Genomic DNA, 144,179 nt, shown 5'->3' on the forward strand with positions numbered 1-144,179 from the left:
TCTTTGTCTTCTGTGCCTTTTGTCTTATGGAATCAAATGATGCACCTGTATTCTATTCGTCTACGTTTTTCCTTGTAAATCAAAGTGGGACCGGATCTAAAAAACTGTTTGGACTTCAATCTGTATCTCTGTTAGAACTATCAAGACTGTAGTCCCTACCAATTTCCTTCCTCTCTTGCATAATGGACGCACTTGGAAGAAAACAAGGGTGGTCGCTTGCTGAGTATTTAAACTATTAATCGCCCAATTGCGATTAATTTGTTCATATAAAACCCAATCAAGAAGCGAATCCTTTACTCTTAGGCTGTTTTTGGTTCGACAGGAAACAAGAGATAAACAATAAGAAAATCTTATGATAGATGGATGGACTTTGCTTTACTCGAACTTGATAGGTTTAACTTGTTGCCGGTTCACGTTTGCAGTGATCCCTGAACATTTAAAACCTGTTGAAGCCCAGCTGCGAAATTTTTTGATTTGGGCTTAGGTTTTGCATCAAGGTCGGGCCTGAGCCTGGGCCTGGTCCAACCCACATTATCGGAAAAGCATGATATTGAAAAGGGCCATTTACTAAAACACTTCCTCTAGTTTTGCTGCTTTAAAAATTTAACAATGTTTTAAGAAAACCATCAAAATGATGTTTTTTAAAACAAAAACAAATGTTGGAGTACAAACATAATGTAATTGGGCATTACATTAAACGTTTTTTACCTTCCACCTCTAATTAACACCCCCGTAAAGTATGTCATACAAGCATTTCATTTCAAGAAACGTTGAGGCATTGGGGAAAATAAGAATTTGACATTTCTCTAAATGCCTCATACACATAAGTCAAAGTGTTCATGTTTTTTTTTTAGTGTTTATTTGAAAACATTAAAACCAAACAGTGCTTTCATGCACAATAAACGCCAATACCTATGTGGTGTTGATGTAACAGCATTTTTTAAATAAACACCCATAGAACCAAACATAGCCTTTGCCTTTCAAAAAGACTATAACAAAGAGCTTAGACTTGAGTTTACTTGTGATTTACCCACCAAAAAAATGTAATGAAAGCATGATTTTTGAAAGCAAAAAATAAAAAAAAGAAGTGGTAAGAAATTAGGCAAACCAAAAATCACCATATTAGGTTAGGGTTGACCTTAACCCATTCAAACCCAACCTAATTTTCTCTGTCCAATATGATATTTAACCCTACAATTTCGCTTTCACCCTTTAATGGTTAGTGACTGAAAAAAATCCTTAAATTAATGAAAAATTATTAATACATGTTAAACAACATTTATTATAATTTAGAGTCTCTAATACTTCAATAAAAGCAAATATTGTTGTGCAATGAGAGGAATCACCAAAACCAAGGATCTTATACACACGTGGTGTACTTATATACAAGTTCAACACGACATTTAATCCAAAATCTTAAGCCTATTTTATAGGCCAACATTCTATGCATTTATATACAAATCCCAACAGTTCCCCACCCTGTCCCTGCCCACATGTGAGTCCCTTCCACATTAAGTACTTTGTATTCCACCTGAAATGAAAGTCATTATTATATCAGTGTGTTTGAGGTGCATCATCTAAGAGCCCTTTGGTCATGATTATAAGAGCCCTTGGGTGTCAAATGAAGAATCATTCATGGGCCAAACCATGGGAGTCGCAAATCACTCAATCATGAGAATACATTCCGATGGATAGAATCATCATGAAAGATCATCTCTTGCCAACTATTCAACCATGGAGCCATGGGAGACACCATGTGTATCTGTTAATATTTGCATTCATCTAAACCTGACTTTAATATCATTGTTGTGCAATGAGAAGAATCACCAAAACCAAGGAGTTTGTAACTTGCACAAATGCAATATTTATACACAAGAATTGGGCATTCCAAATCCCTTCAATCTCTTTTCTTTTTAATGTGAGACTTTTTAGCTCCATAGATTTACATGTGAACCCAACAATTTTCCCCCATGTGTGGGTTTCTTTAATATATATTAGGTCCTCTATACTCTATATATATTACTATATCACCAAATTTGATGTGCACCAACCAAACACCCTTTGTTCATGAATATAAAGAGCCGTCACTCAACTGTTAGGTGTGAAATGGAGAGTCATCCATGGGTGTGTCAGGCCAAGGATTAAAATATTGATATAATACACTCGATATAAAACATATCGTATCGATATCAATGTATTCCTATATGCTTGGATACACCAATAACAAATGTTTTAAAAGAAAAATAAAAGTTTAAAATGATAAATGAGACCCTCTGATACCAATAAAATATAAAAAAGTAAAAAAATAAAAATACCAATAACATAACATATCAGTCATATCGATATGCATCAATACTCAACTTAAGGATATAAGGCGTCTTGATATTTTAATGCTTGGGTCAGTCCTTGAAAATCATTAAACACTCAACGATAAGGGACATTATAATGGATAGAATCATCATGAAAAATCAACTGCTCTTACCAACTATTCAACAATGGGAAAACCAACAAAGCTAAGGGAGCCACCATATGTAATGATAAAAGGAGTCACGAGAACCAAGAGTTTGCACACATGTAGTACTTATACATGTGGTGGCCCCATAGGTGTTTGGGATTGTAAGAAACAAAAACAGGGGACTTGGATACATGAATATGTTGATCAACACGGTGACCTAAATTGGCATTAGGGTTGACATGACTGAAGTTACTCTTTTTAAGTGCTTGCCCCACACTTAAAAAGGACTTGATATTTATTATTTAATTAAGCAAAAATTCCTGATTAGTACCCTGTATTTTGGGCCTAGTGTCACTTTGGTTTTCAAACTTTAAAATGCAATAATTCATTATCCAAACTTTTAAAACGTGACAATCTAGTACCTACCGTTAATCAAATATTAACCTATTGTTAGGTGATGTTTGAAAAAGACGCAAATGCCCTTCAAGTGTCATTTAATTTTCTTTATCAGTCATCTAAACGTTGACAAAAAATCAGCAGTCCCAAACCCTTAACTATTCCATTCAAGAAAGTTGGGGTCACGTTTGTGTGGGCATTCTATTAACCCCAACTTTCTTGAATAGAAAAGGCAAGCATTTGGGACTGTTAATTTTTTGTCAATGTTTGGATGGTTGATAAAGAAAATTAGATGACACTCAAAGGGAATTTGTGTATTTTTCAAATGCCACTTAACGGCTTAACAGCTAGTTAAAGTCAGCAAGGTTCAAAGTATCGACACGTATCGGCCGTATGATTGATAAAGAAAATTAGATGACACTCGAAGGGCATTTGTGTCTTTTTCAAATGCCACTTAATGGCTGGTTAACAACTAGTTAAAGTCAGCAAGGTTCAAAGTATCGACATGTATCGGCCCATATATCGTTCCGAGACCCCTCTGGTACGCCCCTATAGTTGGTGTATCAGGGATCTGACCAGTTCAGGGGGTGGAGGAGCCCTAAACCAGCCCTTGTGAACCAGTTTCAGAAAAAAATAAAAAAAAGTATTGATTCGCCCGATACGCCCCTACCGGTGTATCGAGCGTATCGATATTTTGAACCTTGAAAGTTAGGTACTGGATTGTCATAGTTTGAAAGTTCAGGTACTGAATTGTCGCATTTTAAAATTCAGGGACCAAAGTGACACTAGGCCCAAATTACAGGGTACTAATCGGGAATTTTCCCTTTAATTAAAGTCCTCACTTTATAAACGAAAACAAAAGTGTGTTCCCCTTTTGAGGATATATATCAGTACAATTTGGTATCATTAAAATTTTAAAGGTTAATAACATCATGAATCGTTTTGGTTTGCCTAAGTCTGAAAACATATGTCTATGCCCATGCTCAACTTGGACATCCAAATTAGACGATATAAATTAATAAAATTATACATTTTAAAAATGAGATAATTATTATATATACCCTCAGGGTTTAAGGAAACTACTATGCTCCATAGTTTCAATGGAAAAGTACAAACTAGGGTTGTTCACGGGTCGTGTTGGGTCAGTTTACTGGGGTTTTCCCAACCGACCTGACCTGGTCGGGTTACCTGAGATGGAAACTGAAACCGACCCAGTGTTAAGCAAAACCGACCTGATCGATTTGAGTCGGGTTGGGTCGGTTTTGGTTTTGCTCCTGTACAAAAAGGACATAGAAGCCTAGAAGGAAATATCTATTCTAAAAACTGAAAACTGAAAACTGAAGTTTTTAAGATATTTTCTAAAAATATATTTAAAACTGAAATATGTATTTTAGAAATATATATATATATATATATATATATATATATATATATATATATATATATATAAACAAAAATATACATACAAATATATTAGAATATATATTTTCTGGAAATATATATCTCACATATTTCAAAATATATATTTTTCAGATATTTTGGTTTTTATGCAAAACCAAAATATCTTTATTTAACAGTTTTAAATATAAAATATATTTAAATTAAAACCGAAATAAAAATTTAAATAGATTAGGTTTTTCATACAAAACTGAAAACTGAAGTTTTTAAGATATTTTCTGGAAATATATTTAAAACTGAAATATGTATTTTAGAAATATATTTATATATATATATATAAACAAAAATATACATACAAATATATTGGAATATATATTTTCTAGAAATATATATCTCACATATTTCAGAATATATATTTTTTAGATATAGATTTTTTCAGATATTTCAGTTCTTATGTAAAACTAAAATATCTTTACAACAGTTTTAAATATAAAATATATTTTAATTAAAACCGAAATATATATTTAAATAGATTAGGTTTTTCATACAAAACTGAAGTTTTTTGTGCAAATATATCATCATTAACCAGATTTTTTTTCAAAGCTTAAACTTAAACAAAACACAAATAAAATATATCAACTTGTAACATGCATTAAATTAAAAAAAAAATTAAATAAAAAAAATACTAACCTTTGAATGACTGAAGTTGAGACTTTGAGAATGAGACTTGAGCTTGAGTTGAGAGAATGAGAACTTTGAGAAGATGGGAGTTGGGAGAGCCAAGTTCAAATGATGTCTTGAAATTGAGACTTGAGAACTTGAAATTTTAAATTTTTGATTCTTGAGTTGAGAGTCAAATTGTATTAGAGAATAGTGATTGTGCTTGAGTTGAGGGGCTAAGGGGGGCGGACCAAGTTAGAATTAGAATAAAAAACAAAAGTTATCAAGAAAATAGAAAGTCAAACTGTTTTATAGAAAGAATGCTGAAATTTGTATATTTCAAGAAACTTTCTAAGTTCTAATCTAAGTAAAAAAGGACACCTAATTCTAATTGTAATTGCCTAATTGGTTGTCTATTTGGTGTAAAAGACTATAGAAATTAGGATAGAGACAACTTAGTTAAGTAGGAACTAGAAGACTAGGTTAGGTTGTAATTAGGAATTAGGATAGAGGCAACTTAGTTAAGTAGGAACTAAGTCGGTTTGGTTCAGGTTGGTTTTGGTTTTCACACAAGAAAACCGAAACCGACCTGAATCATTGGTTTATGAATTTGTACAACCCAAAACCGACCGGTGCTTATGAAAACCCGACCAACTTGGGTTGGGTCGGTCTAGGTTGGTCAGTTTGGTCGGGTTTATGAACAGCCCTAGTACAAACAGACCTAATGTAGATTTCTGAATTCCACTACAGATCTATAAACATTCAAAATGTCAAAAATCCTCACTCTATACACCAATGCTTGCCCGTGAATTAACATCAATTCCAAGTTGACACCTACCCCAACTGTACGGTAAACCTAAAAATTCTGACCCTGGGCTGAACTGTCTTTCTCCCTAGTTTCAAAACCTATTTATACGTACCTTGTAAGAAGTCTCCACATAACACAAATAGGTTGACCCTACCTAACACAAATAGGTCATCTATTAATAAAACATTTATGTTTTTCATAATCCCATTTTTACTTCTTTCCCCGCCTATTGGTTCTCTCCCCCCTTTGTTCTCCAATGGTTCAACCTTTAAAAGAAAATGGGGCCTAATGTTTCCTCATTCTCCCTCCCTCCTCTTTCTCTTTCTCTCTTCTCCTTTTGTTCCCTGTTCCTTCAACCTTTAAAGATATCAACTTTGGTTAACTTTTACAAGGGGGAACGCCTACGAAATTAGATAATGGAAAAAATTTGTATGATTTTTTACAATGGGCAAACAAGGCAAACAAAAATTCTTGAGTGGCCGTGGTCCGATGGATAAAAGAGTAAGTAGAAAGAAAGGAAGAACAAGACGAGGAGGAAGAAAAAAAAAAAAACAAGAAGATAAGAGAAAGAATGGTATATCTTGAAATTTTAATAAATATTTAAATACACTTTTTTTATGCACGAGGAAGATAGAAAACTAAGCCAGCGAGGGAATCTCCTGCCAGCAGAGTCAAGAAGAAAACATTTAAATACATTTTGGTACTTTATCCAGTACACTTAACATTGAAACTAATCAACTATATATAAATATCACATAATATCCAGTTCCTCATACCTAATATCCCTTAAATTATTTAAATTTTTAAGCGCTCCAACAAACATAATAGCTAAAGAAAACCAAAGAAAGAAAAAACTGAAAAAAAAAACAAGACAGAATATAAAAAGTTTTTTTTTTTGAGATGAAAACACTAACACAAATGCTCAAGACTGAGAATAAAGAAAACGAAAGCTCTCAAATTCCTTTCAAGTCTCATTAACAATTCAATTACAAGCTGCCTGTCTGTCTCCAGCTCATAAAACTTCCGAACGTTGGTGGACAACTCACTGTCTCACCCTGAAAAAATAACCAAAATTACATTCTCTCTTTTTAAGTCTCGAGCTCTGTTAAAAGATTCTCCTCGTCTACTTTCATAGACGGTATACAAATTGCCCTTACCCTATATGCTATAAGCAAGACACCTTCCTATTGGAGACTATATCTTCCGTATGCCAAAAGAATTCATGCCAACATAGTCGTGTAGTCTTTCTGTGATTCTGTCTATACACAAAACATCACAAGTCTGAAGAACCCTATACCCTAGAAACAGAACTTCAAGTTTCCAGCTCCAAATCTCCTAAATAAACAAATCGATCAAAGAAACAATAGACCCAGGAATTAAAAACGTAAGAATCAAGCTAACCAGACTGTTTGGGTGGCCTAGCAATTGGACCGGCCGGAGAGCGAAACCCCACCGTCACGGCATCGTATACGCACTGGTGAAACGGTACCTCTGTGCCTTTTGCATCCGAACACACCTCGCAGACGACTGATACTGAACTATTCGTCGGGATATGATCTGTAACGCTTTCGTACTCTGTATACGGACGTGGGTTCGTGTTCGCCGTAGACATCATGAACTTCTCTCTCATCCTCTGCAGCTTCCGTATCTGATTCTCATAATCCACGCGCCCCAACCCCAGCATCCCTTGTCCCGTGGACAGATACTCCGGCGTTGCAGTTTGACCGTAGAATGGCAATAACATGCCGGAATCCCGTCGGAGAAGAATTTTCTCTGGTGGAGGTATTTTCTCATGCAGGGAATTGATTGGTCGAGGCGGTAGGTGATTATCCCCTGTCCCTCTTCTCTCCCTCCTCGACCGCTTCATCATTGTGACGAAGAAGAAGCAATCTTTGTCTTCAAGAATTGTAGAAAAATCTACCTTGTCGGTAATCGGAATTCTGCGGCGATTTTCCGGCGGTGATCTTGATGGTTTCCGGCGGATGAGAGAAATGGCGATCTGCTGAGGAGGGATTCCGATTTTCTGACTCAGAAAGGATCGGAAATTCTTAAATTCCAGAGACGGATGCACGCTGACGCTGCCGAGATCGATTTCGCGCTCCCCATCAGAGAAGACCACCGGAAAAGAAGCGATTGTAAAATTCTCCGTCATATTTACTGGATTCCCGGCGAAATTTCGTCAATCCACCGGCGGAACTCCAGGGGCAAGGAGGAGTTTGGACGAATAGGTTTCATAAGGAAGATACGAGAGCAGTTTTTAAATTGGAGAAAGGGACCAGGTTTCAACTTTCAAAACTGAAAACTGCATGAAGAAAGTAATTATGTGAAGGCGGTGAGGATATTTCTGGAAATAACACACATTTTATATTTTAGAGGAAAAGCAAAAAGTTTATGCAACTCTTAGATTTCTTCGCGCTACAGACAAGTTGTACACTCGTTGTTTGCTGCAAGAGAACCTTGGGTCGGAATCTTTTTATGGTTTATGCTGTAGAAGGTAATCAACGTTCTGATTCTGGAAAATGTTCATAAACCATAGAATCAGAATATTATTCCCGGTTTCGGATTCCGATTTCCGAACCACGTTGGCTTTTGATATTGCACGTTGCTGATGGTCGTGTTGATTCATCGGCAAGAAGCCCAAAAGCCAGATTCCCTTGTTTGGTGGAAGTTGGAACGGGTCCCATCAGAACTCAGAAGTTGCTTCAACGTAAGATTCGCATCTAAGGGTACAATTTCAAATACTAAACTGAGAACTCCAATGGTAAAACATTGGCTGTTTTGAAAAACAGCCCGCTGTTTCAAAACCTTGGCGGCTCCCAAAAGGGCCAAAACAGTCCATGCTGTTTATTTACAAACGGCTAAAGTGATGTTGATGCAGGTAGGGATGGCAATTTTACGAGAATTTTCAGGTAACCGATCCATCCTGACTCACCCTAATAGACCCGTTTATCAAAATTCTATAGAGTTTGGGACGGATTTGAGATTTTAGATAAATACCCTATTAGGTTTGAGACGGATTTGGATTTTAACTTTAGGATATCCAATACTTGATACCCGAAATGCATAAATATGAATCTATTATATTACATGTTATGCATAAATTTATAAAATTTAAATATTAAGATAATTATTCTATTATTAATATTTTATTTGTATAAATTTCTTGGGTTTAAAATCATCATTTGATGTAAATTTGGATTTGATAGATTATTTATTTCGTTTAGTTATAAAATACTAATTTTAAATATTATTCCTTTTAATTTTTAGTTAGAATTGTTAATCATATACATGTATTGATTGTTTTGATGAACACAAAAGTTAATAAAATCTATTTTATTTCATTAAATAACACAAAAGGTGAAATGACTTAGTGGCTTATAGTGTTAAGCAATTTTGTGCTATCATAGGCGGGTTCGGGAATGGATAGGGCAATTTGCATAGGTACCCTACTTGTTGCCATTCCTAGATGCAACATTTTACAAGCCTCTAGTGATGCGAAAGACGAAAGTTTCTAATTTGAACAGTAGGAACTAGCTAGAAGACTAATTGGTTCAGTTCGGTTCAGGTCGGTTTCGATTTTCACACAAGAAAACCAAAACCAACCCAATATATTGGTTTATGAATTTGCCCAACCCGAAACCGACCGGTGCTAATGAAAACCTGGCCGACTTGGGTTGGGTCGGTCCAGGTTGGTCGGTTTGGTCGGGTTGGGCCTTCGTATGAACAGCCCTAGTTGAGGTCAATCCTACATAAGGCTGTCAATGGATCAGGTTGGATCCGAACCAATTAGGTCGATTCTAGTTTTTTAATATATTATCTCGATTTTTATTGGTTTAGAACCAGTTCCACCAACGATACAGACCCAACCTGAGTTATATATATTAAATAAATTAATATTATATAATATTTTTAGTAAATTTATTATAATCGGGTCCATCAGGTCAAACACGATTATCCTGAAAACCTATCAACTCAGTTCTGGGTCTAAAATTATAGATCCAATTGGGTCCAATCAGTTCCAAGTCCTTAATATTTATTGTCAGGTTGACTCTAGTTCTATCCAAACCCGATCATTGACACTTGTTTACTTGTATCCTACCCAACCCAAGGTTACAAATAGTATTTGATTCTTCAAATTCCAAATTCGATTCCATCAAGGATAATTTGAATCCAAATCCATTTATATTTGAATAAAATATGGATCCACTCTATTCAATCTCATATGATTAAGCTCAGTTTGGAAGGAGTATAATACAAATATGTAGAGTGCAATTTCTTACATTTAGTATTATTTTGTATGTATTTTACTGTTTATATTTGTATTTGTACTCCTCCCAAACTGAGCCCTAGATTCAATTTGATTTAAATATATTTGTTCATATATACTCAAAATCTATATTATTGATGAAGGGAAATTTGGCCCGACCTCGCGATCACCCGACACGTGGCAAAGGCAAGCAGCTCGGGACAGTAGAGCACCCAAAGTGAACATCGGAAGCAAGTCCAAACTCACTACCGAGCCCAAACTCCAGACCGCTGCACTTAGTCCGAGCTCCTTGTTAAGAGTGAACTCCCTGTTAAAGGTCCGAGCTCCCTAAAACCCGAGCTCCCTAAGTCCTAGCTCGGTACTAGGAGCCCGAGCTCCCTAAATCCGAGCTCCCTACTAGGAGCCCGAGCTCCCTGATTAAGAGAGCGAGCTCCCTATCAAAGGTCCGAGCTCCCTAAAACCTGAGCTTCCTAAATCCGAGCTCCCTACTAGGAGCCCGAGCTCCCTAATAAGAGCGAGCTCCCTAAAACCTGAGCTGCCTAAATCCGAGCTCCCTACTAAGAGCCCGAGCTCCCTCCTGAGAACCCGAGCTCCCTGCAAGGAGCACGAACTGTACTGGGCCCCAAGCCTCACAAAGCTGACCTGAGCTGACCCGTGGCAGCTCGGAACACTCCAAACCGAACTCAAGGCACCTCGCTCGCCACTCCAACACTTTCCAAAGCACCAGGCCAGCCAGACGTACCCGATACCAAGGACGTCTTATCCAAGGGTGGCATACCTGACTGATTTGGGATCTGACACCTGACAGCCGCATTTCAAACGGCTTCCTGCCACCGCCACCTGCAACCATCGTCACTAGCCGCAGAGACGGCTCCGACAACAGGAACAGTGGCGGTTCTGTCCGACCAGAGGAAATGACACCCGAACTAGCAGAAGTTCAGAAGTGATCATGCCCGACCTGACGGAGGCCTGGAAGTGAGTGCGCGAGGTGGTTATAAAAGGCTTCTACCCACCCAGGGATGAGGTATGCTAACTCTCGCGCTATCTGGTTATTCTTGCCTTTGAAGAATTCTAACTTGAGCTTCGGAGCCCTTACGCCGGGTTCTCCCCGGAGCTTCTCTTCTCCTCCCGTTTCAGGTCCCTGTTACTCAGTTCAGAGGCAAGATCATCGACAGCTAAGACCGGCCAGATCGTGCATCATCAATATCTATTAATAAAGTTGCTCTAAATGTTGTGTTTTTATTAAATTGCCATTGCTTCAATTTTATATAAGTAATTTTTAATTCATTTTATTCATGAAATATAACATTAAAGTCCTTTTTAGTTCATAATAACAACAACAATAATGATAAATTAATAATAATAATAATAATAATAATAATAATAATAATAATAATAATAATAATTTGATCAGTTTTAGTTTAACTTATTTGTACTATTTAACATCTGGTGGATTTGATCTGATTGGAATTTGATTATAAACAAAACAAATTTAGATCTACTAATGTCTTATTTGATTCAATCCATTTGCAGCCCTAATTATGAATTCTAACCCAATTTAAAATTCCTAAACCTTAATCCGATGTGGGCTTAGCCCCAACTTTTTTTCCATCATATTAAAATTTCATAAAATCTCTCAATTTTTATGACCTTGACCTTATTTTTTATTAGTATTTACTTCTTTGATGCTTTTATTGGTTCCTTCAATAGAATGAAAAAGTAAATAAATGTTTCAAATGATTAAAGTTTATTTGAATTATAAATCTAAAATCATAAAATCAACAATAATAAGACATAGAAAATTATGGAATGAAAACCATTGATGGCAACTTCTCATCAGGGTTACAATATAAGAATTATTCATTTGGTTCATAGTTAGAATCCGAATTGGAATGGTTTATTCCTCCTCCCTATTTGGTTTCAGAATTGGAATCAAAATTAGTTAGAAAGAATGATTTTAGTGTGGGTTGGGCTCAAACTGAATAGTTCAGGCTTAACCATAGGCTCAAGCCGAGTTCAGGCTTTAACCCAAATTCTTAGGGTTAGGGCTAAATTGAGCTAAAGCCTGAACCCAGCCCACCCGACTTGCACCCCTACATAGGGATGTCAATAGATCGGGTTAAATGGTAAACCTGGCTTGATCCGACCCTATAGAGTATAGGGTTAGGTTAGGGTTTTGGTTCTTTGACCCGAGTCGGGTTCAGGTTTAGGCTGACCCACCCCACTAGGTCATGATACTCTGCATATATATGAGTATTCTAGCAATTTTTTGACTTCTAACTTCATAGGCTTAAAGCTTATAATTTATTTACATGATTTTGATTTTCTCCTTTTTTAATTGGAAAAAGTAACACCTTAGAATCTATAAAACAATTTCTTAATTTAAATTAATATATTTTAGGTCTTCAAAACGTGTTAAAAAATACATTTGAAATTATACATGTCAAGTCAAGTCGAAATCGGGTTACACCCTATAGGGTTGGGTTGGGTTCGGGAACTATGTATTTTTTTAGCTAGGTCGAGTTGAGTCGGGTTTGGGTTAGGGTGCTGGAGGGTCAGGTTAGGGTTAAGGCAAGCCCATGCCAAACCCGACCCGTTGACATCCCTACCCCTACATAAGTATATAATCCCATTCCAAAGTTTTATCTATTCGTCCACACTATTATAAAGCGGATATTTGCCTTGTTCTAGTGTAGGTCATAAAAGCTTAATTTGATTAAATAATGTTAACTTATATCTTTATCCTTTGGGCCTTATTCGTTCACGGTTTTACAAGTTACTTAGTTAACATATACTTGAATCAATTCACTTACCCATGTTATTTTAATTTACATGATTCCTAGGTAAGTAATAAAATGAATTTTTACCCATAAAAAGTTAGTATTAAAATGAACAAAATGATCACAGTTTCTCCCAAGTGGGAAAGTTAACTACCCATTTAGGAGATGGGTAAATTTTACCTAAGAAAATAAAGGTGATTTTACCATAGGACCCACTCTAATTTAATTTTAACAAAAAGTATACAAAGTACCCAATTTTGAAAAAATTCATCATAGACGAAGGGTCAAAAATAAGTACAATTCAAAAATTTAAAACCTTGATATCGTATACATAACACTTTCATTTGTGATACTTCTATTTCCAATTAATTTTGATATTTCATGATTAAGAGGAAAAAAAAAATCAGTGGTTGAGGTTTGATTATTAAAGAAAATACACACACGCATGGTTGCATTCCCCCAATTATTTGATTTGATTATGTTTGGAATTCTTTAGGTGGAGATGCCTGTGAATTCTCAAGCTGAACGTGAGCCATCCTCTAATAGCGTCCAACTGAGTTGGTAGTAAATAGTAATTAGTAATTAGATTGCAAACTTACATTAAATAAATAAAAAAAAAAAAAGATGATAAGAACTTAACCGAACTAGCAATTGACCTTTCAAGTTTCAACCTGATGTTTGATATTGAATTAGGATATTAACAGTTAATGAAAATGGTTAAATTGACCAGAGTTTCCATGTTCTACAGCCATTTCATGGAAAATCCAGGGAAGAATTGAAAAACTATTACAAAATTTAATAACAATTATTAAACCAATCTACCAGACTTGTAGACTAAAAAGGATTCACGGTCACTGTAACTGGATGCCAATGCCTTTCCAGCAGCAGTTGGCTGAGAGAATGCCAACTGAAATTGTTCCATGACAAAACCCATGCAGAAGCTCTTCCTACATAGAACAGAAATAAAACATTGATTAAGAAAAAAAAGTAGGTAAAGATTCCAACTCCTGGAATTACTTTCAAAATCTATAGAAATGATTTTCCAAAAGAATTAAAGGGCCATTACCCAGTGTTTGTCCCAGTAATCTGGGGTCTTGGGACAGATGGACTGGATAGAAACCTAACCTTCAACACTTTCTTGCACGAAGTGGTTATTCTCAGACTTGAAATCATGTTCTCATGCTTGTTGGCCCAAGATGTTACCTTTACACCAAGTAATGGTCCCTAATTCCTATAGGAATTCTTACAGGAAAAAAATATATTAAGGATAATTGATCTTCAAAATCCAAAATAGCCAAGAAAATGGAGATGATAGGTTGATATATTTTCCAAAAGCCAGCTCAAAGAATAAAGTACAAAGCATCAAGTGATAGTGACTCTGTTCATTATAGTTGAGAGCCTTTCTCACCACATGGCCAAGCCAAAAGGTAGAAAGCTTATGTTATCACTTCAAGAGGGCATAAATGGGTATTATTTATTTATTTATTTTTAATGAAAATCATAAATGGATATTGATCCATCTTTTTTAAGTCTTTTTCTCCTTTAGTCAACAATTGAAGGGCATATCATCAGTTCATTCAGGTTCATCCAGATCAACTGCCTCTAACTGAACTGGATGGCCAATCCAGGTTCAACTTTTTCCTAGAAATGGCAGTTATTTAGTTCTGCTTTTGTGCTGGGACTGAACAGTTGAACTAAAACCAAACCTATGAAATATTGAAACACAACCAGGAAGGAGATGGAAAAATAGAGATGATCACAGGTTAGGAATAGCAGGCAGTCAACCTACCTTGCAGCATCCAGTAATTGAGTAGCAATACGTTTTCTTCTGTTTGAGGGTGTAACCCAAACTGCTCTAATACCACAGAGAGCAGGTACAGCTTCCTTTTCACAAAACATTGCTCCATTTATTTCCCCCTCAGTCCTTCCAGTACTATTAACACAGGGGACTCTTTTTGTATATTCCCTCTGAAAATTAACATCTCCAAATTGAAGTATGGGATTTTTTGATTTAGACTTCTCAGCATTGTTACCACCCGATCTTTTTAGAGCCACTGAATCTGAGAGAACTCTGTAGGCATTTTTTATTGGTTCTGCAACTAGGCAACCAGCAATCCTCTGAGAGAGAATATACAGATAAACCTGCAAAAATGATATCCCAGAAATTACATAAAGTCACTGTGTTAACATGGTCGGAAAGTACGAGTCCTGTAAGAGAACAGAATTTAATGTATACCTTGCAAAATTTATGAATAAGCCAGTCATCTGTCAATCCAAGTTCCACTTCCATCATCTTCACTACTTCCTGAACCTGTAAAGAGGAGAGCTAGCAATCAAGTTCCCAAATTTGATTGGATTTTGTTTTCTTAACTGTATTTCTAGGAGAAGCACAGAGAAAAGCTGGTGCAAACATCAAGCACCAGAAGATATGGATGAGGAAGTAGAACCTTGTTTCTTTGAGCAGGTGGGTCACCATCTAACATCATAATAATGCGGGCCCCATCAACAGAAGGCACTGGAATGACTCTTTCATTGCGCCAGCCCTATTAATTGGATGAAATATGATAAGATAGAGTAGGTAGAAGGCACAAGAGGACATACAAATTGAATACAACCAGACACAAATCTTCAAGTACCTTGAACTGGAGTCCCTGAGTATAATTCCTGTGAAATTCCTTGTGAACTTTCTCATCTCCTTCGTCGCCACGAGCATATTTTAGCCCACATACAGAGCAAGTATGGAGAAGGAAGTCAGACTGCCCAAACTCCAAATGAAACTGAGCATAACTTCTCTTCTTGTTTAGGAGTCTATCTGAGCCAGGGGCTGGTTCTACAGGACAATCAGTTGGATTTAAATCAACTGAGGCCTCCTCAATCCTTGGCTCTTTGCATTCATCATTGCTGCAGAAGACCAGAAAATGGGATCAAAATACTGTTAGGAATTTAGGATTTTTTCCCACGACAAAAGAAAAATAGACCTTGTTATTTTAGTAAACAAGAATGCAGTAAAAATTTGGAAAAGTGCTCCAGAAGATGAGTTTTAGATGGAGAGAGCACCTAAATATGTTTCTCTAAATCAAACTCTAATGTGCTTAAGAAGAGGCAGAACAAACAAAATCTTCTAGTTTCTTAATTAATCATCCAGCACAGGAAACAAAGTATCTACTCATTAAAGAGTGTGCAGTAATATCAAAAAGATCAGGAGATAATTAAAATCTGAACGGCTAAATTTAGAATTTCTATTTCCAGTAACTGTGTCTCACTGATTGGAATCGCCTAAAAGGAGAGAGCCCAAAATCTGATTTCTTTTTTTTCTCAAAACAATAAACCAAATTTTAGTAATTGACAATGGGTCTGAAAGCCAGCGCTATTAGCAGACAAAACGCCAAATCTTGAAATAAGAAATCAATTCCATGAAAAAGAATCAATACCAGTAGTAATCCGTCTTCGGAGTTCGACGCCTATATGTAACTAGAATTTCCGAGATGGGCTTTTCGGAGGGCAATGCATCTTCACCTTCAGTTTGATCGAAAATTTGAGGTGGATCAGGGGTTTTGGGTGCAGCAGGCTTGAAGAAGGCACTAATCTTGGCTTGCATTCTATTCCTTGAGCAATTCGGTTTTCTTGAGCTCGAGGTATTGTGGAGTAATGTACCACCAATTTATAATTTCCACCGAGTCGAGCTAGCTTGACCAAAGGGATGACGATGGAAACATGAACTCCCGTAAAATCTTTCAGTTCATAGAGAAACCGCAACGAACAACCAAAGTAATATACTAATTTATTACTAATATATATCTATATAAGAAAGAGTGGGAATAAGGAGGACATGAACATCTGAAACAGAGGCTTCAGTGATTCTGGAGAAACAATTAGAAATCGAAATTAAGAGATTTGAGATTGCTTTTGACTTTGTATTATAGAAACAACAGCAAAAAGATTGAAAATAACGATATCAGACAGAGCTATAGCATAACAGTAGAGATGGAGCTTACGGAAAGAACAGCTAGAGCTAGGGTTTCGGTCGCGAAAATAATTTGTTTAAAGGGAATTGGCGGGAAATTTGCATCCAGACGAAAATATTCGAATAATCGAGTTCGAGCAATACTTCGGCTTGGTACAAGTTTGGCTGAACCGGAACCGGATTCAGGAATCACAAAAGCGTCCTCACACCGTGTTCACAGCCTTTTGCAGCCGTGCATCTAGAGCTGTAAATCGAGCCGTGCCAGCATGTGGCATGGCCCGATACGGCTCAGTACATCAAAATTCAAAAAAAATAAATTCTAAGTTTTTTTCATATTTTTGTTTCTTTTTTTAATTTATTTTAAATATTTCATTATTTTTTCAATTTTTTTAAAAAAATATACCTCTCATGGCTTGGCTTAATCCGCATAATGGCCCAGGCCCACTTGGGCCCGTACTGTGCTAGACTTTTGAAATATCCCATAGGTAGCAAGCATGGTCCGACCTAGCCCACCAATGCACAGGCCACCCGCGGGTCGTGTCATGCATGGTTTTAAAAAAAACTTTCGGAAATGGAACCGTTCTGGCCACCAATTTTTGGAACGATGGTTCAATTGTCCAGTTCAAGTGAACGGTCCGTTCTAAAAAAAATTTAAAAATAAAAAAATAAAAATTTAAAATAAATTAACAAAATAAATAAGAAATTAAAATTAAAAAAATTAAAATTTTATTTCATATGAATTTTAATATATATAATTATTTATATATGAAAATAAAAAATTACAATAAAATTAGAACAAAATAATATAATAAATTGAATATATATATATATATATATTACAAATTGTTTCTTCTCTTAGTGGCAACTTGGGAAGTGCAACATGAGAGAGACAAAATTGAGTGGGATGTTTCATTATTTTGACTCGTAAGGTCTGGTTTATTTGCATTGGTGCAAAATTACAAAGGCTCAGTTCGGAAATAGTGCAAATACAAATATGTACAATGCAAAACCTTATATTTTGTGTTTCCAAACCTTACTTTGTACTATACATATTTGCATTTGTACTCTTTCCAAATTAAGCAAAAGGGTAAATCAAGGTTCAAAATATCAAAGCTCAGTTTGCTTTTTGGTAAGTTACTTACTCGGGTAAGTATTTTCTTGGAAACATTTACTTGGATAAGTGTATGTACCCATGCTCTTTTATTTCCTAAGACTCAGTTTGAAAAGAGTACAAATGAAAATATGTATAGTGCAAATGCATATAAAATATAAGGTTTTGTACTTTATTTATTTGCATTTTTACTCCTTCCAAATTGAGCCTAGGTAAATAATATAATGACCATTTTATCCATAAAAAATCCATTATTAAAAGGGGCATTTTTGTCTCATCCAAGTGTTGGTAACTTTCCCCTAGATGGGTACTAGGAAAATAAACATTCCCTGGTCCTCACATAAATCTAGAAAAAGAACATTGTTTTCTTCCTCAAACTTCCCCCCTCTCAAAATCCCAATAAAGAATTCTCCCCAAAAGGCACTATGAGTATTGTGTGTGCCAATTGCTCTATATTCCTTTTTCCTTAAATGCTTGGTTTAAAAGGAGTACAAATGCAAATATACAGAGTACAAAACTCAATATTTTGTATTATTTTATATACATTTATACCCTAAATATTTGTATTTGTACTCTTTCCAAACTGAGCCTAATGGCCCAATTTGGTAATAATACAAATACAAATATATACACTCCAAATACAAAATTTATAATACAATATATAAAGGTTTTGCACTGTATATATTTATATTTGTGCTCTGAGCATAATTGTTTGTATGTTAGGCTGGATGTTAACAGCTCAAAGTCTCAAACTGTTAATATCTCAAATCTCATTATTTTTCATGTCAGTAACTTTCGAAACCGATATATAGACCTGCAATTTGGGCCCAACCCGAATTTTTGCACAAATTAGACCTATATTTTCTGGCTGCGGGCTGGGGCTGGGCTAAAAACCTCATCCCTCACTTAAATTGGGGTTGGGCGTGGGTTTGGGTTATGCCCTTGGTAGCCAAGTCTAGCTCAACCCAACCCGAACACATTTGAACGAAAGCATACATATATGAATTATATTTATATAAAAATGTTTTTTATTACACATGTACACATATAATCTTAAATTGTTATGAAGCACAATATGGTTATATAAAAGTGGGGTTTGACTATACTAAAAGAACTTGTAACTAATCAACCAGTATCATTGCACTCCTACCACCTTTATGATATAGGGTGCTTATAATTCGGTTAATCAAATCGTGGACCTTTTTCAGTTTGGTTTCATCAATTTAGTTCCTTATTTTTTGTTTTTAATCAACACCCCTATTACAATGTGCCCCATATCAGGTGTATCATATTGATACTTTAAACTTGGTAAATGATTTGAACATATATTTAATAAACTTTTGTTCTTTAGGCTGCATTTGGAAACAATGCAAATAAGTGTGAATGCAATTATGTAGAGTGTAAAACGGTTCATATAAATTGTAAAGTTGGGTTAGTTTTGCATTGACAAATTTACCTTCTTACCAAACAGACTTTTAACTGTAATTGATGCAAACATGAAATTCAATAAAGCATATGCTTTTCTTTTAATCAAAAGCCCACTTGAATGCAAATTTACTTCTTTTTTGTTGATGTACTTTTACATCTTATTATCAATATAAATATACATTGGTTTGTCATTTGTCAATGAATAAATGTAATGTTGCCAAACACAGGCAAAAGTGAACTAGAGTGCAAATTTACCCTGAACTGAGATTTACACTCCATTTGCATCGTTTCCAAACACAGCCTTAGGCTCAGTTTGGAAGGAATACAAATGCAAATATGTAGAGTGCAAAACAAACTGTATCTCTTTGTTTTCATTTGTTTACATTGCATATGAAATAAAATAAAACATGATGCAAAATAAAGTGAAACCTAGAGTAAAAATGACCCAAATTGCATTTCTAATTCTACTCATTTTGAACTCTCATGCATGTGTACTAATGTGATTGAAATTGAACCGAAAACAAATGGAGCCTAAAGGTGAAAGAAATATAAAATTATCATCACTAGTGATTAAGCACACATGTGAGAAACTTTTTTTCATATTAATTACTTGAATTTTAGATATATCATAATTAAGATAAGAAATGAAAACTAACAAAAGTAAGAATATGATTAAAAATAAACTCAAATGCTTGTAGTAAATGTGCATGTGCATTGCATGTGGAAATTTTAAATTACAATAACAACTATTATTATTATTATTATTATTATTATTATTATTATTATTATTATTATTATTATTATTATTTTATTCCATTTTTGCCATAAATAAAAATAAATTTTATTTTAACAAATATTTTTATTTATTATGATGAATATATAACATTGTAAATGTTCTCAAATGCAATAGAATTATGTACCTTTTCATTGTTTGTGTTCTATCTTTTTTAAAATATTTATTATTCAATTATGACATCATGAATTTCTTTGAAAAGTTGGATCATTAACCCACCATTTAGATAAGAAAATAGCTTTACTTTCAGATTTTTTTTAAATTATATATCATCTATATCATATAAATAATTTTTATTTATCATACTTAATTTTTGTTTGACATAATTAATATATAATTTTTAATATATTCTTTTGATTACTTGTACTTTTTTATTTTTTAAAGATTTATTATTTAACTATCATATCATCGGTTAATGCATTTTACCCAAACCACTGACCAAAACCCAAAAAGGAAAATAATTTAATTTCTAGGTTGACACAAAATTTTATATTACATTTCCATCATTGACAATGAATGTATAATATTAGAAATGTACCCAATATTTATTTTTATGAATATATAACATTAGATATGTAGCCCATTTTTTTTTATTTTTGTTATTATTTATATTTCTTATTTTTTAAAATTTTATTATTTGACTATGACATCATTTCATTTATAGGTTGATTTTAACTTTGGCATTCCATTTTCATCATTAATAAAATTACTTATTACATTTCATACATATTTTTGTTTAGTATAATGAATATTAAATATTAGATATATCCAATTATTTTTATTTTTTGTATTATATATTTTACTTCTTTAATTTTTTTTTTATTTTTTATTATTTAATTATGACATTATTTATTAACCCATTTGACCCAAAATGATTGAATTGCTTACCCACCATTGGGAGGGAAGAAAAATGTTTTGTTTGCAAATTATTTTTCAAAATATTTATTTTCATAATATTAAAATTAATTTTGTGGATTTAATAAGAAAATATACCTTAATATGAGATTTAATGAGAGAGAATAGGAAAATAGTTTTATTTTAATCGGTTTTAAGTTTTACATTCCATTTCCATCATTAATAAAATCATTTCTTAATTATCATACATATTATTGTTTAATATGTCAAATATATGATGTTAAAAGTGTTTTCATTTTTTAATTACTATATTTTTTCATTTCATCTATTTTTGAATTTTATTATTTAATTGTGACAACATGGATTGGCCCATTTGACCTGAAATGGTTTAATTTCTTATCATTGTCTAGATGAAAACACTATTTTGTTAGGTAGATTTTAAAAGTATGTTTTTATATTACTGGAATTATTATTTTTTATGTATGGATTTAATTAATAGAATTTAATGATGAGAAAAAATAAAAATGCCTTAAATATATGATTCAATGAAGGTGAATGCAAATTAATACCTTAAGTATTGGATTTAATGATAAGAAATTGAATATCTTATAATTATATCTTTTCAGTTCATTTAATATTAATAATTGATTACCCTTTTTCCCTCATTTGTTATCAACAAATTTAAATATGGAAGGATAAATTTTGTGCTCAAAAAATTTCAGAAATATTACTGAGGCTATTCATGCTTTTTAAAATAGTATAAATATTTACGGTCTATTGCCCAAGTGATTGGATGTGTTCTCAAAATTGATCTTCTAAAACCACGCATTTGATGAAAATGACTTATGCTGAGTTTGTGTCCAAATTGACCTTCTTTAAGGGACCCTCAAGAAAGAGTATAGATTGACCTTGGAAAAGAGGGTTATTGGCAGTAGATTGTCTATGGGCCCTTTTCCAAATACTGCAGTTATTGCTATAAACATGGATATGCTTAAGAAGAATATGTATTAAGCAAAAGGAAAAAACAAAATGTGAAAGCAGCAGCACCTAAAGCTATGAAACCTTTAGCCTATAACATAGATATGCTTAAAAAGAATATTGTATATTAAGCAAAAGAAAGAACAAAATATGAAAGCAGCACCTGAAGCCTGTAGAAGCTAAGCTTAGCCTCCAACTGAACCGAAGAGAATGAAGAAGTATAATAAGGAAAAGCAGATTTTTTATTCTATTGGAAAAACAATTGAAATGGAGAACCATGCTATTATGAGACCTGCCGAATGTATTATCGTCATTAAGGAAAGTATAAAAAATAACAAACACTAATATAAACCCATACCCTGAAATTGAGACTCCCTGAAATAGGAAAACCGATCATTTTGTTTATTTTTCTACAGGCTCTATCACTGGCTACTGGAGTAGTAAGCTCACTACTCAATTCCTGCATAAGGAGAAAATGAACGTTAGATGCATTAGTTTTCAGTCTAAATAACTAAAGTTGAAGGAAGTATTCTAATGCTTTGTTTCCTTCTAAAACAGAGTCATGGGACAAATTGTGAGGGAGAAGGGAAGGAGACGTGATGAATAGTTGGTATAACTACAGTTTTGGGCACGTTTAAAAAGGGAACGATTTCAAATACTTGATTGCCCGAACATTGAGGAATATGATTCTTTTTTTTTTTTTCACTTCAATGGAGGAATATGGTTCTTAACTTCACACTTTTTTTTTTCAACCAATTTTGGAAGCAGAAAAAAAAAAAATCTATGCTGATGAGTATTATCTTAGATAGGAGAAAGGAAACAATGTGTAGGTAATGGATGTTAAACCACCTAATCCATCACTAATGTGGCTTAATGAGAAGGCCGGCTACCGAAGTCAATTGTGAGAACTACCTTATCTATCACTGATGTGAAACGTGAATAGGTAGGAATGGTGAGGGAGAGAAGGTGTTGAATCAGCAAAATGAGAGTGGTGGGAAGGGGGCTTGGAGGAGATCACATTGGCACCCCACGGGCACCCCACAATGTATTGGGAACATCTCCCAATGACAAGTACAGGAGACGTTCCCAATGCACGCTGAGATGTGCATGTGGCGCACCTGTGGGGCACAGATTTGAACTTGGTTTGGAGCAAAGAGAGGCATGGTGACATGGACAACCTTGCTTTATATGGATAGAATAGATAGAATAGATACTAGTAGAGCCCTATTCGATGCACAGGAAAATAAGAAAGTTGATTAATTTTATTAATTCATAATTTGAAAGATATCTGGGATTTTTCTTTTTTGGCAAAGATTAAAATATAGGGAAGGCTTTAAAAATGTTTCTCCATGGGGCTCCACAACTAGGGGGATCATCCCAAACCCATAAAGCCTCCCAACCCTAGTGCAAGTTCGATTTGACCCTAAGTCTCTCTCTCTCTCTCTCTCTCTCTCTCTTACAACAAACAAGAGACCTTATCAACCAAAAAATTGACACTTTGGCATGGGATGTTTAAAACTAAATTAATGAAAAACATCTATTTACAATTTATTGTTGTTAATTTGCACAACAATATTGATATAAATAAATTACTTTTCAAAAAATTATGCATGGATTTCTGAATTGATATGAATAAAATGTTCAAAATATATTGATATGAATAAATTAATTTTCAAAAATTTTTGAATTTATGAATAATTAATTACTGAAAATAAAAAATTAGTAATTTAGATATTTTCAAATTAACTTTCACTAAATTAAATTACCAAAAACATGAAAATTAGTTTATGGAAATCACTAAACTAAAAATTCCCAATAAATACCAAAAACCATTGTAAATTACTGATGATAATAGAAATTATTAATAACTACAAAATGTGAATTATCAATATTAAAATTATCTAATGATTTTTTAATTTAATAATTACCAAAAACAATGTAAATTACTAATAATTGATTATGGAAATTATTATAAGTTTATAATTTAATAATTTTTAAAACATATTAAATTTTCTAAAAAATTATGGAAATTATAAATATAGTTAAAATTTCCCAATAATTTTCCAATTTAATATTTAACAATTGCAAAAAAACCAATGTAAATAAAAATATCAATATATAAATTTTTATTACCAAAATGAAAGTTGAAATCAATAATGTTCTAAAATTACCTAAAAATTAATTTTTTGAAAATTTAAAAATATATAATTATCTTTTTAACTTACTGAAATTTTCATCTAATAATTATCAATTTTAGATAATAGTAATGTATAATGAATTTTATTTTATATAATAATAAATTATCATTAAAATATTAAAATTTGATTATTCATTATTTATTGATATGAATAAATTAATTTCAAATATTTATGTATTTTATGAATAATTATTTACTAAAATATAAAAATATATTGATATTTTAATTATCTTATATGGATAATGCTTGGAAAGTTTCAAACTTCGTTACAACATTGAAATGGGAGGTAGGGTGACATGGCTAGAGGCTAAGAGATAGAAAATGTGGCAAAATGAGGGGCATGGGTAGGGTAAATTTGGCAAGATGTACAAGGGGACTTTGGTCGACGATGAGCTTCTGGCATCAATGAGGGACAAAGGTCCTCTCAAGCTCCATCTCTTCTTCAAACTAATTTCAAGTCTCAATCTCACAACCTCTTCTCTCTCAACAAATCCTTACATACACCCATGCACCAAATTCAGCCACATAACAAGCAAAATTCAAGAAACACAAAGAAACAATAATAATAACCAAATGAAAGCACCCATAGGCTATAGGCCTACAACCAGTCACCCATTTGGAAATCGCAACAAATGGATGGTGTTATTTTTTCCTTAAACTTTTTCTTTATTTGCATAGGTTAATTTTTATAATTGATTTCATAGCTTAGTTGGTTAGAGTACCTGTTTAGTAAGGGGGAGGTTTTGAGTTTGAATTTCAATGAAAGCAATTATTTTATATATGTTGTTTTTTGCTGAATTGTTTAACTTATTGTTTGGTCAAGAATATGATTAAATACTAAACTATCTTTTTGGTGAATACTGAAAAGTAATGGTTTCAATACCAAAAAATGGTAAGGGTAATTAAATAATAAAATATTTTATGATATCTGAATCTACTTGATATAAGCCATAACTAAAATAAATAAAAAATCTTATTCCATTGCTGAGATTTAAACTTGGGTCGCTTGAGTAAAAGTTAGGTATCCTAGCCGCATTAAACAACAATGGATTGATGAAGACATTACTGAAATTTTTATGTAATAATTATCAATTCCAAATAATACTAATATATAATTAATTTTATTTAATAATAATTGAATATTAAAATATTAAAATTTGATTGTTCAATAATTATTAATATGAATAAATTATTTTTCAAACATTTATGTATTTTATGAATAATTAATTACTAAAATATCAAAATAAATTGATGCTTTAATTATTTTAATGATCCTATACATTTTAGGGCTGTTCATAAGAAGACCCAAACCGACCCAACCCGAGTCGGCCGGGTTTTCTTCAGCACCATTCGGTTTCGGGTTGTAAAAAATCATAAACCGATGGTTTGGGTCTCTATCCTAGTTAGTAGTTACAATCTACTTAGTTCCTACTTAACTAAGTTGTCTCTATCCTAGTTACAACCTAACTTAATTTCTAGTCTTCTAGTTAGGAATGACATTAATGGCAAGTATTGTAAGACAATTAGACAAGGATTTTTTTTGGAAAAGTTAAAAGAAAAGAATCAAAAGATCCTAGTTTCTATGGTCTTTTACACCAAATAGGCAACCAATTACAACTAGAATTAGGTGTCCTTTTTTACTTAGATTAGAAGGTTTCTTGAAATATACAAATTCCAGTCTTCTTTCTCTAATACAGTTTGACTTTCTATTTTCTTGATAACTTCTATTCTAACTTGGTCCGCCCCCTTAACCCCTCAACTCAAGCACAATCTCTAATACAATTTGACTCTCAAAGAATCAAAAATTTGAAATTTTAATTTATTACCATGGTTGAACTTAGAGCCGAAACCGACCCAAATCGACCCAACCCGACTCAAACCAACCAAGTCGATTTTGCTTAACACAGGGTTGGTTTCGATTTCAATTTTAGGTAAACCCGAACAGGTCGGGTCGGTTAGAAAAATCTCAGCAAACCGACCCAACCCGACCCGTGAACAACCCTAATACATTTAATGTTTTGCTAAGTTTTTAACTTTGTTATGACATTGAAATGTGAGGCAAGGTGACATGGCTAGAGGCTATGAGCCAAATGATGTGACAAAATGAGGGGCCTAGGTAGGGTGAAGGTAAACCCATATTGAAATAGGCTTGTTGTGTTTATTTTTCATTATTTTAAAATTCAATCTAAATAGAATTTAAATTTTATTAAATTTTAATTTATTTAGTAAATTTTTATTGATGCATAATTTACGTTATGATATTATACTAAGTTTACTATTGTTTAAAATTTTTAATCTTGTTAGAATTTGTTATTATAAATTAAGTATAATATTACTATAATATTATGTATAATTATACTAATTTTTTAATTATTAAATATTATTACTTTTATTATTTGCCTTATTTCATTCTTATTAGTCTTTTAGATATTTTTTACTCATCTTATTAGTATTTAAAATAGAGAAAGAAAGATAGGGGATTGGGAAAGAGGTGTTAGAATTAAGTTGTTTATTGTTAGATAGGTTTGGATATGTTTTACGGGGAAGTTTTAGGTGGAGGTGATAGTTTAGGAAAACTTAGGAGAGGAGATGATTTAGTTAATTGGGAGAGAGAGAGAGAGAGAGATTTTAGGAATAAGACAAGAGGAAAATGAGAGTCTCTAATTGGTTGTTTAAAAAATATGGAATAAAAAATAAAAATGAGAAAAAAGATAGACTTTCCTGTTTTATATATTATCGACAGGCTACAGGCCTACAACTAGTCAGCTATTCGCAGATTGCAACTAATGGATGGAGTGTTTTTTCTTAACCCTTTTTAATTTGCATATATTGATTTTTATGGTTTCTTTTATAGCTCAGTTAGTTAGAACACCCGTTTATTAAGCAATAGCTCTTCAGCTTGAATCTTAATGAAAGCAATTGTTTTATATGTGGTTTTTTGCTGAATTATTTAACTTATTGCTTAGTCAAGAAAATAATGAAATACTAAACTTTTTTTGTGAATACTGAATAATAATGTTTTTAATACCAAAAAAATAGTAATGATAATTAAATAATAAAATATTTTAAGATATGAGAATATACTCAATTTAAGTTGTAAATAAAATAAAGGGTAAATTACAAAGACCCCCTGTACTATGGGGTCTGTGACAAAGACCCCCTGTACTTTGTTTTATGACAAAGACCCCCTGTACTATGACCATGAGACAAAGACCCCCCTTGACCGTTAAGTCAGATGACGGAATGCGTTAAATTACCAAAATACCCCACTAAACTTTTTCTATTTTCTTTTTTTTGCCCTTTTCTCTTAAAACCTATTTAACCTATTATTTTCCCTTTCTTCTCTTCTTTTACCCTCCCTCACCGTCCTCTCTTACCTTTCAATTCTAGCAAGAAAATAACACCCAAAAGTATCTCTGATGAAGAGGTAAAACGATAACTTTGGCGAGAAATCTCTACTGAAAGAGTGGAAGGAAACACGCCACCTCTTTAGGAAAGCAAAAGGTCCTATTGAAAGAAATAAGAAAAGGAAATACATTCCTGAAAGGCTTCATCGAATCTTTCAAGGGAGACCCAACAAAGAAGTTAAGTTAGGTTGCAGAGTTCCAGCTTAAAGAAAAGAACTTTCCAAAGCCCTATATGCAGTTTTTTCACCACTTGGTGTTCCTTACTGAATGTTTTCTGGTGTAATTGAATCTCACTGCAACCTCTAAAGTCTATAACAACCACAATCTAATTAAAAGAGAGCTCACTGCCTTTTTTTTTAGGAATTGTTTACCCGGTAGTGAAGCAATCCCAGTACAAGCCGATGAATCCTCGTAGAACACAGTCCTTACAGAACCCCCTAAAAGCATCCACCTTGTGACCAAGACCTATCATTTCGTTTGAATCTCCTTCGACTTCACACATTTGAAGGTCGAAGGCAGTCGTCCATGTCCACACACACACACACAAATGGAGGCTTCACACCTGGAGGCTGAAGCTCCACTGTCGATCAGAGAACAGAAGAAATTTAAAGAAACCTCCACAACATTTCATCTTTCACCGATGCTTGTCGATCACGAGCACGACTGCACTAGAGGAATGGTGTAGATGCCATCGGTCAACTCCGTCTTTTCACTAGCAGCTTGTCACTGAAGAAGCGTCGTCGTGAGAGATGACGCAGTCGACACTCACAACAACGTTATCCACTTGGTTCAGATCATTTACCTGCAAGGAATAGAAAATAGAGGAAATTGTGAAGAATAAAGGCGAGGAGAGAAAGGGGAAGGGGAAGAAGAGAGAGAGAGATTGGGAGAGAGAGAGAGAGGGGGAGGACTTTGGAAGTCTGCCGCCAATGCAACAATTACCGTCGTTGTTGTTCGTGTATCGTGAGGTCGGGGAAGATGAACAGTATTTTTCTCTGAATAGTTATTACAAGGGTGATATGGGGGCAACAGAAGGCTAACGAAAGGGAGTCTTTGTCTCACGGTCATAGTACAGGAGGGTCTTTGTCGCAAAACAAGGTACAGGGGAGTCTTTGTCACAGACCCCATTGTACAGGGGGATCTTTGTAATTTACCCTAAAATAAATAAAAAAACTTATTCCATTGATGGGATTTGAACTCGGGTTGCAAGGGTAAAAGGTAAGTATCCTAACCAGACTAGACGATAATGAATTGATAAATACATTACTGAAATTTTCATGTAATTATTATCAATTTTGGATAAACTAGAGGCAAAGAAATAAATCATGTGCCCTGTCTTTGCTCAAGCGCGAAATTTTCTCTCAACTGTTCTTCAAATTCTGATGTTTCTTTAATTTGCTTAAAGGGTTGTTTACAAAGATGACTGTGGAAGTATTGGATGACGCAACCATTTAGAATTTCATGGAGGACGAGCAAGCCTCTGAAGGATCTGTCCACAATCATTTCGGTCAACTCGACACCAACAAGGATGACTGCTTCTCCTACACTGAATTGATGAAGGAGGTTCAGAGCCAAGGGGTATTCGAGACCCACTTCAGCATGGATGTCAAGATGGACACCAGTGAGCCTGCACTTACTTATAGCTCCCTCTTCCATCAATTCAATCACGATTCCAATGGGTCATTGGACTTGAAGGAGTTCATAGCGGAGATTAGAAATGATGCTCATCATGGCCAATGGTTTAGGATTCTTGCATGTCCAGATGGTTTTAGAAGAGGGCAGCTTCTTGAAGAAGCAGTCGAATGAGAATCAATCAAGGCATCTGCTTAATTAATTCTCTACTAGCATCTTTTTCAAGGCAGGGTATTTCGTGCATATATTTGTTCCCATTTTCAATTTCCCAACTAGTATTATTAGCAATCGTTTATGTACTATAATCTGAATAAAAACTATAAAAAGTATTGTCATCACCATTTGTTTTAGTGTTTTAGAACCGGGTATGGCAATTCAAATTTTGTAATGGGTTGCTATAGTTTGATATTTCAATTGTTCCAACTCCTAGTATGAGGCGTGTCTACTAGCTAGTGTCACAAATTTGTAGAACCTAACCATTGTAAGACTATTGATGAGGATTCAAATTTCAACAGGATTGCTCCTTCATAAAAGAGGGTCCTAAATAGAGTTAATGCAAGGATATAAAACTGCAAATCCTTGTTAAAAATGACTTAAGTCATGGATTAAATGCCAAATAAGCTGAAAGGAGGATCGGTGAATACAATACTTGCACCTATTTCATCTTCTTAAGGAAGAAGATGATGGACAATGTTTTATTTTGAAGAGTATTTTTGACGTTTTCAAAAGTTTTAAGTCATACATGATGTAATACATCATACACATAACTGACGGTTGGTTAATGGTAGGTACTGAGTTGGCACGTTTTGAAAGTTTAGGTAGTAGATTGGCATGTTTTGAAGTTCTGGGACCAATATGAGACTAGCCCCAAAGTACAGGGTACTAGTCCACAATTTCCCATAATTTTATATAATAATAAATTAATATTAAAATATTAAAATTTGATTATTCAATAATTATTGATATGAATAAATTAATTTTCAAACATTTATGTAATTTATGAATATTTAATTACTAAAATATCAAAATAAATTGATATTTTAATTATCTTATACATTTAATATTTGGGAAGTTTCCAACTTTGTTACGACATTGAAATGGGAGGCAGGGTGACATGGCCAAAGGCTAAGAGCTAAATGATGTGGCAAAATGAGGAGCCTAGGTAGGGTGAAGGTAAACTCGTATTGAATTCAACTTGTTGTATTTATTTTTTATTATTTGAAAATTAAATTTAAATAGTTTAAATTAATATTTTTTACTTTTATTAAGTTCTAATTTATTTAGTAAATTGTTATTCATATGTAATTTAAGTTATAATATTATGCTACGTTTATTACTGTTTAAAATTTTTAATCTTGTTAGAATTTGTTATTATAAATTAAGTATGACATCATTATAATTAATTTTAACAATTATTATTGTTAAAACAAAAAAAAAATACTTTATTTTGAATTTTATATTATGTTAATCATTTTAAATTAAAATTAAATTTTATTATAGTATAATTAATTATTAAATTTTTAATGACAATATAAAAAATATTATGTATAATTATAATGATTTTTTAATTATTAAATTTTATTACTTTTATTATTTGTCTTATTATGTTATTTAGTTCATTCTTATTAGTCTTTTAGATAAAGAAATAGAGATAAGGGATTGGGAAAGAGGCGTTAAAATTAGGTTGTTTATTGTGAGATAGGTTTGGATATATTTTAGGAGAAAATTTTAGGTGGGGGAGATGGTTTAGGATAACTTTTTAGGAGAGGAGATGATTTAGTTGATTGAGAATGTATGTGTGTGTGTGTGAGAGAGAGAGAGAGAGAGATTTTAGGAATAATATAAGTGGGAAGGATAGTGTCTAATTGGTTGTTTAAAAAATATGAAATAAAAAAACCAAAAAAGAGAAAAAGAGAAAAAAAGATAGACATTCCTTGTTTTAGTATATATAAATAGATAGATACAAGTTTAAAACAACAAATATTAACTAGCCTAATACTCTTCACTAAGGTTATTAATGTAGGTAGTCATTAGTTTATTAATTGAACAATTCACCGGCCAAAACTTTTGTGTAATTCGTAGGTGTAGGTACCATTTTGGCAAATAGAGAAAACAGCATGAGAATGGCATTCATCAAACATTTTTCTCTTAGAAAATAACGAACTTCTTTTTTCATGGTAAAGGAAGTGGGCTTTCCTTCATTTGAGAAAACTGTGCACCCAGTTGGCTTGTATGTGTACGTATTTGAATCTACTGAGCCCCTTTGTGGTGTGGTTGAAACCATTTGGTTTGAACACACAACACTTCATATGGTGTTCTGCTTTGTGGTGTGGATGTATTGTTGACAAATTTTTAAGGGTATAAAATATTTCAGTTACTTGTTATTAAAGGTGTAAATCGGGTCGTATCGCCCACAGCCCGACACGGCCTAGCTTGGCACAACACAACACGACGGCATGTGGGTTGTGCCAGGCCCGACACAATGGTCCCGTGCTAGGCCTAGGGTTCCAGGTCCATGGGATGACACTACTCATCACGAGCTAGCACGACACGACTTGCAGGCCCATAGCGGGTTGCACTTGGCCCGCCCGATGTCCCCAACGGCTAATTTCAACTTTTTTGGGGTTTTTTTATAGAAATACCCCTAATAACTATAAGCAGCTAGCTAGATAGGGGGTATTTATGTATTTTGGTTTTTAGGGAGATAAAGAATGACACAAATGCCCCCCAACAACTATATAACAACTAGCTTAGGGTGCATTTTGGGTAAAGTGATAAATAACTTTACAATGAGCAAAATACCCCTCCCAACAACTAAAATGACTAGTTTTTAGGGTATTTTGGGCAATTGAATTATTTTCAATTCTTATAAATAGCCATATCCTCCATTCTCATTACACCAATTAACAATTCTCTTAATCTCCTCTTTAGTTCTCATACTCTCTCAAGTCTCAATCTCTCAATCTCTCGTACATTCTTTGATTCTCCAATTCTCAACTTTATTGAAGTTTCAACAAGAAAAAGGCTTGCTCAATTGCTTAAGTATCTCAAGTTAGCAATTTGGGAGGCTTAGACTCTTAGAGTTGAATCGACAATTCGGGTAATTGCAATTAAATTAATTTTTATTTTTTTAGAATTTAAAAAATGGTCGGCTCCTCCCAAAACCAATTCCCCAATATGTTTAATGTCGATGATATTCAATCGTAGCATGGTAATGTTAGCACCGAAATGGATGCTATTGATATTGACAGAATTTCCATCCCTAGCACTGATACTAGGGGAAAGAAAAAGAAGGCCACTAAGTTGATTAGCACGGTTTGAAAAAAATTTAAAGTAGAGGAGGTTTAGGGGAAGGGAAAAATAATTGTTTGCCAAAAATGTAGGAAAAACTTTATCTATTGTAGCAAGGGTGGTACTGGCCATTTGGTCAAACATTTGCTCACCCATGAGAAAGAATAAGAAGAAGAAGAAGGGAGAGAAACAACACAAACACAAATTGGGTAGGGGGTTTTAGTAATTTTAAATATTCTCATGAATTAAAAAAATACATTGTACATGTTGAACAACCATTTTTGTTAGTTGAAGATACTAAACTTAAAAAATGGTTATGTAATTCTGTAAATCCACAAATTAAAAAAAATTCTATGAATACTATTAGATCAGATGCTTTAAAAAAATTTTATTTGTATAAACAATATTTAATTTATATATTATCAAATCTTAATTCTAAAGTTGCAATTACTTTTGATATTTGGACTTCTAAATTTAACATAAGTTATATTTGTGTTACTGGTAGGGCTGTTCACGGGTCGGGTTGGGTCGGTTTACTGAGATTTTTCCAACCGACCCGACCTGGTTGGGTTACCTGAAATTGAAACCGAAATCGACCCTGTGTTAAGCAAAACCAACCTGGTCAGTTTGAGTCGGTTTTGGTCGGTTTTGGCTCTAAGTTCAACCATGGTAATAAATTAAAATTTCAAAATTTTGATTCTTTGAGAGTCAAATTGTATTAGAGATTGTGCTTGAGCTGAGGGGCTAAGGGGGGTGGACCAAGTTAGAATAGAAGTTATCAAAAAAATAGAAAGTCAAACTGTATTAGAGAAAGAAGACTGGAATTTGTATATTTCAAGAAACCTTCTTATCTAAGTAAAAAAGGACACCTAATTCTAATTGTAATTGGTTGCCTATTTGGTGTAAAATACCATAGAAACTAGGATCCTTTGATTCTTTTCTTTTAACTTTTCCAAAAAAATTCCTTGTCTAGTTGTCTTACAATATTTGCCATTAATGTCATTCCTAACTAGAAGACTAGAAATTAAGTTAGGTTGTAACTAGGATAGAGACAACTTAGTTAAGTAGGAACTAAGTAGGTTGTAACTACTAAGTCAGTTCGATTCGGGTCGGTTTATGATTTTTTACAACCCGAAACCGACTAGTGCTGAAGAAAACCCGGCCGACAGGTTGGGTCGGTCCGGGTTGGGTCTTCTTATGAACAGCCCTAGTTACTGGTCATTTTATTGATGAAATTTGGCTTTTAAATAAAAGAATTTTAAGTTTTACTAGGCTTGAATAGCCACATACTAGCCTAGCTATTGTTGCAAGTATTTTAAATACTTTACATGCTTATGGAATTGACAATCAGGGACTAGGGGTGTTTTTAAGGATGAGAATTGGGTCATTTCTACCTTGTTCTTATGCCCAATTGGAGTGGGTGACTCCCTTAAAGCTATGATCTTTGTAGTAATGGAAGGAGTCCAAAAAGCTAAGGAGATGAATATCAGAAAACTCATAATTGAAGGGGATTTGGAGGTGGTGATAGGGTGGCTGAATAACGACAACAATGACTTATGGAATTACAACAATGAGAGGAGAAAATTTAAGTGGCTAGTGCAGGAGATGGAAGTTAAGATGAGCTGGGTTAAAAGATCAACTAATTCCTTAGCTAATGGATTAACTAAACAAGGGGTAGAAAGGGATTCAATATTTAGGGCTAAGTTGTAATATTATTGTTTCTTCCTGTTCTTTTTTTTTTTCTTTCTTGAAGGCCCAAGTTGTATTTGGAAGATAAGAGTGTTTGTCTTCCTTTTTGTAATTATTCTTATGTTGAATTAATAAAATTGTTATTGATAAAAAAAATATTTTCTATTAGTTTTGATAATGCTAGTAATAATGATTCAATAATAAATATGTTAAAATCTCAATTAAAACCATATTTAAATGGTAAATTATTTCATATCAGATGTGAATGTCACATCTTAAACTTATGTATTCATGATGCATTAAATATTATTTTTACTCATATTTCTAAAATTAGAAATTATATTATATATATATTAAAAGTTTTAGAGAAAGATAATAAAAATTAAATATTTATGTCAAAATTATGGTTTAAAATATAAACATTTTATATTAGATGTTAGACATAAATGGAATTCTACATATGCTATGTTAGAAAGTTGTATTTCTCACAAACACATTCTTAGTGATTTTTATAATGCAAAAATGCCTACTGATATTATATTTGAGGAAGACTAGGAAATGATAATTTGTATAAGAGGTTTTCTAAAACATTTTTATGGTGCAACTAATGAATTATTGGGTATTTATTATCCAACTAGTTATAATTTAGCTTATCAATTAATGATGTTTAGCAATTGTTTTGCAAAATATAGAAAGAATCCATAATTTAAAAATATTGTTGAAATAATGGAAAATAAATTTAAAAAATATTGGAGAATATTTCTCCTCTTTATTGCTTAGCTACAATATTAGATCCTAGGATTAGGAAAGATGATTTAGATATTTTACATGAAGCATATTGTGAAAATATGAATATTGAAATTGGAAATAAGAAAGAAGAAATTAATAGTTTATTATTTGAAACGTTTAGATTATATGAATTTGAAGTAATAGGAAATAATAAAAATTTTACAACTTGTACAACCGCATCTTCCACTTCTGAACTTGAGTTCAGTAGTGGAAGAGAAAAACTTTTTTATTTAATGCAGAAATCCATTGCATCGACAACAAGTTCATTTTTTGAACTTAATTGTTATTTACAAGCAAATTTTTCTACTTAAGGTGATTCTTCCTTCACCCCGGAGGGAACAAATAATTTTGATATTTTAGCTTGGTAGAGTGAACATGCAAAAAATTATTCAGTTCTTGCCGCCATGACATTTGATCTACTAACTCCTCCGATGTCTATGAGTGATGAAAGTCTAGAAATGTATATATGCTTTAAGGATTGGCTGGATGCTGAAGATAGATTACAAGACAAAGGAGGGCATGACACTACACTTGATGTTTCACCTGAAGCAGAGGATCAAAGTCAAAAACAACAGGAAAAAATGATGAAGTCAACATTTTTTGTATACTCAATAGTTGTATAGCATTTTTTCAAATTATTGTAAATTTTGTTTTAATTTTATTTAATTTATTTGATATTTTTTAATAACATAATTTTTTATTTTCATTTTGTAACTATGTGGTATTTTTTATATTTTATTAATTTATTCCATTTTCCAATTTTTATATTTCATTCGTCCAACCATTGAATGCTTTGTATCATTCAAATTTAAATGAGATAAAATTCTAAATTTTCTTCCAATTTGTTATTCACTTTGAGTCTTTGCCTCTTTGACTTCTTATTTGGTTAAGTATTTTTTCATTTCTTTGTTAGATTTCTTATTTTTTCAAATAGTTCCCAGAGGAAAGTTAAATATTTTAGTTTTACTTAGAAAAGAAATAAAAAATAAAAAAAATGTCAAAACAAACAAAAAAAACTAATCTGACCCGGTTTGGCCCATGCCCAAGGCTTGACCTGTAGCCCAGCTCGACACGGCCTATAGCCCAATCGGCCCAGGCCCACATGGGGTTGGGCCGTGGGGCCGTGCCGGGCCAACCCCCTAAATTATCCCTAGGGAAGTACACTAATCGACAAGATTTTGGTTTGAAGAGAAGTTGCAATGTTTTGTGTTTTAGAACCAACCACAAATGGTTTCAAAACATGCTATACCCCTAAAAGAACGTTTAAGGTGTGTGGTGTGTTTCAAACGCAAGCAATCTATCCACATTACCAAACTCCAAATACACCTTAGGTATGTATATCAATGTTTTAAAAACTGACCCAGAATTTGGCCATCGGTTTTCAGGTTGGCGGTTTGAACAAATGGCCCGTTTTGATAAAAAAATTAAAAATTAAAAAAATTATAATTAAAATAAAACGGCCAAAAACATTGAACATGTCAAATGGGTTGATAGTTCAACCACCCAGGTCAATGGGTCGTTGACCAATTCAACAGTTTTTGGCCAAGAACCGGGTTTGCACTAAAACGGAACCGGTTGCCTAGACGGTTCCTGGTTCAAACGGTCCGACCATCCGGGTCAATGACGGTTCATAAACATTGATGTATATATTGCACCCGTTATAGGGGCCAAAGCCACATCACATGTGCCAAAAAAAATGATATACTTACTGAACCATTAAGACATGGTGGAGAAAGTGGAGGATTTGATCATCACAACTCACAAAGTTGGTAAATATTCCATGGCTTCCCCAACTGTAGTATAGAAGAGATAAGCAAAGTTATTTGCAATTTCTCAAACCAAAATCAAATTATCAAGGGCTCCATAGAGAGAACCAGCTAGCTTTGTGATCTGCAAATTCAATGGCTCTGGACACACATACACACACAACAAATCCCATTTATCTGAACTCCTTCCTCGGAATACCCCCCTTTGTGTTCAGCTGAATTTCTGCCTGACCTTTGAAGGCCTGTTCTTCAACTCCCTGAATAGACTTCCCAGCAGAATTCTCTTTACAAAACTATTCCTGCTATGGTTTGGAGACTTAGAAGCTTCTGCAACTGTCATCTGTTGAGGAGGAACCCAGACACTAATTCACTAGAAATCAATTGATAAACTGAAAACCAAACAATACAAAAGGATGGGAATTGCACTTAAAAGGAAGTTGAAGTAATCAGTGAGGTCTTCTAATGGCCACCTTCCAATAAAAGCATCCTCACCATATACAACATTCATTTGGGTATGTTGATGCTTCAGATTTGCACCTACTTTGGAGCAAGACAGTACCAGATAACTCCAATATCTTGGAGCTCGATTGGTTACCATAAAACTCCATTTCTATGCACTTCAGTTCTGAGATCAGAGACATGAAGACTAACCATCAAAATACCACAATTAAGGAACTCAGGTGCAGTTGCCGAGGACCACCAGTAATGATGCGGGGATGGTTGTATTTATCCCTCTGGATTCGTGCATCTCACTTTTCATTTGAATTCAAATAGAATGAAGCAAACAGTAATATATTTCCTCCAGCAATATTAGCCGAAAGCTGGTTAGAATTTCAATCCAAAAGGAGGGACAATCATTAAGCTTATCCAATGGAAAGTTGATTTTAGTATTGCTTGATGATTGCATCAATCTTTTCCCCAGCAGTACTGGGAATACATGTTGGTTCTGCAATTAGGAGATATATGAAGCTGTTAACGTGGCATCTATGCATGGAAGTGGGGCCAACATTCAATCCACAAGAAACAAGATGTAGGATACGGAGAAGTGATTGGATAATGCTAAATATCAAATAGACAACAATAAAGGGCCAAAAGCCCAAAACCAAGAATGAATTTGATTCCATCAAGCTCCCCAAGTCTCATTGGCTTTGATTATGCATGTAAGATATATGCAGGCTTCGAAATCCCACTGAAATGCAGATCCCTAATGTTGGTTGATCAGCGTATTATTTGGTTTCTACCTTAGGCGTAGCTTGGATTTCCTTAAATTTCAATGAAAATTAATAAAAAAATAATTAGCAAGAAGCAAACACCCCAGAACCATACAAAATCTTCATCTTTATTCATTACCTTCGTTTTCTAGAGTTTTTACATAGAAGTCAGATCTGCAAAACAAGGTTAAATAACAGATCCAGCTTAATAAGCTGGACCAGGCACAGTGGAATGGGTTTATAACTGGAGATGCAGACTTGATCAGGCATCAAGCTGGCCACTCATAGGCCATAGCGGCTTCTACATCCTGGACCAGGAGCGGCTCAAGCTAGCTTGGATTGTCCCGTGTGGTTCGTCGGTCGGAATATAAACATCATCATCAAACTGCAAAAGTAGTCAGAGGATCATCAGTAAGCTAAGAAAGTCTAGCCCAAGCATCTGGGATGCACAGAAGTGTTGGATTACCCTCCTCATGCGGAGGCGGGACCCACTCATGTGTTGGGGTCTTTTCCCAACACATAACTTGAAAGAAAGAAACACAAAAAGGTTGACTCTTGATATTCTCTCATAAGTGGATAGTAGGACCCACTCTCCACTATCTTTTGACTTTCACTACAAGCCGCATTTTGTCTTAGAGAGAAGAGTCTCTTGGCATTCTAAACACTCACGTTGGTATCCTCTTTGAGAAGAAGAGAGTGGGAAAGGGAAATTTCCACTTTCACAAGAGAAGTGATTCAAACTCCTTGGTACGTGAACAAGAACACATTCAATCAACCATTGCGACTGCTGTTTTACACTGATTCCATCAAGCTTTTGATGGATTTCTTGGCTCTTCAACAGTGGTTTTGGAGAGGGTTTGGGAAGCTTGTTTGGTGAGATATTTTTTCATGCTTTGTTGATTGAAACATATCTTGTTTGATGACCGTTATTGTGTATTCAAGAGAGGTTCTTGTCTCTTGAAGTTGCTATCCTCTAGTTGGAACTAGAGAAGTTGTAACCCATTATTCTTGCTGATAGTGGATGATTTCTGGGTTAGTGCCCCATGGTTTTTACTCTTTACATTGGAGAGGTTTTCCACGTTAAAATTCTGATGTGCTATTTCTCTTGTGGTGTTTGATTATATTTCTCTTTGGCTATTATATGTTATTTCTCCTTTGTCATTTACATTGCTGATTTGCACACTGTTAAACAAGGGATTTTAATTTCAACAAGAAGTTTATGTTCAAATACTTGAATGTAAAATATAAAGGAATAAGGTACGGATTTCTAGATGCTTTCAATATTACCTAAACATAGCTTCCTCAATCTTACATACCCATTTTTTCTTTTCATCAATAAGTACTGAAGACCCAAAATTTTCCCTTTGGTGGATTTTTTTTTCCTGTCTTCGTTTTCCAAGCCAGGCTTTTAGTTCTTACTCTTTCCTTGTCCTTAGACGTGCTGGCGTAGCAGGAAGCTTAAGGAGAGAAAGATGATTACCGTCCTCTTCCCAAAGGATTCTCAAAGAGAGTAATGAAATCTCAAAGGAAACTGTATTTAATTCATTGAATTCAAGCCTGTACAATGACTTATTTATAACCAAAGGCCCAACTTTCCTAAAATAGTAAAAATTCTAAAAATAGTAAAACCACTAATTTGACTTAAAACTTTACAAAACATCATAATTTAATAAAAGAAGATTTCCTAATCAAACTTGGACTTAAACAAGCTAAAACAGCAAGATGTGAAACTTATTGTAAAACGAAAGTTAAAAAAAAAATTTTGGAGGTCCGAGAGAACACAAATGAATCTGAACCTGGCAAGTAGTGTTCTCCAAGAAGATCGTTTTGATATATTATATGTTGAAAACGGACGTGCGAATCAAAAGTTATGGCTGTTTAAGTTTCAGTGCGTGTTTTGGCCTCTTTTCTTTCTTGCTTTCGATCATGGGCTTCTAAAAATTGTTCAGCAACTTGTTATACATCACATGCATTTTTCCATTGTCTTGTAACCATAACATTTTTCTTTTCCCTTTGATTCTTCTAACTTCTTATTTTCTTTTCATGACATTTTTCTAGAGCTGTTAGGACTTTCTAAAGAATACCAATTTGGCGGCCACCACCAAGATCTGAATTTGAAAGGATGTAGCACCAAGGGCAGTAAACAGACTGATCCCGAATTAGATCATGTTTAATACAGAATAAGCCTGCTACATGTGTGAATAGTAGAGTCCAAGACCCAATCTAGGGCTAACAGAAAGATCTATTGAAGAGAGAGAGAGAGAGAGAGAGAGAGAGTCATTTCATCCACCAGTAAAAAGAAGCAATTCTTATGTAAGGGTCTAGAAGAGCTAAGGACTAAGGAGTATGAAAAAAGGACATGTGTTGGGGTAGTGAGAAATGATTTGAGAGCTAACAATTTAGTAATTAATGTGGCCTACGGTAGAATGGAATGCCGAATGCCAACAGTATTCAAGTAGTTGACCCCATATAGTTGGGATAAGACTTTTCCAAGTTGAGTATATAAACAAAGGCACATAAGCATACAGAGAACTAAAGAGAGTAGCCCATCCAAATTTATATATGTTGCTCCCAGATCCTAGATAATAAAATCAAACAACCCAATTCTTGAGCAACCACAATGTCATGGATGCATAATGACATTGGAGGCAGGCAAGGTTTTTATGTGCAGAATAATGACAAAAATTTGTTACATGCCTATCTGCACGAACTCCAAGGTTTTATCTTGTCTATCAGAATCAGTATTTTAAAAGGCATTGGAGGCAGGCAAGGCACTAAGAAAGCAAACAGAAGCTTACAAACATAGACAAGCTTGCCTCTATCTTGGATGCATTTGGAAATCCATACACCTTGTATAAAGCACATGCCTCATATGTTCTTACCTTTTAAGCTAGGGGAATAATTTCTTCTTCTTCGCCATTACAATATTAGCATAATACAAAAGAGAAAAAATACTCTAAATTTGTTTATTGTAATTTTAAAGTAAAACTGTGAATAGAAGTGTGGGCACCATTGCTTTGATTGCTTTCATTTCATTCATTTGACTATGAGATGACACACTTGTTTATGTTAATATTTTGCAGTTCATATAAGTTGTTAATCTGGAAATTTGATTGATTTGTGATTTTGCAAGCGATATATTGATAACTAATGATACCCATATAATCATGGATTATAATACTTCATGCGGTGATACTTTAATTTTATATTTAAATGTGATGATTTTATTATTATAAATTGAAAATATGAAAAATTCTCACAGTTTTACTAATTTTGTGTTATTGATTATATTAATTTGTTTATCTAATTATTTGTTTTAATTATTTATTAATTAAAAAAATCCATGCTTCGGAGGCTTACACCTCTTGTGTTCTGGTTTACACTTCATACCTTAGCATAGTATAATGCCTCAAGTCACACTTCCATGTTTTAAAACTGTTATAGTCGACAATACAAGGGTATTTTGGTCATTTTTCTATCTAGTTGAGAGTGAATAGTCTATTTATTTAAGTTTTAAGTTATGTCCCATACTTAATGAGGGACAATATTGTCTTCTATAATTCAGCTTACACAATATAAATACAAAGTGGGTCGGCTAGGGGGAGTGACTTTTTCTCTCCCAGACTGAACCCTTCTTCTCCTCTTTCTCTTCTTCTTCTTCTTCATACTTCAAACCTAGAACAAATAGGATTAATCAACCTATTCACATGGTATTAGAGCAATAAGAAATCAGTTCGATTTTTTAATCTTCTCTCATTGCCCTTCGTCTTCCTGGGATCGCCACCATATCTGATTTCATTTTTAAAAACTCTTAGACAGATTGGAAGTTCGGTATGGGGTCAAAAAAGGAGTGGTCATTTATTGTTCTTGGAGGTAAATATGCCTCCAGTTTCTATGGTGGTGTTCGTTGTGGTGGTATACTGAATACCCACTACTCGATGGTACGAAGAGGGCTGACTGTGAACAGGTGTGAACACAAATTCCTATTCGGCTAATAATGGACTGCGGATGCTTCTTTTTGGTCTGGATTTCATTTATGTGCCAGTGTGGATTGGTAGGTATGCATATGAACCTCTTATTCTTTTGTTTATACCTGGTTATATGAGTTGAAAGTAGGGTTTTCAAATGCTGAATTCATGACAACAGTAGTGTGGTCATAATTATATTGTGCTGTGTAGTGTGTGGTGTGGTGCTGAATAGTAGAGGGTGACTACTTTGTTTATAATAGTGATTTCTTTGTGAAGTGAGGTGAACCGATTAGGATGGCTTCGACTGGAGATGGTAGTGACAATAAGGCAGGTGTTATGATTTCTCTTGATTACTTAAATGTTCAAATGACTTCTATTAAGTTAAATGTTGAGAACTATATGCCATGGGCCAAATCTGTGGAGGTGTTTTTAAGAGCCAAGAAAAAGGTGAAACATGTGAGAGAGGAGAAACCCCCCTCTGATTCTCTAGTGTTTAGTGATTGGGAACAGGAGGATGCACAAATTATGACCTGGTTGTGGAATAGCATGGAACCTAAAGTTAGTGTGAAATTTATATTCCTGGATATAGCTAACGAAATCTGGGACCATGCTAAGAAACTTTATTCTGGCCAAGATAATACCACTAGAGTATATCGGCTTTACCAAGAGTACTTTAATCTGAAGCAGGGTAACCAAAGCTTGGAAGAATACTATGCAAGCATGAGAAATCTCCATAATGAGCTTAATGTATATCATCCTCTGACTCCAGATGTTCAAGTTCAAAAACAATAACGAGAGCAACTTAATGTGACAAGGTTTCTAGTGGGTCCAAAGACTGAATATGAACCTGTTTGAGCACAAATACCGGGAGGGTATGCTCTCCCCTCTCTTAAAGAAGTGTTTGCCCATCTTCGGAGAATTTCTATTGATTCTACAGAGTCTTCCTCTCTCTCGGACAGATATGGTTTTGTGGTGACTAGAGGGGGAGGTCGTGGAAATAGAGGTGGTGGAAGTGGTGGCTGTGGGTTTCTAGAAACCCAAGGTGGTCCTATGTTTAATCGTTCTAGTGGCCGTAATGGAGGTCGAGAGTCAGGGGGAGGTCGTGGTAGAGGAAGAAGTAATGGAACTAGAAAATGCACATACTGTGGATTAGAGGGACATACTGTTAATTGCTGTTATGATTTACATGGTCCACCCAACACTTGGGCTAACCATGCTATAACTAGTGGCAGTGGTACAATTAGTGACAACCGGCAAACTGATCAGACCCCCTCCATATCTACTGGTGCTTATGGGAAGGAAATGGTGAGTGTACCATGTGGGGTATATGAGAAGTTCCTTCAGACATCATCTCAACAAAATACAGCTACTCTTGCCCATTCAAGTATGGCTTGCTTGGCTTCCAAACCCTCGCACTGGATCATTGACTTTGGAGCCTCGGATCATATGTTTGGGACTCGGATATATTTTCTTCTTTTTGCCCATCCTCTACATTCCAAACAATTACTCTTGCTAATGGTTCTACATCTCCTATTTGTGGTGTTGGTGATTTTGATCTGACCTCCTTATCCTTACCCTTTATTTTATATGTACCTAAGTTCCCTTTTAATCTTTTGTCTGTTAGTAGACTAACTAAGTCACTTAATTGTTCTATAACCTTTTATCCTTCCTCTTGTGTGTTTCAGGATCTCAAGACGGGGATGAAGATTGGTGGAGGGCATGAAGCAGGTGGATTGTATTATCTTGATGGAGGTGACCCGCTAGTAGCCTTTCAATCATCTCTTACTCCTCTCCAATGGCACTGCAGACTTGGTCATCCATCTCTTAAGGCTCTGAAGTTGCTGGTTCCGTCCTTAAGTCATATTCCATCGTTGGATTGTGAGTCATGTTAGCTTGGGAAACACCATAAAGTCTCTTTTAGTCCAAGAGTTGATAGTCGTGTTTTGACTCATTTTTCTTTAGTTCATTCAGATGTTTGGGGTCCAAATAAAGTGGTGTCGTACAATGGTTATAAGTATTTTGTAATTTTTGTTGATGACTTTTCAAGAATGACATAGCTCTACATTATGAAAGATCGAAGTGAATTATTCTCTATTTTCCAAAAATTTTATGCTAAAATACGTACCCAACTTGGAGTTCATGTTAAAATTCTTCACTCAGATAATGCAAAAGAATAACCTCAACACCATTTCAGGAATACTTGGAGCACCATGGGATAATTCATTAAACTTCTTGCTCATATACCCCACAACAAAATGGAGTGGTTGAACGGAAAAATCGACACTTACTTGAAACCACTCGTCGGTGCACTATGCTTGATATAAATGTCGCAAAGCTTTTTTAGAGTCATGCTGTCTTGACATCATGTTTCCTTATCAATCGGATGCCCATGTCCATCCTTGGAAGTCGATCACCTTTCTCTGTCTTGTTTCCTACTCTTTCTTAATTCCCTCTTCCTCCAAGAGTCTTTGGTTGTGTTTGCTTTGTTTAGAATTTAGGACCTGGTTTAGATGAGTTAGATGTGCATGCTACCAAGTGCATCTTCCTTGGATACCCCAGGACCCAAAAAGGGTATAAGTGTTATAACCCTAACTCTCATCGGTCCATTGTGTGCTCAGATGTCACTTTCTTTGAGTCGGTTCCTTTTTTCTCGAGTATTGAGGTTCCTTTTCTTGCTCCTGTGGTTCCACTTCCTATTCCTGTTGATGACCCCCTTCCCGTGGTTCCTGTTCCAGCTATAGATTCCCTTCCCGTGGCTTCTGTTCCATCTCTAGCTTCTCCAGTACAGGCTAATACTGAGAAGCCACCAATAACACAAGTGTATACTCACAGAAGGGCACCGGCCCCTCCTCCAATTCAGACCTCATTAACAGATCTTGTGATTGCACCTCCTCCTTCTAACCTTGATCTTCCTTTTGCATTGCGGAAAGGTATACGTAGTTGCACATCCCATCCTATTTCTCTTATGTTTCCGTTGCTCACCTTTCTACTTCCCATCGCCACTTTATATCTTTGCTATCCTCTGTTTCCACTCCTAAGATTGTACAGGAAGCCCTTACCTCTCCAGGGTGATGACAAGCAATGGAAGAGGAATTGTCTGCTTTACAACACAATCACACGTGGGAACTTACTACTCTCCCTCCCGGTAAGCATGTTATTGGGGGTAAGTGGGTCTACATAATGAAGTATCTTCCACATGACAATGTGGAATGATTAAAGGCCAGGTTAGTGGCCAAGGGCTATTCTTAGTTATATGGTGTTGACTATACAGAGACATTCTTTCCTGTGGCTAAGATTGGTTCATTTCGGGTATTAATTTCATTAGCAACAATGTATGATTGGCCTCTCTTGCAACTAGACATCAAGAATGCCTTCCTGCATGGTGATTTGATTGAGGAAGTATATATGGTGCAACCACCAGTTTGTTGCTCAGGGGGAGGATAAAAAGGCAATCTATGGGCTAAAACAATCTCCACGTGTGTGGTTTGGTAGATTCAGTGAAGTAGTGAAGAACTTTGGCATGAAACAATGTCAAGTAGATCATTTTGTGTTTGGCCATGACTTAAAAGATGGGACAATCTTGATAGTGGTGTATGTGGATGATATTGTCATAATTGGTAGTGACAACAATGGGATTGACAGATTAAAAAACTTCCTACAAAATCACTTTCATAGGAAGGATCTTGTTAAGCTGAAATACTTCCTGGGAATAGAAGTTGCAAGGTCAAGGCATGGAATTAACTTGTGTCAAAGGAAAAATGTCCTTGACTTACTTGAAGAAACAGGGTTGTTAGGTGCCAAACCAGCCGAAACACCTATGGAATCAAATGCTAAGTTGAGTATTGATGCAGGTGAAGAGTTTGATGATCCTGGAAGGTACAAGAGGTTGGTGGGAAAATTGAACTATCCGACTATCACACGGCCAGATATATCATTTGCTGTAAGTATGGTGAGTCAGTTTATGCAACATCCTAGGGTTCCACATTGGGAAGTCGTTCTAAGAATAGTTAAGTATCTAAAGGGTGTTCCAGGCCATGGTCTGTTACACAAAAGTGAAGGAACTCTTGAGATAGAAGGGTATACAAATGCTGATTAGGCTGGATCTGTGTCAAACAAAAGATCAACTACAGGATATTGTACATTCCTTAGTGGCAATCTAGTAACTTGGAAAAGCAAGAAACAAATAGTGGTGGCAAGGAGCAATGCAGAAGCTGAGTACAGAGCTATGACTCATACTACATGTGAACTAGTATGGCTGAAGAATTTGTTGCAAGAAATGGGGTTCTCAATTGACTGACCCATGATGTTATACTGTGATAATCAAGCTGCTATACACATTTCTTCTAATCCAGTCTTCCATGAGAGAACAAAGCATATTGAAGTCGATTGCCACTTTGTAAGAGAAAAAGTGATCGATGGAGTGATAACTACAGCTCATGTAAGTTCAAGAAACCAGTGGGTGGATTTGTTTACAAAGGGGCTGTCTCGGGGCAGAGTAGATTATATATGTGACAAGATGAGACTATATAACATATATTCTCTAGCTTGAGGGGGAGTGTTAGAGTCGACAATACAAGGGTATTTTGGTCATTTGTCTATGTAGTTGAGAGTGAATAGTCTGTTTTATTTAAGTTATATGTCCCATACTTAATGAGGGACAATATTGTCTTTTGTAATTCAGCTTATACAATATAAATACAAATTGGGTCGGCTGGGGGGAGTGACTTTTTCTCTCCCAGACCTAACCATTCTTCTTCTTCTTCTTACATACTTCGAACCTAGAACTGAATAGGATTAATCAACCTATTCACAAAAACATTGACCAGGATTGTATCCATTCCACAATCAATTTCTGGAGTGATCCATATGCATTTGCATATTAAGAGGTTAATTGTTGGCTTCATTTTGTTTCTATCGGATTGCTGTTAGTTTTTATAAGTCAAATCCTAAACTAATAAAGAAACCATACCTTAACAATGGCTGGGTTGTCTTTGCTCGATATATTAGCTGGTAAGAAATGGAGATTTGGCATTCTCAGATTGATTGATGATATATCTGGGAACCTGAAACCATGGTAATCAAGTATTAATCCCAAAGACACCACAATATGAAAACCCTGAACAATCTCACATGAAACTATGCATTCATGTGTATGTCTGTGTGCGTAGGGATTCTCATCAAAAACTGAAAAACCAAAAAAAAAAAACACACTAAAAAATCCAGTTAACCAAACCTACCGGTCTATATTTACATATATTTTTAATATATATCATATATTATCTATACATTATATTTAAATATATATGCATTATATATAAACACATTATATTTAGAATTATCTATTTATAATATATATATATATTCTAATAAATATAAAAAACCGAAGAACCAAATTGTTCAAAAACCAAAACCGTTCAGCCACTTAACCGATGATACCAGTTTGGTTTCAATAAAGAGCCCACCAAACTGTGAGCACCCCTATGTGTGTATGGATAGATAGAGAGATAGAGTTAGAGGTATATATATATATATATATAGAGAGAGAGAGAGAGAGAGAGAGAGAGAGAGAGAGAGACCTGTTCAGAACAGCCCTAGCCATGTCATAAAGGGTGCTTTGAACAGATGGACTGTATACTCCTTTTACATGACCAAAGAATGTGCTAATCAATACTTTCTTCACATCCAGGAACTTCTCAGTGAAGTACAGAGGCTTTGCAGGAATGCTAGAGAGAGATTCAAAATGGTACCTGCAGGAAAATAAGTTCTTGATCAGAAATTTGTTCATTAGAATTTGGAAAAGTTAAGCAAGCAATGTGAAACAAGGTTTAATATGTCCAGTGGTCAATGTTCTAAAAGCTGTATTGGAACGGATGGTTGAACCATTTCGGCTTTCAACTGGTGGTCAGTTCAACCTGGGATTGTCCAATGCACAGAAGCCCTCCTCTGGACACAAGAAGGCCCATATGTCTGGGTGAACTGCATATCTGAATGCTCATAAAACCAGGCAACTAATTTCTAGTTTTTCCAAGTAATTGCAAGTATGTTACAATTTAAAACCCAAATATGTTTTCTTTTTCTTGCTTTAACGTTTAAAGAGGAGGTAAAGAATTATGGGTTTTATTGAAGAAATCTATTACGGTCCTAAATGTTAAAGTGTTGGCTTGATGCGTTCCAAGTTTCCAACAATCTAAAGGCTTTTAGTGTATTGGTCAAGCATGCAACAAATGGTATCGGAGCCTACCACCACGTCTCAAAGTTGAATCATAGAGAGAGTTACCTAGAACAGAGTGAGAGCTACCACGGAAAGGGCTACCTGGAGTAGAGTATAAGTTGTCACAGAAAGGGCTACCTGGAGCAAAGTGAAATCTGCCAAAGGGAAAGGGCTACCTATTGCCAGAGTGTGAGCTGTCATTGAAAGGGCTACCTACTGCTGGAGTGACAGTCATCTTGGAGAGGGCTACCTTCTGCGAGAGTGAGAGCTGCCCAGAGTGAAGCCACCAATATGTCGGCTGCAGAAGTGTGGTGGTATATTACGGTCCTAAATGTTAAAGTGCTTGGATTGACGCCTACAACAGTCATAAGCCTTTTAGAATATTGGTCAATCATGTAACAAAATCTCTTTCTTTATCTCTTCTAGATTGGAAACCTAGGTTTTTTATTATTCTCCCCACCCTTTTATTTTTTAATTTTCTTGTTTATTTCACTGGCTGAGGGTGGGCCTTGTTGCAATGGTTGGGCTGCTCCATTGTGACCTTGATGACCAGGGTTCAAGTCTTGGAAACAGCCTCTCTGTATATGCAGGGGTAAGGTTGTGTACATCTGTCCCTCCCCAGAGCCCACATTAGTGGGAGCCTCGTGTACTGGGCTGCCCTTTTTATTGTTCTCACTGGCTTTTAACCTGGTTTTGACCACAACAACTGCAGAGATTTGAATAACTACCAAGTTTTTCTTGTCCCCTCCTTTTGTGCCACTGTTAATTATTAAAGCACTATCCTTCTATTGTGCAGGGAGGTATACTGGACAAAATTCATTATACTTGTCTTGCAAGTTTAATGCCAACAATTCCATGAGCAGCTTCATGGGAAAAGAGACTTCATTAAATTTGTTTCAGCTAACCATTCTAACCCCCTCCCCCTTAACCAAAGCCTCCATCTTTGTGCCACTTCAAATTGAACCCTTCTTAGTTTCATCTTTAGTTGGAAAGAAAGGATTTACTGACAATTGTTTTTTTTTTGTGAATTTTAAGGTATCCTGGGGTTTCCACCATTGGAAGCTCATTTGCAAAGTTTTACTAGGAACACTATGAAAATGGATTCAATCAAAACAATAATTTGTGAAAGTCAAGAAAACCCAACAAAGTGGGAGGTGGAAGGCAAATAAGAAAACTATTTTTTATTTTACAAATTTTCATGATCACTATTTTATGCTATTGGTGCACATATAATGGATTAATGATTACTCAACGAGGGACTCTTTTTCAATTTCCCCTATTTTTATCTCTCCAAATTTTATTCTTTATTAGATTCTGTACAATGTAATGATGACACATAAGTTAATAATAAAGGCTTGAACTACTAATGGGAAACCACCAACTCCAAAGGTTCAATCTCTGATTTTCAAAAAAAAAAAAATGCAAGAATTACCAATATCTAGACATGTTTTGTTTTGGTTTGAAGATGGGGATTATCTTAATATCTGGATTAAGGAGGTTTTCAAGATTAAATCTTTTCTTTTTACTCTTTAAATGGGTGCCTAACTTTGAACCTGGATGGGAGCCCTCAATGGTTCCTGTTTGGATTCGTTTTCCTGCTCTCCCAGTGAATTTCTACGTGGAAGACATGCTTCCATCTATTTCTAGTGAAATAGGTCCAGTTCTGACATTTGATCCAGCAACAATCTCTCTTTCAAGGATCATTGCGGCTCGTGTATGTATTGAATTCGATTTGCTTAAAGCTCACCCTCATAGGATCTGGATCAGCTCTAGCCAAGGTGGGTTCTGGCAAGATATTGTCTATGATCATCTACCATCCTACTGCACTCGTTTCAAGATCAGACATGTCAATCAAGATTGTGAGAAAAACAAGATGAAGAAATGCATGGGGTGCAATGATGATCAAAAGAAGGAAGTCCCTGCTGCAGCTGAGGAACCCTCCACTTGGGTTTTGAGGGAAGGCAAGATTCGCCAAGAATGGCAGTCTTGACCTCCATGTGATCCATCTACTACTACTAAGGAGAAGATTAGATGGTGAACAGGGTGCTGATCTTGGTGTTGCTTTTAATAAGATCATGCTCTAGCAGTAATCTCTGTTTCTGTTGATCAGGATGTTAGTCATGTTCCCTTGTGAGTAGATCAATTAGTTGAAGTAGAGCAGGGAGCAAATCAGATTGTTGAAACGGATCAGCAAACTGTGAATCCGAATGACAAGGTGGATTCGCCTACAGTTGTGACAACAGTTGTAAATACATCATTGACAAAATGCTGATATGGAGCCAGAGTAGGAACAAGAAATTCTAGACAAGGAAAGTCCTCAAGAAATTGTGTTGAGGGAAAATTTAGAAGCAATTCAAGTTTCGATAGCTGCCCATGAGGTTAACCCGGTTAAGAATCAAGAAACAAGGTCGAGTTCTTTTCTACCCATGATGAAGAAAGGAAGTTGGGATGACATGGTGATGAGAGCCAAAGAGCCTCTTCAAAGGCTTATCCACAAATCTCGTCAATTTAGAGTCAGAGCACTCCCAAGGTAAAAGAAATAGTAAAGTCTGATTGCATAGCCACTTCTGCTCAAAAAGAAGTTCACATCGATAAGAAACCTGTGGAGGATGGTTCATCCAATGAAAATAATGACCCAAATCAAAACTGGATGACAGTGGGGAAAAAGAAGAAGCATCACAAATCTAAGGAAGATCGAGAGACAGCTCCCAATAAACAAGCAGAACCAGTTTGAAGATCATCAATGGAAAACAAAGGTTTTCACCCCCATTATTCATCTTAAAATCTTTGTTTCCTATTTTCAAGCTAGTGTTTATAGCATTATGCTCTGTGTAAGATTTGAGGGTCAGGTTTAATGCCCCCCCCGCGGGCCTTTTTTATGATTAATAAGAATTTTCCTTTTCCTCAAAAAAAAGTGATACAAATAGCACTGTGAGATCAAATACTAAGATTTCTCAGAAAATGAAAATCATCCAAGATACTTTCTGTTCTTATGAAGCATTTTTAACCCTTATAAGCTTTGGATGAATGAATGACATACCTCCACAAAGCACTGACTTCTGTTGCTAACATTCTTTCCCTTGTTTCTGGAAGAGCTGTGTACTCATCCCTAACAAATCCTTCAAAACCTGACTGTTAATAAAAATTAACAAGGTGAAAAAACAAGTGAAAAATTAGATTGATATTTATATGCACTATTGTTAAAAGAATAGTATTTCTGGGTGTATTGGACCTTGGGACAGAAAGGTCTTTTTATTTTATGTTCTGGACGCTCCTGTCCACTATTTATCATAAACAGGGGCATATATGTAATTCAGCTCTTTTATTATTAATGTAAAAGGTGGGCCGACTGCTAGGAGAGGATATGAAGTCTAATCCTTCTCTAAAACAGATCGGCACTTTTTCTCTCTTCTCTCTCCTCCTCTCTTCTCTCCTTTCTTTCTTTCTTTTCTGGTTCAAACTCCATTTTAGCTCTGCGTTACCACTTTTCACATGGTATCAGAGCAGGTAACAAAAGGAAGATCAATTAGGGCTCTTCTTTACCATCGAACTGATTAGGTCTTCTTCTAGAAGACTGCCGTAGCTTGCTACAGGGATCGAACAAGGTTCAGCAGAATTTCTGGGTGATTAGTGATGGTTCTAATCATCACAGGTACTGTGATAGGTGATCAGTGAGTGTTTGTGACCCTCTAATAGATCGAAACCTAGAGGGAAAGGTGATAATTGAGTATGTTCAGTACTGTGAAGTGAAGACCTATGAATCTGTGATGAGACTGATGTCCTGATGAAACTAAGGCTGTGAAGTGACTTTTAGTGATGTGACGTGTGTGTGAACTGTGAACATGATCATGTTAGTAAATTTCAGTTGTGATTTCATTTTATGCCAGGATAGTGAAGTTCAATAGAGGTGAAATCACGTATTATGACCCCCACAACTTTTATGTTTTCCACAATTAAGTTGAATGGCAGTGAAAACTATGCTGTTTGGGCAAAATCAGTTGAAGTTTCCCTTACAGCTGTTGGGAAATTGAAGATTTGAAGTACTTCACTGATAACAAATTCGGGACTGATAGTTCTAAGTACTCACTGATAACAAGAATATGCACAAATTAAGACGTGGTTGTGGAACTCTATGGAGACAAAAGTCAGTAGTACCCTTATATTTCTTGATACTTCAAAGCAGATTTGGGAACAGGTAAAGAGGATGTACTCCAGGAGTAATAATATTGCTAGAATGTATTAGTTACTTCAATCATTCTTTAAATTAGAACAGGGAGATAAGTCCCTTGAATGTTACTACTCGGATATGGTGAGCATTTGTGAGGAGCTTAATATATACCACCCTGTTACCAGTGATGCAACTGTTATGGAAAAGCAGAGAAAGGAGTTATATGTGGCTAAATTTCTTTCAGGAATTAAACCTGAACACGAATCAGTGAGAGTGCAGATAATAGGCAGTCCAGAACTACCTGACATCAGAGGGCCAAATTATCTGAACCCATACAAGCATCTGATCGAGAAGCACTAGTTGTATCTGGAAGTAATAGACGGGGTCGTGGTACCTATGGAGGAGGCCATGGAAGTGGTGGTCATGGCCCCCCTAGATTTTCAGGTGGTATAGGTGATAATGGTGTTCATGGTGGTTGTGGACGAGATAGGAATGGTAGTACTAGGTTTTGTGCTCATTGTAGGCTAGAAGGACACACTGTTGGCTATTGTAGAGATCTGTATGGAGTTCATTTTTGTTCACATTGTCATCATGAGGGACATACTGTAGAGTATTGTCATCTATTGAAGAAACGAAGAAGTTATGCCAACCAAGTTACCTATCCAGATGATGTATCAGAGTCCCAACCACAGACAGTTGCTAGAAGCAATCAGCCAGATGGAAAGATAATGACTATTTCTAAGGAAGAATATAATTGATTGGTTGCAGCCTCATCTTCCTCCACTGCTACCCTTGCCCAGGCATCAGGTATTGGCTCTACCTGTCTTCTCTCTATTTCATCACCATCTCCATGGGTCATTGACTCAAGAGCTAGCAATCACATGTCAGATACTTCATCTACCTATTCTCAATTAAATCCTTTGGCATCTTCTATCCAACATGTTACTTGCTAATGGATATAAATCTCCAATATCTGGCATAGGACATGTGAACCCAAGATCCAAATTGTCTTTATCATCTGCTCTTTATGTACCTCACTTTCCTTTTAACTTTATGTCTATGAGTAAACTTACAAATCACTAAATTGTTCCATTACCTTTTTCCCTTCTCCTTGTGTGTTTCAGGACTTAAAGACGAAGAGGCAAATTGGTGGAGGAGTTGAACCTGTCAGTCTTTACTATTTGCAAGGTGACTTAGGACCTTCCTTTTTTTGAAGCAAAGGTAACTTTTTATTGAAGAAGAAAACCAGAAGTACATGAGAGGATGTACTGAAGCCAAGAGTGGCTTGGCAGAATTACAAAGGCAAACAACTGTCACTAAACAAGAAATCTCTAGAGACCCCTGATTTTGCTAGGCTATTAGCAATAGAATTTTGCTCCCTAGGAATCCAGACCAGCTTCACATTCATAGAGACTAAGATATCCCTAGCTTCAGCTAAGAAGTGGGCTAGTCTCCAGGGCTCTCCCTTCTCTTGTAACCAAGCTATAGCATTTGCAAAATCCCCTTTAATGGTTAAAGAGGATAAACCTAGCCATTTGGCAAGGCAAATTCCTGTGAGTGCAGCAAGGACCTCTGCCTTTGTGGCATCTGCCCTCCCAATTGGACAATTGTAAGCCCAGCAAATGTTCCCCCTTCCCCTCGGATTACACCTCTAATTCCTGCTTGACCTGTGGATCCTTGGGCACTACCATCAAAGTTGAGAGTCATTTTCTCCTTCTTCTTCTCTAAGAGACCATTTCATAGTCCACTCAGATCTTGGAGGAGTGTAGGATTTCTGGAAGGTTGCTCTGGAGATCATTTAGGGAGAGACCTTTGAAAACTTCAGAATTAATTACCCAAAGGTTGTAGAGATATGTGATGTAAGAAGTTAGATCTTCAGCATCTTCAGCATTTCTAGCTTTATTTGCAAAAATTCTATTGTTCCTTTCTTCCCAAATGCCCCACAAGACTGCATGAGTCACTGTATTCCAATATAATCTTCCACTTTTACCTAGACCTCTGCCTTACCATTGCCACAAGATGTCCACCACCTTCTCTGGGAACACCCAGTTGTAACCAACTAGGTTTAGGAAGAAGCACCAAATCTTCCTAGAGACCGAGCAATGGAAGAGGATGTGATCAGTTGTTTCTCCGTTGCCAAGGCAAAGAGGACAGACATGAGGGGAGATGCATAATCTGCCTCTAAACATTTTTCTGAATCAACTCGCAGGTGTTTATTCTCTTTAAATAGGCTTCCCACACGAAGGAGACTCTACGAGGAATGTGTGATCTCCAGACTTTCTTAGCCGGAAAGGGAGACTCTTGATCTTTTGACACTAGATCCTTGAAAAAGGAGTTAGTGGAGAACTTGCCAGCAGGATTAAGTTTCCACAGTCTCTAGTCAGGGGTAGCAAGAGAGATGTAAGCCTCATTAAGAGAGTTTAGCAAACTAGCTATATCAACAATTTCTATTTCTCTTAAAGGCCTTCTGAAGTTTAGATTCCAAGTTGTTCCCGAGGTGGCTTAGGACCTACTGCCTTACAGTCTTCTTCTAGTGTGTCTCCTTTTCAACTTCATTACCGGTTGGGCAACCCCTTAATTGCATAGTCTTCATGTCATGGTTCCTTCACTTCCGTCCAACACCAATTTTGAGTGCGATGCATGTCAGCTTAGCAAGCATCATCAAGCTGTTTTTCCTCCACGAGTTATGAGTCATGTGTCTAAACCTTTTCAGTTAATCCATTCAGATGTCTGGGGTCTGTGCCTTGTAGTGTCTTATTTGGGGTTTATTAGAATCTGACTTGCCTTAGAATTCTGTTAGAATGGCAACAGTAGAAGAAGAAGAAGAAGAAGAAGAAGAAGAAGAAGAGAAGAGAAGAGAGAGGGAGAAAGGTCTGGTTCGAACAAGAGAGAAAATCAGTCTCTCTCCATTCGGCCAGATTTGTTTTATATTTCTATTAATCAGGAAATGACTCCTTTGCCCCTACTTAAGTGAACACAAGAACTAATATAACTTTACACATCAGCAACTTAACATAAGCATAAAGACAAAATTACCCCTACACAGTCGACATTAACACTCCCCCTTAAGCTGGTGAGTATATATCATATAGTCCCAAGTTGTTACATATGTAGTCCACTCTTCCCTGACTCAACCCTTTGGTAAACAAGTTTGCCCATTAGTTTCCTGTGTTAACATATGTAGTATCTATCACTCCACTCAGCACCTTCTCTCACAAAGTCACAGTCAACCTCTATGTGCTTGGCTCTCTCATGAAACACTGGATTAGAAGAGATATGGACTGTAGCCTGATTGTCATAGTAGAGCTTCATTGGAGTGTCAATAGTGTATCCCATCTCCTGTAGAAGGTTCCTCAGCCACACTAATTCACAGGTAGTATGTGCCATAGCTCTATATTCTGCTTCTGCACTGCTTCTTGCCACAACTGTCTGCTTCTTACTTTTCCATGTCACCAGATTACCCCCAAGAAAAGTACAATAGCCTGTAGTGAATCTCCTATCAGATATAGAACCAGCCCAATCAGTATCGGTATATCCTTCTATTTCAAGTTTTCCTCCACTTCTATATATCAAACCACGACCAGGAGCCCCCTTTAAATACCTCACAATCCTTAGAATTGCATCCCAATGTGGAACCCGAGGTTTCTTCATGAACTGACTTACCACACTAACCGCAAATGAAATGTCTGGCCGAGTAATTGTTAGGTAGTTCATTTTACCTACTAGCCGCCAATACTTGCCAGGGTCTTCAAACTCTTCACCCATATCATTGCTCAACTTAGTGTTTGCTTCCATAGGTGTTTCAGCTGGTTTAGCACCTAACAATCCTGTTTCTTCCAACAAATCAAGAACATATTTCCTTTGACACAAGTTAATACCATGCTTAGACCTTGCTACTTCTATCCCCAAAAAACTTTAGTTTACCAAGGTCCTTTGTTTGAAAGTGTTCCTGCAGAAAGGTTTTCAACTTATCAATTCCCACTTTATCATTCCCGGTAATAACATTATCATCTACATACACCACCAATAGGATATTTCCAGCCTGAGAGTCATGACTGAAGATTGAATGGTCAACTTGGCACTATTTCATACCAAACTTCTTTACCACCTCACTGAACCTACCAAACCATGCTTGAGGAAACTGTTTAAGTTCATAAATGACCTTCTTTAGTCGGCACGCCTTACCATCCTCCCCCTGAGCAACAAACCCCGGTGGTTGCTCCATATAGACCTCCTCAGGTAGATCACCATGTAAGAAAGCATTCTTGATATCAAGCTGATAGAGAGGCCAATTATACATAGTAGCAAGAGATATCACAACACGAAGTGAACCAATCCTAGCAACCGGAGATAAGGTCTCTGTGTAGTCAATACCATAGGTTTGGGAGTACCATTTGGCAACCAGTCTAGCTTTCAGCCGCTCTACACTACAATCAGGTAAGTACTTAACAGTGTAAACCCACTTACAACCGACAACCTGCTTACCAGGAGGAAGTGTGGTGAGGTCCCATGTATGATTATGAGTTAGAGCGGAGAGTTCTTCCATTGTACAACGCCACCCTGGAGAGGCAAGAGCTTCATGGACATCCTTAGGGACAACAATAGAGGATAACAAGGAGATAAATTGGTGATGGGAAGCAGAAAGGTGAGTGAGAGAAACATAATTAGAAATAGGATGAAGGGTACAACTGCATTTACCTTTCCGCAAGGCAATGGGAAGATGAAGTTCAGACACTGGGGTTAGGGCTGGTGTGGGACCAACTGTCGGATCTGTCGACGATGATGGAACTAGAGCAGAAGCCGGTACATGTTGGCGATGTGTATACACTTGATGAATAGGTGGCCATTCAACAGGTGGTGGCACCGGAGGCAAAGACTTGGTCATAGCTAGAACAAATGGAATGGAATTCGCAACTGGAAGGGGAAGAGGAGGTGGTGAGGAAGAAACATCACCTGACCCCGAGAAAAACGGAGTGGACTCAAAGAAAGTAACATCAACGCACAAAGGAACGTCAAGAAGTAGGATGATAACACTTATACCCTTTCTAAGTCCGGGAATAGCCAAGGAAGATGCACTTAATGGATCGTGCATCTAACTTGTCCCTTCCTGGTCCCAAATTATGAACAAAACAGACACAACCAAAAAACCCGAGGAGAAAGAGGAAATGGAGACAAGATAGGAAACAAAGTGGTGAAGGGAGAATGACCATCAAGGATAGATGTGGGCATCCGGTTAATCAAGAAGCAAGAAGTAAGCACAACATCACTCCAAAAAGATTTGGGTACATTCATGTGGTGCATGAGGGATCGAGCAGTTTCCAAAAGATGACGATTCTTTCTCTTAGCCACCCCATTTTGTTGTGGGGTGTAGGTACATGAAGTCTAATGAATAATGCCATGTTGGTCCAAATATTCTTGAAATGATGTAGAAAAATATTCACGGCCATTATCAAAACAAAAAATTTTAATGTGGACACCATTTTGGTTGCGAATTTCAGCATAAAATTTTTGGAAAATGGCAAACAATTCACTCATTTCTTTCATTAAATAAAGCCACATCATCATTGAATAATCATCAACAAAAATAACAAAGTATTTATACCCATTGTATGACATTACTTTATAAGGACCCCAAGCATTTGAATGAACTAAAGAAAAAGGACTTGGCATACGCTTATCAACCCTAGGACTAAAAGGATCACGATGATATTTCCCCAACTGACACGACTCACAATCCAAAACAAAAAGATGACTCAATGAAGGAACGGGAGACTTCAAAACTTTCAGCGAAGGATGACCAAATCGACAGTGCCACTGGAGAGGAGAAAGAGATGACTGGAGAGCTGTTGACGTACTTCCACCACCGTCAAGATAATACAGTCCACCAACTTCATGCCCTCCACCAATCTTCATCCCCGTCTTGAGATCCTAAAAAACACACGAAGAAAGGTAAAAAGTAATAGAGCAATTAAGAGACTTGGTCAACTTACTAACTGACATAAGGTTAAACAGAAAGGGTCTATGTTAACATTACCAACACTACAAATAGAGGATGTGGAACCATTAGCAAGGGTAACTGATTGTGATGTTGGGCAATGAGAGAGGGAAGAAAACACACCTAGAGTTCCAGTCATGTGATCAGAGGCTCCAGAGTCAATAATCCAAGGATTGGGTGTGGATGCCAGACAAGCCATACCTGAGTGTGCAAGAGTGGTTGTGTCCTGTTGAGATGTGGCCTGGACAAACCTCTCATACTCATCACGAGGGACACTCATCATCTCCTTCCCGGGAACATCTGTGGATGTAGGGAGCACTTGATCAACTAAATGGCTCTCCTGTTTGAAGCTGCTATCACTGGTCATGGCATGATTGGTACAAGTTGAAGGTGGACAATACAAATCATAGCAATAATTAATGGTATGTTCATTCATACCACAGTGTGTACATCTCCTCGGACCTGAACTACGTCCTCTGCCGCGAACTCCCCTGAATCTCGACCTCTAGTACGACCACGACCACGGTTATACGTAGGTCCACTACCACCACTACGACCATATACCGGTCCACTACTACCACTACGACCAGATTGAGCTCCTCGAGCTCCACCTCTAACACCACGACTCCTTGATACTGCAAAGGCTGATCTATCAGGAGCACTAGAGTTCTTGGTAGATCCAATAGAAATCCTCCTTAGTCGAGCAAACACCTCTTCTAAGAAAGGGAAAGCTGATCCTCCTAGTATCTGTGCCCACACTGGTTCATATTCAGACTTCAGCCCCACAAAAAATCGGGTCACATCTAGTTGTTCTCTCTGCTATTGCTGAATTTTAACATCAGAGGTGAGGGGGTGATACACATTCAACTCATTACAAATGTTTCTCATACTAGCATAGTACTCCTCAAGACTCTGATTACCCTGTTGCAAATTAAAGTATTCCTGATACAGTTGATATACTCTACTTGCGTTGTCTTGACTCGAATACAACTTCTTAGCATAGTCCCACACTTCCTTGGCAGTATCAAGAAACATGAAATTCATACTAATCTTGGGTTCCATACTATTCCATAACCATGTGATAATCTGTGCATCTTCTTGTTCCCAGTCATCATACTCATGAAAGTCAGTAGATGGTTTTTCCTCCCTTGTGTGTTTCACTTTCTTCTTTGCCTTAAGAAAGACCTCTACAGATTTTGCCCAAGGTACATAATTTTCTCCATTCAACTTAATAGAGGTCATCTGAACATTTAGGTAGTCAGTAGGGACCATCACACTAGTTTTACTATCACTGTTGTCTCCCATTGCTGAATTCTGAACACTTCACACTAAACCACACTACACATTGAACCACACTATTCTCAGCACTTTTATTGCTGAATACTGCACTCTCTACACCACAACCCTACCACACGACTACCTGAAAACTCACCACACTGTTTGAGGATCACTCCCCCTTCAAATCACACTGAACTTTGCATAAACCCTAACACACTACAACCTGAATTCCCACCATACGATCTGAAACACACTCATCATTTGATTCACAATAAAAAAACTGCATAAAAACCTCTTACCTAATCACCAGAAAATCAGACTATACTCGACACCCACTGCATCACACGAATCAGTCCTCTTCTCTTCATCGGTTAGAGGAGGGCTTCCTACAAACCACAGCAACCAACCACAAACTACACGACTGGAGGCATAGAAACCTCCAAGGGAAGAGGGCGATCACTCCTTTTCAGCCCCTTCCCTTATCTCCAACTGATGGCGAAGAAAACAAGAGAAAACCCTAGACTGGGTGCGTGAAGAACAGAATTCTGGGCAGTTTCGATTTGCTTAGTTAGGCTCTGATACCATATTAGAATCCGACCTGCCTTAGAATTCTGTTAGAATGGTAACAGTAGATATAAGAGAAAGAAGAAGAAGAAGAGAAGAGAATAGAGAGGGAGAAAGCTCTGGTTCAAACAAGAGAGAAAATCAATCCCTACTTAAGTGAGGGACACAAGAACTAACATAACTTTACACATCAGCAACTTAACATAAGTATAAAGACAAAATTACCCCTACACAGTCAACATTAACAGGGTTCAAGTACTTTGTTACTTTTGTTGATGACTTTTCAAGAGTAGCTTGGTTATATTTGTCAAAGGAGAGGTTTGAATTATTTTCTGTATTCAAATCTTTCTTTATGGAAATTAAAACCCAGCTTGGCTCTATTATTTGTGTTATTCAATCTGACAGTTCTAAACCATTTACTGAATTTTACAATGAGCATGCAATCATACATTAGACTTCTTGTGTTGATACACCACAGCAAAATGGTGCAGCTGAACGCAAAAACTGCCATTTGCTAGAAGTTACACATGCCCTCCTTATCCAGATGAATGTGCCAAAGATTTATTGGAGTGATGTTGTTCTTACCGCTCGTTATCTCAATTCTTCAAAATAAGATACCTCATTCTGTCTTGTTTCCTGATGCTCCTTTGTTTGCTTTACCACCTCATATTTTTGGAAGTGTTTGCTTTGCCCATCTTTTTGGTCGTCAATGTAACAAACTTGAACCTTGATCTATCAAGTGTGTCTTTTGGGAATATTCTAAAACTCAAAAAGGGTACAAGTGTTATAGTCCTTCTCTTTGTCACCACTTTATTAGTGCTGATGTTACTTTTCATGAGCTTATTCCATATTTCTCATCTACTTATTTGCTTCCTTCTCCACTAGGTGAGTCTCTCCCTCTTCCTATTCCATTTTGTGACTCTTCTCCACAGGCCACTGGTACTACTCTTCCTATGTCACCTATTCAATAGGGGTATCTAAGGACGTGACTAGCTTCAGCTCCAACATCAACTGCCTTTTCATTTGCATGTCCCGCCCCTCTACTACTACTATTGTTACTCCAGTTGTGTAGCCAGCTTCAGACCTTGATTTACTCGTTGCCCTTCGGAAAGGTAAGCGTTCTTGTGCAAGACACCCTATTAGTCACTTTGTTTCTTATGAGTCATTATCACCTTCTGTCCTTGCTTATGTTACATCCCTTTCTGCAGTCTCCATTCCTAAATCCCTACAAGAAGCCTTGTCTGATCCTGGGTGGAGGACAACTATGGAAGAAGAAATGTTGGCACTTCATCAAAATGGCACATGGGATTTAGTTCCTCTCCCTTCTGGTAAGCAACTTGTGGGATGTAGATGGGTATATGCAATGAACCCTGATGGTACAATAGAGATATTTAAAGCTTGCTTGGTTGCAAAAGGATTTACTTAGACTTATGGTGTTGATTTTGGTGAAACTTTTTCTCCAATGGCTAAGATCACCTCTGTCCGTGTGGTTATTTACTTGGTTGCGACTTATCATTTACTGGTTAAAGAAAGTGTTGTATGGCCTAAAACAGTCTCCGTGAGCTTGGTTTGGCAAATTCAGTGAAGCAGTTGTGGAGTTTGGCCTACACAGATGTCAGTTTGATTATTCAATGTTTAGCAAGATCTCTGATGGTGGTATTATTATCCTTGTTGTCTATGTAAACGATATTGTTATCACAAGGAGTGACTCACAAGGCATCAGTGAATTGAAGCACTTTCTACAAGAGAAACTTCATACTAAAGATCTTGGAAAATTGAGATATTTTCTTGGAATAGAAGTGATGAGATCAGCCACAAGGATCTTTCTATCACAACGTAAGTATACGTTGGACCTACTTGAAGAGATAAGCATGGAAAGATGTAAACCAGTTGCTACACCCATAGATCCTTATACTAAGCTTGTTTCAGATCAGGGGGAGTTAGTTGATTATCCTTGGCAATATAGGTGACTTGTAGGGAAGATGAATTACTTAACTATCACCCATCCAGACATCTATTTCACAGTGGGGGTTGTAAGTCAATTTATGAGTTCTCCACGTGTCCCACATCTTGAAACTGTCCACAGAATTATAAAGTATCTTAAGGGGTACCCAGGTATGGGGATCATTTATAGAGATTATGGTCATTTGACTATATCTGGATTCACAAATGCTAATTGGGCTGGATTGCCAACAGATAGGAGGTCAACTACAGGGTGTTGTATGTTTTTAGGTGGCAATCTCATTTCCTAGAAGAGCAAAAAGAAAATTGTTGCAGCTAAATCAAGTGGAAAAGCTAAGTACAGAGCCATGAGTCAAGCAACAAGAGAATTAGTGTGGTTTAAGAGCCTTCTTCAAGAAATTGGAATTCCAGTGAAGACTCCTATACACTTGCACTGTGATAATCAGGTGCCATCCATATTGCATCAAATCCAAGTTTTCATGAGAGACAAAACATATTGAGGTGGACTACCACTTCGTTAGAGAAAGGATTCAAAGTGGTGACATTGACACACCATTTGTGAAGACAAGGGACTAGTTAGCTGATTTATGGACCAAGGCCTTGAATCGTCCTCACATTGATTTCATCACTAACAAGCTGGGTCTATATGATACATATACTCCAGCTTGAGGGGGAGTGTTAAAAGAATAGTATTTATGGGTGTATTGGGCCTTGGGATAGAAAGGTCTTTTTATTTTATGTTCTGGACGCTCCTATCCATTATTTATCATAAACAAGGGCATATATGTAATTCAGCTCTTTTATTATTAATATATAGGGGTGGATTCGAGTCGAGCCAAGCTGAATATTTGTTTATTTGAGCTTGGCTCACAGAAAACCATCAGGCTCGAGCTTGAGCTTGAACTTGGTTCAAGCCAGACAATTGAGCTCGATTTCAACTCGACTCAAAAGCTCGTAAGCTTGACCTCAATTGTGAGCCAAGCTTCCTATAAAATTTAAAAATTATAAATATAACAAGTTATCTTTTTATTTTACATATAAAAAATTTTAAGAATTACAAAAACTAGTTATTATTATATAAATAAAAACTAAAATATTATAATATTTTTATTTATATATATTTATGTATACTATTTTTTATATGCATAATATTTTTGTTATATATAAAAGCTCGATTAGGCTCACAAGCCTTATGAGTTGAACTATATTAAGCACGATCTCGACTCTACTAGAAAACAAGCCTATATATTGGGCTTGAGTTCAGCTTGAAGCTTGGTTTAGACCAAGCCGAACTAAAAGTTTTTCACAAGCCAACTGCTAAAAGAGGATTATGAAGTCTCCTTCTCTAAAACAAATCGATACTTTTTCTCTCTTCTCTCTTTTCTCTCCACTCTTCTCGCCTTTCTTTCTTTCTTTTCTGGTTCAAACTCCATTATAGCTCTGGTGTACCACTTTTCACACTATGAAGCTGGCATTGTTTAAGATTGTGGCATTAATATATGCATTAACAAACACTGGATTATTTTTGAACCTGTACAAGAAAATGATAAACATAGTCCTAAAGCAATGAAAAGATTTTCTAGATGGGTCTTTTAGGAATCTTCTACAGAATGGTCCATAAATTCTTTAGTCACATGAGGAAATGGCGTGCACAATTTAGTCCATGTATCAAATAGGAGAAATGCTAGATTTGACCAGGAATTCCCATATATTCTTTATAGTGCATTTCCTCTAGAGAAAAGCCAGAAAATTTCAATCTCTCTTCCTAATTAGAAAAGGATAAAGAAGATGACAAACAAAATGGTAAATTACAGATAAGTACTCTATACTTTGGGGTAGTGACAAATAGGTATCCTGAATTTTCCAATCCCAAACAAAATTGCGAATAGGTTGGAACAGCTCCAAAGGAACTTCTTATGGAGGGGTTGAGAGCAAGTGTGCCTTCCTAAGGATGTGGGTGGACTGGGAATCAAGAAGTTGAAAGAATTTAAATCTTCTCTTCTCAGTAAATGGTTATGGAGATTTGCTTTTGAGAGGAATGCATGGTGGAGGAGTCTTATTAAGGCGAAGTATGGAGTGGTATGGGGTGATTGGACAACTCTAGATCCTCATCCAATTGGGGGTAATTCTCTTTGGGCAGGCATCTCTAAGTACAACACTCTTTTCATGAACGGGATCAGTTTTAAGGTTGGTAAAGGGGACAGAATCAAGTTTTGGAAGGATGCCTGGTGTGTGGAGGGTCCTTTGGCTGAAGCCTTTCCTCGTATGTTCCAAATTGCAGTGAATCAAGATTCTTCAGTTGCTGATAACATTTGCATCTCTGGGGATTCCACCATTTGGACCCCTCTCTGTAGGAGGAATTTGTTGGATTGGGAAGTGGAAGAGTATGTGGTACTGTTGGGGCTGCTTCAAAATCAAAGGATTGATTTGAGTTTGGAAGATGAATGGTCTTGGAAGTGGAATGCAGATGGTAGTTTCTCAGTTAAATCCCTTTTTCTTAAGGTGTGCAGTTCAGGCCAGGAGAACTTCCTTGCTAGGCAGATTTGGAATCCAACTTGCCCCTCCAAGGTCAACTTCCTAGTTTGGACAATGGCTCTGGGTAAATGTTTGACTAGGATTAACCTGGAGAGAAGGGGTGTTCAGATTCTAGACCCCTCTTGTGTTTTATGTGGAAACTGTGCAAAATCTATAGAGCACTTGTGTATCCACTGTTTGGTTTCCTTTTCAATCTGGGGACATTTTTTCAAGAAGTTGGAGATTTGCTGGTCTATGCCAAAACCTGTGAAGGAGCTGCTAATGTGTTGGAGAATGGAGGGTCTCAGTAAGAAAGGAAACCTTGTTTGGAATACCATTCCGCAAGCTGTTCTTTGGTCCATTTGGACTGAAAGAAACAACAGAATCTTCTGTGATCAATCTAAAAGCCCGGAAGTAGTGCAGAAAGCGGTGGGTAAGATTTGTTCCTAGGTGTCGATGAATGAGGAATTTAAAAATCAGAATGCATCTCACTTATTTTGCACTAAATCATGGATGTACCTGTAATCTGTTTTGGGCCCAGGTAGATCTAGTGGTCTGGGCCTGGTAATCTTCTTTTATTCTGAATAAATTACTTCACCTTTTTCCAAAAAAAAACACAATTTCAATTGCAACACTTGAGTACCTTGAACTCTCAAAAATAGGCACTTGGGTCCATCCGTTAGTATTCCGTCAATTAAACATTACAAAGTGTCAAAAATACCCTTCTTGTGTATTTTTTAAGATCATTCTGTGGAGTAAAATCATCACTAGAGAATGCCATCGCCAGACAATTTGAATCTGTTATTTGCTGTCCATGTGGGAACGCCATCATGGGGAGACGTTCAGTTACCTGAGAATGATCTCAGAGATACATGAGAAGGGTATTTTTGGCATTATGTAATGATGGAATACCAATGGATGGACCCAAGCGTCTATTTTTGAGAGTTCAGGGTACTCAAGTGTTACAATTGAAAGTTCAGGGTACCTATTTGTCACTACCCCAAAATACAGGGTACCTATCTGTAATTTACCCTAAAAAAATTATGTTATTTCTTCCATATGATTTTGAGAAGAACACATGTAGATATCTTTTGAACCATTACTAATGCAGCTAAGCTGGTAAATGTGACATTCCTGCTCTGACATCACCGCCCTTCTAAGTAGGCACATCTATAGAATCCATCTAATAAACAGATACTAAATGCTAATGTTTTTCTAATATATCTTTACACATCAAATGATAAATGCAAACTATTGAGGTCAAGTAGCAAAGACCTAGTTTTAAAGCCAGAAAAAAAGGAAGAAAGACCACTCATATTATTAACTATTCAATTGTGTACTATGATGAAGAGTAAAATATTTGAGTATTGGAGTATGTCTCGGTATTTTTGTAATTCTGTTTTTGTATAAGGGGTTTATTGTAAATCTGGATTTATGCAGAAATTGTTTGTAATTAAATTTAGTTGTAGGTGGCTAACCTGAGAAAGCATCTGAAATGGGCTTATTTAAGCCAATATTAGTCTTTCAGTCTGTGTGAATGAGTGTGACTGTGTGAGAGAGATGTAGGCCGTAAGGTACAATTGGCGTACAAGGAAGAAAGGTGTCATTCTTCAAATCCTCTTGCATTCTTCTCCCATGGTAAAGTATTTCTCCTGTGAATGTAGATGACCATGCTGAATCATGTTAAAATCTTGTTTCTTCTTATTTCTCTCATATGTTGTGGTTTGTTATTTTTTAATTCTTAGTTTCTAAACAGTAACCATGTCAAATAAAACTAGTATTCTCCTCATTCTGGAAAGAATTGTTTCTTTTTATTGTTTTGAAGGATAAAAGATAATGATTTCATTAACAAGAAAAAGAAAGTACAGAGGAAGGTGATATGGAATCACCCGAGAGGACAAAAGACTCCAAACTAACTGCAAAACCACACACCCAAAAGCACCCACTACCACCCCAACAAAGAATCACCCCTATAAACCATCATCCCTAAAGAAAACAAAAGCAAAACCTTCGACTGTAAAAATTCCAGAGACCCCCTAAAAAGCACACCCTAATCCTCCCCTTCAAACCTTTCCTCCTGCCCTAAGTCATCTTCGTTCCAGATTTCTCCACCTTCTCTTGCTAAGACATTCCTTGCCCTCTTTTCCTTCATTCTTTTTTCAAATTCTTCAAAGGCTTTTCTGGAAAACTCCTCCCCTCCCAAGAAAAACAGACCAAGCCTCTTAACCACCTCAACACCTCTGTTAATGAGATATTCAATTGGCATACATCCTTGCCTTAGCGTCTTATCAGCAAGGAACAAAGCCTGTACCTCCTTAAAGTTGAAACCACCATCCTTTCTTTCCTCCTCAGCCTTGACATCCACCACTGTAGTTTTTGTTTCCGAAGAAACTTGATCCACCCCGCAGCTCTCCTCGGCCACCAACACCTTTGGCTTCCTTCCTTTTCTCTTAAATAATCTTTTGTACCTAACTGTAGGCCCTGCCCCCACAATACCATCCTTCAACTGTGAAAACGCCTTAGTCACATGCACAATATGGGAAGACCTTGACTCTCAAGGACTCTTAGCATCTGTGTCTACGACTCTGTTAGCAATCTTCTCAATCTCAACCACCTTCCTTCTACATCCCAAGTCAACTCCTATCCTATTGATCATAACTTCCTCAAATTCAGCTTGAGACTGAACTAACTCAAGAGCCTGAGTCTTATGGTCATTCTCCAAGTTCACTGCACATTCCTTTTCAGCCACTTCACTGGTACTCAAAGTGGGAAATGGAAATAAAATAAAATTCTGGAAAGATCTCTGGTGGGGGAATACCACTCTAGCAGAATCTTTCCCTAGAATCTTCAATCTCTCCACAGACCAAGATTCAACTGTTTCCTCTTGTATCCCAGCCTTACCTGCTGATATTAACTTGACCCTGAACCTGAGAAGACCTCTAAGGGAAATTGAGACCTCAGACCTCATAAACCTCTTCCTCACCTTAAAAGAAGTCTACACCTCCCCTCAACCCAAATGGTGTTTTCTCTTCCAAATCTATGTTTAAGGCTCTAATCGCAGGTGATCAGATCTCCTCTTTCCTGTTTAAGAAGGTATGGAGCAGTCATATTCCTCTAAGAGTTTGCTTCTTTGTCTGGGAAGCATATCTATAGAGAATAAATACGTGTGATCTTCTTCAGAAGAAAAGCCTGGGAAGGTCTTATATTTCTCCTCGTGCATGTGTGCTTTGCCTAAGAGAAGGGGAATCTGCAGATCATCTAGTAGTTCATTGCAGTTTTTATCAAAAGATTTGGTGGCATTTCTTAAACCTGACTGGATATAGTTGGATCTCTCCAAAGCACATTCAGGAGTTCCTCAACCAGTGGCATGGGTCAGGCTTGAGCAGCAGAGGTAAAGTGTATTGGCAAACTGTGGTATATGCAGTTTTGTGGGGAATTTGGAGGAAAGAAACAAGCGCATATTTGAAAACAAAACCAGATCTTTAGAAGAATTAATTTCAGATATATTCTTTTGTTGCAACTTTTGGGCTGCTAACTCTGAGATGTTTCAGGACCTCTCTCTCAATGATCTTAACAGAAATATCCAAATGATCTTGCTTCTCCAACTTACTCTCAACCAACCCAAAGATTACAGATACCTCATATTGAAGTAGAGATGATTCTAAACTTCGATGGAAGTGCTGCAGGCAATCCAGGCAAAGCTGGGATAGGTGGTATTTTGAGGGATAAACAGGGTTTGATCTGTTGGGTTTTCAATGGCCCAATAGGTAACAGAGACTCAACAAAGGCTGAAGTGATGGCAGCACTCACTGGTATCAGAATAATAAAAAGTTTAGGCATTCAGAAATTATCCATTGTTGGAGATTCTGCCAATACCATCAAATGGCTGAAAGACAAGGAGGGGGGTCCATGGAGGTTGAGTCATTATCTGTCAGAGGCAAGAGACTCCTTGGAAAACTTAAATGTTAATCTGATGTGGATACCGAGGGAGATGAATCATATTTCAGATGGATTAGCTAAAATTGGAGCAAACCTAGAAAATTTATATAGCAACAAACTTCCCCCCTTGTAATTTTGCGTTTCTGCTGTTTAAGTTCTCTTTCCTTTATTTAGTACATCTTCTCATGTACCCCTTGTCTTTTTTAATGAAATCTGATTAACTTTTTCTCAAAAAAAAATAAAAAAAAAACTCTAGGCACTTCACCTTTTCCCACATAAACTTCTGATCTGCCCTCCCCTTTCTCCAAACCAGCCACCACCTCATCTGGAAGAGTCCCTGCGCCATTAGCCAAAGACACATCCAAGTCATTAACCCCCACCTGAGCCAACTCAACACCATCTGTCCATTGTTTAGAAGCAGCCACAGGCAAAGCCAAAACCTGATCCTCACAACACCACGAACTAGAACACGAATCCATAGAACCAATGCATCGTAAATTGTTGTCCTCAATCTTACCTTCCCAAAAGTCATCATCGGTCCTCTTATCTCCTTGGCTCTCATAATTATGAATCTCCCAAACCCAATCGACAGCCTCTCCAAATCTTCTCTTCCCCATGTCAATTCTCGATAAAGGCTTCACCCTCTTGAGGAAGTTTGAACTTCTAAATTTAAAGCCTCTTCTCTTAAAAACCTTTTACTAATTAAAATATTGGCTGGAGAAAGCCCCAACACCCTTTGGTTTCAAGTGATTATCTCTGTTTAAACCATTGCCTCATCTACAAGCCCGACCTGCCTCTTCAGCTTCATTAATTAAAAAACCCCCTTCATCATTTTCAATTTCCAAGATCCTAACATCCATTTCCTCATCGTCACACCTTTTCACCTTCTCATCACCTTGGTAACCTAATAAAGCCTTTGAACCGCCCCCACTATCAAGATTAAACTTTTTATTTCCAAAAAAGCCTTTGTCTTCAACCTCTGCCCCTCCCTTGACAATGAGACCTTTTGACTTCCAGTGGTTCAAACCAGGCAGACGACAAAATCTACCTCTCTCCTCCTCCTACGAAACCAATCTTTCTAGCCACCTAACCAGATAAGTTCCTTCCACCGCTAATCTCAAGTCACATAGTTATCCACCAAAATTAAGCACCAGCGATGTCAGCACCAAGTGAATCTCTTCCACCTCAACCAGGATACTTGCAGCTACCAAGTTCTTCCACGTGAATGTCCTAGAATTGACAAACCTTAATTTTCTGCATGCATCCCCAATGGCTAAAAAGGTTTGGAAGCACCAGGCATGTAAGGGGATGCCATAGACATTTATCCACACTGAACTTGAAGTACCCAAGTTCTTCAATTCCCCAACTGAAGGGCTCCATCTCCATAGCCTGACTTCTGGGCACTGGAACTGACCTTGTTCGCAATTGAGAATGTCAAGAGCTTCTTCTTCATTCCCAAAAGAGAAAAAGAAAGAATCCCACATTGAGAAAAGAGAGAATTATTTTTCAAATGAAAACATAGAAATTACTTTAAAATACATGATACAGAGAAGAGCAAGCAAGAGAGGGAGAGAGAGAGAGAGAGGCTAATTGTCCAAATTTAGCAATAATAACTTCACCAAAATATCTCACCTGGTTCAGATAACAAAGATTGCACCATAGTTAAGATAACCTACCTTTGTTGTTTTCAACACTGCCAATCCTTCAATTCCAGAAGTCAGTCGTAGAGCACCAGATTTTTTCACTATTACTTCTGTTGTATGTATTTCAGATCCAAGTCTAAACCCTAAAGCAAGGAAATAATTGTGTAAATAAAGCTATATAAGGTAATTTGTGGATTAGAAATGAAATATCTGGATTCTGGAGTACCAGACAAAACTATGAAACCCAAACTACTGTGGTGGAGTAGATCCTATAACCATAGGTTCCGAATCATAATATTCATCTCATTTTAAAATCAATATTTTTTCAGCTAAAAGGTCTACCAACTTGAACAAATAATTACAATAAAACGTATGACATACTCAAAGATGAAAATCCATGGAATCAAAGAGAAAGTGATCACCTTGAAATTCGAATACGATTTGGCATGACCATCCAAGTCAAAAGATGAGACCATCAGAATCCCACCATGTAATATTTTCAGTGGTGAAACTTTTGGCAAGTCAGAGGTCATGTAATGCATTAAGTGCAGCTATTGGACTGGGGGATGATCATTGAGTTTTAACTGTGAGTGAACTGGTAAGGAATTGGGAAAGATTTGGAGAGCCTTCAAGCTTTGTCCATAGTTGCTAAATACTGATAATGGCATGTGGTCCACAGTGGAGATGTTTAACAGTTGAAGGCATGAAAATGTGAAACAAAGATTGTGATCTCTCTAGATACTGGGGTGCCTGATTTAAATGAATCTTTTTTATTTAGAAATATAAGGATTGTTTCAAACTAATATTCGGAAAAAAAAATGATGTCATGTACAACAGGATACTAAATATTTGGCCAGTTTTCATCTGCCAGAAAGAGTAGATAATAAAGGACTCTGAACAAAAAAGGTACTCTTGTATAATTCTACAAAAGTCCATGGAAACCCCTCAATTCTTTATGTGTCCCAAACTATTAGACCAATGTCAAGGCTCCTCTTAACACCACTTCATCCCAAATGGATTAAAATTTCAAGATAAATAGAAGACCAGTAAGATTCCTCAGATATATTGATGTTTAACTCTGCAAAGGAGCAAAGCATAAGCATTTACAGTCAGTGTTCCTGGATGATGCACCGCGTTTCCCTTTCTTTATAGAAGGCATCCAATGATAGTGCTTGACAATGAAGAGTATGCGGTAGGCATGATTTGGGGTAAAGATTTAGTAGAGGTAAGCCATTGGTGTGCAATTTACACATGGGCACTCATACTTGGATGAGTGGGTTATCTCAAGGATGTGATGCACAAGCAGGCCTCGCATTGCAGCCTAATATGTGACTAAGATTTGGAGGATTATGATGTAAGATAATCATGTCTTGGATCATTTGTACAGAATTTCCCCAAGTATTCCTTCACAATGAAAATGTAAGAAGGAAAACATTGATAGGAGCACTCGCCATAAGATAGGCTCAAGAGACTACTGTATATTCCATCAGAAATAAGAACTATATTTTTTTCTTTTTTTACTGAAAAAAAAGAATAACTATACTAACCATGTTCATGTGGTTGCCCATCAATATATACTCGCTCCCATGGCTTTTCCACTATCTTGATTATTGCAGCCGTGACCTACATACCAAACACAAGGTTTTAACTTTCTCCAAATATGTAAAATTACAAATTCAAAAACAATAAATATAAGAGACAATTAAGATGAACAAAGAAGAGCAAAAGAGAAGCATTATATTTCATTTAAACCATCCTCTACAAGTCTCTCTGGTACTCCTACAATTTAAAAAGCAGAAGGATATTACAGATTTACAAGCTATTCTGTATCATCCAAAATCCTTCTAACAAGAACATCAGAAAAATAAACAGACATTAGATCTTTTAAATTTGTATACCCCTTCAAAGACCCCAGATAGTTGGGACCAACATCTGGGAATGGTCTTACTACCATTATTGAGTTTAATTCCTTTTAATCTTAAAATTTAATTAGCAAAAGAAATCTTTTTTATCGGTAAAGAGTAAAAACATATTAGAGGAAACTTTTTTTATAGACATTTCATGTTTTAAAATGAAATAAATAAATCAATAAATGACACCGTAGTAGCTGACATAACTAAACATTATCTATATTGATCATTTGATTGTTCTCCCATTAAAGATCCACAGACATTTGGCAGAATAGAAATATGAAAACAGATTAAAAAGTAGAAAGAAAAACCTGCTCAGGACACCATAATAAACTATCAACCACTAAATAGACCCCCTACATTTGCTTCTTTAAATCATTGATAAACTGAAAAGAACAACACAAAGGTTGCAGATTTCAGCAATCATGAGATTGATGAGGATGCTGTAAATTGTTTTCAACAAAGACATGAGGGAGTATCAGAAGTTTAGCTATTTGATTAAATTGTTTTCATTTAAAGAAAAATAAATGAAAATTGCAAGGCACAATCACATCACCAGAGCATGGTTCACAACTGGTGGAGGCATAGCTACACTAAGGAAATGAAAAAGAAAGGGGAAAAGAACTTTGGGATCCTTGTAGTTGATATAAACAGTAGCATTAGAAGTGTCTTTTGAAGCTTTGAATGCAACCATAATCATGAGTGTGAGAAGAATGTCATAAACACTCACAAAATTACAACTTGAGATTGGTATTTTGCTAATATCTCCCAAAGATGGTATTAAACCAGGACTGATATTGACTTAGAAAGAATGCCAGTTCTAGAGTTCTAGGCTCTTCAGGATGAGCAATAGGCCATCCCAAGTCAATTCATGACTCCAGAGCACCCCAGCCACAACCCTATTTTGGTCTTTTTTAGCTTACAAACTCATCCAGCCATTGAAGTTCACATGGTTCGATAAAAACAATGGTTAATTGTTTTAACCATTTATGACATGCATCTATATACAGGTTGAGAAAATATGGGAAGATGGTCCGGGTTTCTGGGTTTCCAAAGCCAATCAACTATGCTTGGCTGGTTTTTGTAACTATGTTTTCAAAGAGTATATACATACCTATTCTTTCCCAACACAGTGGAAATATGTACTGAATTCCACAAGGCCCTATCTTAGCTGAACATTATTTTGACCCTAAAACCAACTTAACCTAACTTAGACCTGAATCTGGCTCCAGAGAAAATTGAAAATCATAGAACTGTTATGGTTTTAAACATAAATCAAAATACCTTGTAAGGCACAGAAAAATTCTTTGGATAATATTATATATTCCAACTTTCCAAGATTTTCATAAAAAGAAAAAACTGAAACTTCGAAGCTTATAACATCAGGAAACAGAAATTGATAAACAGTTACTGTTTCTTTTCAAAGGAAAAAACAACTAGTAGGAAAACTGAACCTTGAGGGTTCCAATTACAATACTCCTAACAAAGACAAGGTTGTACCCAAATAGTCACAGACATGTTTATCTGCCCATGCATGCATATATAAAGAAACTGATAAACATAAAGATTTGCAGTAGCTGTGATTTCAAAAAGATATGTACCTGCTGATAAAATGATGTAAAGTGACGCCCAAGTTCAATTGCAAAGTCTTCAACTGAAAGAGCATCTACACATTCCTTTGCCTTCACGTATACCTGTGTTTTTATGCAACTTAATTAAATAAGTTCTGATGAAAATAACAAGAAAATCAATAAAAAAATACAATGTTGATAACACTTTTTCAAACAGAACTTAATTAAATAAGTTCTGATGAAAATAACAAGAAAATCAAGTACTTAATACTAAGAACTTACTTTCATTTAGGAATTAGAGCCAAAACTATAGTTACTATCCAACATTAATAATAAAACCAATTTAAATCACTAATACAGAACCTCTTGCAGATATAGGAGTTAGCTGGCATAACAGTTATATGGTAGTCGACATCTAACTGAGATGTGAAAGGGATATTCTTTTTAGATAACTTAAAAGAAAGGTGTTTGAAAAGAGAAATCAATTCCAAAATATTGCTTCCTCATGAATCACCAATTTTGATGCCTTTTGGAAATCTTCAATTTCTCTTAAGTGTTTTTGGTAAAATAATGTTGACCTGGCATGCACTATTGCTCTCCATAAAAGTTCAGGAGTTTGCACATATTGGAATGAGCATGTCACTGCCATATCAAAAATCATTTCAAGAATCAATCCCTGATTCCAGAAGCTATCTTCCTCATCTTCGAGAATCACCCCTAAACACGAAAAATTGAGAGTTACTAACTCCTCTGCTGATTTTTGAGGAATTGCTTTACCAAATGCAATTTCTCGGAGTGGTTTGCCAAATCGGATGATGTGGCAAGATGAGAAAGTGGGGTCAACAAATTGGTCCCTCTTACCAAACACATTCAAGGTTTGCAGTCATAGCTTAGGCAAACAAGCAGTATATAAATCAGTGACAGCTAGTGCATAACTGCCAAATTCAGTTTATAGGGTGGAGCTTCATTTTATTGGTAAGAAATCTGACTTTGCGACTGATTATTTATCTTCTTCCTAAAGAAACAAGTTATGAAACTAAGAAAATACCTTAATGATTTGATGTACTTTACTACCAAATTATAGGGGGTGTACAGAGACCAGATTGGAGATCTTTCCAGTAACTCAATTTCTTAGTTTCCATTAGAAAGAAAATAGTTTTTTTCATTACAATAAAAAACGTTAGTGCCAAAAAATATATTTTGAGGAGGTTGAAAGAAGGCCAAATTCAATTTAGCCCCAGCCTGAGGTCGTGCTCCGATGGCATTCTGCAGTCAGCTTAAGTTTAATATCCTGATTCTAAAATCCAACCAAACAGAAAAATCTGAATAGAAGGTTCTGATCATTCCACCAAAATCCACCCATTCAGAGTCCTAGATTTGGGTTGCAGATTCGGTTATACAATTGAATGTAAAGTATGCATGTAGAATTGGAACTCGCCTCAAATTCTAGGCAGAATCCAGATGTGAGAGTCCCATCGAAATACCCATTAATACTAACTAATAAAATTAGTGAAATCCATTATAAAAATGAAAGAATAGAAACCTCATAAAATATTTGTTCTTGGTTTTGCCAGGAGAGACAATACAAACTCATCCGAGTACAAAGGTAATAAAACCACCACTATATCTAGCTAGCTTCTCTAGAAATAGAAGATCTTCCATGTGCAGCTGTTCACAGAATTCAGGGGATCCCATTCTAACCTGATAAAGGAAGGAGTGGGAAGGGAATTTTTCTTACATGCACTTCTGAATTTTCCGACTTTGTTATGGTTTAAAAACTTATCAACCAAACACATGCATTAATAGACAATATCTAAGACAAAGGAGGATAAGGCACAGGGATAGAATTGATTATTACAGTATTCTTCATGGTATCTGTGGCGACAATATCGGAATTGTTACCCCGGCCATACGCAGACAGGCAATCGGAGAGAAGGCTTATGTTAACATTCCATTCGACGAAGAAATGACGACCATCTTCCTTCCTCCAGACCCTTGCAACCCTAACCCTCGACTTCCCGTGCTGCTGCTCAAATTTCAACCCATCAATCTCATCCGCCATTGTCGACCGTTTCAGAGACACTCCACCTCACACAAACAGTAACCGATAGTTTCAGCTCGACTAAGCTTTCGGAATTTCTTTCGGAGTCTCTACATATAGACAACGAGAAGAGGAGATTGAGAAGGAAGCTGAGCCGATTGCGAAGTATTTGTGTTGCAGAAGCATTGTTAGATTTCAACGTGGACAAACGACAACGACAAGTATTCGGAGAAGAATCGTTTTCGTTGCAGCTTGACGGATAAGATAATCTTAACTGTATGGCGATGATCCTATTTAACCGTTAGATTGGAATATTATTTTAGCTTCAGTTTGACCTAAGCGTTGAAGTGAAGCTGTCGCATCATACCAGACCACATCTGTCGTCTATCATAACTTGACGGTTGGTGATAGCTTTGGGGCTTGTGATATTCTGACGTGACGTGTCTACCAACTACCACTCTGGCGTTAGCTTTTAATCCGCCCATTGCCGGATTTGCTCCTCACACCTGGCGCCTCATACGCACATCCTATCATTCATTGGAAATATTTTCTATAATTATTAGTCATCATTCACGGGAGATGTTCTCAATGTATAGTGGATGTGAAGCGCTCATTTGTGAAGAACAGAACCCATTACATTGCAAATGTAACGTGGGAGACCAAATCTACTCCTCACATAAGGCGCTTCATATGCACTTCACACGCACATCCTATCATGTATTGGGAACATCTCCAATACTTATAAGTTATTTTTTACAGGAGATGTTCCCAATGCACGGTGGATGTGCATATGAGGCGCTCAAGCGTGAGGAGCAGATCCCATTCCGTAATATGGGGGAGTCCGAATCCGAAAACGCTCCTCACAAACTCACATCACATCTCAGCCGTACATCGGGAACATCTCCTAAATTGTTATTTATTGGAGATATCCCCAATGCACGACGAGATGTGTTGTGAGCACCTTATCTTAAGCAAATCTCGATTCGTAGTGTGGGGCATGTTTTTTTGTGTTGCCCGTTTTTATCAAGCCATGTCGACAGAGTGGGAGAATCCAAATCTATTCCAACAAAAAAAACCGTTCCAACATCATATGTGCCAGTACATAACAGATAGATTGGCGTCTCATAGAGCGCATCCTACTCACACTCCACAGAGTTCAAATCTACGGGTTACTTTTGGCTGTTGGGGCCCAACTAGACAATCTCTGGACTGGGCATGTTTTGGGTGGTTCATTTATTCACGCCCAAGCTTTTGTTTTTAGTAAAAATAAAATAATATATAATTATTAATTTACCCATTCTCGTGGTACTGTGCCATTTCTAGAAATTCTTTCAACAGCAAAGACTGTTGGCCCCTAACAGCTAAAGTTTTTTCAAATCTGGGCCCCTAAAGACTGCCAACTGTCCTCCCACATGTACTCTCATCTGCGCCTCACACAACGTATCCCACAAACGCCCCACATGCATATGTGCGTGCATTGAGAACATCTCCCGTTGTCATTGGGAGATGTTTCCAATACAGCGGTTAGGGCTGTTAGTGGGTTGGGCCTTGACCCAATGGACCCAAATTAATTGGGTCAGCTCTGGTTTTAAGGTCTATCACTGACGGATCAGTACTACCTTATTCCCAAATCCCAACCAATTTAGACCCGATTTGATGCCATATTTTGTAGCTGAGCAATTCACCAGTCGACGATTGCACCAAATACACCACCGTTTCTCACTCTCCTCTCCGAGAATCTCATTGTCTCTCTTCATTCCATTATTTTCTTTTTCAATCCTCCCATTCAAAGCCAAAAATGAACTACCGTGGCACCACCCTTCTCTCTCAAACTCTCACCGTCTCCGTTCTTCATTCAGTCTGAAACCAAAAAACGAATCATAAGAAGAAGGATAACAGGTCAGCTTTGCATATTCTAACTTTAACTCTCTGTTTACAAGAACTTCAGTAATGTAGTTAAGTCCCTAAAGTTCCATTCTAAGGAAATATTACCTATTCTATATGAGTAAGATAAATTTCAACTGTTCAAGAGACTCAAAACAATTGAATTTTTCAAGACCGTACACCTATTGTTATGAGGGAGAATGACGGTTCAGTCCAATGTCAGAATTCTTAGGCCTGACGTACAATTGAGGTAGGTGACAGCTCGGAATTGATGCCAATCCATAGGCGAGCATTGATGTATAGGATGGGGGGTATTCAACATTTTGAATTTTTGTAGATTTGTAGTAGAATTCAGAATTTTGTATTGAGTTGCAGCATACTTCTCCGTTGTTCTTAACCCATCTTTCTCCTTTATTGCTCTCTCTCTCTCTCTTATTCTTCAACCAAACAGTCACTACCCATAGGCCCCGAATCACTGCAACCATTTGCAGCTATTTTTCCATATTTCTAATTCTCTCTCCAGTAGGTTTATTATAATGGGGCTGGACCCAGTGGGCCTGAGAACAGATCAGTACGGTTCTAGGTCTAGAATTATAGATCTTATAAGGGCTGGTTCGGTTCCAAGACCTATATATTTCTTATCGGTTCAAAACCGATTCTACCTCGAACCAATCCAAACCCAACCCATTGACAGCCCTATACACAGTTGGGATATGTTGTAGGACACATGTGGAGTATGCTCTATGAGGCACCAATCTAACGAATTGGGATCTGCTCCTCACATAGGGCGCCTCACAAATGACCTCACAGGCACATCCCACTGTGTATTGGAAACATCTGCTATAAATAATAACACATAAGTACGGAAGATGTTCCCAATACACAGTGGGATGTATCTGTGAGGTCAGTGTGAGGTGCCCTATGTGAGGAGCAGATCCAGTCTCCAATCTAACTTGTGTTTCAGTCTTATGGTGGGCCATGGTCTCATGGTGAAATGTAAAGACATTGGTCATGTTGGAAGCGTGTTGGGACAATTTTTGTTGTGAGTATAGATCCCAACTCAGAGTGGAGGAGGGTTGGATACATGGGTTGGTGTTGGCACAAAATTGTTATTTTTAATGAAGGAAATTTTGAAAAATCACTTAATAAAATAGAGAACAAATTGAAAAAAAAATCTTAAAATTTTATTCCATATGAATTTTAATGAAGAAAATTGTTCATATATAAAATAATAAAATTAAATTAAAGAAAATATAGCGGAGTTGGAAAAAAAATCACAAACAACTTGGACTACACTTTGTAAAAAAATGAGAATCAAAATTTACAATAATATTAAAAATTTTATATAATTATTGGATCTTCAATTTGATACCATTGTAAACAAAACATTAGGTTTATCTAAATCCCAAATCCCAAATCCCAACTTAATTTATAATTTTAAAATATTTTAATGCTAGAAAATTATGTATATGTATATATAATTTAATTTAATCATAGCAGATTGAATCAAACAATATATGAATTTGTTACCATCAATAAACAAATTATATTTTTATTCTGAAAAACAAATCATATATATTTTTGGCAAACATCACTTGAATTTAGGGGTGCAATTTGGGCAGACTCATATTGGACTTTTGTCAAAATTTGAATGCACTGGACCCAAAGATCCTGAACCCAAAATAGTGTCAAATGCTAATCCGAGCCAACCCAAATTACACCCACACACACTAGCACATCTACTTGAGTTTCTATTTTCCTTAAGGCTATGTTTGGTTTGAAGGAAAAGGTAGGGAAATGAAGGGAAAGATAGGAGAACCTATACAAGGTTTGTAAAGGTTTTCCTACCTTTCCCTTTTTTTCCCTGCATTTTCCTTCAAACCAAACATAGCCTCAAATACCAAAAAAAAAGTTTCTATTTTCCATGGTCTTAAAACACTACTGAAAAAGGAGGTGAGAAAGAAAAAAGTAGAGAGAAATAAAGGTGTTCATGGTTTGATTAAGTGAACCATGGGCCTATTTTTGAAAGCAAACTGGTATTATCGGTTTTTGGAAAATTGGTAATCACAGCCGATTGGTTAACCAGTTGATCAGTTCGATTAACCGTCAATTTGGTTCGTCAATTTTTTGGTTTTTTATATTTACAATATATATTATAAAAAATAGATATATAATAAAAAACTAAATATATATATATATATACATATATAATATTATATTTTAAATAATATATATAAATATCTTTAATATACATAAATTATATAAAAATATATATGCATACCAATCGATTCGATTAACTGCCGGTTTTTATATTGATTAACTGAAACCAAACTGATAACTTCAATTTTTTGAAAGTACCGAACCGATTCATTCAGTTAACCAGATTTTCGGTTCAACTACAGTCGGTTTTTGTTGCTCACCATCAAAACAAAACAAATCTTGTTGAACATGAAATAGGGAAAAAAAGGGAATGTTAACCACACAGCCAAGAGGGTGTCGTAGAAATTACTATCTCTCTAACATGAGACACGTGGTGAATCAATCTTACATTACTTATTGAGCAGGTTAAACATCGGGGCATAATTAATTCTTGCCATTCTTCTGTGTTACATTTCAGTTCAACTTGCTTAACCGGTAAACGAGAGCTTGCCTGCCACAGCTGCGATTTGTACAACCTCTACACGAGGACGAGGATCGGTATGGTATCCGTCTAGAGTCTCTGGACCAGCTGGCTATTTCTTAACGCGTCTCCTACGTCCTACCGAAGAATTCGTCAAAACGGTAGGAAACTTCTAGTGATTTTAGAGGTCCAACGGCAAAATGATAATGCCAACTTCCTTTTACGACTAGCCGATAAAATGAAGATTCCATATTGACGGCAAATGAAGCCTTCCCGAAGAAATCTCCAGTGCCCATATAAAAAAGGACGTTGCAAAATCATTATGCCACCGAGGATGGAACATAGAATAGTAAACGTGAAGGAAGCTTCGTCACTTGAGTTGAGGTGAATTGGTCCCACAGACAAGAATCCTTCTCCCTGTATCACGCGTTAAGATGATCTGAACCGTTCACTGGTGGACCCAAACCCAGTTTGTCTTTGTATAATGGATAATTTGACCAAATTACCCTTAGTTCATTAATTGAATCCATCAATCAATTGGTTAGTATTTAATTATGAATAGAATCTGCACATGGGATGTGCAATAAAGGAGGTCAATATAAATAGATTAGCTGCATTGTCGAACAGCCAATTGTTTACCAAGCAGCGTCCCTCGTCTAAGTTCTAATTTCGTGCTCCCTGGTTTCTTCTTCCCGGAGGAGGCAACCGGGGTTGCTTGCCTCCGGCCTTCCCTATCCCTTAGAAATCCATAAGCAATCTTTTGAGCCCTCCTCTTCCTCTTCATTGTTCAAGCACCTGGCCATTTAGATCTTTCGTTTTAATCTGAGCTTCATCTCATTCCAAACGAAGCAGCCATGGAACCATCAAGCGCTGATAGAAGGAGGGTAGTGGTCATCGGAGGAGGCGTTGCCGGAGCCCTAATCGCTAAATCTCTCCAGTTCGATGCTCATGTCTTCCTCATCGACCCGTAAGCTCTCACTCTCTCTCTCTCCATCCAGCCAGAAAAGAAAGAAAAAGGAAAGCCAAAATGGCTAGAGCCTATTTTCCATTAAAAAATAAATAAATAAAACAAAATAATCTACTGTAAGTTGATGGGATTCTCATGTGAACAGAAGTGTAAGTGTTTTTTTATGTGAAATAAATAAGTCGTCTGGTAGCTCTGGTTGTAATTTAATTATATAGAACAGCAACAGCTGACTTCAAGGCCGTTATTTTCGTTGGAATGGTCGTTATCTTATTATCTTGTGGGCGTTAATAGCGTCTCGATGGTCGATACCATTACTTCTTAGTTTATAGTATATAATCATAATCAACCAACTAAACATACATTTTGATAGTAAGGTTCAAGTATCGATACGATACGAGTTTCGGGCGTGAACCACTTACAGGAAATTTTCAAAAAACTAACGACTGTTATAACGGCCGTTGTTATAGTTGTAGCGGTAAATACTGGTTTAATTATCCACCGTGTTATGGCCTGGTCTCTCTCTCTCTCTCTCTCTCCCCCCCCCCCCCCCCCCCCCCCTTCTGCTAATGGTGTTATTGAATTGTTGAATAATATTCTTTTTTTTAATGGATATGGACATTTGAGAGTTAAGCCAGCATTGATTGGATTATAGAAATCCATATGGCTGCAGAGTGCATACTTCTGTTTCTTGTAATGTGACCTTCAACCAAAGAAGCTCTGCTACCCTAGACCAAATTCTGTATAGGATTCAAAACTAGACTTTTCTTATACTCCTCAAGCCATAACATGAACTCCAATAAGGGCACATTGTGCAGAAGTGGTTGATCATGACTATCTGAAACATGATAGAGTCGTAGATACAAATCATTCATTGTGGATTTGAGATACCTAAGACCCTGCAAATTACTAGCTTCAAGTCAGGACTCAGGAGTCCATACTGACACTGATTGAATGGGCAATACTCTGATGAGCAAGGGATAGATATCCCTACTAGATACTGAAGCATACTGACACCAATTCTTCTTTTTAATTACATGCCCAGTGGCCATACCAAGGAGAGCCTGCAGTTCTGTGGGTTTGATCCTTCACCTCCTATTGGAGGGGTGCCAACTGACCGTCTTGATTATTGGGTCATGGGTATAGTGGATAACCACTTAATTGCTATAAATTAAGATTAGGATATCAGGATTCAGGCTCCATTTTACTATCACCTGGCTTGAACTCAATTTAATTTTAAACTTTTCAGATGAAATTACCTCGACCCTTTGGATGTCTGGGGAATTATTCCCATTCACCACTATGTCATATAATTACTTGACAAGAACAATATTAAACAAACTTTTGAAAGCCAAACCAGATAAAAGGACTGTTGGATGGGATATTAACTGTTCAACTCTTCAATTGAAAGACTGAAAGTAATAATGAACATGGCTTTTCTGGAGGTGAAAGACTGAAAGACTGAAAGACTGAAAGACTGAAAGACTGAAAGACTGAAAGTAACTTACATTATATCCTCTTTTGGAGGTGAAAGACTGAAAGTAATAATGAACATGGCTTTTCTGGAATAGTTTTACGGTTTTACCATGTTGTCTTGTTTTCCTTAATTCCACCTCAAATATTCATGAGGTGCACACGTTTGGCTTGGAGCATGAAAAGTGTATGCCTATTCATGATGCAGACATGTAGTTCAGGGCATTATGGCTACCTCATGTGGGTTGTGCCTGTAATGCAATTGAAATTACTGAACTTGCATTAAGGTTGCTCCATTTTTGTAATTGCATAAAGAGAAAACTACACCTTATCCCAACCATATGGGGTTGGCTACATGAATCCTGTTTCGCCAATCTGTTCTGTTTAAACTCATATCTATTGTAAAATTATGGGTGCTTAAATCAAGTGATGTCCTTTTAGTTTACCCCTAGCCTCTCTAGCCCCTTAATTTGCAAGTTGCAACAGATCACTTCTTACAGATGCTGTTGATAGTCTTCCATGCATGTGCCAAACCATCTTAGTCTACTTTCTCTCATTTTATCTCTATTGGAACTACTCCTAGGTTCCTTCTAATGACTTCATTTCTGATCCTATCCTTTCTAGCCTTTCCACTCATCCATCTCAGCATACACATTTTGTTAGCCATGTCATAATGACTAACAAAATTTAAATCACAAATTCCAAGACCCCCCTTGCTTTTTTTGGTGACATGAGAAATAATTGATTGCATTGAAGTTAGTTGTTGTTCTTCATAATCACTAGTTGATGCAACATTTTCAATGAGTTAAGATAGCATTATTCCTGGTTCTCAAGGGTTTTCTCAGAGTTCTCAAAGCATATTTGTTCATCATTGAGATGGTGAACATAAAGTTAATGTTTCAAATGTACATCATGAATTACTATTTCACTTTTTAAATAATTAATATTTCATAGTGACTTTTGGATTTGAAAAGTTACTCTGTCTTGCTATTTGAAAGATGGGTTTTACTATATGCAGCTCATCTTCATACTTTGATTATCATTTTCAAGTAAATATTAAAAATTTCAACAAACTAAGTTTCACTCTGCTTGATTCTTTAGACTGGTGGTGGCAACTTTATCTGTATTTCACTTCAGAACATTCTTAAATGAACTAAGTGTCATGCAATACATTCTTTCTGGAATGTCCATCCGCTTTGAGTCAGTAGCTTAGCTATTTATCTCACACATTTTCAGGTTTGATCATGCTTTTGGAAACACTTGCCTTTAGACATTGGAGTTGAGTTATGTGAAATTTTAGTGTTACTATGAAGAGAAAATCATTGAGAAGGGGAGGGGGATGTCAAGCAGCTCCAAATGGCTTCCAAAAATCTCATAAGGGATCCAAAATTCCAATGTATGCAAATGCTCCCCAGCATATTTACTCTTATCATATATGATGGAATCCCACCCATTACACTCCAAGTGGTGGAAATGCATACTGATCCTGGGTCTTGTATGGAGAACACATTTCTTGGATTGGTTCCTGATCAAATTTCATGCCTAGCTGATTAGGCTAAAATTTTTTACTGATCACTCTTGTTCAGAGGGTGAAGAGGAGATCACAGTTGCATGAATAACTTCAACAATTGGAAGGTTAGGCTTATCCAATGATCTATAAAAGAGGACACTAAAATATGGGTTTCTAGATGATCCACCAACTTCGGTGTAAATGATTGGATCCCTTTAATTCATTATTGTTTGCCACTTCACTATAGATTTATTAAAGATTTATATAATATGTCCAAACGTTCTTTCAACTGTTTTGTTTCTTAGGTTTTAGTTGTTTTTTGTATTGTAGGAAGGAGTATTTTGAGATCCCATGGGCTAGCTTGAGAGCAATGGTAGAGCCATTGATGGCAGAGAGATCAGTGATCAACCACAAAGATTATCTTACAAATGGGCATATCATTACATCCCGTGCTATTAAGATTACAGAAACTGAAGTATTGACTGAGGAGGGTCGCCTGATTGCCTATGATTATCTTGTTGTAGCCACTGGCCATGATGATTCTGTTCCCAAAACCAGAATGGAGAGGCTCCGTCAGTATTATGCAGGTATGAAAAATGGATTAATGAGTTTATATATATCCAATGAAATAGAGTTTATTATTGTATGTGTTGCTAATACACATGGTAGCTGTGGTTTTACATGTGCTTATGGTGAACAAGTAGACTTTTTAGATGTGTTGCTAATACACATGGTAGCTGTTTTCCTAGTCATACGTGAGAAATGTCAACTCTTTAAGATAAATGAGATGATGGTTCCTATAAAAATTTCAACATTTTATATAACTCGTGGCCTATTTGAATTGCAGAGAACAACAAAATCAAAGCTGCCAAGTCCATTTTAATCATTGGAGGGGGGCCCACTGGTGTTGAACTTGCTGGAGAGGTTGCTACAGATTTCCCTAATAAGAAGGTGACTTTGGTTCATAGTGGGTCAAGGTTGTTGCAATTTATTGGACCAAAAGCTTCTAGCAAGACACTAGAATGGTTGGCTTCAAAGAAAGTTGAAGTGATTCTGGATGAATCAATCAACTTGAACTCTGTATCGGATGGAAACAAGGTATATCGATTATCTAGTGGAAAAACAGTCACTGCCGATTGCCACTTTCTATGCACTGGTAAACCCACAGGTTCATCATGGCTAAAGGAGACAATTTTGAAGGATAGCTTGGATGCTAATGGAAGATTGATGGTTGATGAGAACTTGAGAGTTAAAGGTTGGAGGAACATCTTTGCCATTGGAGATATAACTGACATTTCGGTAAGTAAAAATGGCATTTTCCATGAGTTTGTTTGGTTACAAATCTTTGTTTGCTATAACTTTAGTTGAAATAATATTATTCATGTCATTTTGGAATAGGCATAGATTTGAGTATTCAACATAAAAAATGGTTACACAAAAACAATGACAAGTAATGCACCTTTGGAGAGACAGGAATCCCACGCTTTATAAAAAACGAACTGAAAACTATTGTTATATTTGCTTGTTATTCCAGTAAGAAATACCATCAAAATTGTAATAAAGCCCAAGTTTATTATTTGATTCATCTTTCCCTTTCTGCAAGGACAAATATTGTTTTGTAAATGCCTCCATACTTGTGCACCTCACATAGGACCAAAAACCATCTGAAATATCCACCATGTGTACAAAATGAAATGGGTATTAAGTGAAGGTCATCCGTAGCTTGTGCCCCTATATTCTGCGTTTTCATTTTCCTTCTTTATTTGATTTTCCCTTATAATGTCGGATTATTTTTATCAGTATCATTGAAACATAATACCCATTTCATTATTAGCATAAGTTGTCAATTGTCATGATTTATTTATGGAAACAAATCAGGGCAATGCCACTCAATTGAAGTTGTTAACCTAACAATTTCTAGTCTGAAATAACTAAATAGGGCTGTTTTTATGTATGGATATGCCAAATTAGATGGCAACAAGTGCACCAAGTATCCAGAAAAACTATGGATCACCACTCTACAGGTAGAAAGGACAATTTTGAACTGTATTCTGACATCCTGATATTATTTATTACTTTAAGCTCAGTTTAGAAGGAGTACAAATGCAAATATGTAGAGTGCAAAACCTCATATTTTATATTATTTTGTATGTATTTGTACTCCTTCCAAACTGAGCCTTATTAGCAATCAATAAGGCATATTCTATCTTATAGTATAAGATTTAAATGTCCCAGTTTGCTTGCATTTCTCATATTTCTTGGTAAATCTAATATTAATAATTATTGGTGGATAAAAATAGGAAATCAAACAAGGGTACTTGGGACAGAAGCATGCTTTAGTCGCTGCCAAGAACCTGAAACTGTTGATGAGTGAAGGAAAAGAAAGAAAGATGGCAACTTACAAACCAGGTTCAATAACAGCTATTGTTTCACTCGGGAGGAAAGAGGCAGTTGCACAATTCCCCCTCACAACGGTAATAGGAAGAGCTCCTGGCATGATCAAGTCAAGTGACTTGTTTGTAGGGAAGACAAGGAAGAAAATGGACCTACGACCTGATCTTGAAAGAAACTAGTGGTTGAAAAAGTTCAGGGTTGAAAAAAATGAGTGGAGCTCTGTATAAGAATGTTCTCTTTTCCAATTTTCTTTTATTTATTTTTCTTGTTCAATATTTCTTTGTAGATTTTGTTATATACTTATATGATCTTTGCATGTGAATTATTCTATTTTTCTACATAAAATGCAACTGGATGCAAATGATTGTGTTTAAATTATTCATTTATACCTTAGAAGTCAACCATGTAATAATTTAACTGGTTGAGTATATTTCCCATTTAAAAACTGAATGATCTTCAACTTATTTTATCTCTTTCTTCTGTCGGGTAAGTGTGGCAGAACCAAATTTATTTTTCTTTGTCTTTTCTCTTATATTTTCATTAGCTGATTTACCTTTCCAGTTGCAGAAGATGTAGAAAACCTGCTTTCAAGGGCTAGCAATTCCTTACTACAGTGGAAACATGCATTCTGCCGGTGATCATGGTTCTGCCAATCCTTCTGTCTGTTCAGAAGTTGACAAGTCATCCTCAATTCCCTTAAATTTCTCCAGTTGTGCATTTTGTCACGATAGTCGAGTAACTGAGCACAAAGTTTTGGTGCTGAAGCTGAAAATACAGGTGCTTGCAAAACGTAAAGCGGTTAAAGATTCATTACTAAATAGGGTTTACTGGGGTTACAAGAAACAGAACTATCAGATGATATTTAACCATTTTATTGTTTGATCATGAAAAATGAATTGGATCTCTCTGAATGGCTGATGAAGTTATTGTATTCCAAACACTAAATAGGGTTTTTAATAATAGCAGGTACATACTCCTCCCATGTTTCTGAAATTAGAATTACCACTCAAAAGAAGACACTTGATAACAAATGCACAATGATATCAGCACTCCTATACAAAATATACCGAATCCTTGAACTCAATTACCAATTATGCCGGAGTCTTGAAACCCAGCTTTACAATTTGCAGCTGTTGAACCCAGATTTGGAAGATATAGTGTTTGAGATGAAGATCGGTTCTGAATTAGAAAATTGGTTAGAGAGAGAAGAAGCCTATTGGAAACAACAGGCCTGGGTTAGCTGGAACCTCGAGGGAGATCGTAATACTCGCTACTATCACATTGTGGCATCCAATAAACACCATCCACTGGCTAAAAGACAACAATGGCACTTAGACCTCCTCCCCGTCTTTAATTCACAATACTCTCACAACTTACTTTAAAAATCTATTTTCTTCTTCTAATCTAGAACTCAATGATTTTGTAGGTCTCACCCAATGCGTCACATCTCAAACTAATGACTTGCTTTGTAGAATCCCAGATGTAACTGAAATTCGTAATACAGTTTTTAATATCAGTGCTCATAAAGCTCCCGGACCTGATGGTGTTCATGCCTAAGTTTATGTTGGCTTCAATGCAACTTAATGTGGTATCCTCTATCTAGAATTATTTTATTGACCCAAAAAAAAAAATTTGGTGAGATTAATCAAACCTTTCTGTGCTTAATTCCAAAACACGACAAGGTGGAGGAAGCAAAAGATTTTAGACCAATTGATCTAATTAATGTCAGTTATAAAATCATTGCCAAAATTATAACCAATGGACTTAAATGTTTTTCTCCTGATTTAATCTCACCATTTCAGAAGTGCTTTCACTCCCGGCAGGCATATTTCTAACAATACGATTATTTGTCGGGAAGTCCTTCACACCATCAAAAGAAAGAAAGGCAGAGATGGTTATTTTATGTTAAACTTGACCTTAGCAAGGCTTACGACAAAATTGAGTGACCTTTCTTCTCTCGGGTTCTTTCTCCGCCCTACAGCACATCCCTGCCGTGTATTATAAATATCTCCGGATGATAGTATCAGTCTCGATGATGTCATCATTGGGAGATATTCCCAATACATGGCAAGGAATGTGCCGTGGGGCGTTGTGGGGTGGAGATGTGATCTTTTCTCAGATATTTTTTGCAACTTAATCATGGGCTGCGTTACCAATACCATCATATCGATAATGCTGAATGGCCATGTAGGGGAATCATTCTCACCCATGTGGGGTCTTAGAGAGGGATGTCCACTCTCCCCTTACCTTTTTAACCTTTGTACTGAAGTTCTCTCACATATCCTCTCATCTAATTTGAATAATGGGGAGCTAAAGGGTATTAAACTTGGAAATTCTGGAATTCGTATTAACCATCTTCATTTTTGCAGATGATGTCCTCTTGTCTAGCAAATGCACCTCCACAGAAATTAATTGCCTCAAATCTCAATTAGAGCAATTCTGCCACTGGTCCGGGCAAGAAATCAACTATCAAATTTGGTTCAGCCCAAGCACTATCACCGAAGAACTAGAGCGAAAATTGCTTCCTCTCTTGGTGTTTCCTTCCTTCGAAGTTCAGACAGATATCTTGGTGGTCCTATCTTCCTTGAGAGAGCCCCCTCACAGGATTGGAAATTTATCATCGAAAAAATTAAAGCAAAACTCTAGACTTGGAAGGCCAACTCGTTATCCCAAGTGGGCGTACACTATTAATAAAGACCACCTTAGAAGCCACTCCCCTCTACCATATGCAATCATTTATTCTCCTAAAATCTATTTGTACTCAAACCAACAACATCTGTAGGGATTTTTGGTGGCATAGGCAAAATGGAAACAAAAAAAATCTTGAAAATGTGGGAGTCAATGCTTATTCCTAAAGACCATGGTGGACTACTCGGACTTGTAAATGCAGAAGAGATGAGAAATAAAGGTTTGGTTACTAAGCTTTGTTGGCACTTTTGTAAGAACCCATGCTCTCTCTGGGCCTCTGTTCTCAGAAGTAAATATCTTCATCAGAAATCTTCTGGGATTGGAAGCCTAATGGTAATTAATGCTTCAAGAACTTGGGATGCCATGTTAAGCTATATATCGGGACCTGGCCTTCTTCGTAGAGGCTGCCTGTGGTTAGTGGGCAATTGGCTGGGATATTTCTGCTCTCTTTGACGCATGGGTTCCAAACAACACATGCTATCCTATATCATTAGAAGTAAATATCAAAAGAATGAGAATGCAGTAAGGAATCTCTTTGACACAGAACAAATTCCACCCTTAAAATCAAACTCCCCCAACCTGGTACATTGATTTCTGATCAACTTGTTTGGACAAAGACTCCACATGGAAACTTCACTACAACTTCAAGTCTACTGCTCCTCCTTCAAGATGCTCCGGGCCCATCAAATGCCAATACTGGGGATGAAAACTTTAATTGAAAACGCCTTTGGAGATTCAAACTTCTACCACCCAGCATTATCCTCTTTCTTTGGAAATTCTTCCAAAGCATTCTTCCTACTAGAGCTATTCCTGCAAATCATCATGTGTAGGTGGATCGTGCTTGCCCACTTTGCCATAATTTTGAGGAATCAATTGAACATATTCTCTTCTATTGCCACCACACAAGACTAATTTGGTTTGTTTCTCCATCAACATTAGAACTGATTTTTTCCCTAACCACTCTTGTGCAAAGTGGTTTGCATCCTAGCTCAATTTAGATGCTACTGATGAAGTTGCAAATCTTACAGCCCTCCAAGGAGTGGTAATCATGTGGAAAATTTGGATTTCCCATAACCGACTGGTGTTTGACCGGCAAGCTTTTAACCCCACTGCAGTGATCACACGGGCGCATGCTCTTATCAACCATCTGTTGAATGAATCCACACTCAATGACCTCAAATTAAGGCCTTGTTTGACAAGTCTTTTTGGAAGATCTAGTGAGCTTTTAGAAATCAATAGACCAAAATTGGTCTTTTCTTGTTTGGCTCATGAAAGCCCGATAGACCAAAAGACAGGACCTAAAAAATACCGTAAAAGCTCAAAATGGTCCATGTCTAAAAAGCTACGAGTGAAGCACTGAAGCTTATGGTCTATTCGGGCTTTCAACTTCCCGATATATCTATCTAGAAAAATTTTTGAAAGGGGTCGATAGAAACCCCCCTCATTTGACTGAGAGAAACTCTGCCCACTGACTTGACTAAGAAGCATAGCAGGTATGTTCTCCTTTTCTTCCTTAACTTCTTCCTTCTCTTCACATCATTGTTCACCGTTCAGATTCTTCACCTTGTTCTCCTTTTCCATCCATACTCTCCATTCTTCACCGTGTTCAGATATAATCAATCGCCACTTCTCATTTTTTTTTTCAAATTCCATTGATGCATTAGGGATTTAAATGCACATCTCTCCATGCTCAAATAGATCCTAATGGTTAGGGTTCACATTTGTTAATGTTAGGATTTTAAATGTATAATCAACCATTATGTAGTGATACCTTTCAGTAGAACAGGGTAAGTATTGCATTCCAGGAACCATTCATCGTATGCAATGATTAGTGAATGGATTCATCTAACTGGTGATAGTACCAATATATATAGCATAACCAAAAAAATGATTCCTAAGTAGCAAATTTTCTCTTATCTAATTGACCACCTGAATATCTAAATGACTTCAATCCCAAGAACCTTTAGCCTTCAAACCAAGCCAGCTTCCAATTTCCTATATATTTGTGCTAGCATTGTAAAATCAAGTTACAAATCAACCTAAGGAATTTTAGAAAGTTTTCAAAGTCTGAAAGCAGGGATTAATACAAGGTACAACATTCTTTTGCAGTCAACATACTTTGGTGATTGAATTGAGCAGCTTACCCTTTAAAGGTGGATATGAAGGTGATCAACTGCATCAATCTTAACATTGACTAGGAATGAAATTACTGATTAGATGATTAAGAGTTAAAATCACCCATTACAACAGCTATAGGATTCTCCCATAATAATCAATCACAGGCCAACTATGAACTATTTAATTGACTTTAGGATTGAATGTTAGGTGGATCCAAATGATAATACATAGGTATTGGATATGGGTGTAATTAGTGCAGAGAAAAACTAATGGTCTTAATGTAAATAATGAATAGTTTATGTATCCTAATTTAGTCACAACAAATTATTTTTTCCTAGATGAGTTGTTGGGTTGTAACTTTTGGTTGTAAATAATAAATTGTTTTTTGAAAGCCCTTAGGTCGACTGTAGGAATCTATTCATTCTTTAATGGCCTATGGGGTGGTAATGCTTTCTTTCATGTTATTTACTATAAGTTGGTTTCCCTAGAACTTTGTAATTTGGGTTACTCCACACAATTTATTCCCTTTCCTGTCAAGGATTGCTTAGGAGAGGAAATCTAGGAGGGTGTAAGACACAAATATTGGCAGCTAGATACATTCTACCTCCATGTTTATCAAGTTTCATTGGATTCTGACTGATGTTTTAACTTAATTGAGAATTTGTTTCCTTGTGTTGTATTTTAGAAACTCTAATTAGCTTTCCTGGAATAGAAAAAAACCCTTAGGTTGACCAAATGAGAGGTCGGGTACAAAGTAAACCAAAAAAAAAAAAAAAAAAGCTTTAATCAACTTGTTGAAAGATCTGAACTGTTAGCCTTTGTTGTCATATAGTATGCATTAACTTACCTATTAGCATTAAAAAGAAGTTGCCATGGGATTTCTGTTATACATCAGTTTTGAATTAAATTTACCAGTTAAATATTTACACTCATAAATGATTATCATCCACTAACTATAGCAGCATCTATCTTGCTAGACTGTAGGGTTTGGACTAGAATAGGGGATCTTCAATGCTCTAATAGGATTTAAATTTTAAAATAATAATAAGTTGAATTTCAGTGAAGTTCAATTTGCATAGAAATGAATCTGAATTTGGATGCAACAGATATTCGATTAACAGTTGATTAGTTTCTGGAATTAAAAAAAAAGATGGTATCATTTTAAACAAGAGATAAAATTCTTAACTTGTAAATGTAAGAGTCTCTTACATTTTTAAGAATGAGAAGATAACTGTAAAAATTGTATTTCATAATGGCCTTAGGAGAGTATATATCATGGTTTTTAAAAATGAATCGGTGATCGAACCGGTCAGGGGTCCGGTTATTGGTTTGAACGGTCCAACCGTTCGACCCAAACGGCTAGCCTGTTCTGACAAAAAAAAATAAAAAAAATTTAAAAAATTGGAAAACGGTCAAAACCGTTCGAACGGTTAACCGGCTAGTTCAACGGTTTGCTGACCAAGGGAAAAAGCGATTTTGGAGGAAAATGGACCGGTTCCCGATTTTTCCAGTCCAGTTTTGAAAACAGTGGTATATATAGCCATTTTCCTTTGCCTTAACATTTTCTAATTAATGTTGATTCTAATGGCCATTCAATATCTTGCATTAGGACCATTTGTAACCTAATGAACTAAATCAGAAATAGATCCATCTCAATTAACATGAATTGCAACCACAGGAATAAAGTTGGTCTAAGATATGTGACACTCACAAGGAAGATACGTAAAGTTGAGGGAAAGTTCTTAACAAAATTTGTGAAGTTCCTTAAGAACTTTGCCTTAACTTTCTGTCATCTCCCTTTGAAACTTGTTCAAGAGGTCAAGTTGAATTTCATGGAAGCTCTATTAGTTCTAACTCCTAAGTCACAAGGAACTAGAGACTTGTTCTTGAATAGGTATTCTATGGTCAGTAGGCTTGTATAGGTCATACAATTGTATGAGACATTTGCAAAGAGAGGAACAAGAGAAATTTTCAAAAATAAAAAGACATCATACAAAACTCTTATGGTTTGGGTTCTTGGCTATTTTAACTCTTGGGTTCTTGTCACACCAGAAATGGAAGGGGTATCATATTCATATCCAATGCTAATACTGCCCAAAATCCTTTAGTCCTACCAGGGGTATCATAGTTGTCATTGGTTTTCTTGAACCTTATTGTTGTTGTGATTTACTAGTCTTTGTTGTAACTGGTGTTTATGCAACTTATAGACTGATCCAGAACTTGCACAAGCTCTTCTTGGCAACGATCTTAATAGACTGTAGAACCTATTGCGTAAATGGCATTGACAAAGATCAATGTATAAATAGGGATTACATTATCATCTTATATAGGGAAATACATGAGTGGAGCCCATTTTAATATTGTGTAGGTAAATGTTTAAGTGGGACCCACAAGTAATATTTGCATGTTTGAATGTGTTACTTAGTCCTATACATAACATTTAACATGTATATAAGAGGGACCAACATGTATGCTTGCCAAACAGTCTTTCTAGTTTTTGAAAAGATCTTTAAAAAAATTGTTACCAAACAGTCTTTGGTCTTTGAAGATCTACTTGTGAAAGTTTATCAGTCTTTTGAGGTCTTGAGTTTTTGGAGGATCTTCCTAAAAAGACTTGCCAAATGCCTCCTAAATAACCAGCCCAATAGCCCTCCAATCGTCTCAAGGCTCCGTTGGTTTCCTCCAAGTCCAGATTTTGTAAAAGTCAATGTTGATGGCGCTACATCTGAATTATGTGTAGGTGTGGGGATTATCATTCGTGACCTCAATGGCCACTTCATTGTTGCTAGATCCATTCCAATGGACCCAGGTCCACTTGGTTGAAGCCCTTGCTTTCTATGGCGCCCATTTTGCATTTGAGTTGGTCCCCAACCGGATCATCTTGGAAGACAATACTCAATCAATAGTCAAGCTTCTTTTGGAGAATTCTTCTCCTCCATGGTGCATTAACACATTGTAGAAGCTATTTATCTCGTCAGGATTTAGTCTCAATTGTCCATATCAATCGTCAAGGAAATAGTCCTGCGCACCATCTTGCAAAACATTCTCTTCAATGCTATAGACCTACTACATGGACGTTCAGCCTATGGGTGGATTTGAGCCAAGTTGTGCCAAATAGTATGAGGCTCGAGCTCGGCTCGCCTAGGAAATACAAGGCTCGAGTTCGATTTGAGAAAAAATGTTTTATAAAAATAAAAAATTATATATAAAAAATATTTTTTATTTAATATTTAAAATTAAAAATTATAATATATATATATAGATGTGGGTTAGCTTGGCCTAGCCCACATAGGGCTAGAAGGCCCATCCCACTAACGCCTGCTAATGTCAGCCACAATAGGTGAGAGCCCTGCTGCCTTCATACGGAGCCAATCACTTAACTATCTGGCGCACCGCCAGGGCTTGCAGTCTGACCTCGTACGGCTCTCATCCGAGGTGCTCATCTCTACCTACCACTAGCATGCCCGAGTATAAATAAGAGGTAACTACCCCTGAAAAGGGGCTAGAACAGAGTAACTCCAACATTTACTCACTCATTTACTTTTTGCACGCACATTACCTGCCAAGCATTAATTCTAGGAGATCTGGTGCATCCGATGACTTTCTCCAGGAGCACTCTCACATTCTCCCCAACTTCACACCTCGTACTAACTTGAGCGTCGGAGCCTCCGCCTTAGGTATCCACCCTAAGGCCTCTGACACTCTCTGTCTTGCAGTGCCTCTGGTCACTAGGGACCTCGCCTCGACCAATAGTCCTCGGCTACCATAGTCTTCGGTTATCATAGTCCTCGGCTACCATAGTCTTCGGTTATCATAGTCCTCGCCTCAGTTTGATGTCCTCGGCTTCGGTCAACCTCTTTCGAAGCCTCAGGTTCCTCGGATAACTTTCGAAACTTGAAGAGTAAATTTACCTCTTTTCCCTCGGCCAACCCATGCGGCAACAATTGGCGCCGTCTGTGGGAATCCGTTGCTAAGACGACCCCAACTTGAGGATAAACAATAATAACACTCTAAGATCATCCAAAATCCCTGTAAACTCGGAAGCCATGGTGAGGAGAGCTAGGAACACCCCAAACCTAATTACCTACGAACAATTTTAGGCCGTTCTTGATCGTTTGGACTGCCTCACCCAACAAATGGAAGAAGCCTGCCCCCGAGCAGGAGGTCCCTCTCAAGGCGACCGCCCCATTGGGGTGTCGGAGGATCAAGGTCAACATGAGAACATCGAGATACCGACCCTCGGCCACTGCAATTTGCTGGCCAACCCATCAGATTCAGGCAATAACCGCCTCCCGGACTCACCTCGAAGGAATGTCTATCCTCCGAGCCAAAGAAAGAGTGCGCCCGCTCAACCTGAAGACAGTCATCAATCTTCAGAGCAGCACCACCGCCGTCGTAGGGAGGTCCCCCAAAATGATGGCAAGCAGTTCGGCCACCCTGGAGTTCGCTCCCGAGGCGAGAGCTGACGCCATCCCACTCCACCTCCTGTCTCAGACCTCAGGGACATGCTGAATGATCGTTGCGCCCGCAGAGGAGCACGCGACCTTGCCTCGGAGTATTTGCGGGTCTGCGAAGACAAGAGCAGGGCTCATGCCCATGCCGACCTAGGGATCGCCAAGTTGTGAGCCGAGATTGGGGCCATCAAGGACGAGCTCTGCCAGGTTAAGGAGAGTCGAGCCGACGCCTCAACCAGTCACGGCAGTTCCGTCGGTCGCATGGATGCATTCACCTAGGAAATCATCTCGAAGCCTCTCCCCCCACACTTCAAGGCTCCCACACTGGAGACGTACGATGGAAGCACTGATCCCGATGACCACTTGGAGGATTTCAGAGCGCTCATGATACTATATGGCTATTCCGACACCTTGACGTGCCGGACCTTCCAGGCTACCTTCAGGGGAGCCGCTCGTCGTTGGTTCTCTAGTCTTCCTCCTCAAGTAATCAACTCGTGGGAGCAATTTACAACCATGTTCCTTGCCCGCTTCATTAGCAATCAGCGTGGTCTCTCTGATGTCGCTCAAACAGGAGCCAGGTGAAATCTTGCGGTCTTACATCAATCGCTTCAAGAAAGAAGAGCTCGAAGTTCGAGACCTCGACCCTATGGTCTCCATGCATGTGGCCATCAACAGACTCCGCCCTGGCTCAGCTCTCAAGTGCTCAGTTGCCAAGACCCCGTCAAAGACCAAACTCGAATTCCTCAAGAAGGCCTAGAAACCCGCCACCCTGGCCTACAAGGACTACACGCCACTCAACTCCACCATCACCCAGATTCTGATGCAGATAGGAAAAGAGAAGTTCGTGAAGTGGCCAACGAAGTTGAAGCGGAACCCCAAGAGGGGGAACCCTACAAAGTACTGCAAGTACCACCGTGGCACCGGACACGACACCGAGGACTGCCACGATTTGAAGAATGAAATAGAGTCCCTCATTCACCGAGGACACCTCAAGCAGTTCGTCGGAGGAGAGGCTGGTGCCTTGTCATCCCAACAGTTGCAGCACCAGCAAGGGGCAGGCGTCATCGACGTCATTGCCGGGGGCATGGCCTCGGGTGGAGCCTCGGCTTTGGCTCAAAAAGCCTATGCCAGGCATCTCAACATCCAGGAGCCTACCCCGAAGAAGCAGAAATACCTGGACACTCCACAGAGGCCGAGATGTTCACATGCCCTCGTCTTCATTGACGAGGACCTAAAGGGGGTTATTGTCCCCCACGATGATGCCCTCGTGGTCACAACCATCATTTCCAATTTCATGGTGAAGAAGATTTTAGTGAATAGCGGCTCGTCAGCCGGCATCATTTTCTATGACACCTACGAGAGAATGAAGCTCACGCCAAGGAGGCTCCAGCCAGTTGACGCTTCTCTCGTTGGCTTCTCTGACACCGTCACCAGGCCGGAAGGAAAGATTACCCTGCCCATCACGGTGGGGACAATGCCACACTAGGTGACTTGGATGCATGAGTTCCTAGTGGTGAGGGTTGCCTCTTCCTACAATGCAATAATGGGAAGACCAACCCTTCATGCACTAGGGGCAGCCATGCCTTCTTATCACCTGGCCCTTAAGTTTCCCATCGAGCACGACGTTGTAGTCGTCCGTGGGAACCAAAAGATCGCCCGCCAATGCTACGTGGCGGCGCTAAAAGGAAAAAATAAGAAGGCCTTATCATTGGAGGGCCTTGACCCCTGGGAAGAACTAGCGAGCCGAGGCTAACCAGCCGAGGGCCTTGTCTCGGTTCCCCTAGATGAGTCAGCCCCAGAGAGGACAGTCCGCATCGGGTCCAACCTCCCCCCTGAACGCCTATCTAAACTGGTAAGTTTCCTCAGAACTAACGCCGACGTCTTTGCTTGGTCCGCTGCTAACATGCCCGGAATTGACCCTTCGGTCATTACTCACAAGCTGAGCGTGGACCCGAGCTCTGAGCCAGTTCGGCAAAAGAAGAGGAACTTTGCACCGGAGCGATGGAAAGCTATAGGAGAGGAAATTGACAAACTACTCGACGCCGGCTTCATCCGTGAGGTACATTACCCTAACTGGCTATCTAATGTGGTTTTGGTAAGGAAAGCTAATGGGAAATGACGGATCTGTATCGACTTCACAGACCTTAACCGAGCCTGCCCGAAAGGCAATTTTCCTTTGCCGAGGATAGACCACCTCGTTGACGCCACTGTAGGGTATGAACTACTCAGCTTCATGGATGCCTTCTTTGGGTATAACCAGAACCAGATGCACCCCAAAGACGAGGAGAAGACATCTTTCATCACCGAGCATGGAACGTATTTCTATAAACTGATGCCATTCGGCCTCGAGAATGCAGGGGCCACTTACCAGTGCCTTGTTAACAAGATTTTCAAGAATCAGATGGGGAGTAATGCCGAAGCCTACATAGACGACATGGTGGTGAAGAGCCTGAAGGCCAAAGCGCACACCTTAGACTTGGCCGAGACCTTTGATACTCTGCGTAAGTTCAACATGAAGCTCAATTCGAGCAAGTGTGCCTTCGGGGTTACCTTGGGGAAATTCTTAGGCTTTGTCGTCACTCAAAGGAGCATCGTGGCCAGCACAAGCAAGGTACAGGCCATACTAGACATGACACTCCCTAGGTCAGTGAAGGAGACTTAGATGCTCACCGGCAGAATAGCCGCCCTCACCCACTTCATGTCGAAATTGGTAGACCGCTGCCTTCCCTTCTTTCGCACCATCAAGAAGCTGAAAGATTTCCATTGGACAGAGGAATGTCAGCGTGCCTTTGACGAGCTCAAACTGTACCTCACCTCACTCCCGCTCTTCGCACGACCTATGTTAGGAGAAACCCTATATTTGTACCTGTCAACCGGGGACGAGGCCGTCAACTCGATCCTGGTGAAAGATGACGAAGTTCAGAGGCCGGTATACTATGTCAGCAAGGTCCTCAGCGGCGCTAAGACCCAGTACCCCGAAATGGAAAAGCTAGCTTACGCCCTCGTCACCTCAGCCAGAAAGCTCAGGTCGTATTTCCAAGCCCACTCCATAGTAGTCTTGACAAATCAGCCCCTTAGGACCGTCCTCGCCAAGGCAGGGACTTTGGGATGCCTAATTAAGTGGGCAATAGAATTGTCAGAGTTTAACATATAGTACCAGTCGAGGCCCGCGATCAAAGCACAAGCCCTAGCTAACTTCGTAGCAGAAAGCACTTTTAGCAGGCCCCTCGGCAGGCCTCGCGAAGAAGAGCCAGAGGAAGCATAACCGGCCGAGGAGGTTCCCCCGTGTGGAGACATTTTGTTGGTGGTTCATTCAACGCCAAAGGAAGTGGAGCGGGCCTCACTCTCCTCACTCCCGACAACAACGTCATAGAGTATGCGCTGAGATTCGAGTTCCCCACTTTCAACAACGAAGTCGAGTACGAAGCCCTCTTGGCAGGGTTGCAGCTTGCCCGAGACCTCGGCTCCAAGCACGTTGAAGTCCTCAGTGACTCACAACTGGTGGTGAACCAAGTCAACGATGAGTATGAGGCTAGGGAACAAAGCATGGCTAAGTACCTCGCCAAAGTTCAAGAGTTAGCCCGCTACTTCGAATGCTTCTCTCTACAGCAAGTCCCGCGAACCGAGAACTCTAGAAACAATGCCCTCTCCAAATTGGCGAGCACCTCGGATGCGGCCCTCTATAGAGGAGATCCAAATCCTACCCATGGAAGCCGAGCCGTCTTGGATGGACCCCATTATCGACTTCCTACTAACAGAAAGGCTACCCAATAGAAAGCCGACCCGTCTTTGCTAGAAGGAAAGTTGTATAGGAGGTCCTTCACCATGCCTTACCTCTGATGCCTCCGTAGGGAGGAGGGCAAGAATGTACTCTATGAAATTCACGAAGGCATCTACGACAATCATCTCGACGGCCGAACCCTAGCCTAGAAAACTCTAAGGCAAGGGTACTTTTGGCCAACGCTTCACAAGGATGCGGCTGAGCTGGTGCGGAAATGTGAGCAATGTTAGAGACATGCCAACCTCTGCCATCAACCAGCGACTACTCTCTCGGCCCTCAGCAGCCCCTAGCCCTTTGCCAAGTGGGGGATGGATCTCCTCGACCCCTTCCCTTAGGCTACGAGAGGCAGAAAGTACCTCGTTGTTGTTGTGGATTACTTCATTAAATGGGTAAAAGCTGAACCCCTAGCCACTATCACTGCGCGGGCAATTCAGAGCTTCTTTAGGAAGAACATCGTTTGCCACTTCGGCCTCCCCCACATGCTGGTCATGAACAATGGAAAGCAGTTCAATGATGTTAAATTCCGAGAATGGTGCACCTCCATCGGCATTAGGCAACAGTACACCTCGATGGGGTACCCCCAAACTAACGACTTGGCCGAGGTCACAAACAAGACCATCCTAGACGAGCTAAAGACGAGGTTGGATAGAGCTAAAAGCCTATGGGCCGACGAACTACCCAGCGTCCTCTATGCGTACCGAACCACACCTCGGACAACGACGGGAGAAACTCCCTTCGGCTTGACCTACCGCACGAAAGCAGTAATCCCAGCAGAGATTGGCCAACCAACACTTTGGGTCCAAGTTTATACTGAGGACGGGAATGAAGAGGCACTCAGAGCAAACTTAGATCTGTTGGTAGAAGCCCGAGAGCAAGCATAGATAAGGATGAGTGCCTATCAGTAGCGAGTGGCCCGCTACTACAACTCTATAGTGAAAGAAAGACACTACAGAGAGGGAGACCTTGTCCTCAAGAAGGTCATGGTTCCTGAAGCTGGAGTAGGGAAGTTGGGCCCCAACTGGGAAGGACCCTACTGGACATTTCGACTGGAAAACTTAGATGGAAGACCCATCCCTCGGACGTGGAACTCGAAGAACCTCCGAATGTACTACAGATGAATGTAACCTTTTGATAAAAGTAATGAATGAATGAAGCAAAGTTCCTCTTCACTTCACCTCGTCACCTTATCACCCCGGAGTCTGGTGACTCCCTCGGCTATCTACATTTAGCGCAAAGAAAACAACGAGGCAGAGCCCTCAGCTTCGCTGGTGGGACGCCTTGGCCTCCCTCGAGAGATCACTTGGTAAGAACGAGTTAGGGGAGCTGCACCCCGACAGTGTTCTGTCGTAGCTCTTCATCCACCCAAGTACCTCGGCGACATACTTCGGCCCCGGACCTCGGCCAAAGTGTCAGGTCTCTTCGGCCTCACCTAAGATAGCACAGGATTTGGAGGCCAAGCGAGCTCCACCTCGAGTGTATGACTCCGCCTCGACTTCCAATATCCAGACAAGCCAAGATGAGCGTGCAAACAACATACACAAAACAAAGTGTACACAAAAAATGGCTTCATTCACTATTCAATTTTGATCTTGTACAGCCTTTACAAAATTTTGTATTGCACTCCAAAAAAACAGAAAACAAAAACAAAAAGACAACAGAACTATTACATCAACAGAACAAAATAAGAAAGGAGGAGCCCCGCCTGAGTACCAATCATCGTTTAGGGGTCCTGGTGCAAGGCCTGGTCCATGAGAACCTCCCAGTGAGTTCGGTGACAAGGGGGGAAGTTTATGCCTGCGTCTCGTCATGGGCCGGAGGGAGAACGACATCTTCAGCATGAGTGTCGGGGATCACTTGCAATCCCTCGACATCAAAATCTGGCAGTACTAGTAGGAGTGCCTTCTTAGTGTACTCTATGCCGTCGAGGTAAGATGATGAAGCGTACTCCGCCAACGCGTCCAGGTAGTCAGAAGACTTCTTGTATGTCTCCACTGCCTCAGCCACTGCCTTCTTTGAGTTCTCCGCCGAAGCTAGGGCTTCGGCAACCCTCTTCTCGGCCTCAGCAGCTCGTCTCTCCGCCTCCGTGACAATGCTCTCCAGCCTTACCCGCTCCACTTGCTCTTTGGAGAGCCCTTTCCGTGCCTCCTGCAACTGGACTTTGAAGCGATTGTTCATCCAGAAGCGCCTTGTGAAACTTCTGGTGCTTCTCCTCAGCGGCGGTGGTTACCTTCTGGAGCTTCTCCTCCGTGTCCTTCTTCTCCTTCTCGGCCTTGTCGACACGGCCCATGGCCAGCCTTGTTCGGTCCCCCAAGCCGGCGAAGTGTAGACAGGCTTGCCACAAAATCGATCAGCGAAAACAAAAAACAAATAAAATGACCATACACATGGTGAAGCATTGAAGAATGTCTTACCTCAGCCAAGTGGTACAGGCCCTCGTCGTAGATAGCCTTGGGGTTGCTTTGCAGAAGGCGGTAGCGATCCCTCGACAGAATGGACCCGCTGACCAGCTCTTGGCTGACCCCCTTGTCGTGGATGGAGTCCCCCTCTTGGAGGCGCCCTGTACTGATGGGAGGGCTGACGAAAGCCCAAACGGGTGATCCCCTAGCGTAGACCTCTGCACCACCTCCTCGTCCTGCCTATCTGTGTTGGCAAACTTCTGCGGGGGCTCCTCCCTCGGTGCATCTCCGGCAGGCCTCTTCTTTCCAAACACCTCCTAAATAACCAACACAATAGCCCTCCAATCGTCTCAAGGCTCCGTTGGTTTCCTCCAAGTCCTGATTTTGTGAAAGTCAATGTTGATGGCGCTACATCTGAATCATGTGTAGGCGTGGGGATTATATTCGTGACTACAATGGCCACTTCATTATTGTTAGATCCATTCCACTGGACTCAGAGGTCCATCCATTATGGTTGAAGCCCTTGCTTTCTATGGCGCCCATTTTGCATTTGAGTTGGTCCTCAACCGGATCATCTTGGAAGGCGATACTCAATCAATAGTCAAGCTTCTTTTGGAGAATTCTTCTCCTCCATGGTGCATCATTGTGGACTGTAGAAGTTAATAATCTCGTCTGCATTTAGTCTCAATTGTCCATATCAATCGTCAAGGACGTTCTACCTGTCTTGCAAAACACGTTCTTCAATGCTATAGACCCACTACATGGACGTTCTACCTACGGGTGGATTTGAGCCGAGCTGAGCCAAATAGTATGAGGCTTGAGCTCGAGCTCGAGCTCGGTTCGAGCTAGAACCTTGAGCTTGAGCTTGGCTCGAGTCAAAAACTCGTAAGCTTGAGCTCGGCTCGGCTCATCTCGAGTTCAATTTGAGAAAAAATGTTTTATAAAAATAAAAAATTATAAATAAAAAATATTTTTTATTTGATATTTAAAAAATTTAGAATTATAATATGTTTATTATATATATTATTTTCTATAATTATATATATATATATATATATAGATGTGGGTTAGCTTGGTCCAGCCCACTAACGCTTGTTAACGTCAGCCACAGTAGGCGAGAGCCCTGCTGCCTTCGTACGGAGCCAATCACTTAACTATCTGGCATACCGTCGGGGCCCGCAATCTGACCTCGTACGGCTCTCATCCGAGGCGCTCATCTCTACCTACCACCAGCACGCTCGAGTATAAATAAGAGGTAACTGCCCCTGAAAAGGTGCTGGAACAGAGTAACTCCAACATTTACTCACTCATTTACTTCTTGCACGCACATTACCTACCAAGCATTAATTCTAGGAGATCTGGTGCATTCGAGGACTTTCTCCAGGAGCACTCTCGCATTCTCCCCAGCTTCACACCTCGTACTAACTTGAGCGTCGGAGCCTCCGCCTCGGGTATCCACCCCGAGGCCTCTGACACTTTCTGCCTTGCAGTGCCTCAGGTCACCAGGGACCTCGCCTTGGCCAGTAGTCCTCGGCTACCATAGTCTTCGGTTAACATAGTCCTCGCCTCGGTTTGCTGCCCTCGGCTTCGGTCAACCTCTTCTGAAGCCTCAGGTTCTTTGGATAACTCTCGAAACTTGAAGAGTAAATTTACCTCGTTACCATCGGCCAAACCATGCAGAATTTACCCTTGAAACTTGAAGAGTAAATTTACCTCGTTACTTTTGGAATCACATTCTTAATGCAATGTTTATTTTGCATTAAAAAATATTACCAATAATGCCCCAATTTTTATATTATCAACACCGCCCCACTATTTATGATGACCAAATATCAAAAGAATTTCATTATCTTCAATCTATTCTCACTTTCAATCTCATTTTATTTGGTTAAATGTCTTATAAATTGAATATGTAACTACTAACATGTTAAAAAAATGTACAAAAAGGGCAATTTAGTCCCTAAGAATATTTGAGGGCACCATATAAGATATAAGGGTTCATTTGGTTTGTGGTTGGAATCAGAATCAAAATCCCTTAGAATTGGGATTGGAATTGGAATTGCCTATTTCCCGACCTTTTTGCTTTAGAAGGAAATAGGAGTTAGAATCAAAATGAGATTATTTCTGGTGATCGTTTGAATTTTTTAGAGTTCAGGTGTTGGAGGGGGGCATCGATTTAGGCCATATTTGGGAGTTCTTAAAAATGAGTGCTTATTTAAAATAAGTGCTTATTTGGGCCATTAAACACTTATTGGTATTTGGGAAATAAGCTCGAAATAAGTCCTTATGTTAAAAATAAGAGCTTATTTTTTAAGCCCAAATTCTCAAGTGCTTATACAATAAGCACTTATTCAATTTTTTCTTGCAAAATTATCCCTAACTGAATTTTAAAATACCACTTATAAAATTATCCCTAGTTGAATTTTATAAAAGTACTTTTATGAAAGCACTTTTATAAAAATACTTTTACGAAAACACTTAAGAAAGTACTTTTATGAAAGCATTTTACAAAAGCACTTCTGTAAAAGCACTTTTATGAAAGTACTTTTATGAAAGCACTTTATAGAAGTACTTTCGTAAAAGTGCTTTCACATAAACTTTTGTAAAAGTGCTTTCATAAAAATACTTTCTTAAAAATGCTTTCAAAGGGTATATTTTGAAAATTTGAAAGAAAATGAAGGACAAAATAGTCACAAATACTTATTTAAGTACTTATTAGAGAAAAAGACTACTACCAAACGCCAAATATAAAATAAGTGTTTATTTTAAAATAAACACTTGAAAAATTGGGTGCCAAATATAAATTAATAAACACTTGTTTTTAAGTAATTATTTATTTAATAAACACTGTTTTTAACATGAACACTCTCAAACATGACTTAGAAGAAAAGGACCTAAAATTGTATATCATATAAAAGTTTATATACGTTATGTGATAATATGCTACTTTAAAGTGGATTTTTATAATCCTAAATGACTTTTTACTCACAAAGACAAAATAATAAGTCGTTAAGCCATTTGAGCCTCTATCAAATGGACCTTGGCAAATCGAGCTGAAATCCAGGCTCAGCAGGTTTTGCTCAAGCAAGTAACGAAAGATTTACAGCGGCACTAGACTAAATTAAATTCCTTGGATTTTACTCGTCCTGTCGAGAGAGTTTGTGTCTTTTCACATGGTGGTGTGCCCTTTTAGTTATTATAATATATAATACTTGAAAATGATGAATAGACCAAGGATGAGAGAGCAGATACCTAATCTTACCGTAGACACAGTACGATCAGATTTTCTCTGTCAAGCAAGCTGCAGTATCTTCTGGATTATGCTATTTTATACGGATACTAACTGCCAGTACTTTTTTCTTCTTCATGTGCTTAGAGATGTTGGTGTTTTTAAAATTGGTAAAATCTTGATTTCTCTCCACCTTTTGTATATATATTAGCGGGGACATGTGCAATCATGGAATACATTAAAAAAAGTGAAATAATTAAAACTTATAATTAAATTATTGTTATAATTTATTATAAAAATAAAAATATTTTACTAATAATTTATTATAATTATAATTTATAATCTTTATTTTAGTAATTTATTATAAAAATATTTTACTAATTTTGTAATTTAGTAATTTGGATTAGTTATATTAACGTTTTTAAAAAATAATAATAAATTATTGCTAATTACTTAATAAAATAATTATTTTTCATATTATTTGTTAGTGTTTTATTTTATGTTATTAATGATTAAATGCTTCAATTTTTTTTTGTAAATATCACCTAAATATTTAAATACTTGAAGATCAATAAATATATAAAACTATGCTATAGTCATAATTAAATTAATCTATAGTTATTTTTTTAGTCATAATTAAATTAATCTAAACCCAAACTTAAGATTTAAGACCTTGATTAGATTTGGATTGATCCTTATCCTAACCCAACTCACCCAAGTTGCATGCATCATAACATTTGTAATTGGAGTGCAAACCATGCATGTATTATTTTTGGGGGTTTTTAACCATATTAGATTGAAGGCAAAGGAGCTATGAAGGATGGGCTACCCCCATTATGTAGCCAAATGAAAATTTTGGTAGTGTATAAATAGTTTTCAAGGTTTCCTCAAGTGTAATAATATTTGTGTGGGCCCACAAGTTTGCTTGCGTTAATTATAAAACTATGGTTTTTTTACAAATTAAAATTTTTATTTAATTCTAGTCTAGTATATATATATATTATAAATTGTTATCTAAATATTAATAATATTTATCATATATGCATATAACTTTTAAGTTGAGCTTATTAGAGATTGCTTAGGTTGGGCCCTATCCACTAGGGACATCATTGGACTCCAAGAGTTCAATTCCCAATTCGATTTCGAATCCGATTAATCCAAATCTAATTTGACAGAGGTTGTGTAATTATAAATATATGCATTTATATTTTAAAATTCAAAATCCAACATAATAATAATTAGATGTGGATGCAGATTTAAAATTTTCGTAACCGGATGTTGATGTGGATGTAGTTGAATTTGATTTGAATCAAATTCATTTACAATCCTACTACCTACATTATGTGTGGGCTTGGTGCATATTTGATTTAGACCTAACTCAAAAGAAAATAGTTGCTTGAGCATAAGAATTTATAGATTTAATCGGGTTAGGCTAAGATATAAACGATGTTACTTTTTATTAATAATACTAATTTTTATTATTTCTTAATATTTAATAGTTGCTAGATAGAAGTTGCTAAAATTTAATATTTTTTATTAATTTTACAGCCCTATTGATTGCATTATGTGTGGGATGGTGTAGATCTAAGCTAGACCTAGCTTAGAAGAAAATATTTGTTTGAGCACAATGTTGGGCTAAGTTATAAATGGTCATCCCTAAATAGAAGGAGTCTTATGACAGTATTTTAATTAATTTTATAATTTTTATATGGATGCAAATTGTTTATTTTATTATTTCTCATATTTTTTTACTTTTTATTGTTAATTTTAATTATCTTATTAATATTAATTATATTTAAACAAAATTAAATTGTATCTTAGTTTTTTAATTTATGTATTACTAATTTTTATTAACTTCTTAACTTTTAATAGTTGCTAGATAAAAAGTTGCTAAATTTTATTATTTTTATTAACTTTAGTAATTTTTATTAATTATAGTTATTAGGTTTCAAATTATTATTATTATTATTATTATTATTATTATTATTATTATTATTGTACGTCATGTATCACATGTTACGGGTTTCTAGACGAATCAGACTATTTTCGAAAATGGGTCAACACAAATGATAAAATGGGTTCTACATTTTAAATTTTTATTAATTTTTAATGTTTATATCATTTTTAATGGGTCTTATATTTTATATAAGTCTCTTGTACAATATGAGCACTGTGCACAATAAAGGTCTAAACTCATAAAAATGATCAATTTTAACAATATTATTAATTAATTAATTACAAATGCATTTCTGAGTTTCAATAAAAATTGTTTTGGCTATCTATAAACTAAATTTGATATTGCATTTTCTAGATGAAAATGGTACGGAGTAGAAAAATTAAAAATTAAATTAAAGCTTTTTGTGTGAAAATCTCTTAGTATTGGAGAGTTGTAGCTCCTTTTTACTTGATTTTTATTTTTATTTTTTGATCAATGTGGTAGTGATTATTATTCTTTTCTTAAATATTAGGATATACACAAACGAGGGCAATTGAGTAGGAAGAACCAAGATAACAATGCATTATTGGAAAAATGAGTATGAATATTTTGTATTCATTTCTGATTCTTGAACAAACCCAAAGAGTTTAACAAGAGCCCCATTCAAAAGAATAGAAAATCAAATACTTGGTACAAATCATGATCGAAAGCTAAATACTTGGACTCTGTTTGTTTGCAGTGCAATTCTGAACCTAATACAAATTTTGCACAGTCCAATTTTGCTTCTCTTTGTTGGACTCTGTTTGTTTGCAGTGCAACTCTGAATCTAATACAAATTTTGCACAGTCCAATTTTGCTTCTCTTTATCTTATACTAAATAGGGGTGGATTTGACCTGAGCCGAGACGAATAGCTATTCGAGTTCGTTTTGCCTTGGCTCAAGTTTGACTTGAGAAAAATGTTTTATAAAAATAAATATATATATATATATATAATATTTTTATTTGATATTTAAAAATTAAGAATTATAATAATTAGTTATTATTATATATAAAAATAAAATTATTATATATATAATTATTATTATTATTATTATGGTAAATTACAAAGACCCCCTTGTACTATGGGGTTTTTGACTAAGAATCCCCCGTACTTTGTTTTGCGACAAAGACCACTCGACCGTGAGAAAATACCCCTTCTCCTAGCTTTCCATTGAAATCCACCGTTGCAATATTTTTTAATTCCCATATTATAATTAGCAGAAAAACACTGTTTATCTTCCCTAACCTCACGATCCCGATCTCTCTTCCTCCCCTTCCCCTTTCTCTCCTCTTTCATTAACGCCCAGGCTGTTTCAACAACAGCAACTAACTGGAATACTTGAAACTACGATTACTTCAAGGCTCCCATTGTCTCCGGCGGATCGAAGGTGTCAAATTTTGGGTTGTCGTTAATGGGGCCAGAACCCAACGGGGAGTACACGACGACGAAGGCAACAGGGACAGTTGGGTATATGGATCTGGAGTATTACAGCCTAAATGTGTTGACAGCGAAGAGCGATGTGTGCGGGTTAGGAGTAGTGTTGCTGGAGCTCTTGACAGGTTGAAGGGCGATATTCAAGGACGACAACAAAGAAGAAGCACCAACAAGCGTGGTGGAGTATGCGGTGCCGAAGATTTGAAGCAGGAAAGCTGATGAAGTCGAGGGAGGCAGAGGTATTGGATGATAGGGTGGGGTTGATGGAGCCGACGGAGGCAGAGGCAGTAGAGCTGATGGCTCGCGTGGTGGTGAAGTGTGTGAGATTAGAAGGAAAGTAGCTCGACAATCGTCAGGCATTTAATATGTTTGCCATCCTTAATAACCCAAACAGAAACCTTGGCATAGTATATGAAGATGATACCGAGCGTGACCTCGAGCTCTTTTCCTGGGGCAGATCCGTAATTGTCGTCTCAAGAAGTTCTCTCTGCTGCGCCTCAGAAAGCAATGGATGTCGAGGATGGTTTCCTGTTGGAACGCGACAGACCTGGAATTGATTCTTTGCGTAGGATAGCAAAGATCTCTCAATGATTTCCGAGTTTATATCTCGAACTTTCATAGTGGAAATCACTTGCATGTATACCGACAAGCTCAAAATGCATAGATCATCGAACCAAGGTTTGGCATTGCTAGTGGCGGTGTTCTTGCTCTTATTCCTTCGGCGTGTCCTGGTATCAATCCCATTCAATATGTTCTGATTCGAAGACCTAGCCGAGCCTGTGTTGGTTCCCTCATTCACCGACCATCTGAACAACGACTGATCGATTGAAGAAAGGGGAAGGGGAAGAAGAGAAATAGGGTAGTATGGGGATTAAAAAATATTGCAAAGGCGGATTTCAATTGAAAACTAACGGAAGGGGGTATTCGTCTCACAGTCATAGTACAGGGGGGCCTTTGTCGCAAAACAAAGTATAGAGGGGTCTTTGTAATTTACCCTTTTATTATTATTATTATTATTATTATTTAGCTATTTGAGATCGGCTCACAAGCCTCAAAGTCGAGCTTTATTAGGCTCGAGCTCGGCTCGATTAATAAACAAGCTTGTAAAACTTGGTTGAAACTAAACCGAACCAATATTTTCACGAGAAGCTCGGCTCGTGGCCACCCCTAATACTAAATTTATACTTTTTTGTCTCATTTGCACTCTATATCAATGTAAATTTTGCATCAAAAAATTGATGTGAAATTTACAAAACCTTCTTGGTACCTCAATTCCATGTTGTATAATGTGGGGACCCTATCATTTTTCTTCCTACCTCACTCCCAAACAAACAACTCTCACCTTACCTCAATTCTGCCATATAAAATGGATTATTTCATTTTGCTTCTCACATACAAATAAAGTAATCATGACTCAGGCCATTTACACTGGTGTAATATTTGCACTTCCATGCATTTACACCACTTCTAATGAAATTTGCAAACAAATTGAGCCTTAGGCTGTGTTTGGTTGCAATGCAAATAAATTTGTATTGATGCAAAACTATGGCAGTGCAAATGATTTGAGTGTAAATTCTAACCTATATTTGTTTCAAATTTTATCTTATTTTATTTGATTGCAGTACAAATGAAATAAAATAAGACATGAAACAGAATAAAGTAAAACACAAAACAAAATTAAACGAGAATTTGCATTTTTTTTCATTTGCACTTTCATAAATTTGTACTAATGCAATAAAATTGCACTGCAACCAAACGCAGCCTTAGGAACAGCTATTATGAAAATCCACTTTATTTCATCATTAGCATAAAGAAATATATGCCATCCTTTAACCTATAATTCCTGATTTTATCCTTTTTCTTTTTCAACATATGGATGAATCTGTGAACAATAATCAATTAATCATTCTGCAGCCATCAGTTTTTTTAATCAAAATGGGGTTTGTAATTTATATAACAAAGCCCCTAATTTCTTTGCAAGAATCAAATATTATCTTATATATAAGGAGATCCATAGAATAATTGTGTTGTCATTTGTAGAAATGGGATTCTCAACTTTTTGAACAAGCACATTGGCAACACAATATACTTTAGATATCATTCCTCAAAATTTTTTCCCCAGTAGAACAAGTTGGGATAATTTATTCTTCATACTTCTAGTTAAAGCAACAAAATTGAAGGTTATCCGTTTAACTAGGAAAAATCTATGATATCCAAATAATTGTATATTACTGAGCTTCTATTATTTTGATTTTGCATTAGAGCGTATCAGTGAAATATATAAATTTTATCAAGGGAAGGCTGTTGATGGAAATATACAAATTTGGGGCAAAATCAACTCGTTGATGAATCACCGATCTTATAGTCCATTTGGTTCATGATCAGAATTCGAATCAAAATCTCTCCATAGTCTATTTGATTCAGATAAGAATTAGAATCAGTTAGAATGGAATTTCATTCCTAAGAAAAGGGGAGGGAATGACCATTCCTTCAAATGTGAGAAATACCATTCCACTAGAAATGGGAATGAGATTTCGATTTCGCCCAACCAAACAGTAAGGATCGAAATGACCCATTCTGATTATGATTTCAGACCTCTATAAATCTATGATTAGGTTGTCGGGTCGGTTCGGGTCTGGATTGGTATGACCCGATTTGCATGCAAAGTGACCAATTCACAGATTTCAAGAAGGCAAAAAGCTGTGTCAAGCGCTCACCATCATACCCCGAATCTAGTAAGAAAACATCATTGATAACCGGATCCTTTTCTTGTCAACCACATCTTTATAGTCATTTTCCCATTATTATTAGCCCTCTCCAATTCACAAAGCATATCCGTCATTTTGATAAACCACCAGGGCTCTTTCTGTAATTTTACTCAAAAGTAGTAGAAATTACAAAGCGTTGTGCATTCTTCGTAAGTTCGTATTCACTACGCACACAGTCACAAGTCACAACAAGAAAAAAGCCGTTGCTGTCGTCACGATCCAGGGGTATTGTCGTCATTCTACACCAAAAAGGCAAAATCCCAGAAAGACTCCTAGACAAGACCCAAACCCTGCACAATCAAGTATCAACGGAAGCGGGCCCACCACTAGACCAAATCTAACTTGGGCTACGGCCCACTGACGTCACGCCCGCGCCCAGTATCGGCCTCCTTGGTCCAGATATGAGAATCACATGCACGTACCAGCTGGACATGGCACGTGTCAAATGACGTGGCGTGACTGCTGCCGCCCAAAGAGAAAAGGCCTGCGCCGTAGGATGACGTACGGTGGGGAAAAGAACTGCCCAAGCTGGCCCTCCTCCAATGGCCGTCGGCCACCGGCTCCGATGAGACGTCCGTCTTAATCATTCGCCAGAAACGGCTGCTTATGCAATCATTCACTCAGTTCTCTTCCAACCTTTAAATTGGGTCCTCCCCTCCGAATCCATTCTGTAATCTGTACTCTTATCTATCTCTCGATATACATTCTTCTCCCTTCTGTGCTCTCTCTCTCTCTCTCTGTTCTGCTAGCTAGCTTTATACTGTATTACTGTTACAGATTTTGTTGGCAATGGCGGTCAGGTTTGTGGTAGTGGTGGCCCATGTTGTTCTGGTGATGGCTGCGATATCGGTGATGGGAGAAGCTTCCGGTCTGTGACAGTTTCTTTTTCTTTCTTTCGATAAAATCTGTGCTCTCTGGTCAAAGATTTCTTGCTTTGTTTTCTTTTTCTGTTACTTCATGTACAAGTTTGTGTTCTATCTTTTGAAGGGTAACAAAATTGATTAGTTTGTTGTTCTTGTGGCGGTTTAAGCAGATTGTGATAGAGGGTATGGGTGTTATCGTGCAGAGCCAGCTTCAACTGAGATTCAGAGTAGAAAGGTTTCATTTTGTAACTGTAATCTGCAGCTCAGAGTTCAGACTAAGCTTTGTTTATGTCTCTGAGCTTTTTTTGTCATTGTTATTTTACTTAAACGAAGCTTTTATATGTTACTTACATCTTTTTTTTTTCTCTGTTTTGTCTTCCAGCTTGTTCATGGTTCGAAGGTGGTCTTCAAGAGCTTTGTGCCGTTGGATTCTCATGGTGGTGGGAATCTAGTTGGCTGGGATCTGAGGAGGGCTCCTTCCGGTCCTGATCCTCTGCACCATCACGGTGACAGCCCTAAGAAGCCACAGACTCCATGAGCCATGAGCTCTCTCTCTCTCTCTCTCTCTCTCTCTAGTTGTAAGCACTGAAAGAATGTTTTGTGAACTCACGACCAGAACGAAAAGAAACATGTGATAGATCTTTTTCTTTTTCTTTATTATGGGATACTTTGATGTTATAACGGAAGTTAGTTACATTTTTCTTTCTTTTTTACCCATCTATAGTAGTAAGGTGTTTGATTTGGAGCGCACAGTTTTTACCCATCTATAGCCACGTGGATGAAAGGATGCATGCATATTTAAGGGTCTCCGGTGGGAGACCGGATCTGCTCCTTACATAGGGCGCCTCACATAGGAACATCTCATCCCGTTCCCTCCGGTGGGATATATAGTTTTAATAGTTTGAGGTGGAAGAGCTATCATATTTTAATTAAAATGGAGCATCCAATCCCAACCTGGTTCTCTTGGTCTAATTAAAATAGAAAAGAAAAGAAAAACATATCACCATCATAGTTGCTAGCTATTTCCTAAAATGTATTCTGTATAAATATCTAGCATCATTAAACATATTCCTATGCAAGCTGTTCTTATAATTATTTGGTAAAAGAATCTAAAAAATAAGAAGTAAAACCTGATGGATGTTTGCGATAATAACCAAGGCTTCATTTTACTAGAACTTAATTACCCGAAAGAAATTAAGTCTGTGTTTGGTTTGAAAGAAAAGGTAGGGAAAGGTATTCAAACCAAACACAACCTAGAAGGTAAAGAGAATATCTACACATTATATCAAACACAAAGTTATTAATGATATGGAATGAAATGGTGTGTTTGGTTCTCTTGCCATTTATGTGAAAATTGGTGCCAGTTTATTGCCATACAGACGTTATTCAACATTTGTCTCCATTTTTACGAGAGAACTATTGGGGAAACTTCATTTTAATGGTTTGACCAACCCTTGGTCGTTTGTAATAAAATCTGCATCTAACTATCAAACAATAGCCAAAAAAAAAACATTTATCAATTATTTTTCTTACTTTTCAAGATAAATCTCTTACAAAACATTTTTCGATAAATGGTGACAGTACCAAACATCATCTGATGAATTTTATAGTAGAAACAAATGTAATCCAAGGTGAACCCACTGATACATCAACTAGTTGAGGATCAAGAACAACACTAGTATCTTGATCACTCCATCTTTGGAGCTTATTATGGATGATGCGTCTTCAATGCCTATGTACTGTCACTCTAAGGGTCCAAATTGGGCTAGGTTAATTAGCCTGAACCCAATCTCAAAAAGTTGAGGGTTGTGTTGGATTCGGTTGAAGGTTTGATTGAAGTTTAAGCCAGTAATATTAGGGCTGAATCTGTACAGAGAGAGAGAGAAATAACTTAAAAACCATAAACTCTATTTCTCTTTACTCGACAATGATTCTCTTTGAGACTCATGCATATCTTATGGAATTTGATTATGGTTTTCCAAACAAATAGGAGGAAGGGATGATTCCCAATAATTTCAGGCCCTATCCCAAGCCTGGATGAAAAGGATCACTTAAATCCAAATCTAACCAAATTCCTACTCAACTCTTATATAGCGACGACTATTACTTGAACATGCAATAATGCTAGAAAACAGGCTGGGCTCTACTTAAATAGTTAAATTTAATATAATATAGTGTTTGGATGGTCCCCATACTTTAAACCACGCTCTTAAGTCACTATTACTTCGTTCTTATATCTAATAATGCTTAAGTGAGCCAATCTCATTAATTTTCTAATCTAAGCTTAAGAAATATGAACATTTTTGAAATAAAGAAGTGAAGAAATCGGGGGAACGTAACTTGAATTCGACATGAACCCTATCTGAGGTAATCAGTTTGAGTAGTTAAGGTTAGAGTTGAGGGTTTAACAATTTGGATAGGGTTATATATTGACCTCAACTAGACCTAACGCCCAACTTGCACTCCATAATCCATTCATATGCATTGTCATGTTATTAAGCTTTTACATCTTTGGGAGTAGAAAAAAAAAAATGAAATGAAAAAAACAAACATCTTTTGGAGTAGATCTTTGTTCTACTGCATTCAACAGGGATCTCAACAAAATTTTATATGTATCCACTAAATTGAGTATTGAACTTTTTATAGTGTCTTTTTCTCTTACTAATTAAGAGCCTGTTTGGTGTGTCTTTTTGCACGGTCTTTCGGCTGTTTACAAGCTGGGCAAACTGATTTTCGGTCTATTCCCATTTGGTTCATGAAAGATCTAGCCGCCAAAAGTTGGAGCACCGAAAAGACGCGAGAAGCCCATTTTGGGCTGATTTCGAGAAGCTCCAAATAAGGTTTTTTTGTGTTTTATTCTTGCACGGAAAGACGCACAAAAAGACATGATACTACCAAACTAGTTTCGGGCTTCTCATGTCTTCATGCAAAATCTCAATACGTCTTTTTACTGTCAAAGCTACCAAAAGATCTTCCCAAAAAAATGTGCCAAATGGGCCCTAACATGGTGTTTGGTTCTATTGGAAAACAATGCCAATTCATTGCCATTAGTGGTGGCAATTGGGTTGGATTGGGTTGGGTTGGGTTTGGTTTGGGTTGAGCTTCAACCTAATCCATCTAACCTGCCAACACATTAATGACCTAGTTATATAAAATTAAATGGGTTGGGTTCAACCCAAACCCGCTTTGACCCAATCCAAACCACACAAACCCATTAAACTTATATTTATGTACTTGAAACAAAAAACTTGCTCCCACTTGACAAATAAGTTGGTCATAGCTTTGTGGTAATAGTAGTTGTTATTTACATAAGTGGTGAAGGTTCAAATCGGCGAAGCCATTTGACTATGTTCGGGTTTTGTGCTTGACCGATAAACTTAGGTTCAAACCAGTCAGACCAACTTGAACAATCTAATTGGATTGTCTTCGAGCTAATCACATCAAGAGTGGTTAAATCATTTGGATTCAGATAAGTCCAGTTGGACCAGACCGCGACCAGTTCAATCAATGGTGGATTGATTTGGACCAGCCCATATTAGGTTTATGCATGGGTTTGGGACCGAACTAATTGGCCCGAAGCAAGTCAATGGAAATAAATTGGATCGGTCTAGATTCGGGTTGGGTTGTACAAATACGAGTTGGACCGGATGATCCAATCTGGGTCAAGGCAAGCAGGGTGGATTTTGGGTCGACTCGGACCTTGGTCCGGACCGAAACATCCCGTCCTATCCCATTTCGGATTCGGGTTGACCTGAATTGACCTGCCCTAGGTCAGGTTGGGTTCAAACTGGGTTGGCCAACCTAGACGAATTGAACCGAGGTGATCGGGTCTGTTCATATTTAGACCAAGTTGAGCAAGTTAGGACTCGAGTCAAGTTGATTTGGATTTATGTTGATTTGGGTGAAGTGTGTTGATTCAAAACAAAACTAATTTTAGTAAATAATTAATAGAAACTTAATGCATTAATTATAAATTATTTCATTCAAATGAAGAAAATTAAAAAAAAACTAAGGAATTAATACTTATATCTTTAGTGGTTAACCCAATGGTTATCCACAACCCAACCCGATCCAACCCATTTAAATTGACCCAATGGGTGATCAACCCATTTCCAACCCACCAAGTAAATGGGCGGATTGGGTGGGTTAGATGCTAGGTGGGTTGGGTGGGTTCAACGGGTTGGGTGAAAAATTGCCACCCCTAATTGCCATGTAAGCCTTTATTCCAAAATGCTATATGATAAGACTACTTATTAAGTATGTGTTTGGTTCCGTTTATGTTTTTTCACTCAACATTTATACTTTATTTACTTACAAAACTAAGAAAGGTAATAATTACAACCGTTTATGACAACTAGGCACACTAGGCTCCACATCAGCGTAACAGTGAAAAAACGCCTAATCGTTTGTGGAATCTTTAAAAAATAACTTCCCCAAATGGTAGACGTGCACAAAATCCAAAGATCACTTTTGTCATTCTCGATGCATACGGAAGAGCAAGAAAGGTGAACTGCTAAAGTGGCACCTATGTGGCAACATTTATTGAATAAACGCCCATGGAACCAAACAACTTCTAAATAAATGTTTTCTATACCTTTCAATTGAATCATTTGCCCGAGTCTTGATTTTGTAGACCCATTTACAACCAATCACGGATTTATCTGAAGGTAGGTCAACTAAATCCCAAGTATGAGTGCTTGTAAGAGCTTGGATTTCTTTTGACATTGCTTTTTGCCATAGAGGGTCAGTGCTAGCCTCGTGATAGGTACGATGCTCGTATAAAGAAACAATGATAGAGTAATAATGAAAATCACAAAGAAGAATGGAAGGTTTAGTGACCCTACCAGAACGACAGAGTGGGGCATCAGAACAATCAGGGTCTAATTCAGCAGGAGGAATTAAGAGTTCAGAAGAAGATAGAGCTGGAGAATCCATAGCCAAGGTAGATGCATTAGGAGAGGTTGCAGGTTGTGCAGTACTATTAGAGCTATCAGAGGAAGAAGTAGTCAGACCTGCAGGTAAATATTCAGGAAAAAGCGAAATAGTAGGATCAATAAAAAAATATGAAGATGTCGTGGTAACTCGAAATGGTGAGAGACTTGAGAACATTTTGTGTTCCCAAAAGGTAACATGACGAGATATGCGAAGTCGTTGGGAAAGAGGATCCCAACACCGATATCCTTTATGTTCAATACCATACCCGAGAAAACAACATAAACGTGCTTTTGGTTCCAATTTGGTATGTTCATGAGGTTGTAATAGAACAAAACAAGCACAACCAAATACACGAAGAGATTGGTAATCAGGGCAATGGCCATACAACTATCCATAAGGAGAAATGTTACCAATAATAGGAGAAGAAATGCGATTGATGGTATAAACAGCAGTGAGGGCTGCCTCCCCCTAAAAACGCTCAGGACAAGAGGAAGAGATTAAAAAAGCGCGGACAGTATCAAGAATATGCCTATGCTTTCGTTCTTCACGCCCATTTTGTTGAGAGGTGTTGGGACAAGATCTATGAATGATGGTTCCATTTTGTGAAAGAAATTGGGTAAGGATAGAATCTCGATATTCCATGGCATTATCAGTGTGAAAGATCTCGATGATAGAGGAAAATTAAGTTTTGATCATGGTGGCAAATTGAATATAAATTGCAGGTAATTCAGATTTATTACGCATGAAATAAATCCTTGTATACCGAGAGAAATCATCAACGAAAATTATAAAATAACGCGAATCACCCATGGTATTATGAGGTGAAGGTCCCCAAATATCAGAATGAATAAAATCAAAAGGTGTAGAGGAAACAGAATCACTTATATTAAAAGGCAAAGCATGATGTTAAGAAAGATGAGAAGAAACACAATCAAGGGGTGTTGTTTTAACAGGACCCAAACATCCATTAGAAATTAAAGATCCTAACCTAAAGGTGGAAATGTGTCCAAGACGAGAATTCCAAATGCTAGAAGTGACAGCAGCAGCAAGAGATGGTAATTAAAGAGATGATAGCTCAAACAGTCTCCCAACCTTACGGCCTGTCCCAATGATCTTCCCTGTCCGTGGATCCTGCATAGTACAACCGCGACTTGAGAAATGTATGTCAAAACCAAGTTCACATAATTGTCCAACAGATATAAGATTTAGAGATAATTGAGGTACCAAAAAAGTATTAGGTAGTGACAAATGAGGTGTTGAAATAGTTCCTATACTTTTGACAGTTAGGGTTGAACTATCGACAGTATGAACAATTGGTGCAATAGAAGGTTGGGACTTGGAAGTAAACAATGATGAATTGGATGTCATATGATTGTGACAGGCAGAATCAAAATACCCTGATGAGGTAGTACCTGGAGTGACGGACAATACTGAGTTAGAAGGCATACCAGAAGCAGGTTGGAGCTGGTGAAGAAGGGCTTGGAGATCTTGAAGAGAAAATTTTGGAGAGGTGTTATCAGAAGAATTATTTGTGGCAGCAGTGGCAGTAGAACTCGAAGCCTGAGAACCCATGGATAAGGACTTTTGTCTAGATGCCTTTTTCGCTTGTAGGCGGCGACACTCAGAAATAGTGTGACCAGTCTTTTTGCAGTAATTGCAGAAACTCCGTTTTGAAGATTTAGAGGAAGTTGAAGAAGTATTAGATGTACCCGGAGTAGCAAGAACAACATCAGTAGATAGTAAGGATCGCTCATCTCGAAGAGTTTTTAGTCGAGTTTCTTCAGAGAACAAATCTTTGATCACAACTTCAAGGGAGGGCAATGGGCTACGATGAAGTAGAGTACCGCTAATAGGTTCATACTCATCCCTGAGAGTCATCAGAAGATGCCAAACACGTTGGCAATCGCGAAGCTTGGAATAAGTAGTGGCCGCAGAGGTACTATCCCATTCAGGTTCACACTGTGTCAACTGATCCCAAAGAACTTCTAATTCAGAGGCATAACTGTGAATGGTCTGTTTAGGTTGCTGCTTTATACGGTGAAGATGCCTATAGAGTTAAAACTGATGCACATCATCAGAAATAGATTAACGAGCTTGTAAGAAATCCCATATCTCTTTAGGAGAGTCATATCTGTGAAATTCCAACTTGATGCTTGCAATACAAGTATTGCGAAACCAGGTCAATATTTGATGATTTTTTCCATCCCATTTTTCTATTCATTCAGCAAATTTATCCTCTGTTTCATCAGCAATTTTATTGGGTTTGGGTATCTCACCAGTCACATACCGCCATAGAAGGCGTCCCTTGAGAAAACTGCGCATCTCTTGGGACCATAAATCATAATTTGAGCCATCAAAGATAATAGTGATGGGATGAGAAATATGTTGAGCAGCTTCAGATGAATCCATGAGGAGAAACGCTGAATTTTAAGTCATGAGAAATTCTTAAAACTGACCTTAAACACAAGTTTCGGTTCTGCTCACATGGGCTGCATGCTTCATTCAAGCAGCGGGGAGCGCTTCTCTCCCAGGAGGGCCAGATGCAGAAGAAGCGGAGAGGGTGCTATTTCTACGAGCCTTCAATAAGGGACTCCTACACTACTCTCTTCACCGTCGTATGGAGGTCAACCGCCCTTATCTTGCTGGTCCTGTCGAGTTCTTCGTATCCGTAAAACCCGAGACTCTCCTCGACCACACACACGCCTGCCACCTCAAGCGCTTCAATGTCGGCGAAGAATTTCTTGTGAAGAAATGCGGATTTGCAGAGGTTAAAGCATCCAATCTACGAATGGAGCTTTTCAAAACATATGAGAGCTCTCTTGCCGGCTTGAGATTTCTAGACTATGACATCGACGCCAACGACTACCACGGTTTCGTGCACGGAAGGTTGCCCTATGAAGCGATCAAACTAGATCCTCAATTACGAGCTCTTTTATGAAGCATCAACCAAAAAAAGATCATTCTTACGAATTCCGATAGGAAGCACGCGATTAAAGTTTTGGAGAGGATAGGAGATAATCTGCCCCGTTTTCGACGGCTTGTTTGCCTTCTGTCGATGATTACGTCGACTTCCTCGTACCAATGCCGTTGTTAAGTTGAACCGCGGGGATGCAGAGTGAGAGCAGGGGAGATCAAGAACAGTGCTCGTCTGATGAGCAGGGGAGATCAAGGCTGGAGGGGAGGGAATCACCGCTGATCACCGCATCTGTCGAGAGGTGGAAGACGATGAACAGTGCTCGTCTGATTTATTTCATTGGAAAGAGAGAATGAGAGATGAAAAGTGAATGGCCGGGAGCGAGAGATATTGCCGCCACTGGTTGTCTTCGTTCGAACGGGGAAGAAGAAAATTGCAGAACCGTTGAGCATGAAGACGCGGAAGAGACCACCGAACTCAAACCAAATAAAAAAAGAAATTGCAGAAGAGAAACGAGAACCGCAGAGGAAGCAAGAAGACGTGGATCACAGCTCTGATACCATGATACGAAAGAGCAAAGAAGATATATGGGAGAATAATATTTCTTGATAATCTCCATTCAACAGGTTACAACCTATTTATAATAGAGCTAAAGATACAACTAGAGAGCAGGTCGGCAACCTACATTGGAAACCCACAAGGAAAGAAAAATATGTATAGATAGTTGGAGTGGAACTATATCTCATAGAATTAAGGAGATAAAGATACAATCCTAAATCTGATGGAATATGCCAACAAAATCAGCTCAAGTTCTGTAGGAGAGGTCAAATAAGTCAGCCACTTTGCAGTTTGGCAATTTCCTAGAGGGAAGGTTTACTGAATGTATGATGTTATAAACTTCTTTTACAGCACTCAAAATAAGGGGCAATGCTGGTTATTTAACTTCATTGAAATTTTAGACAATAGATTTTTTTTTTTTTAAACTCCCTATTTAGAATTGAATCAGAGAAATCATCCTCTCAAAATTTTGCAACTCATTCTTGCCAGAATGATCATTAAAAGAATAAATCTCCCAGAAACCAGTCCTACAACTGATAGGGATCAATAAACACAACTGTGTTGCACACTGTGAGATTGTTTTGAATTTATTCTATCTATACTGTATGTAAACCTGTAAGCTTCCTGAACTGTTCAGACAATTAATTAGAAGCCCCAACTGTTTTGCACTTGCACACACAAATAGAAGCACAAACCACAAACACTGTTCCCAGAAATATACGAGGGGGGAACTGACTCTCCGGGTGCAAGTTAGCAGGTAGCATTGTGAGACTGTTCGAAAAGCAGAACCAACCCTTTTATTACCATTCAAATCACAATTCATGAGAATACCATTGCAGTCTGAGTAAATATTAAACGTTGGATCTGAAAATCGGTCTTGCAAATTGAAGCATATGTAATTTGGACCATTTAATTGACTACCACAATGAAATTGTCACACTGAAACATACCTATGGTTGTTTCTTGAAACGTCCCACCAAACAGCATGAAATGGAAAAACGTTTATTGTTGCTGAAGTGTAAAGGGGTGTTTCTTGAAATGTCTAAATTAAACTTAACCAAACAAAAGTGAAAAACATTTAAAGTGGGCCAATAAACATAAATGGAATCAAACACATACTAAGTAGGTGTTTAGCATCAATGATGTTTCCTCAGAAAACAATGCCACATAAGCACTACATTAGAAATCTGTTTTTTGGGAACACTTCTGCATTTTAGTTTGCCATTTTTCCGGGAAAAAAAAAAAACATTTTCTCAGGCCATACCTTAGAAATCGAGAAAGGAGGGGTCTGAGAAAATGCCTTCTTTTGGTGTTTTCCCGTTTTTTTTACTATTGCTAGAAATAATATATGACATGGCATTGAAAAATGCATATGGCAGCAACAATAATGGTACCATATACAAAAGTTGAGAAAACATTTTCTAAAAAAGTAACATGCATATGCAACACCATTTTCTGAGAAAATGCCTCTCAAGAAACAGCACTGGTTCCAAAAACACCGTTTAAATAAACATCCACAATATTAAACAGAAGATTAAAAATTATATCCATAAGATTTGGTTTTTTTGATTTCTATAAAAAAGTGCTTTAAATCATTGTAATGCCATGAGAAATTTACAGAATACGGCATGCATGGCACAAACTCCTATTGGCATTCACTTTAGAATCACAAAAGTTTCATTGTCTATTGGCCTGAAACTTCCACGCTGCGCCTTTTCCCTTTATATCAACAAGAGCTGATTCATGTTTGTCTGTCTAATTGTGGATAGTTGGATACCAGCCATAAAGTGTAGATTTGTTATTCAATGGCAGACAAAGCTAGAGAACCCACTCAAGATGATAGAACATTAGCACATGTATTCAAGTTGCACCATTCTTGTTTCTCTCTGTGTATGCCTAATCACTAGTTTTGGTAAAGCTATTCTTCTTATTGAATGTGTTAAAGGAATAGCCGAATAGGGTAAATTTGATATTTGAGACGATATGAAGTGTGTGAACAGAACGGGTATATTTTCATTGACATGTCCTTTTTAGTTTTTAATAAGAATACATCTCTAATTTAAACTTTGGATTGGTGTATATATATATATATATGTTATTGTTAGAAAATAGAAACTTTAGTAAATTATTCTTAATTTATTACATATGAAATAATGTTTAAAAAATGATTAGTAATAATAGGAAAATAATATCTCTTCTAATTTTCTTTTAATCATTATACATATTATATGAGAAAACTCTGAGGAATTTTGTTGTTATTCATTACACAAGGTACAGCCTATATATATACAATTTCCTACGCCTAGGAGATTTAGTTTCAGTAGGAAAATAAGTACAAGTTTCCAAAGAAATTCGGGAAACTATCCAAATACATCTAGGAAACTACACATGCATGCAAGAAGAGGTTCCATGGAGATGTGGAGGTCACGGTTATGTGGAGATGTGGTTTCCTAATACTCCCCCTCAAGTTGGCGCATAAAGATTATGAATGCCCAATTTGCCAAGGAAATATGCGAATTTCTCTTTTCCTAGAGCCTTTGTCAAAATATCAGCCAACTGCTCTGTGGTTCGAACATGGCAAGTAACAATGTTCTCATGCCGTATCTCATCGCGAACAAAATGACAGTCGACCTCAATATGCTTTGTCCGCTCGTGGAACACCGGATTCGCGGATATGTGCAAGGCTGCCTGATTGTCACAATACAATCGTGCAGGTTCATCATGCGCCACCCCAAAAGACAAAAGAAATTTCTTCATCCACTTAAGCTCACAGCTTGTTGTAGCTATCGAATGATATTCGGCTTCTGCAGAGAAGCGCGACACGGTATGTTGTTTTTTTGTTTTCCAAGAAATCGGCGACTGCCCCAGTAGAACAAAGTAGCCAGTCAACGACCATCGCGTCAATGGGCAGCTTGCCCAATCAGAGTTGCAATAAGCATATAGAAGCAGATCGCTATCAGAACGAAACAATATACCTTGTATATCCTTTGATATAACGCACTACGCGCAGAGCTGCCTCCCAATGTTCTTGTCGTGGACTTTGCATGAACTAAGCTAGGATATGAACACAATAACATAACTCAGGTCGTGTAATGGTTAAGTAGATCAACTGTCCCACTAATCGTCGATACTGATTCGGATTTTCCAAAAGAGCGCCTTTTGCCAACGCAAGATGATGATTCTGTTCAATGGGTACGGATGTTGGTTTGGCTCTCAAGAGTCCACATTCCAAGATGATGTTTAGGGCATACTTCCATTGAGACAAGAAAATTCCCTCAGGGCCACGAGCTACTTCAATCCCTAGGAAATATTTGAGTAGACCCAGATCTTTCATATGGAAGCATCGATGGAGGTACTTTTTGAATCTTACAATGGCAACAATATAATTTCCCCCAATAATCAGGTCATCAACATATATCAGCATGTGCAAACGAACATTGTGTTTGCAATATGTGAACAGAGAGTAGCCAGGATACAATTGGACAAACCCGAACTGTATCAAGGCCATTGTTAACTTCAATAACCAACATCTGGGAGCTTGACGTAGTCCATAGAGAGATTTCTTCAGTTTGCACACTTTTGTTCGACCCTTAGATGCAAATCCTAGCGGCAACTGCATGTATACTTCCTCATTCAAATCTCCATGTAAGAAAGCATTATGTACATCCATTTAATGCAACTCCCAGTTCCTAGCAACCACCACGGCTAAGAAGGTTCAGACTATCGTCAGCTTGGCCACCGGAGCAAAAGTCTCATTGTAATCTAACCCTTCAACCTGTCTATTCCCGAGAACAACTAGGCACGCCTTATACCATTCAATCGTCCCATCTAAATTATATTTGATCTTATAAACCCATTTACTCCCTATTGCCTTTTTTCCGTGAGGTAGAGATTCCAATGTCCATGTACCATTATCCTCCAGAGCCTAAATTTTCATCCTCATAACTTCTCTCCATTTCTCACTTTTTTACTGCCTCAGAAAAACTGGTAGGCTCGGCTCCTGCAGTGACTACAGCTAAGAAAGCTTGATGTCTAGCAGAGAAGTTAGTACATGTCACATAATTTGCTATGGGATAGGGAGTTGTACCCGAGGGCTTTGATTCAGAGTTGGCTTGAGTGTGAATGGGGTCTTTCAAACATCGAGTAGTGTAGGTTACATAGGGTTTTAACAAAACAGACGGCGTGCGATATCGATGTCTCCTGCCAAGTTGCTCTTCTGATGTTGTTTGTGGTGTTGGATCCACACTAATTCCGTCCTCTCCGTCATTAGCTTCCACTTCCTGCACACCCCCTCCATTGCCTTGCTCATCCTCTCCTCTATGAGTATTTTGAAAGCTCTCCCTATCATTTGCACAAATATCATCTCTGGCACTCCCCTGTCTTTATGTCCCCTATGGCTGTGAAAGACATCATCATCAACTACGGCCGCAATTGCCGGGCTAGGGTTGTCTTCAAGAGTTACTTCCAAACCACCGACATATGGAAATATGTTTTCATGGAAGACTACATCGCGGGAGACAAAATATTCACCGTTCTCAACATCATATACGCACCAACCTTTCTTTCGTAGGGATAGCCAACAAAAACACACTTCCTACTCCTCGCTCCAAACTCATCCTTATCTCGATGACTCCAATGAGCATAGCAGAGACAGCCAAACACTCTTATTTGTTCGTATTGAGGTGTCGTCCCGAACAGTACCTCATACGGAGTCTTCCCACCAAGTACGGAAGAAGGTGTCCTATTTATTAAGTATCCAACGGTCAAGACACACTCCCCCCCAAAACCGAATAGGTAAACCTGCTTGAAACCTCAATGCTCTTGCAACATTCAAAATATGCCTATGTTTTCTTTCCACTCGACCATTCTGTTGGTGTGTTCCAACACAGGAAGTTTGATGTAGAATGCCATGAGTCTCAAAGTATGACTTCAAGCCTTTAAACTCGGTTCCATTATCACTTCGAACAGCTCTGACTTGCTTGCCAAATTGGCGTTCTGCCATTGCACAAAAATTCTCAACAATATGTGCTACTTCAGTTTTTTCAAGTAACAGGAAAATCCACACAGCACGAGAATAATCATCAACAATGGTTAGAAAGTAAACAGCACCACAAGAGGCAGGTACTTTATAAGCACCCCATGTATCATAATGAATTAAAGAGAAACATTCATCAACTTTATGTTTACTTTCAGGAAAAACTTTCCTAGTTTGTTTCTGTAACAAACATCACATGGCTTATCTCTTTCAGGTCTACTGTTTAATTTATCTACTTTAGGAAGAGAAGAAAATATATGTTCAGACAGATGCCCTAATCTGCAATGCCACAACTCCCACTCACTCATTCTACCTGTTCTATTTGCTCGAACCGATGCTGCTCCTCTAAAATGATAAACCCCATCACACTGCTCACCCGCTTCAATCAGAGTCCTCGAGGTTTGGTCCTATATCACGCACTTGTCAGTAAAAGTAACAGTACAATTTATCTTTTGCAATAATTTAGCTACGGAAATAAGGGTGCAGTTCATTCTTGGTACAAAAAGCACATGATGTAAATAAATATTTCCACCCAAATGCAAACTCCCTTCCTTCACTGCAGTAGTTTGCTTCCCATTGGGAAGTTCCACCGGACACAGTGTAATATTCCAAACACCAATCAATAAATTAATTTCTCTAGTCATATGGTGTGACGCCCCGGAATCAATTATCCAATCAGTAGAACTTTTCTTACCGGAAAGTCTTTCAGATTTATGTGAATTCAGAATATTGAGAAGTGTTGTCCATTGATCTCCACTCAGTCTTGGAAACCCGCTACGGTCATGATCATTTGTGGTTCCAACCTTCTGTTCTCCAGTCTCACTTCCCGCTGCTTGGGTAGCGTTTGCTCTTACCTTGTTTCCTCGTCCTCGTCCGCCGGCACACACGCTCGAACCACTTTGCCCAAGGCATGCTCCTTTCCCGGTGGAGCGCAGTCTATCTCCCCACCATTCTGGACATCCGATCACCTAGAAGCAATCCTTTGCTTCATGTCCGGATTTTCCACAGTGTGTACAACTCACGTTTTTACCCTTTGTACATGCAACAGCTGCTTTTGCACTAGCACTTACATGTACCGCAAAACCCACAGCATCATTTCGTTCTTCTTTACTCTTGGCTATGCTTTGATGCCTTTCCTCTTGAATGACAAGTGCATAGACATGGTTCAAACTCGGCAATGACTCTATGCTCAAAATATTCAAACGCACGGTGCCATAAGTTGCATTGTCAAGGCCCATCAAGAACTGATGTACCCTCTCTTCTGCCTTCAATTGATGGACTCGAGGTCCATTCCTGATAGAAAATCTCTGTCGCAGATCCTCTCACAAGTCTTTCACACTCTCTGTATATGATATTGTAGATCGCAAGGTTGGTTCGATTGTATTGAAAATCCATGCAACCAGCATCGAATTCACCATCCACCAATCTTCGATATCGGTCGAATCATCTGTTGGTTTACCCAACGTTCCGTCAACTAACCCGAGCTTTCTCTTTGCTCTAAGGGTGTTTCTCATGGATCTTGCTCATTTCTCATAGTTCTCACCTTTTAACTGAACGGGTGAGATGATCATTCCAGGATTGTCAAACGAATGCAAGTAGTACGGCGAGAAGATGGTCGTGTCTTTCCCTGCACCTTTTCTGCTGTCTTCACCTCCACCTAACATAATGGAAAAACCGTCAAGATGCCTTCTGAATCGCTGGTGTGCACTGGTGCGCACTGTTCTGATCCTTCGGAAGAAAACCGGAGGCTGTAGAAGGTGACTGTAGAAGAAGAAGAGGAACCGAAGAACTCTGCAGAGTTCTTGTCTAAACTACGAAAATCGGAACTCGGAACAAAACCGTCGGTTGCAGCCTTGGGAGGATTCTCAATCTCTTCTTGTCTGAACTGCAAAAACGGAACTCGTAACGGAACCACCGGTTGCAGCCTTGGGAGGATTCGCGATCTCTATCTCTCTGGAGTCTGGTTCTGCTTTTGCTCTGGATACCGAGACGAACAGTGGAACTTCTCTTCTTTCTATTTTCGATGGAAGTCTCGAGTCTGTCTTCTGTCGGCGCCGAGCAACATCGCTGCCGCTACTGATCTCTAGAGGTCTCAGAACACAGACCTCTCGCTCCTGTTTCTCGCTCTGATACCATGAGAAAACTCTGAGGAATTTTGTTGTTCTTCATTACACAAAGTACAGCCTATATATATACAATTTCCTACGCCTAGGAGATTTAGTTTCAGTAGGAAAATACTAAGTACAAGTTTCCAAAGAAATCCGGGAAACTATCCAAATACATCTAGGAAACTACACATGCATGCAAGAAGAGGTTCCGTAGAGATGTGGAGGTTACGGTTAGATGGAGATGTGGTTTCCCAATATTATATTATATTATATATATTATATACCTATACCTATACCTACCGTTATTAAAAATGAGAATGAACAATTTATCTTTTTCGACCACCCTGATTTTTATTTCCAATTTTACCTATTAATAATACAACTTTGAATAAATTGACAACTAATTAAATTAGTAAATTCTCGACCATTTATTTATTACCCTGCACACAAGAGAGACAAGTGCCCTAAAATGAATACAAGGACATCCAAATTCGTTTTTGCCTTGTGGAGAAGGTTGAGAAGCAAGGAACAGAGAGATTGAAACTTGTAGCATTGATGAAGTAATGGTTTTTTTGCGCTAGATCGAAAATTGCAGCATCCAAATTCTCTGTTTGTTGCTCTGCTTTCGGTACGCTTACACGTTTCCTTCCTCCAATCTCCCAACCATTTTTGACTCTTAATGTAATAGCAACTAGCTAGCTAGTCTAAATATTTCTCTCCCCCTCTCCCTTTTTTCTTTCAATGGGCTTCTTGTGGCAATTTTGAGGTTGCTGGTTAGGGTTCTCAGTTTCTTGGTGATATCTATGAACTTTTGTATTGTTTTACAAATAAGAAGAGGATGGCACCAGGTTCATAACATGGGTAAGATATCACGACTGAGGATTACAATTTGTTTATTCAGCAATAGACTACAAGCTGTGAAGCAGCCATGGTGAAATAAAATGGCCACTTTGGAAATTATCATTGATGGTAATACCTCATAAACCCTAAAACTAGAATTTTCACTTTTTTTTTTTTCTGCACCATTCTTTATTGCTTTAGGAGTTGATGAGCTTTGTGCCCATTGCTAGGCATCGGTGATTGTTTGTTGTGAATTAGGTTCTTTATATGTTTAAATTCAACCAAGTCTTTTCGCTTCACCCAAAGCATGTCGGGTTATGAGTAGTTTATCAAATTGGGTGAACTTCCACGGCATCAAACTTAATTGTTTGGCTCAACCTTACTTGGTTCCCCTCTTAATGAATAATATAAAAAGCATATAAATAAAAACAAAACTAGAAAAGACAAAGCTAAATGATTTCTAAATAATATTTCAATCAACTTGTTGTTTTATTGTTAAGAAAAGAGTGTACAAAGTTTCGTTAACATTTTCTGACATATATGCAAAAAATCCAAAGCTTTCTCCCATTAGATTTATATTTTTTCCCTTTTCATGTTGTCTATACATGGAACAAATTATATTCACCCATGAAAACTACCTAAATAGCTTGCTAGAACATTATACCGATATTTTTAGGGACTTCTGTAGCTTTTCAATTGCCCAAATTTTATAAATCCATTTCGATTTCCCTAAGGCCCCGTTCGCTTTTCACTAAGTTATTTACCCAGGTAAATGCAGTTACCTGGGTAAGTTTTTCTTGAGAAACACTTGCCCAGGTAAGTGCATTTACCCACGTTCTTTTATTTCTCATGTAAATAAGGTAATGACCATTTTATCTATAAAAAATCATTAGTAAAAGGGGCATTTTTGTCCCATTCAAGTGCTGGCAACTTTTCCCTTAGGTGGGAAAGTTATTTATCCACCTAGGAGATGGGTATCACTTAGGTAAGTGATACCCAGTAAATTAAACTTTCCCTAGTCCCTACATAAATTTGAAAAAAGAACATGGGATTCTTGGTCAATTGAAACAAAAATCCCATTGACCAACTTCCCCCCTCTCAAAATCTGAAAAAAGAACGTCCCCTGAGTTCCCTTAGTAAGCTTGTTCATTGGCAATTAAAAGGACCTTTTTTTTAGTAAGAAAAAGGAAATCCATTTTGTCTAGAAAAAAATTTTTTTGAAGGCTATCCTATTAGAATCTATTGGCTAGAGAAAAAATTATTACCTAGCATAAAGCTTAATTTTTTGCATTTCACTTTCCCCATACTCAATGATTTCATTTACTTTCCCCATAAAGCTTCTTTGTATTAACTTTGTGGCTATTTATATAGGGTTTGGATGAGGTAGGCACGAAGTTGTAAGCACGTTCAACGAGTACTTGAAAATTTTTTTGACACCTATCCCTTAAAATACCCTCACCCCACCCTTGAAAAAGATTAATGTCCACTTTTGACGGTTGTTTATCAAGTGCTCTTCTAACGTGCTTACTTTAATGTGCCTACTAGATCCGGTCCCATTTATATTATGAATACATTTGCATTTGGGTGAAATAGTCTAATTCTTGCCCTAGCCCATCTACTGGTCCAGCTTTCTTATATCAATATTGATTGGTTTTAATTTCTTTAATTTGTAAATATGATTTGACTTCTCTTTTTGTTCTCATGAATAATGATCATATTACAAAGCATTCTTTGAATCTTAAACACTAAATTGGGCTGGTGAATGAAAATGATGAATAGTTTCATATGGAACGATTTTATGCTGGTGTAATGGTAAAATGCTGGACTATCAATTGTGAGAACACTTCAAGTTTAAGAGTGACCACTTTGTGTAAAAAATGGCACAAAGGTTATGATTGTATCCAACCCACCCTCCCAAGGCCCTCGATAACTAGAAACAATATTAGGTAATGTCTTTCTCCAATCAACCTAGAACGAAAATAATCACACATTTGTGAAGCAATTGAGAGGGGGAAAAAGAAAGAAAAGATGGAAATGCAAAGTATTTTAGTGGGTAGGGGTGAGCAAATAGGTTCTACCCGGAAACGAATGGAATCGACCTTGAACCAATCCTACCCGATCTGTTACAGGGTAGGGTCTTCTGGTTCCAAACTCTTGTAATCAATCCCCACCCAGGCTGGTTCTAGGGTCTAGGGGTTTACCCTACTAAAACCGACCCCATGAACCGGCCTTGGTTGGCATTGACAGGATTGACCTTAGTAGAACCTGCCTTGGAACTGAACTTGCCTTGAAATAAACCCTGGAATACTTTTGTAGATGTGAAGATTTGAATCCAAGCACTCATGATTACAAAGGCTATGGTCCCACTTGACTATTGAGTTACTTTAAGTGACTAGTAAATGTGCACATACATTGAACGTGATATTGTGATAGCTTCAAATGACAATAATAATAACAATACAATAACAAAAAAAAAAAGAAAAACAAGAACAATAATTACAATTTAGTGTTCTTAGCAAAACCCATGTAAGAAATATAAGTAATCCAAGCATAGTGTATATTGATGAAACAAATGATCTATTTCACCAAGCCAACAAGCTATAGATGATACATTTATTTTCTTTTATTTTCTTTTTTATATTCTTCCTATGTCTATCATTAATCACAATAATTCTCATTTTTAGACATATTTTTGTTTAATATGATGAATATATAATATTAAAGACATGTTTAATACTCATGGTCAAATCAACTAATTAACCAATCACACCTGTACTTTGGGTCCATTTATCATCAAATTACTTGCTCATAAAAAGCCATTAGCTTGGCTAATAATGTGGTGACCCAACTATTTGAACCATTCTATTTCCATCATTAATAAAAATATTTTTTATTTATCATATTTATATTCTTGATATGATGAATACATAATATTAAATATGTGCCCATATTTTTTCTATATAATTTCTATTTATTTATGATCTACTGTATTTCTATTTACTTTTTAAATTTTTATTATTTAATTATAACATCATGGAATGACCCATATGACCTAGGTGGTTTGAAATGTCCCACCACTTTCATACATGGGAAAACCAGTTTACTTTTGGGTCAACTTTAGTGTATTCCACTATCATTATTAGTATAAAAAATATCTTATTTTTCACACATATTTTTGTTTCCAACTAAGCAAGATAATCTTAACACTTAGTTACATCCCAATGGGAGGGATAGCAACCCTCCACACAAATAAAATTTGGGCTCATTCAATCTAGAAAGGTATAACTAAATTCTACCCATTGGTTTTTAACCACATCAAATACTTAGTAGGTAATGGTTCCCAAGTTAAATTTTGGATAGATATGTAGTGGGTTAGTAGTCCTTTAGCCTTGTGATTCCCCTGTCTTTTTCATCTTTCCCTCAACCTTGAAAGCACAATTTTAAGCTTTATGTCAAATTCTAACTCAATTGTCAATTGACCTTTAATTGGTGTTAAACACTTAGAGACCATGAAAATTTGGACCTTTATCACTTAAAGTCCTTTCTTTCTGAAGTTTGCATCTTACCCAATCAGTTAGATCACAGAATTTGGAGTGCTCACACTTCGGCAAATCATTTTTGTGTATTGTAGTGTGAGCAAAAAGGTCTAGTCTTTATTTATTCTTTTTAATTTGAATTGAGTTAGTTTGAATCATGTCTGCAATCTGATTTCCCAATGGAGGCATGGAGGCTTAGAAAAGTGAGGGAAATTATATTGGAATTTTGTTCGTCAAGCTATCATGTGGACCATTTGGAGGGACTGCAACCTATACATTTTTAAGAAAAATAGCAAATCTTTCAAGGAGATTCTTGATCACATAGTGAGTTGTTGTAATTTTGGCTTCTAGTAGTAAGAAGTTCATGGGAATTAGTGTGGAAGATATAAAAATGAACCTAGTTTCATCTGTTTGCATACATCTCCTTTCTCCCCCTGCACTCTTAGTAGTTAGTAGGCAACCCTCACTTGACACAAATGGCATCATTCTTAGATTTGATGGTAGGTCCTTGGGTAAGCCCAGTTTCGTTGGTGTAGGGGAGTGTTTTTGGCCAATTTGAGGTAGAACCTTTTGGGATTTTAGTGGGCTTATTGGGATTACAAGTTCCACGAAAGTAGAGATCCTAGCCTTGCTCCCTAGTCTTCAAATAGCTAAACTACTAAGGTTAAAGTCCATTTATGATTGAGGGAGATTTTGCAAATACAATTAGGTGGCTAGCTTCCAAGGTCTCATGTAAGTATCTACTCAACTAGGCTAGGGACCTAGTTGTAGATATATTGACTTCCTAGAGATGGATTCAGGGAAATGTAACATAGCAGCTCACTCATTGGCAAATTTTGGTCTTTTTAGAGAACATTTTAATTATGCATTTCTACCTTAAGTTTAAAGGGCTCTGCTTTTCGTTTGTTCATTCTCCCTTTTTTTCTTAATTACTATAGCTTATTGTTATCCTTCATAAAAAAAGCATAAGAGATGTGCTCAAATGTTTTTTTACAAAATGTATATACTTTATATTTTTTGTATTTTTATCTTTTTAATTATTTATTATTTAATTGACATGCAGGGTTTCCTATTTGGTTTAAAAGGTTGGACTGTTAACTCGCCATTATACCAATATTATAGTATATATGTTAAATATACATACGACTTTTGGGATGGTCGGATTTATCAAACACAGGGTTTGCTTGGCCCGAGCCCCACTTGCATTATGTGCGGGCTTGACGTGAGTTTGATCTAGACTAGGCTTGAGAGAAATTTGATTGCCTAGGCCTAAGAATTTGCAAATTGAGCATGTCGGGCTGAACTAGATCATAAATGATCATCCCTATCCATCAATATCCCTAACCCCATGTTTGTAAAGCTAAGCATATCCCTAAAATTAGAGTGAATAGTGTCAGTTCATAGAAACAAATAAGCATTGAAACGGGTCATTGTAATGTATCTTATACAAAAAAAAAATGATGATCTTTTTGAAAGCTATAGAAATGGATGATTGGAATAATTCTACAAGTGTGCAAGTCAATTCCCAATTTGGCATAATTGCTTATTTCTTTTTGGCCCTTTGAGAAGGTTGATGACCAATTAAACTATAACCAGGATTTGGTCATTCGATGTTAACTTGGCATTAATTGAATACTTAGCATTGCCAATTAAAAAGAAGGGATAAATTGCTAATTGGTAATTGCAATCACCTCCTCTAAACTTTCTAACACAGTTGTAAATAGACCCTCTCTATTAGAATCCTCTAACAAAAGATATGACATTGCCCAAAATACCCATGCAATTACTCTTTTCTTTTCTTCATAAAGTTTGTATTGTTTTTCTATAAAAATCATCTTCAATAGTAACAGCATGGGTATTTTGAACATTCTTGTGTCTATTATTAGAGGATTCTAACAAGGGGCCTACTTACAACTGTGCCAGAAAGTTTAGGGGAAATGATTGCAATTACCAAATTTTAAAGGAGACATTGGTCAAAAATTTCATGGGAGGTTTCAGCAATTTACCTTAAATAAAAAAAAAACTCATTATTCATTCAATGCAACAACCAATTGAGAACACATGATTCAATGACAATTTAGGATAATTATACATGAAATAGAAAGACACTTGTAATATATCATTTACTAATAATGATAGAGGAGTGAAATATTAAATATACTTTGATCTTTGGGCACTTTCAATTACCATTCATGTTGAGAAATTATTTTCAATAATTTCAATCTTTAAATAGGTTTTATCAAGCATGTTATAAAATACTTGTTTTTACCTTTTTTTTTAATTAGAAGTTGCATGTTGCAATATGAAGTAAAACCATATTGGTGTACATAACGACTTCCTGAATAACCATTTCATTAAACTCACTAGGTGCTTGCCAGATCAATCATATTACCCTTGGCTAACATATCATCTACAACTTGTTCATTGTCAAATATAATGAATCCAAAGCCTCGAGAATGATTGATTGCATGATCACGAATGATCTGATGATCCACCACCTTCCCATGCTTGGAGAACATTTTGAACTTGTCTTTAGCGACAATTGTTGACACCCCACCAACAAAAATCTTCTTTCTTTTAAAATCCTTAGATTGTACAGAGCCCTTAGGTATGGTTCTTTTAATTTCAAGTTGTTTAACATTGATAACATGGGTCTCTTCTATAATCTTAACTGATGGATCAGCATAAGTAATAAACCCAAAATCCCTTGGTTGCTCGATGTTTCGATCTTTCATTATCACTGAATTGATTATCTCTCCATATTTTCTGAAATGCTTTGTGAATGTAGCTAAGCTCGTGTCTTTAGCTATCCATCAATGTGTTGGTGGGCTTTGAATCATTTTCTCAAGATGCACCCTTAAATTTCGAACCCATAACCTTTAGCATTTCCCAAATATCTAATGACCCAGAGATCTGATAGAGGAAGAAGATCAGGAAATTAGGTTAGGTAAAATGGGGTTTAGGACTTGCAAAGACTTTGTGATAATCAGCTTAAATATGTTTATTATACATGTGAAGAGCAATTTCAGTCTTTAAATATGTTTTATTAAACACATGAAATACTTGTTTTGTCCTTATTTATACTTCAGAAAATATTAAATAAGAGGGCAATTTTTGTCCAACCAAAATTATAGAAATATTATGAGAACATTTGTATATTTTATAGTAGTATAAATTTGACCATTTGTTTTCATCTTAATATTTGTATGTGTATAATAAGTAATGTAAAAGGTAATATTTACAAAATTTAAATTTAAATTATAAGTTTTGAACCATATAGTAATAGTCTACATATTAACTTACTTAATTTAATCAATAGAGATAATATAAGTTTTAAAATATATATACCATTTATTGAAAATCAAGTTTTTAAAGAACATGCTTTTTTCTCAATGGGGAGAGTAAACAAAGAACAAGTTCCATGGGTAGACCTTGGAACCGACCTCAAAACCACCAATACCAGAACCAACCCTTGAACAGACCTTCACAGGGTAGGTTCTAGTTCCAAAAACTTGGATCCAACCCCTATAGGGTAGGTTCTAGTTCCAAAAACTTGGAACCAACCCTATAGGGTAGGTTCTAGGTTCTACCATGAAACTATACTGAACCGAACCAACCCATGCTCACCCCTATTAGTAGGTGCATGGCCTACAAGGTCCTTTATAGTATTAAGTATTTTCAAACAAAAAGGCACCAGTACAACATTGCTTATACAAAAGTAAGATTTCAAAGTTTAAAAAGCACACCCTTTCATCCCTAAAAATAAGCCTTTCATTCGTTTGGTTGCTTTTGTGGTCATTTTTTATTTTCTTCAATTTTGATAATTCAAAGAATTCCTTCAATGGTTGTTACTTGCACCGGTTACAACTTCCTAATCAAGCTTTAACATGGCAAGACATATGTTTAATTTGTCTACTTTAATATAATGGAAATATATTTTTTTCATAGTTGAAGATTATTTTATTTTAATCACTTCAATTCAAATATATTTTTTTGACAACAAAAACATACATGTGCAACGCACGTGCACCCCGCTAGTATAGTGTAAAATTTATAAAGTTGTCAACCATTTATAAGATAAATAAAATATTAAAAAATTAAGCATGTGATTTAGTTTTTCATTTAGTGTGTTCGTATATTATACATGGGAATTGAGAATTTTAAATGATGATGGTGATGATGATAAAAATTTCAATAATGCTCTTATATAGGGGTGTTCATGTTCTGGTTTGGTTCAATTTAGAGAAGGTCTTAGGCTAAACCAATAAATTACAACTTGAAAAATTCTTAGACCAAACTAAACCATTTTAGTATAGAAACCAAACCACACCAAATTGCTTTATTATGATTTGGTCTGGTTTCCATTATGGTTTATGACCATTCTATTGGGCTTAATCCAAATAGAAAGCCCAAATAACATCTATATCTACATAAATAACAAAATAACTCAAATATCAAATTGAAATGTTAACAAGTGACACCTATTACTACTAAATAACTTTCATTTACAATTGCTCAAACACTAGTTTTAGGGGTTAGATATGTTCATGGGCCGGGTAGCTTGACAGGCCAACCTGGCCTAGCTTGACTTGACCTAAGTCGGGCTTGGATAGGATTTCAAACCCGCAAACTTGGGCCTAAAACACCGGGCCTGACCTTTTTTTAGGCTGGGCTCGAGCTTTCTCAAAAATGCCAGACCCGAGCTCGAGCCCGAACCCGACTTGATAATGTATTATATAATAAAAATATATTATATATATAATATTTTTTCTTTATTATTCTTCACTTTTTTTAAGTAATAGTGAAATCTTTCATTATTTTTTAGGTTTTGAGGTCATTTGATATAAATAAAATAGTTTTTTCTTGAATAAAAAATCAGTTTTCAATTTCCTGGATAGGCTCAGGCTCGGGCCTGAGTATATTGATGGAAGGCAAAAATATAAATTGCATTAATTTAACTTTTTATGACCTACACGAAAACCAATGCACACATCAACTTTATATTAGTATAGATAAACAACTCCTTAGGCATCAAATTACAAGTTGAAAATTGAAACAAACAACAATAATGTATGAAAATGAATACATACATACATATTTTTAAACATATGTATTATATATGTTATATACATTAATAAATATATTATTAATAATTCGGATTGATATGGTTTACAGTTTGGTCTGATTTCAATTTTGAAATTAGACGAAACCAAACTGTTGTAAGGCCAAAATAAATCAAATTTCCAATTTCGATTTGGTTTGTTGCAGTTTGACGGTCTAGACCATATAATAAATACACATACTCTTATCAAAACAGACATGGCAATGATAAGTAATTGAAGCATGATGTACTTGTGGATTTTTCCCTTTCATCCTAAAGATTTAGCTTTAAATCTTCTTGTGGTTTATATTTGATGAAGGGTTTTTTGGCAGCACCGTGTTGTTCGGATTACTTCCAGGTTGTCGTTGATTCAGAGGCCGAAGTGGAGGATTTTTGTTAGATGAGGACTTAGATGTTGAGCTGACTAGGCCGACATGGGGGGTAGATTGGGTGTCAAGCTAGGTTGATTGTCAAGTTGGGTAGCTCTTCAGAGAAACCTGCAAGGAATCAATGTTAGAGGACCCGAGGTGGCTAACCCGGCAAGGTTGCTCTGATAATTCAGTCAATATTGTGTTGTCTTGGTTGCGAGCTGAAAGGTTAAGTGTAGAGAGAGCTAGTGAGGAAATAATCGCGCATACCTTAGTCATGGGGGTTGATGTCCTTATATAGGCATTGTTTGGCATAGGCTTCACGCACCGCATTCGAGATTTCCTGGAGGTTGTGCTTAACTGGTCCGAGATCCTCGGAGGTAACCACCATGCACGTTGACCATTCTCTGGAATATTTGATACGTGGGCCAACTCCCAAGAAACTTGGGAACATTAGGATATGCATGCCAAATTTGTTGGCGAGCACGTCTCATAGGTTGCCACCTGGACCTCAGTCAGGCCGGCACGCACTCGAGGGAGGTCGCTCCTTGCATCGAGGTCACTTTGGCCAGTGACGAGGTGCTATAGGTCGGCCCTGGACAAGGTACTTCTAGCTAACCTAAGTTGTGGTCGAGGTCGCCAGGTTGGCGGTGAAGGCAAGTCACCAGGTCAAGGTGAAGAGAAACTACGATCTGGGACCCCAAGTCATTGCTTAGGTGGTGTCTATGTGTCATCTAGTTGTTCCAAGATGCCATGCGTCACGATGTAATTAGAGGGCCAAATCCGCCCTCATCAATTGGCCCCCACTCCCGAGCTGAGAGTAGTTCGGTGAAGGGAGTAGATTGTTCCTTTGGCCTGAAATTACTATTTGATGAGCTCATAGTCGTAAGCGTCAGTCCAATTTGCTTCTCAGATCGAAAGAGTTCGAGTGTTTGCAGCCTTACGCAGGACCTTGTCGTCTTGATTTTTGGGGCATAAGAGCGAATTCATCTGCTCGAGGAGGGGTGGAGAAGGTACCCCGAAGACATCTACCTTATTAGGGATGTGAACATCAATGGGTTTTGCAATCCGGCTAAGTACTTCAAGAGCAAAGCTCATCATGTCATCCTCAATAAGGGGTTCTAACTGCGTGATTGCTTTATTAAGTCGCTCCACCTAGGCAGACTTCGACGCAGAGTCACTCGAACTGGTTTTCAAAAGAGCAGCTAGTGAGTTCGATGTGGAGCCTAAAATCGAAGTGAAGAGATTGGCCAAGTTTGCATCCGTCATGGTGCTGAGAGTGAACTAGTCTTTCCTTTGTTCTCTTTCTCGTGCTGAATGCGAATTGATTTTTATTTCGCCCATGCAAAAGAGGCAACTGGGTCTTATATGGTGCCGAGGTCTTTTTTCAGCTCGGCACCTTAGGATTTGGGAGCGATTTGCGGTCCACTCTCCTTATCCTTGATTTTGCCCATGCCAAAGAGGCGATTGGGTCTAATGTGGTGCCGAGGTCTTTTATCAGCTCGACACCTTAGCCCTTAGGCTTTGGGAGCGACTCGTGGTCCACTCTCCTTATCCTTGATTTTGCCCATGCCGAAGGGGCGATTGGGTCTCAGGTTGTGCCGAAGTCTTTATCAGCTTGACACCTTAGCCCTTAGGCTCTAGGAGCGATTTCAAAGTCCACTCTCTTTAATATTATTTGGCTGATGTGCAGCCTGACCTTTTCGCCTACGCGAGTGGTCATTCTGTAGTAACTTCTCATATGGCTACTTCTACGTCATCCTGTAGGATTATCTTCCTGGGTGAGTGCTTGTGAGACCATAGCGTACATGTTCTGCCCCCCCCCCCCCCTTGCGAGGGCATAATATTGTTGTGGGTGTGAGTCAGCAGTTCAAGGCCACGGCTGCACTGCATCAGCCTCGTAATGACGCCAATCGTCCACTCCTACGAGAAGCCATAGGGAACTCAACCTGCGGGAGCAGCTCTACTAACTGTAGATCGCCGACTCGCTCGGGAACCTTGAGGGGCTCGACTCGCAAGGGCGTTTACATAGTTTGTAGGCCGCTAACTCCAGCGGGAGCCATGAAGGGTTTAATCTATAGGGGAGACCTCACGAAGAGGACTGATGACGCTTATCCGGGCTAAAATAAAGTCGGCAAAGCTGCTTAGTCTGTTGGCCATCAACTTCCTACGGGAACCATGACTGGCTCAACCTGCGGGGACAGCCTTACTCCGAGGTGCTTGTCGTCAGACTACTGGTTGTTAAGGTCGTTCTACTGCTGCCTATTTTGCATTGACATGAATACGTCAAGCTGCTCCTATGCTCACATCTGGAAATTCATGCTTCACCTCATGGAACTGTCACGCTTCAATCTTGGCGGGAACTGTCGATGGCTCTACCGCGAGGAGAGGGGCGTTCACATGCGGTATCGGGGTATTTATTTAGGGCACTGGGGATGTTGAGTTCAGCCTGAATTTGTCTGATTGTCATAGGGGCGTTCTCCAGGTTCATCACAGATGTTTTTGCCCCCTAGTAATTGGTATTCGTTCTGAGTGTTGATGTCGCTCAAAAGTGCCTTTGAGTTCATAAAAAATGGAAATTAGAAAATGAGAACTTTAATTTCTAAAAGGTGAGATGTTAGCTTTTTGGAAGATAAGGATTTAAATTTTTGTAGGTGAGAACTTAGCTTCTTGTAGCGTTTCCCACAGACGGCGCCAATTGATGAAGGGTTTTTTGGCAGCACCCTGTTGTTCAGACTACTTCTAGGTGGCCGATGACTCAGAGGCCGAAGTGGTGGATTTTTGTTGGATGAGGACTTGGATGCCGAGCTGACTAGGCCGAGCTGGGGGGTAGATTGGGTGCCGAGTTAGGTTGATTGCGGAACTGGGTAGCTCTTTAGAGAAACCTACAAGGAATCAATGTTAGAGGACCCAGGGTGGCTAACCTGGCGAGGTTGCGAGCTAAAAGCTTGAGAGTAGAGAGAGCTAGTGAGCAAATAATCACGCTTACCTTAGTCTTGGGGGTTGATGTCCTTATATAGGCATTGTTTGGAATAGGCTTCACGCACCGCATCTGAGATTTTCAGGAGGTCGTGCTTAACCGGTCTGAGATCCTCGGAGGTAACCACCATGCTCGTTGACTATCCTCTGGAATATCTGGTACGTGGGCCAACTCCCGAGAAAACTGGGAACGTCGGGATATACATGCCAAATTTGTCGCGAGCACGTCTCACAGGTCACCACATGGACCTCAGTCAGGCTGGCATGCCCTCGAGGGAGGTCACTCCTCGCGTCGATGTCACTTTGGTCAATGACGAGGTGCTACAGGTCTGCCCTGGATGAGGTGCTTCTAGCTGACCTGAGTTGTGGTCGAGGTCGCCAGGTTGGCGGTGAAGGTAGGTCACCAGGTAGGGGCGAAGAGAAACTGCGATTTGGGACACCAAGTCATTGCATAGATGGTGTCTATGTGTTATCTAATTGTTCCAAGATACCACGTCTCACGATGTAATTAAGTGGATAGTTAGATTGATTTATGCCATTAAGACAAATTTTTGAGCATGCTTCAACTCAATCCATTTTCTTGCATAATAATAATAATAATAACAACAATCATCATCATCATCATCATTATTATTATTATTATTATTATTATTATTATTATTTAGTCAACCACCAACCAACTTTATTGTTTGAATTGCCAACCTATTTGACCAAGTCAATTGGCCATGGGATAAGACATTAATTTTCATTTTATTTTTTGGTATTTTAGCCATTTTTTCGTTAACAATAATTCTCAATTTTAACACAGAATTTGTTATTTTTATCTAAGCAAGTATTTTGTTAATATGATGAGCATATAATATTAGAGACATTGAACATATGCTTTTTATTGGATATCATTTTCAAGAGAATGAAGAGGCTCATACTCACATCAGCAATTGACATAAAATTTTTGTTGAACTCAAGAACACATCCTATATTTTCATTTCATGATGATGATATTGAACATAATAAAATGGCCAATTGCAATGATATTGAACATAACAAAATAGCCAATGATGGAAAAGAACTTGTGTAGCAAACCATATTATTGGAACAAGGCTAAAGAAAACATTTTTTTTTCCCTTGATTGTGCAGTCAAACCCAACCTAATACGAGAGGCGGGCATCAAACATTTCTTTTGCGTTGGTAATTTGTTAATGGGCAAATTTCTTAAATTACCCCTACTGTTTAGCTAATTGGTAAACTATAATCTTCTTGTTTAACTATTATCTTAAACTATCCATCCCTATTGTTTCTGACAATTGACTATCTCTACCCTTATCATTAACGTGTTCCATCAATATTTTTTTAAAACCCAATATTACCTTTCGTCACTCTCCCCGTAAACTGGGTAAGAATCACCGCTCATAAGTAGCTAGCTTGGCCTGGCTCTTCTATCGTCCACGTCTGTTTTAGGATTACGTAAAGAGAATGAAAGAAGATTCGCTTAATCTTTCCACCCAATATCACTCGTATGGTCGATGAAATTGAGATCCCATGACAAATGAGAAAATGTGTGCAACAGATCTAACCACCTGAAAGAAGAAATGGATAATTCGTTTATCAGAAAATGTAAAAAAGAACAAAATGAAAACCAAAACCCTTAAAAGGAAAGGTCTTGGGGACCCGCCATGGAGATCTATCAGGGCTCTCAATCTCCTCTGCCTTGATTTTTCTTGTCGCTCTTTTGTTCTGCTGCTTCTCTCACCGCTTCGTTCTGCCCCAGGCCTAAATCTACTTTCAAATGTCAGATATAGTGTGGAATTGAGTGCCGAGAGTTCTGAGAATTAAACATCGAACTTGGGGAGACAGATTTCTTAATTTTCAAGTTGCTTGGTTTCCTGCTTTTGTGATCAGGAAGCCTCTGGTTCGATAGATGTTGAGGGACAATTCTCAAGTTTTCTTATCTTTCTCATTCTCACTGATTAAAATCCTTTCCGATCGCCGCCATGGCCAGGACTCATTAACTTGTGACTATGCTCTTTTACAAATTTGGTAACGACCCACTTCACACCATCTCTTAGAGCTAGCCTTAACATTGCATTACATCCTTCCCTAGTTACAGGTTACAGGTAGCGGAGGAAATTCTATCTTTCTGCATACATTTTCTTTGGAACAAACAAAATCTTGATCAATGACAGCATTATTTAGTCGTGAACGCAGATTATGATGAATGCGGACAATGAAACCCGTCCGCCTGCCATAAGCAACATAAAATTCCCTAATCTCTTGATTTAAACTCCATACCAACATATGGTTCCATGGCATCTGCATTGGCAGGTAATGTTTCAATTGATTGTTCTTCAAACTTGTCATTGCCATCTGTTATTTCATGTTCGTTGAAGGTTTCAACTTGCAAGTCCCTATTGCTTTCACGGTCTAAGGATTTACCTTTTGATAGAATGAATCTGATTTAAACTTTGAAAGATAACGCATACCAATAAACTGCAACTTATCGAACCAGACATTTCGTAGATAAACACAAACCAGAGTTCATAGCGCCGGATGCACGAAGAGGATTACTATTTTACCCTTTATTGAAAGAGAATAAAGGGTAAAATAGTCTTTTTTGTTTTTATGTTAATTGAGTTAATGGCAAAGAAGTTTTAGACAATTGTTAAAAACAGTAGAGATGGTTTAACACAATAGTTAAACAGTAAGGATACCGTTTGTCAATTAACTAAACAGTAGGGATAGTTTAAGAAATTTTCCCTTTGTTAAATTTTAAAGGCTCAAGCCCTAACTTAGTTCAATGTAATCGAAGATTGCGAAATCTCTTAAATCACCCCTAAGTTTAAATGGACTAAACTATTTCTCTATCGTTTGCAAAATCCCTTAAAAGTACCTCTAAATTTTCTAACAGACTAATTATTCACTGCTACTAATGCACCATCACATATGATATTATGTGATTTACATCATTTTTTAAATCCCAAATTTACCCTTTTATGGTCGAAATGCCTTTTTCTACTCAAAAATTCTATAGAACTTTCCCATTCTTACTAATGATCTTTCTCATCTCATTACACATGCAGGTTTGACATGTTTGTTGATTCACATCTGGAGCAACTAATTTAGTCATCAGTAATGAGAGTTGTAGATAATTTCCCTACTTTGAATTTTACACAAACCCGACCTACGACTAGGGGTGCCAATCGGCCGGTTTTGGGTTGGATCAAATTCGACCCAAACCTTATCAAATCGGATTTGAACAGTCCATATAATTATTGGATTGGGCCAATCCAAAATAAATCGGTCCATATTCTTATTGGTTTGAATTGGAAACCAAATTTCCAATAATCCGATCATGAGCCCAAATCCTTGTCCAATTTGAAACCGATTAAAACTGAACCCAACATAAAATCACTTTTATGAAATTTTATGAAAAGTACTTTTACAAAAGCACTTTTACAAAAATACTTTTATGAAAGCACTTTTACAAAAATAGTTTTATAAAAGCTCTTTTACGAAAGCACTTTTGCAAAAGCACTTTTATGGAAGTACTTTTATAAAAGTACTTTTATGAAAACACTTATGGAAGTACTTTTATAAAAGCATTTTTATGAAAGCA

At 37.5% G+C, this 144,179-nt stretch overlaps 5 protein-coding genes and 1 long non-coding RNA gene across 13 annotated transcripts; 4 read left to right on the forward strand and 2 right to left on the reverse strand.

Moving 5' to 3' along the window:
- Positions 1-13,415: 13,415 nt before the first annotated feature.
- On the reverse strand, positions 13,416-16,779 carry CTF7 (protein). Of its 5 annotated transcripts, none has more exons than XR_735863.2 (7): positions 16,196-16,779; positions 15,401-15,665; positions 15,212-15,307; positions 15,001-15,075; positions 14,554-14,906; positions 13,831-14,006; positions 13,576-13,711 (listed from the first exon to the last, which is right to left on the reverse strand). XR_735863.2 is itself a non-coding variant. In XM_010264689.3 (6 exons), exons 1-6 carry the CDS (start codon positions 16,360-16,362, stop codon positions 13,573-13,575), a joined length of 1,095 nt encoding a protein of 364 aa, XP_010262991.1. In that variant the 5' UTR covers positions 16,363-16,778; the 3' UTR covers positions 13,416-13,572. The 5 variants fall into 5 exon arrangements, 2 of the variants coding, with proteins under 2 accessions (XP_010262991.1, XP_088755069.1); XR_735865.2 differs by having other exon boundaries at positions 13,831-13,995; positions 16,196-16,778; XR_735864.2 differs by having other exon boundaries at positions 13,609-13,711; positions 13,890-14,006.
- Positions 16,780-28,958: 12,179 nt separating this feature from the next.
- Positions 28,959-29,303, forward strand: LOC148802298 (uncharacterized). Its single transcript, XM_088897861.1, has one exon. It carries the CDS (start codon positions 28,959-28,961, stop codon positions 29,301-29,303), a length of 345 nt encoding a protein of 114 aa, XP_088753987.1.
- Positions 29,304-37,987: 8,684 nt separating this feature from the next.
- Positions 37,988-75,840, reverse strand: LOC104601391 (uricase-2-like). 2 transcript variants are annotated; one of them, XM_010264690.3, is made up of 8 exons: positions 75,457-75,836; positions 73,629-73,721; positions 71,665-71,740; positions 70,151-70,260; positions 51,095-51,186; positions 47,420-47,590; positions 46,813-46,906; positions 37,988-38,260 (listed from the first exon to the last, which is right to left on the reverse strand). In XM_010264690.3, exons 1-8 carry the CDS (start codon positions 75,658-75,660, stop codon positions 38,177-38,179), a joined length of 924 nt encoding a protein of 307 aa, XP_010262992.1. In that variant the 5' UTR covers positions 75,661-75,836; the 3' UTR covers positions 37,988-38,176. The 2 variants fall into 2 exon arrangements, with proteins under 2 accessions (XP_010262992.1, XP_010262993.1); XM_010264691.3 differs by lacking the exon at positions 70,151-70,260 and having other exon boundaries at positions 51,095-51,173; positions 75,457-75,840.
- A 4,888-nt stretch (positions 75,841-80,728) lies between these two features.
- Positions 80,729-86,859, forward strand: LOC104601392 (uncharacterized). 3 transcript variants are annotated; one of them, XM_088896932.1, is made up of 5 exons: positions 80,763-81,110; positions 83,817-83,976; positions 84,421-84,677; positions 84,938-85,389; positions 86,391-86,859. In XM_088896932.1, exons 2-5 carry the CDS (start codon positions 83,888-83,890, stop codon positions 86,661-86,663), a joined length of 1,071 nt encoding a protein of 356 aa, XP_088753058.1. In that variant the 5' UTR covers positions 80,763-81,110; positions 83,817-83,887; the 3' UTR covers positions 86,664-86,859. The 3 variants fall into 3 exon arrangements, with proteins under 3 accessions (XP_010262994.1, XP_088753058.1, XP_019053971.1); XM_010264692.3 differs by lacking the exon at positions 83,817-83,976 and having other exon boundaries at positions 80,729-81,110; XM_019198426.2 differs by lacking the exons at positions 80,763-81,110; positions 83,817-83,976 and adding an exon at positions 84,060-84,215.
- A 9,705-nt stretch (positions 86,860-96,564) lies between these two features.
- On the forward strand, positions 96,565-97,230 carry LOC104601503 (uncharacterized). Its single transcript, XM_010264857.1, has one exon. It carries the CDS (start codon positions 96,565-96,567, stop codon positions 97,228-97,230), a length of 666 nt encoding a protein of 221 aa, XP_010263159.1.
- Positions 97,231-111,858: 14,628 nt separating this feature from the next.
- On the forward strand, positions 111,859-113,044 carry LOC148802299 (uncharacterized). Its single transcript, XR_016082009.1, has 3 exons — positions 111,859-112,197; positions 112,363-112,427; positions 112,575-113,044. It is a non-coding gene; the product is annotated as an uncharacterized LOC148802299 (long non-coding RNA).
- The last annotated feature ends 31,135 nt before the right edge of the window (positions 113,045-144,179 follow it).

This window comes from Nelumbo nucifera, chromosome 2, assembly GCF_055504915.1.
Source record: "Nelumbo nucifera cultivar China Antique chromosome 2, China Antique-T2T, whole genome shotgun sequence".
In the NCBI taxonomy this organism is placed as follows: domain Eukaryota; kingdom Viridiplantae; phylum Streptophyta; class Magnoliopsida; order Proteales; family Nelumbonaceae; genus Nelumbo; species Nelumbo nucifera.

Bases quoted from the DNA above. Each gene is read 5' to 3' on its own strand.
- LOC104601391 (XM_010264690.3), bottom strand. From the start codon at position 75,660: ATGGCGGATGAGATTGATGGGTTGAAATTTGAGCAGCAGCACGGGAAG. The intron at 73,722-75,456 runs GTAATAATCAAT...ATAAAAACACAG, and splicing joins CAGATACCATGAAGAATACT to GTATACGTGAAGGCAAAGGA. The intron at 71,741-73,628 runs GTACATATCTTT...TTTGGTATGTAG, and splicing joins TTACATCATTTTATCAGCAG to GTCACGGCTGCAATAATCAA.
- LOC104601392 (XM_010264692.3), top strand. From the start codon at position 80,998: ATGGAACCATCAAGCGCTGATAGAAGGAGGGTAGTGGTCATCGGAGGA. The intron at 84,678-84,937 runs GTATGAAAAATG...TTTGAATTGCAG, and splicing joins GCTCCGTCAGTATTATGCAG to AGAACAACAAAATCAAAGCT. The intron at 85,390-86,390 runs GTAAGTAAAAAT...GGATAAAAATAG, and splicing joins GAGATATAACTGACATTTCG to GAAATCAAACAAGGGTACTT.
- CTF7 (XM_010264689.3), bottom strand. From the start codon at position 16,362: ATGCAAGCCAAGATTAGTGCCTTCTTCAAGCCTGCTGCACCCAAAACC. The intron at 15,076-15,211 runs GTTCTACTTCCT...TCCTCTTTACAG, and splicing joins CACCTGCTCAAAGAAACAAG to GTTCAGGAAGTAGTGAAGAT. The intron at 13,712-14,553 runs GTAGGTTGACTG...TGTTCTATGTAG, and splicing joins CAATTACTGGATGCTGCAAG to GAAGAGCTTCTGCATGGGTT.
- LOC148802298 (XM_088897861.1), top strand. From the start codon at position 28,959: ATGGAGGACGAGCAAGCCTCTGAAGGATCTGTCCACAATCATTTCGGT.
- LOC104601503 (XM_010264857.1), top strand. From the start codon at position 96,565: ATGCAGATAGGAAAAGAGAAGTTCGTGAAGTGGCCAACGAAGTTGAAG.